General features: G+C 36.5%; 1 long non-coding RNA gene across 1 annotated transcript; it reads right to left on the bottom strand.

The window, feature by feature from the left end:
• Nucleotides 1-41544: 41544 nt before the first annotated feature.
• On the bottom strand, nt 41545-129412 carry LOC133258089 (uncharacterized). The gene is made up of 5 exons (XR_009739811.1): nt 129285-129412; nt 117649-117721; nt 116486-116653; nt 60134-60233; nt 41545-41676 (listed from the first exon to the last, which is right to left on the bottom strand). It is a non-coding gene; the product is annotated as an uncharacterized LOC133258089 (long non-coding RNA).
• Nucleotides 129413-144179: the final 14767 nt, after the last annotated feature.

Here is a 144179-nt window from a genome sequence, read left to right as displayed (position 1 = left end):
TCTCCATGCCTTTTTGTTTCCAAATAAACTCCTTAAATTTTACAAAACCATATGCCACATTGTAATTTTTCTGTTGATATCTAAAACTCCATATCTTTTCAATGCAAACATTTTAAAATTAAAATACATCACTCATTTAAATATGTATGATCAAATCTAAATACCTTATATTAATAAATTTGACACCACTATCTTCCACTAGAAAAAATAAAACATAAACCCTTTCACAATAGGCATTATTCCATCACTCTTTTTACTTCTTTACCAAACACGTCTTTTCAATTTCTTCCATAGTCTGGAATCTTAAAGCAATATACATTTATGCTTTCAACTCCTTTATTAGTTACCATGTTAAAATGACATTCAATGTAATTTCTATATAAAGTAAAATTTTACTCAATTTTGTGTGATCACAAGAATCTAAGTTTTAAAATGATCAGTGGAATTGAGCTGTCATTATACTTATTAGTCCAGTTTAGTTAATTGCTCAGTCGTGCCTGACTCTTTGCAACCCCATGGAACTACATCACTCCAGGCCTCCCTGTCCATCACCAACTCCCAGAGGTGGCTCAAATTCATGTCCTTTGAGTCAGTGATGCCATCCAACCATCCTCTGTCATCTCATCCTCTGTCATCCCCTTCTCCTCTCAGCTTCAATCTTGCCCAACATCAGCGTCTTTTCAAATGAGTCAGCTCTTAACATCAGGTGGCCAAAATATTGGAGTTTCAGCTTCAACATTAGTCCTTCCAATGAACACCCAGGACTGATCTCCTTTAGGATGGATCGATTGGATCTGCTTGCAGGCCAAGGGACTCTCAAGAGTCTTCCCCAAAACCACAGTTCAAAAGCATCAATTCTTCAGCACTCAACTTTCTTCATAGTCCAACCATCACATCCATGCATGACTACTGGAAAAACCATATTCTTGACTAGATGGACCTTTGTTGGCAAAGTAATGTCTCTGCTTTTTACTATGCTGTCTATGTTGGTCATGACTTTTCTTCCAAGTCTTTTTATTTCATGGCTGCCATCACCATCTTCAGTGATTTTGGAGCCCAGAAAAATAAAGTCTGACACTGTTTCCCCATCTATTTGCCATGAGTGATGGGACCAGATGCCATGATCTTCGTTTTCTGAATGTTGAGCTTTAAGCCAACTTTTTCACTCTCCTCTTTCACTTTCATCAAGAGGCTTTTGAGTTCCTCTTCACTTTCTGCCATAAGGGTGGTGTCATCTGCATATCTGAGGTTATTGATATTTCTCCCGGCAATCTTGATTCCAGCTTGTGCTTCTTCCAGCCCAGCGCGTCTCATGATGTACTCTGCATATAAGTTAAATAAGCAGGGTGACAATATACAGCCTTGACGTACTCCTTTTCCTATTTGGAACCAGTCTGTTGTTCCATGTCCAGTTCTAACTATTGCTTCCTGACCTGCATCACCCCCTTACTTCCTCCAAATTGCAGCTTTTAATTTCTGTGTGCTAGGAAATCAAAATAAGCAAGTACTTAAAAACAAAACAAAACTAAAAAGCAGTGTCTAAAATAAGCCTGTATAGGACCTGAGGGACTTTTCTACAAAGAAAGTGTTTGGCTTTTAGTTCACAATCCATGTCACATTTATATCTATTGAGGCTACTAAGAAACAGGTGTTTATTGATTTTTCAGGTTCATGACTGTTTTCTGATTAGCTGAGTTTATCAAATTTATAATGAGTGCCCACTAAATGGCAGGCACTGGACCTGAACTGAATTTACAGATGTGAAAAAGACAGAATTTGCTCTCAAGAATACTTAAGTATTCACTCTTAGGTTTCAGTAGGGTAGAAGGTAACAGGCATGAGCATGCACACTCACACACACACAAAATGTCGATGCTGCTGCTGCTGCTAAGTCATTTCAGTCGTGTCTGACTCTGTGCAACCCCATAGACAGCAGCCCACCAGGCTCCTCTGTCCCTGGGATTCACCAGGCAATACTGGAGCGGGTTGCAATTTTTTTCTCCAATGCATGCATGTATGCTAAGTCGCTTCAGTCGTGTCCAACCCTGTGCGACCCTATGGACAGCAGCCCACCAGGCTCCTCTGTCCACAGGATTCTCTAGACAAGAATACTGGAGTGGTTTGCCATTTCCTTCTCCAGAAAATGTCGATATATCCCAACAATTGCTATGTGAAAGGCTCATGTATTAGAGTCCAGGGTACACACCCAATCCATTCTGGAGTGTGTAGGGGGCTTGGGCTGGTGAGAGGAGACAAGAAAAGGCATTGTGGTAGAGAGGATGTTCCAAAGGCATTTCAATTCCAAAACTCATAGGCAGAGGGGAAAACGAATAAAGGAACAGCAGAGTAGGGAAGGGTACTACAGGGCACAATACTGGAATGTAAGGTGCACAGCAGAAAAGTATCAAAGTGCTTTGACTGAGATTTGATCTGTGGTTAAAAGGTTTTGCATATACAGAAAAAAAAATAAGAGAGTTACTAATAGCTATTATGATATAATTTAAATCATTCTGTTAAAACAACATTTTTTTTTTGTCTGCCACTAAGCAAATTTGGAAAACTCAGCAGTGGCCACAGGACTGGAAAAGGTCAGTTTTCATTCCAATCCCAAAGAAAGGCAATGCCAAAGAATGCTCAAATTACCACACAATTGCACTCATCTCACATGCTAGTAAAGTAATGCTCAAAATTCTCCAACCCAGGCTTCAGCAATACATGAACTGTGGACTTCCAGATGTTCAAGCTGGTTTTTGAAAAGGCAGAGGAAGCAGAGATCAAATTGCATCAAATTGCATGATCCGCTGGATCATGGAAAAAGCAAGAAAGTTCCAGAAAAAACATCTACTTCTGCTTTATTGGCTATGCCAAAGCCTGTGACTGTGTGGATCACAATAAACTGTGGGAAATTCTGAAAAAGATGGGAATACCAGACCACCTGACCTACCTCTTGAGAAATTTGTAGGCAGGTCAGGAAGTGACAGTTAGAGCTGGACATGGAACAACAGACTGGTTCCAAATAGGAAAAGGAGTATGTCAAGGCTGTATATTGTCACCCTGTTTATTTAACTTATATGCAGACTACATCACGAGAAACGCTGGACTGGAAGAAGTACAAGCTGGAATCAAGATTGTTGGGAAAAATATCAATAACCTCAGATATGCAGATGACACCACCCTTATGGCAGAAAGTGAAGAGGAACTACAAAGCTTCTTGATGAAAGTGAAAGAGGAGAGTGAAAAAGTTGGCTTAAAGCTCAACATTCAGAAAAGGAAGATCATGGCATCCGGTCCCACCACTTCATGGGAAATAGATGGGGAAACAGTGGTAACAGTGTCAGACTATACTTTTCTGGGCTCCAAAGTCACTGTAGATGGTGAATGCAGCCATGAAATTAAAAGACACTTACTCCTTGGAAGGAAAGTTATGACCAACCTAGACAGCATATTCAAAAGCAGAGACATTTCTTTGCAAACTAAGGTCCGTCTAGACAAGGCTATGGTTTTTCCTGTGGTCATGTATTGATGTGAGAGTTGGACTGTGAAGAAGGCTGAGCGCCCAAGAATGGATGCTTTTGAACTGTGGTGTTGGAGAAAACTCTTGAGAGTCCCTTGGACTGCAAGGAGATCCAACCAGTCCATTCTAAAGGAGATCAGCCCTGGGATTACTTTGGAAGGAATGATCCTGAAGCTGAAACTCCAGTACTTTGGCCACCTCACTCGAAGAGTTGACTCATTGGAAAAGACTCCGATGCAGGGAGGGATTGGGGGCAGGAGGAGAAGGGGACGACAGAGGATGAGATGGCTGGATGGCATCACTGACTCGATGGACGTGAGTCTCAGTGAACTCCGGGAGTTTGTGATGGACAGGAAGGCCTGGTGTGCTGTGATTCATGGGATCGCAGAGTCGGACACAACTGAGCGACTGATCTGATCTGATCTGATGCATCATAAGAAGTTGGGGAATTAACTGTCTGTATAAACTGCAAGTAAATTTTTTCCAAAATAAATTTTACATACGCTATAAAAATATCTAAGTGGCTGTGTTTTATTTTGGAAAATTTACTATTTTATTAATTAGAAATATAATAATGTCCAAAAGTTCAGTTTTATTTTTCCATCTGAATTTCACACATTAAAGGATACCTCTGTAATTTTCAAAGATGAATTTATTAAATCAAAATAGATTTTTATGGAGTTAACCTTCCATTTTAAACCCTGTCACTTAATTAGAGTTGCTTTTTCTTTTCTCATAATGGTAAAAACATCTTATGATTACTGGTTTATATAAACTTCCCCCTCTTACAAACGACAAAACAGAGAAAAAAGGTTTGCTTATATTGCAAAATTATGTGTCTATTTTACAAATGAAAAGTGAAAAAACTTTAAAATACTGAAAGCTATATTGTATTCTGTAGATGATAGAGCAATATGCAATTTTCAGTAGCTGATGCTATATAATATTGACTAGGACTTACTATGTAAAAGATGAAATCAAATGATAAATATATGAAAATTAATAAGAAACAAGTTTTAGGCATATTATCAACAGCCCAGAAAATTATCTACATTTTTATTAAATATATTCATTTGTGTGACAACCTTAAGAAAATATACACTGTTATCTGTCTCAGTAACTCCATTACAAGAATAAATTTTAAAATATTTTATGAATATAAAATGTGGATACTAATTAATACAAAAGTTAGTATGTGACAGTAGTATTTTAATACTAAAAAGATAAGATGTAATGTAAAAAACAAAAGTGTGGAAATGATACTACATTTATTTTTAATACTATATTCATTTGAAAATATTTAATGGCATTTTAGTACTATTTTAAAAATATTCAACAACACGGGGAATTCTTTCTGTTCAAAGACTCAGAAAATACATCATAAGACAAAACTGTATGTTGGGTATGTTATAGTTTGTGTATAGGTGTGGGTCACAGCAGAAATTTTAAACAAAATCTTGAAAGCAAGACACATCCATAGTGTTTAATTTTTGGCAATGTGCTTTTTTAGCGATGTGCTTTTTTTTTTTTTCTATGTAATTTTCATATGACTCAGTCATTTATATTTGAAATAGCTAATTGCCTATTCAGTTAAAAATAAATTGTGCTTCAGAATACAGAATTATTTTTACTAAGAAATTATGGAATATTTCCTATAAATACTTTTATTAATGGGTCTTTTACTACTGACAAGCTATAGACCTTGAACTAACCAGAAGGAACACAAAATGAAGTGAAACTAAGGAAAAGAAATAGTACTCAAAATGAAAACTGATTATGTCTTCTGAAAATATTATATTATTGAAATTATTATTAAGATAAATCAGGTTATTGTTCCCTTCCATGTGAAAAAACTGTGAAAAAAAGAAAATGATGAAACCTGGTTACTATCAATGATTCTGTGCTACAAAAAGGTGACAAAGAAGACTGTGCTTTTGCTTTTGTTTTAAGCACGTTAACAGATCATGTTAACATGCAGATGTTGGGATTTGCAAATGTTGGGGAAATAAACAATTAAAGGGTTCTGAAGGGTCAAAATGAGACCAAAAAGAATTGAAGAAGGCATGCAGAAGGACTTGTTATCACTTGTACTGAATGAAGAAATATGTAGAATGAATAAAGAGATAGGTACTTTGAAGCTTCCTAAAACCACAAGAGGAACTGGTGGTGAGATACATCTTAAACTGGGACTGGTGTATGAGAACATGGAAAGATTCTGGTTTCTCTACACTTAAGCTGCCAGATGACTCTATCTCTTCATTTCTTGTTATGGAATCTTATGCCCTTCCTTTCATTTAAGCCAACAGAGCTGACACTGTAACTTGTTCTCAAGTCAAAGGCATTCTGTGTGTGTGCATGCTAAGTTGCTTCAGTCGTGTCCATCTCTTTGAGGCCCTATGGACTGTAGCCTGTCAGGCTTCTCTGTCCATTAGATTCTCCATGCAAGAAAACTGGAGTGGGTTGTCATTTCCTTCCTCACCCAGGGATCAAACCCACATCTCTTATGTCTCCTGCATTGGCAGGCAGGTTCTTTACCAGTAGTGCCATCTGGGAAGCCCTGTTCTCAAGTCAAAAGAATTCTAACTAATATATTATCTTTAAGTAACCTCAGATGACAATTGGGCTTTGCAGGAACACAGGGATATCTTCCCTAGTGGCTCAGATAGTAAAGAAGCCACTTGCCCATCCAGGAGACATAGATTCGATCCCTGGGTTGGGAAGATCCGTTGGAGAAGGGGATGGCTACCCGGTCTAGTATTCTTGCCTGGAGGATTTCATGGACAGACGAGCCTGGTGGGCTACAGTCCATGGTGACGCAAAGTTGAACATGACTGAGCAACGAAAACTGTCACTTTCAGTGGCATCAAGATATGCAGTTGAACCAGAAACAGAAAATCAATTAAGAAAAAAAAAAAAAAAAAAAACACCATCATAGTCTGCATGTTTCTTTATCTTTTCTCCTGTCTCCTTCTTCATATGTTTAACATATAATATGTTACATCTGATTTGCAACACAAAAACAAAGTCTGGTAGAGATTCAGGTTTTCAATTTCCAATCCCCAAGAGATAAATTACTGACATTTTATAATATTTACATCTTGCAAAGGGAAATTTTTCTTGATATTTTATATGGAGGAAACAAAATAACTATTGACAATGTTAATATCAGTTTCTTGAATCTATATCTCCAAGTGATAAATTCAATTCAACCTTTGACAGGGGAAAATCTTGCTTATGCTTTTAGTGAAAACTTCTATGCTACTTAGATGCTTCTTTGGTGGCAATTCAACTACTAAAACTTTTGAAATGAAAATAATATATTTAATGATCTTCCCTTGAATAAAGCTGGGCTTAATATAAAACATTTTTTAAACAAATCTAGGAAACCTAATTAGGAATTTTCCATCTGAAGAATAGTACAAATAAGAAGATGAGTAGATAGTGTCTTATCTAGTTACCCAATCAGTTCAGTTCAGTCACTCAGTTGTGTCCAATTCTTTGTGACCCCATGAACTGCAGCACGCCAGGCCTCCCTGTCCATCACAAACTCCCAGAGTTCACTTACTCATATCCATCGAGTCAGTGATGCCATCCAGCCATCTCATGCTCTGTCGTCCCCTTCTCGTCCTGCCCCCAATCCCTCCCAGCATCAGTCATTTCCAATGAGTCAACTTTTCGCATGAGGTAGCCAAAGTATTACAGTTTCAGCTTTAGCATCAGTCCTTCCAAAGAAATCCGAGGGCTGATCTCCTTCAGAATGGACTGGTTGGATCTCCTTGCAGTCCAAGGGACTCTCAAGAGACTTCTCCAGCACCACAGTTCAAAAGCATCCATTCTTTGGCGCTCAGCTTTCTTCACAGTCAAACTCTCACATCCATACATGACTACTGGAAAAACCATAGCCTTGTCTAGACGGACCTTTGTTGGCAAAGTAATATCTCTGCTTCTGAATATGCTATCTAGGTTGGTCATAACTTTCCTTCCAAGGAGAAAGCGTCTTTTAATTTCATGGCGGCAATCACCATCTGCAGTGATTTTGGAACCCCCCAAAAATAAAGTCTGACACTGTTTCCACTGTTTCCCCATCTATTTCCTATGAAGTGATAGGACCAGATGATCTTAGTTTTCTGAATGTTGAGCTTTAAGTTACCCAATACTGCATATTAATTTACCACATGTGGAAGCAAAGCAATCATTTCATTGTGCTCTGGTACTGTGAAGCTTAAAATTCAAAAACAGCAGTGATGACTTGCTCTATTCATTGATGTCTTGGGCCTCAGCAGGAAAACACTAAGTCTGATGGGATTTAACAGATATGGACTGGTAACATCTGGATATTTCTTAACTTGTATATCTGGCAATTGATGACAGCAGGCAGTGGAAACACTATCAGCTATCAGCCGAGATATGCCTTCTCCATTTGGTTTTTTGTTGTGTGTTTGTTTGGGCTTCTTTGCAAGATGGCCACAGCTGAGTTTTAAAAGGAAGTGTGCCTAAAAGGCAAAGAGTCTATGCTCTGTTGATGACTGAGGCTTAGGGATTATAGTGTTACTTCTACCATACTGTTACCTGAGACATATAGTCCACAAGATCCAAAGGACAGAACACCTGGGAGGAATGTCAAGGTTAGATGGTTAGAAAAGTATGTGGTATATAAGATATTATTGTGGTCATCTATGGAAACAATGAAGACATGAGGAGAAGAGGGTAACAGAGGATGAGATGGTTGGAAGACATCACCAACTCAATGGACATGAGTTTGAGCAAACTCTGGGAGATAGTGAAGGACAGGGAAGCCTGGGGTGCTGCAGTCCATAGGGTAGCAAAGAGTTGGACAGAACTTAGGGACTGAATGACAACAATGGGAAATATGATATGCCACAGGGCTTATATTCATTTTAATAATCTTTAATGGTATACATTTGAGTATTCTAAAAATCAAAGGGCATTATCAGAATGTGCAAGCTGGGCACAGCCCTCTGCCTATCTAACAAATCAACAATATGAGATTTGATGCCACACACATGGAATTTTGATTTAACACAAGGTAATCTGTAGATACAAGCACTGCCTGAAGACCTGTTAATAAGTTTCAAGTGACAAGCATATAATTTTAAAAGGTTTGGACTTGATATACTTTTACCCTCAATTAAGAAGACATTACATAAAGTCATACATCACAAATAACTAAAAGGGCAATGAAGTTTTTGAGAGAATACTGGTCTTGAATTATCCCTTTTCTCCACTCATTCTTCAATAGTCCTTTGAGCAGCTAAGCATGTAACTGTGTTAATGATCTGTTTATGTGAAAGCTTCACATAATTGCTATGAAATTTGCCATTTGTTCTACCACCTTAGGAGTAAAAAAGTTTTCTTAATACTGGCACAGCAACTTCTATTTACTTTCATAATAAACTAGATTGTTCTTGACATTTTACCTCTTTTCCTTGGATCTAGATGAAAAGTTTCTATTGTTTTGAATCCCTGCGTCTTTGTAGAGATACACTGTGGACTTAAAGGAGACTTAGAGGTTTTTAACAGTTGGAAGGCCAGCACTCAATATTAATCCTGAAGTTGCCATGGCTACTAATGCAGACAAAATTTGCTGAACAAGTTCAAGTTAGAGGTAGCCGGAAAAGCACAAGGGGTCTCATTAACAGTTTTGGTGGTTAACCACAGGGAAAATTAGCAGTGAATGCGCTGTCTTGATTTCCTATTCTGTTGATCTCACTAACAATAAAGTGAGACTGTTTAGGGGGAAAAATACATATAGTTTGATAGTGTGACTTGTATTATTAATGAGATGACAAAGAGAAAATTACTCTAATCTTACTCCATTATTACCTAAAATCATTAACATAAACAACATCTGGTAATGTTCTTTACCTAAAATCAGGGGCCAGTAAGCCTCTGCTATTTGTTAAATATTTGTGTTACACTTTAAACTACATTAAAATATTAGCAGAAAAATACATAAGAATGTTGTGTGTATGTGTGTGAACCAAATATAGGCTTATTTATTAATGTAATAAAAGAGATTTCCTGGGATTAACTTATCTTGGCTTTGTTGCCATTAAAATTATATTTATTTATATTATAAATGTTACATTACTAGCAAGGTTGAAGGTTTTTTTTCAAGTTGATTGAGCATAAAAATATGGTTATATAAGTAAATTCTTTTCAGTTTTATTCAAAGATTTTGCTATGTACATCACTAATGATTTTACTATAGAATTAGTTTATTCAGTTAGTACATACTCAGTTGCTAGGACAGAATATCCAAATACTTAGCACTTGAAAACAAGTTAAAAAAAAAAAAAAAACGTAAAGAGAACACTTATGAAGAGGTTGGAGGTATTTGGATCTAGAGTGTAGGCATTATTTTGTTTGATTTATTGAGGAATTCATGGGTCCATATATTCCTATTTTTCCACTCTTTCTTAAACTCTGTATATTACTAATGCTCCTGTTCATGATTTAAAAGACTATAGTCACAGCTTTAAATATCACATCATTGTTTTTTAGCAATATCATAAAATTGCTTTCCAATCAGCAAGTTTATTAATTGGGGAACAAATCTTTCTTAACAGTATTATTATTACATTATAAGTGCCATGAACAGCCCGATACAGCATCTGGCAAAAGGAAATATGAATATCATATTACTTTATATTAATCATGGTTTATTTATTGTCATTCACATAACAAAAAAATGACCAATATAGCCATGGGATGCATGCAGACATGCTTGGTTTCTAAGTCATGTCCAACTCTTTGTGACCTCATGGATTGTAGCCTGAATATAGCCCATCAGGCTTCTTTGTTCATGGGATTTCTCAGGCAAGAATACTGGAGTGGGCTGCCATTTCCTTCTCCAAGGGGATCTTCTCAACCCAGGGTTCGAACCCAAGTCTCCTGTGTCTCCTGAATTGGCAGGTGGGTTCTTTAACCACTGTTCCACCAGATGTCAGCCTCTAAGTCACCTCAGGATTCCTAGCCCTTCTTAATTTACTTCTGAATTATTATATTTAACTGGGGGAAGAAGTAAAGGCGAGAATTCCATTCCTCTACTTCCAAAGCCTGTTTACTCTGGGAAACTATCTTCTCTCTTGAAACATAATGCTGAGTCATCTTTATCCATCCATAAACACTAAAGAATCACTGATAATATTTCAACTATATTCCTTATTCCAGGCTCAGAATTAAGTAGGTAAACAGTTGCTCAAAAATCCAAATAATGTATGATAACCTGGGTGAAAAGTGAAACTTCAGGCGGCTCCTGCTTGTTGGCTTAGATAAAGTAGTTTTGTAAACTATTTTACCTAATCCTATAGCGTCTATAGTTTTAATACACAAGTGTTTATGCAGAAAGCTCAGAACGGTCTATTAGCATCATCCTAATAGTGTGAGTTCTCCAGAGTGTGATAGCAGTATTTATTATAAGATGTCTGCTGCTGCTACTGCTAAGTCGCTTCAGTCGTGTCCGACTCTGTGCGACCCCATAGACGGAAGCCCACCAGGCTCCCCCCTCCGTGGGATTCTCCAGGCAAGAACACTGGAGTGGGTTGCCATTTCCTTCTCCAATGAGTGAAAGTGAAAAGTGAAAGTGAAGTCTCTCAGTCGTGTCCGACTCTTCACGACCCCATGGACTGCAGCCCACCAGGCTCCTCCGTCCATGGGATTTTCCAGGCAAGAGTACTGGAGTGGGGCGCCATTGCCTTCTCCCTATAAGATGTCTACACTTTCTTAAAAAATAAAATAAATTCTTATAATAATTTTTCAGTTATTATGTTTCTTGGTGCCCAAAAGTATACAGACATTTTTATGGTTACTATACAATTTGGATAGGTCAGTGCTTACAATGGAAGAATTTTAAATATAATCTTGTCCTGTAACTCATTATCAATGCCTGGGGTAGACACCAGTGCACCTGCAGGTTTTCTTTCCTCATTGATGAGCTAAATGAATTTGAACATTTACTTTCACCTTTCTGAGGTCATATTTTCTCTTCCATTAAATGTGGATTCTGCCTGCAAAATCACTAACCATTGAGATAGGTATCTTCAGTCACCTTTCTGAGATTCTACTCTTGGTGCAGGGAGAGGAAAGGGCAAGTGGGTCTTGATAGAAGCAGAGTGAAGAAGTATTTAAATAGTCTTACAAAAGCCATTTTCTGGAGTGGGAAAGGAACCATTAACCTTGACTTGGGGATAGGAAGAATTCTCTGAGGAGAAAATATTTTAAGCAGAGGTATGGAGTTTGAGTAGCTTCATGCTAGTAGGAAAAAAAGGCTATTGAGACAATATAAGTAGAGTTCTCTCTATAAAATCCTATATTTTGAAAGTATATGTATTATGTAGGCTAACCAATGAAGACTTTCCCAGGATGGGGGATTTTAATGCTAAAACTGAGACAGTCACAGTCAAACTGAGAAAATTGTTCACCATGAGTTGTAAATTTTAAGAAAAAGATATATCATAGTGTCCTAGGACAGTCTCTAAATATGGCATCCAATTATTACCAACCCTTGTTATTCATACCCTTGTGTAGTCCTGGCTCCTGAGTATGAACTAAACCACATCTTACAAATCAGTTAAGTTCAGTTCAGTCGTTCAGCCCTGTTTAACTCTTTGAGACCCCATGGGCTGCATCACGCCAGGCTTCCCTGTCCATCACTGACTCCCGGAGCACACTCAAACTCATGTCCATTGAGTCAGAGATGCCATTCAACCATTTAATCATCTTTCATCCCCTTCTCCTCCTGCCTTCAATCTTGCCCAACATCAGGAAATTTACCAATTAATCAGTTCTTCTCATCAGGTGACCAGACTATTGGAGTTTCAGCTTTAGCATCAGTCCTTCCAATGAATATTCAGGACTGATTTCCTTGAGGATTGACAGGTTGGATCTCCTTGCAGTACAAGGGACTCTCAAGAGTCTTCTCGAACACGACAGTTAAAAGGCATCAATTCTTTGGTGTTTAGTTTCTTAAGAGTCCAACTCTCACACCCATACTTGACTACTGGAAAAACCATAGCTTTGACTAGATGGACCTTTGTGGGCAAAGTAATGTCTCTGCTTTTTAATATGTTGTCTAGGTAGTCATAGCTTTTCTTCCAAGGAGTAAGCATCTCTTAATTTCATGGCTGCAGTCACCATCTGCAGTGATTTTGGAGCCCAAGAAAATAAAGTTTCTCACTATTTCCACTGTTTTCCCATCTATTTGCCATGCAGGGATGGGACTGGATGCCACGATCTTACTTTTTTGAATGTTGAGTTTAAGCCAGCTCTTTTACTCTCTTCTTTCCCCTTCATCAAGAATTTGTTTATTTCCTCTTTACTTTCTTCCATAAGGGTGATGTCATCTGATGTCATTGATATTTCTCCTGGCCATCTTGATTCCAGCTTGTGCGTCATCCAATCCAGCATTTTGCATGATGTACTCTGCATATAAGTTAAATAAGCAGGTGACAATATACAGCCTTGATGTGCTCTTTTCCCAATTTGAAACCAGTCTATTGTTCCATGTCCGTTTCTAACTGTTGCTTTTTGACCTGTATACATATTTATCAGAAGGCAGGTAATATGGTCTGGTATCCCATCTCTTGAAGGAATTTTCACAGTCTGTTGTGATCTACACAGTCAAAGGCTTTGACATAATCAATAAAGCAGCAGTAAATATTTTTCTGGAATTCTCTGGATTTTTGATGATCTGACGGATGCTGGCAATTTGATCTGTAGTTTCTCTGCCTTTTCTAAATCCAGCTTGAACATCTCATCTGGAAGTTGATAGTTCACGTACTGTTGAAGCCTGGCTTGGAGAATTTTGAGCATTACTTTGCTAGCATGTGAGATGATTGCAATTGTGAGGTAGTTTGAACATTCTTTGGCATTGCCCTTCTTTGTGATTGGAATGAAAACTGACCTTTTCGAGTCCTGTGGCCACTTCTGAATTTTCCAAATTTGCTGGCATATTGAGTACAGCACTTTCACAGCATCATCTTTCAGGATTTGGAATAGCTCAACTGGAATTCCATCACCTCCACTAGCTTTGTTCTTACAAATCTTACAAATAAAAAAAATCTTAAAAATGATAAGATGTTACTTCTGAGATAAGACTACAAAAAAAAAAAAAAAAAAGCCCTGTTCTTTTTTCTTACTTTCTTTCTTTTACTCTCACTGTGAGGGAAGCCAGCCACCATATGTGAGCTTACCTACTTAATGGCCAACAAAGAAAGTCCTCCAGTCAACAGTCATCAAGGAATTAAATTCGTACAACCTCCATGAGTAAGCTTGGAGTAGAACCTCCCTCAGTTGAGACCACAGCTTTGGACCACACCTTGCTTACAACCTGGTAGGAGAAGCTAAGCTGCAGTTGCCCAGCAAAGTCATATCCAGATTTCTGACTCACAGGATGTGAGATAATAGATATGTTTAAAGTTTCTAATTGTTGTTGGGGTCTTTTGTTACAGAGTAAAAGATAACTAATACATATACTATGGTCCAAGTAGTGGGATCAACTGGAGCACAGGGAATGATGAAATTATGAGTGGTGGAGTGGAGTTTTAGGCAAGACTTTAAATGATTTAACATCCACATTTAAACAGACTTGCATCTCTACCTTTTTTTTTTAATGATGAATGCTTCTGGGGTTACTATTCTCTTCTTTTTCTATTGATTTTCTACTTTTACTTGTCTTATACTGTGCAATAAATTCTCTCAAAATAAAAATTTTATTTAAAAAATATTTTGTGACTCTCCTATTCATGCATTCTAAAGTAAGTCACTATTATTAATCTTCTTACATTACCCTGCCTCTTTACTTTGTAGGGCTGTCAAACGTATGGAAAACTTCAATTGTATATTTTCTTTTAAACTGCTTATCTCTACATGACTGCTTCTGTTTGGTTTCACAATGTGTATGGCAGCTAGAACTTGACTATCACAGCATGCATGCATGCATATTATGTTCTTTCAGTCTTGTCCAATTCTGTGCAACCCTATGGACCATAGCTCCTCGGTCCATGGGAATCTCAAGGCATGAATACTGGAGAGGGTTGCCATGCCCTCCTGCAGAGGGTCTTCATGACACAGAAATTGAACCCACATCTCTTACATTTCCTGAAATGGCAGGAACGTTCTTTACCTCTAGCACCACCTGAGAAAACCTGACCATCATGGAGTGGGCAATTAGTAGTTTTGTTAACATAAATGAATGAATTAATTAATCCTGAGCTCCTCTAGAAAAGCTACATGAAAGAGTTCAAGACTACCAGGATATTCCACATATCTTCTCATTCCCTAGGAAACACTAAAAAGATCAAATATAATGTATAGAAGATAGAAAGTATTGATCATAACAAGGAAATATGTTTAGAAAAAGAAAGAATATACTCCTCCAGTTTATTTTCTGCCATGGAGAACACTTTGTCATAATCACAGTGCAACTGTCATATTAAAAAATAAAAAAGTATGTACACAGCAAGAATAGATTTTAATCTAAAGAAAAAAGTACAAACTGAGATTTAACTATGGTAGAATGAAATGTATGCAATATATCTGAAAACAATAGAATGTTTATATCATATCTGTATAAAGAAATTCTAGTATAATTTCTATAAAAGTTATTTTCAAAACAAATCCTGAACACATACAAATTTGAACACTTTCCTGTCCATATTCTATCTTTTCATTCTTTATCTATTCATCAAGACACAAGCATTTATTTCTTACATTTTTGTACTATGTTCTGAACTGATTTTCTGCAGATCCGAAAATGAGTATCCACAGACCATGTCCTCTAAGATATGATACACTAAAAAAGCAATTGTAAGTGTAATGGATCTATCCAAAGATGGGCACACACAGCTATTATTTTCCTCATCAGTGCTCTTTTTGAATGTCCTCCAAAAAAGTTCACTATAACTTTTCATGCTTCAGCTCCTATAACATGTTGATACGGTCAATGGGATCTGGAAAATAGCATCACCAAGTTGTTGAGGTTGTCAGTCATTCTAATCTTTAGGTTAAACTAGAAAGAGAAGGTAGAAGATGGAATGGGAGAATTCATAAATTGGTTTACTATAGGAGAAGTCAAATCGATCCCATGTATACCTAGGTGGTATATCCAGCCTGAAATTCTTGTGGGTGATTGATATCCCTTCTAAATGTAAGTTTTGTTTTTTTTTAATTAATGGAGGGAGAAAGAAAAATTTGGATTAAGATTACTTCAAATTGCATTCATCTAATTTGAGCACACTGAAGGCAGACCCATGTTTTGTGGGACTCAAAAGCTAAACAAACTCAACATGAGTTTAAGAAAAGAATATATCAAAATAACACACAGATAAAACTTCACTTTTCCTTGTAATATTTACTTAGATTACTATAAGGGAAAAACTTCTAATAAACTGTACATTTTAAAGATGGAAAATAACAAAAAACCTATGAAATGCAGGCAAAGACATGCTTATGAATTAACTGCCCCTCACACTACTATTATCTTTCTTAAATCTTTGGAACTCATTCTCTTTAAATTTTCTACAGAGGTAACTGAATGATAATTTAGTTTCCTCACCAGAAAGTTTGATCAATTGTTTCTTATTTTTTATGGTTAAATATATATTTTAACTTTTCAACTAATTTTGCAAATGTTCTATGTAAAGCTAGAGGTTTCTTTTCAAGTTAGGATAAATTATTTTCAAGCTTTATGGTTTTTTTTTTTATAGATGAGCATTAATATTTGAGGACATTTCAAGTATTCTGCTGCAGTACAAATGTTGGATAATCTTTGCATTGACAACATCCACTAATTATAGTTGTAGGGCCCTTCCTAGGATCTTGGGAGGAAACTGTGTGTGAGCAAATTTAATTATTAAACTTCACTAGCTGCACAATAATATGTCTCTTGATACTTTTTGATAAATATTATTAGCCTCCATGGCAATTCTTCATTCCAAACTTGCAAAGGTAATCTTATTTTCTGTTAACATAAATATTTGATCATCTTGACTCTACATGTTAAAAAAAAAAAAAAAAAAGACCTTTACCTCTTGAAAGAATGTACATTAACAAAACTAAATATATAGAATTTGACTTATAGAAAGTCCCTCAGCAGTGAGGGAATAATGTCTTTTATTTTTTCATAAAGTACATACTTCAGTTCATTCTCTCAGTTGTGTTCAACTCTTTGTGACCCCATGGACTGCAGCACACCAGGCTTCCCTATCCATCACAAACTCCTGGAGCCTACTCAAACTCTGTCCATCAAGTAGGTGATGCCATTCAACCATCTCATCCTCTGCTGTCCCATTCTCGTCCTACCTTCAATCTTTCCCAGCATCATGGCTTTTTCCAAAGAGTCGGTTCTTCACGTCAGGTGGCCAAAGTACTGGAGCTTCAACTTCAGCATCAATACTTCCAATGAATATTCAGGACTGATTTCCTTTAGGATTGACAGATTGTATCTCCTTGCAGTCCAAGGGACTCTCAAGAGTCTTCTCCAACACCACAGTTCAAAATCATCAATTCTTCCATGCTCAGCTTTCTTTATAGTCCAACTCTCACATCCATACTTGACTACTGGAAAAACCATAGCTTTGACTAGATGGACATTTGTTCATAAAGTATTATCTCTGCTTTTTAATATGCTGTCTAAGTTGGTATATATATATAGCTTTTCTTCCAAGGAGCATGTGTCTTTTAATTTCATGGCTGCAGTCACCATCTGCAGTAATTTTGGAGCCCAAGAAAATAAAGTCTGTCACTATTTCCATTGTTTCCCCATCTATTTGTCATGAAGTGATGGAATCAGATGCCACGGTCTTAGTTTTCTGGATGTTGAGGTTTAAGCCAACTTTTTCATTCTCCTCTTTCACTTTCATCAAGAGGCTCTTTAGTTCTTCTTCACTTCCTGCCATAAGGGTGGTGTCATCTGCATATCTGAGGTTATTGATATTTCTCCCAGCAATCTTGATTCCAGCCTGTGCTTCATCCAGCCCACCACTTGGTATGATGTAATCTGCATATAAGTTTAATTAGTAAGGTGACAATATACAGCCTTGACGTACTCCTTTTCCTATTTGGAACCAGTCTGTTGTTCCATGTCTGTTTCTAACTGTTGTTCTTGACCTGTATACAGATTTTTCAGGAGACAGGTCAGGTGATCTGGTATTCTCATCTCTTAAAGAATTTTCCAGAGTTTGTTGTGATCCACACACTCAAAGGCTTTGGCATAGTCAATAAGGAAGAAGTAGATGTTTTTCTAGAATTCTCTTGCTTTTTCAATGATCCAGTGGATGTTGGCAATTTGATCTCTGCCTTTTCTAAATCCAGCTTGAACATCTGGAAGTTCACAGTTCACATACTGTTGAAGCCTGGCATGTAATATGTACTACATAACACTAATTACAATATATAGTTACATATTTATAAATATTTAAAGAAATAATACACATGTATAAAGGAAAATGCATAAATGAGTATAAAGATTTAAAAAATTATGATCCAAAATGTAAAACCTTTAATATAAAATGTAGCCCTTTTTATACAGCAAAATATTTCTATAGAATAGACCATATTGCTCAAGTTGGTTTGTTATGAAACTGTTACATTTCACTACTTAAAATATTATTTTTTATTTCTGACTACATTTCTATTCTCACCCAGCTGCTTGTAAATCAGTGTTACCTAGAATACTGTTTACTGTTGAACAACATGGATTTGAGCTTCATAGGTCTCTTTAAACATGGATTTATTTTCAGTGTATATGTACCATAGTATTACATGATTTGTGACAGGTAGAATTCATGGGTGCAGAAAAAAGGCAAGTAGGACTGACTGTAAAATTGTCAGCAATTTTTCAACCGTCGATGGGCTTGATGCCCCAACCTCAATGTTGTTCAAAGGTTAACTGTATTGCCTAATGCCACACTATCCTAAATTAAAATCATTAAATCAGTTTTTAAAAATGGGTCCTCAATAACTATCCATTTTCAACTGTAAAGTTTACTAAAAACTTTGTGACTGTGGCCATCTCACCAGATTCTCTGTAAATACCAGATGATTCTATTTGTCCTCCCTCTTCTTTTGTAAATTTTCTAGGTGTATTCTTTCATTCTATGTTCACATTCATTTTAGAGGATATTTATTGAGCAGAAAGAGTCAAATCATTAATGCACTTTTGTGCTGTCCTTTGAACTACTCATGTATAAAGTAGAAAGATACAAAAACCATATACACATCTAAGGGTGTCTTTGAACATTGAGGTATGATGTTTTTTTCCCCCTCCAAAGTATATATTTAAAGAAAATGTCACCAAATAAAATGTACTTTTTGAATTGAATTCCAATACTGTATCTCTATAGGGGTCTAAGGTCTAAAGTAAACATGAGACAGGAGGCCAAGTTCCCCTCCGCCTTTTTTTTAGATTTAATATAAATTTATTTATTTTAATTGGAGGCTAATTACAATATTGTATTGGTTTTGCCATACATCAACATGAATCCACCATAGGTGTACATGTGTTCCCCATTCTGACCCCCACCCCAACCTCCCTCTCCATACCATCCCTCTGGGTCATCCCAGTGCACCAGCCCCGAGCATCCTGTATCATGCATCGAACCTGGACTGACGATTCATTTCACATATGATATTATATATGTTTCAATGCCATTCTCCCAAATAATCCCACCCTCACCCCCTACCACAGAGTCCATAAGACTGTCCTATACATCTGTATCTGTTTTGCTGTCTCACATACAGGGTTATTGTTACCATCTTTCTAAATTCCATATATATGCATCAGTATACTGTATTGGTGTTTTTCTTTCTGGCTTACTTCACTCTATTAAATAGGCTCCAGTTTCATCCACCTCATTCGAACTGATTCAAATGTATTCTTTTTAATAGCCAAGTAATGCTCCATTGTGTGTATGTACCACAGATTTCTTATTCATTTGTCTGCTGATGGACATCTAGGTTGAACACTGGGGTACATGTGTCTCCTTCAATCCTGGTTTCCTCGGTGTGTATGCCCAGCAGTGGGATTCCTGGGTCATATGGCAGTTCTATTTCTAGTTTTAAAAGGAATCTCCACACTGTTCTCCATAGTGGCTGAACTAGTTTGCATTCCTACCAACAGTGTAAGAGGGTTCCCTTTTCTCCACACCCTCTCCATCATTTATTGCTTGTAGACTATTGGATAGCAGCCATTCTGACTGGTGTGAAATGGTACCTCATTGTGGTTTTGATTTGCATTTCTCTGATAATGAGTGATGTTGAGCATCTTTTCTTGTGTTTGTTAACCATCTGTATGCCTTCTTTGGAGAAATGTCTGTTTAGTTCTTTGGCCCATTTTTTGATTGGGTAGTTTATTTTTCTGGAATTGAGCTGTAGGAGTTGCTTGTATATATTTGAGATTAATTCTTTGTCAGTTGCTTCATTTGCTATTATTTTCTCCCGTTGTGAAGGCTGTCTTTTCACCTTGCTTATAGTTTCCTTTGTTGTTCAGAAGCTTTTAATTTTAATTAGGTCCCATTTGTTTATTTTTGCTTTTATTTCCAATATTCTGGGAGGTGGGTCATAGAGGATCCTGCTGTGATGTATGTCGGAGAGTGTTTTGCCTATGTTCTCCTCTAGCAGTTTTATAGTTTCTGGTCTTACATTTAGATCTTTAATCCATTTTGAGTTTATTTTTGTATATGGTGTTAGAAAATGTTCTAGTTTCATTCTATTACTAGTGGTTGACCAGTTTTCTCAGCATCATTTGTTAAAGAGATTGTCTTTAATCCATTGTATATTCTTGCCTCCTTTGTCAAAGATAAGGTGTCCATAGGTGTGTGGGTTTATCTCTGGGCTTTCTATTTTGTTCCATTGATCTACATTTCTGTCTTTGTGCCAGTATCATACTGTCTTGATGACTGTGGCTTTGTAGTAGAGCCTGAAGTCAGGCAGGTTGATTCTTCCAGTTCCATTCTTCTTTTTCAAGATTGCTTTGGCTATTCGAGGCTTTTTGTATTTCCATACAAATTGTGAAATTATTTGTTCTAGCTCTGTGAAAAATACCGTTGGTAGCTTGATAGGGATTGCATTGAATCTATAGATTGCTTGAGTAGTATACTCATTTTCACTATATTGATTCTTCCAATCCATGAACATGGTATATTTCTCCATCTATTAGTGTCCTCTTGGATTTCTTTCACCAGTGTTTTACAGTTTTATATATATAGGTCTTTAGTTTTTTTAGGTAGATATATTCCTAAGTATTTTATTCTTTTCATTGCAATGGTGAATGGAATTGTTTCCTTAATTTCTCTTTTTATTTTCTCATTATTAGTATATAGGAATGCAAGGGATTTCTGTGTGTTGATATTATATCCTGCAACTTTACTATATTCGTTGATTAGCTCTAGTAATTTTCTGGTGGAGTCTTTAGGATTTTCTATGTAGAGGATCATGTCATCTGCAAATAGTGAGAGTTTTACTTCTTCTTTTCCAATTTGGATTCCTTTTATTTCTTTTTCTGCTCTGATTCTTGTGGCCTAAACTTCCAAAACTATGTTGAATAGTAGTGATTAAAGTGGGCACCTTTGTCTTGTTCCTGACTTTAGGGGAAAAGCTTTCAATTTTTCACCATTGAGTATAATGTTTGCTCTGGGTTTGTCATATATAGCTTTTATTATGTTGAGGTATTTTCCTTCTATTCCTACCTTCTGGAGAGTTTTTATCATAAATGGATGTTGAATTTTGTCAAAGGCTTTCTCTGCATCTATTGAGATAATCATATGGCTTTTATTTTTCAATTTGTTAATGTGGTGTATTACATTGATTGATTTGCAGATATTGAAGAATCCTTGCATCCCTGGGATAAAGACCACTTGGCCATGATGTATGATCTTTTTAATGTGTTGTTGTAATCTGATTGCTAAAATTTTGTTAAGGATTTTTGCATCTATGTTCACCAGTGATATTCGCCTGTAGTTTTCTTTTCTTGTGGCATCTTTGTCAGGTTTTGGTATTAGGGTGATGGTGGCCTCATAGAATGAGTTTGGAAGCTTACCTTCCTCTGCAATTTTCTGGAAGAGTTTGAGTAGGATAGGTGTTAGCTCTTCTCTAAATTTTTGGTAGAATTCAGCTGTGAAGCCGTCTGGACCTGGGCTTTTGTTTGCTGGAAGATTTTTGATTATAGTTTCAATTTCCATGCTTGTGATGGGTTTGTTAAGATTTTCTATTTCTTCCTGGTCCAGTTTTGGAAAGTTGTACTTTTCTAAGAATTTGTCCATTTCTTCCACGTTGTCCATTTTATTGGCATATAATTGCTGATAGTAGTCTCTTATGATCCTTTGTATTTTTGTGTTGTCTGTTGTGATTTCTCCATGTTCATTTCTAATTTTATTGATTTGATTTTTCTCCCTTTGTTTCTTGATGAGTCTGGCTAATGGTTTGTCCATTTTATTTATCCTCTCAAAGAATCAGCTTATGGCTTTGTTGATTTTCACTATGGTCTCCCTCGGTTCTTTTGCATTTATTTCTGCCCTAATTTTTAAGATTTCTTTCCTTCTACTAACCCTGGGGTTCTTTATTTCTTCCTTTTCTTGTTGCTTGAGGTGTAGTTAGGTTATTTATTTGACGTTTTTCTTGTTTCTTTACTTATGCCTGTATTGCTATGAACCTTCCCCTTAGCACTGTTTTTACAGTATCCCACAGGTTTTGGGTTGTTGTGTTTTCATTTTCATTCATTTCTATGCATATTTTGATTTCTTTTTTGATTTCTTCTGTGATTTGTTGGTTATTGCAGCGTGTTGTTCAGCCTCCACATGTTGGCATTTTTAATAGTTTGTCTCCTGTAATTGAGATGTAATCTTACTGCATTGTGGTCAGAAAAGATGCTTGGAATGATTTCAATTTTTTTGAATTTACCAAGGCTAGATTTATGGCCCAGGATGTGATCTATCCTGGAGAAGGTTCCATGTGTACTTGAGAAAAAGGTGACATTCATTATTTTGGGGTGAAATATCCTATAGATATCAATTAGGCCTATCTGGTCTATTGTATCATGTTTGTGTTTCCTTGTTAATTTTCTGTTTAGCTGATCTATCCATAGGTGTGAGTGGGATATTAAAGTCTCCCACTATTATTGTGTTATTGTTAATTTCCCCTTTCATACTTGTTAGTATTTGTCTTACATATTGTGGTGGTCCTATGTTGGGTGTGTGTATGTTTTCAATTGTTATATCTTCTTCTTGGATTGATCCTTTGATCATTATGTAGTTTCCTTCTTTGTCTCTTTTCAGAGCCTTTGTTTTAAAGTCTATTTTATCTGATATGAGTATTGCTACTTCTGCTTTCTTTTGGTCCCTATTTGTGTGGAATATCTTTTTCCAGCCCTTCACTTTTAGTCTGTATGTGTCCCCTGTTTGGAGGTGGGTCTCTTGTAGACAAGATATATAGGGGTCTTGTTTTTGTATCCACTCAGCTGGTCTTTGTCTTTTCGTTGGGGCATTCAACCCATTTATATTTAATGTAATTATTGATAAGTATGATCCAGTTGCCATTTACTTTATTGTTTTGGGTTCGAGTTTATACACCCTTTTTGTGTTTCCTATCTAGAGAAGATCCTTTAGCATTTGTTGGAGAGCTGGTTTGGTTTTGCTGAATTCCTTCAGCTTTTGCTTGTCAGTAAAGCTTTTGATTTCTCCTTCATATTTGAATGAGATCCTTGCTGGGTACAGTAATCTGGGCTGTAGGTTATTTTCTTTCATCACTTTAAGCATGTTCTGCCATTCCTTCCTGGCCTGAAGTTTCTATTGAAAGATCAGCTGTTATCCTTTTGAGAATCCCCCTGTGTGTTATTTGCTTTTAATATTTGCTCTTTTTGTTTGAAGTTTGTTAATTTAATTAATATGTGTCTTGGGGTATTTCACCTTGGGTTTATCCTCTTTGGGACTCTCTGGGTTTCTTGGACTTGGATGATAATTTCCTTCCCCATTTTAGGAAAGTTTTCAACTATTATCTCCTCAAGTATTTTCCCATGGTTTTCTTTTTGTCTTCTTCTTCTGGGACTCATATTATTCGAATGTGGGGGCATCTAACATTGTCCCAGAGGTCTCTGAGATTGTCCTCATTTGTTTTAATTCGTTTTTATTTTTTCCTCTCTGATTCATTTATTTCAACCATTCTATCTTATACCTCACTAATCCTATCTTCTACCTCTGTTTTTCTACTATTTGTTGCCTCCAGAGTGTTTTTGCTATCTCACACACTAGTAAAGTAATGCTTAAAATTCTCCAAGCCAGGCTTCAGCAATATGTAAACCATGAACTTCCTGATGTTCAAGCTGGTTTTAGAAAGGCAGAGGAACCAAAGATCAAATTGCCAACATCCACTGGAGCATCAAAAAAGCAAGAGAGTTGCAGAAAAACATCTATTTCTGCTTTATTGACTATGCCAAACCCTTTGACTGTGTGGATCACAATCAACTGTGGAAAATTCTGAAAGAGATGGGAATACCAGACTACCTGATCTGCCTCTTGAGAAATCTGTATGCAGGTTAGGAAGCAACAGTTAGAACTGGACATGGAACAACAGACTGTTTCCAAATAGGAAAAGGAGTTCGTCAAGGCTGTATATTGTCACCCTGCTTATTTAACTTATATGCAGAGTACATCATGAGAAACGCTGGACTGGAAGAAACACAAGCTGGAGTCAAGATTGCTGGAAAAATATCAATAACCTCAGATATGCAGATGACACCACCCTTATGGCAGAAAGTGAAGAGGAACTAAAAGGCCTCTTGATGAAAGTGAAAGTGGAGAGTGAAAAAGTTGGCTTAAAGTTCAACATTCAGAAAACGAAGATCATGGCACCTGGTCCCATGGGAAATAGATGGGGAAACAGTGTCAGACTTTATTTTTCTGCGCTCCAAAATCACTGCAGATGGTGACCGCAGCCATGAAATTAAAAGAGGCTTACTCCTTGGAAGGAAATTTATGACTAACCTAGATAGCATATTTGAAAGCAGAGACATTACTTTGCCAACAAGGGTTCATCTGGTCAAGGGCTATGATTTTTCTTGTGGTCATGTATGGATGTGAGAGTTGGACTGTGAAGAAGGCTGAGCACTGAAGAATTGATGCTTTTGAACTGTGGTGTTGGAGAAGACTCTTGAGAGTCCCTTGGACTGCAAGGAGATCCAACCAGTCCATTCTGAAGGAGATCAGCCCTGGGATTTCTTTGGAAGGAATGATGCTAAAGCTGAAACTCCAGTACTTTGGCCACCTCATGTGAAGAGTTGACTCATTGGAAAAGACTCTGATGCTTGGAGGGATTGGGGGCAAGAGGAGAAGGGGACGACAGAGGATGAGATGGCTGGATGGCATCACTGATTCGATGGATGTGAGTCTGAGTGAACTCCAGGAGTTGGTGATGGACAGGGAGGCCTGGTGTGCTGTGATTCATGGGGTCGCAAAGAGTCAGACATGACTGACCGACTGATCTGATCTGATTGTATTATTCATTATATGTTGACTTTTTTTTATTTCTTCTAGGTCCTTGTTAAATCTTTCTTGCATCTTAAATCCTTGCCTCCAGGCTATTTATCTGTGATTCTGTTTTGTTTTCAAGGTTTTGGATCATTTTCACTATCATTATTTGTAATTCTTTATCAGGTAGATTCCCTATCTCTTCCTCTTTTGTTTGGTTTGATGGGCATTTATTCTGTTCCTTTACCTGCTGGGTATTCTTCTGTCTCTTCATCTTGTTTATATTGCTGTGTTTGAGGTGGCCTTCCTGTATTCTGGCAGTTTGTGGAGTTCTCTATTGTGGAGTTTCCTCACTGTGGGTGGGGTTGTACAGGTGGCTTGTCAAGGTTTCATGGTTAGGGAAGCTTGTGTCGGTGTTCTGGTGGGTGGAGCTGGGTTTCTTCTCTCTGGAGTGCAATGAAGTGTCCAGTAATGAGTTATGAGATGTCAGTGGGTTTGGAGTGATTTGGGCAGCCTGTATATCAAAGTTCAGGGCTATGTTCCTGGGTTGATGGAGAATTTGCATGGTGTGTCTTGCTCTGGAACTTGTTGGCTCTTGGGTGGTGCTTGGTTTCACTGTAGGTATGGAGGCTTTTGATGAGCACCTGTCAATTAATGTTCCCTAGAGTCAGGAGTTCTCTGGTGTTCTCAGGATTTGGACTTAAGCCTCCTGCTTCTGGTTTTCAGTCTTATTTTTACAGTAGCCTCAAGACTTCTCTATCTATACAGCACTGATGATAAAAAATCTAGGTTAAAGATGAAAAGTTTCTCCAGAGTGAGGGACACCCAGAGAGGTTCACAGAGTTACATGGAGAAGAGAAGGTGGAGGAGGAAGATAGAGGTGACCAGGATGAGATGATGTGGAATCAAAAGAGGAGAGCACAAGCTAGCCAGTAACCACTTTCTTATGTGCACTCCACAGTCTGGACTGCTCAGAGATGTTCTTGGAGTTATACAAAGAGAAGAGGGAGGAAGGAGACAGAGGTGGCCAGGAGGATAAAAGGGGGAATCAAAAGGAGAGAGACAGATCCAGCCAGTAATCAGTTCCCTAATTGTTCTCCACTGTCTGGAACGCACAAAGAGATTCACAGAGTTGGGTAGAGAAGAGAAAGGGGAGGGAGGAGATAGAGGTGACCTGATAGAGAAAAAGGAGAGTCCAAAGGGGGACATGGCAGTCAAGACAGTAATCTAGGTCCCAAGTAAAAATGGGTACTAAAGATTGGGTTCTTAAAGGTACAAAAATGATACTAAATACCAAAACGCAAAGATTAAAAATATAGAATAGAGGTTGTATTTTGAAACATACAATATTAAAGAAAAAGAGAAAAAAGTCACAAAAATTATTTAAAAAAATATATATATATGGAGTTTGCTTTAAAAAATGTGGTCTCTCTCTCTTTTTTTTTTTACAAAGTAATAGTAGGCTATAAAAATGAAAATTAATGGAGTAATAGAGGACTAAAAAAAAAAAGAATGATAGTAAAAATATATCTAGGACTTTCTCTGGTGTTGTTGTGGGCAGTGTGGGGTCAGTTCATTTTCAGATAGTTCCTTGATCAGGCTTATATTTCTCAAGATCTATAGGCCCCTTCCTATGTAGTCGGTACTATATACAGGGTTTTAATCTATTGCACCTGTCACTTCCCAGGAGGGCCCCTCTGTTTTAACTTCTGTTTGCTGGTCTCTTCGGTGTCTAATTTCTGCCCTGGCACAAGGGGGCAGTGGTGGACACTTTTGTAGGCTTAATTGTTCAATCGTGCTGTGGGGAGGGAGGGACGCTGCAAACAAATAACATTGCTGCATGCTTGCAGTGTCTCGGCCACACTGGGTTTGCCCCTGGTCACGGCGTGTGTGCTTTCCCTGTCTACACTGCTTAGGCTCTAGGTTGCTCTGCCAGGAACTGTCTGAGGCTGGCCCTGGGTTGTATGCACTTCCCAGGTCTAAGCTGCTCAGGTTCAGGTACTCGGGTAGTCCTCAGAGGTGCAGGCTCAGTTGGGCCTGTGTTTTGTGCCCTTCCCAGAAACGAGCAGCTCAGGTGACCAGGTGTTTGGCGAGTGCGGTTGCTGTGACTTACCTTCTCCCCCTTCCCTGCCACTCAGTTTTCTGGGTGTACAACCTGCGCACCTTCTCAGGCAGATGTTGACCGTCCAGAATCCCAAGAAGCCTTGGTTAGCAATGAAGCCTGCTTGCAGTTTGGTAGATAATGCCTCTCTGGGGCTGCGATTGCCCCCTTCCAGCTCTGGCTGCCCTCCTTGCCTGCCTGTCTCCAGAGGGGGATGGGCTGGCCTGCAGCCAGCTAGCTCTGCTCAGTCCTTTGTTCTGTGAGCAGGCCTGGTGGTGTCTTAGATTAGGACTTTTCACGTGGTAGTTATCCCACAGTCTGGTTTGCTATCTGGAGTTAGTTCCCTCAGATTGCCCTCGGGGCATTTAGGCCTGGTCCTTACTCCAAGCAATGCAGCCCATGCCTCCTTGTCCAGCTCCCACTTGCTAGTGGCGAATGCAGGCATCTGCGCTGCTTCTCCACTGGGGGAGTTACCATTGGGCACATAATCTGTGGGTTTTAATTTATTTATTTATTTTTCCTCCTGGTTATGTTGCCCTCTGTAGTTCAAAGGTTTGCCACAGACTTGCCAGTGAGAGTGTTTCCTAGTGTTTGGAAACTTCTCTCTTTTTAAGACTCCCTTCCCTGGATGGAGCTCCAGGCTCCAAACTCACTGCAGATGGTGATTGCAGCCATGAAATTAAAAGACACTTACTCCTTAGAGGGAAAGTTATGACCAACCTAGATAGCATATTAAAAAGCAGAGATATTACTTTGCCAACAAAGGTCCATCTAGTCAAGGCTATGGTTTTTCCAGTGGTCATGTATGGATGTGAGAGTTGGACTGTGAAGAAAGCTGAGTGCTGAAGAGTTGATGCTTTTGAACTGTGGTGTTGGAGAAGACTCTTGAGAGTCCCTTGGACTGTAAGGAGATCCAACCAGTCCATTCTAAAGGAGATCACTCCTAGGTGTTCTTTGGAAGGACTAATGCAAGCTGAAACTCCAATACTTTGGCCACCTCATGTGAAGGGTTGACTCATTGGAAAAGACCCTGATTCTTGGAGGGATTGGAGGCAGGAGCAGAAGAGGATGACAGAGGATGAGATGGCTGGATGGCATCACTGACCTGATGGACATGAGTTTGGGTGAACTCTGGGAGTTGGTGATGGACAGGGAGGCCTGGCGTGCTGCGATTAATGGGGTCACAAAGAGTGGGACACAACTGAGAGACTGAACTGGACTGAACTGATGTCCTCTGCCAGCATTCAGAAGTTGTTTTATGGAATTTTCTCAGCGTTCAAATGTTCTTTTGATGAATATGTGGGGGAGAAAGTGGTCTCCCCATTCTATTCCTCTGCCATCTTAGGACCGCCTCCCAAGTTTCCCCTTTACCTTCTACCATGCTTGCCTCTGTTCCTTCTTCCTCTCCCTCCTGATGAATCAATGCAAGGCTCTTAGAAACAGACAGCAGTGTTGTGATGGTTATTAGGATCACACTAACCACCAAGAGCAAGAAGCACCAGGCAGAGCAACCTTCAATCCGAAGTTCCAGATAAAGACCAAAAACAGCTGCCTGAGCCCAAATGATGACACATACCCAACCTTCCTCCATCCTATAAAAATCCAACATACTTTCATCAGGGCAATTTCTTATCTCCCATGCTCCTTGAGAGGCATCAGCTGAAGAAAGTTTTTAACTGTAATCAAGTCTGTTAAACAATCTTCTTTGCACAGAGGAATGTAATACCCTAACTAAAATACAATAGTTTAATAAGAAAGAACTGCTGATGGGCAATGCTTCTGATTCTATAAGTTCATCCCATGTATCAATTTATCTATAATTTTATTTTTGGATGATCTTTTTTTTTAAGTCAAGACAATTCCAAAAGCCAAACCTGTAGTTTTCATGTATGTCCCTTCCCTGAAACCTCTGAAAATCTATGAAAGGAGTTACGTCTGGAGTTATGCAGTTGGCAAGAGAGTGCGGGATTTTATGAATATTGAGAAAAGCACTCTCTTCGAGTGTTGGTCAAGAATTGTTGCTTTTATTCAGTCATAAGTCATCTCCAAATATGTTGCAGCTCATGGACTCTGGCCCACAATGCTCCTCTCTCCATTGTGTTTCCCAGGCAAGAATATTGGAGTGGATTGCCATTTCCTTCCTAAAGGATCTTCCCAACCCAGTGATGAACCCGTGTCTCCAGCATTGGCAGGTGGATTCTTTACCAGTGAGCCACCAGGGAAACCCTGCTCAAGGACAGAGAGACTCGAAGCATGCACAAGTGCAAAGGCACTTCCTGGTTAATTGAGCTTTACCTGATGTTAAGAATGGGGTAATGGATGAAAGCTCACAATGAGAGGTCCATTTTAAATTTCTTTATTATGTCATTAAAATTATATTTAGGCTCAAGTTTAAGGCACTCAAACATCAATTTTTTTTTTCAATTTTTTGAAATTGACTGAGTTCTCATTAAAATTTCCAACCTGGTGTGAGTTCTTTGGACATGGGGATGTTTCGAACAAGTTAAGTCAGCTATGGATGAAGCAATACAAGAGCAAGGGTCGTAGATCCCAAAAGCAAAAAATATAATTTCAGAGAGAAAGTTCCACAGACTAAACTGGGTAGCAGATAAAACGGTAGCCACCAGGCTCATAAAATGTATAAACATTAACTGGAAATCAAAAGAAAAACACTGTGAGAAGAAAATATGGGAAATAAAGGTCTTGCAGTAAGTCCAGGGAGGTGAAACACAAACTAAAGTGATTGGGGCATTAAGCGTTGCTAAATAAACTCTTAATATTTTGGTTATCTGGATTATACCATTTAAGAAAAAAAAAAAAAGATTACCTTCAGTTTATTATCCTATACATGTTAATACCCTACTTAATTGTTTCTACTCAAAGCAAAATATGTTTTAGTACATCTAAAATATATCAGGGGATAGGTTTGTAAAATATTTTTATAATTCTTCAAATATAGCAGTTCACTTTATAATGACTGCTTACTTTTTTTGGTTGCAATATAGTCATTATTTCTTGGCCAAAATATTAATTCCATGACAGTGACTGTTAGTACAGCTAATGTAAAGAAAATTTTCAAATATTAGAATGAAACAACTTCTATTAGTTACATTATTTCTATGAGGTAGAATGAATTATACTGACAATAAACATCTTCTAGAAAGGAAAAGAGAAATAGCTAGAAAAACTTTTTTTTTTTTAAATAGAAGCTTAGTATAACACACAGATCTCTACTCAACGGTGACCTAAATGGGAAGGAAATCTAAAGAGGAATAAGTTGACTGATTCATTTTTCTGTACAGTAAGAAATCAATACAACATTGTAAAGCAATTAAACACCAATAAAATTAATTTGAAAGAAAGTAGCTTAAATGTATGTCTTTTAGAGCCACCTGATGTTCTTAATTAAAAAAAAAAAACTTGAAAAATATATTGCATATGCAATTGATACATAAAGTGTTAAATTATCAATAATACATCAAAAATGAATTTTACTGATAATTCTGATGTCCTTTTCTGTCCTTCCTTTAATATAACTCTTTCTAGCTTTAGATATAACATTAGCATTTCTTTGTCTGCTAGGTATGGTCATGAGACTAAATTCTGTCCAGTGAGTTGTAAGGGGAATTGTAGGGTGGGACATCTGAAACAGTCCTCAAAAGGACAAATTATGTTCTTATTTGCCACATCCTCTTTCTACTGGATGAAATGCTGGCATGACTGACATCCCATGATACATGTACTGAAGTAAGGGGAAATCAGAGCAACAATGAATGCAGCAGTAGCTAGGTCCCAAATAAAGGTGAAGAGTCAAACCAATTATGAACTGATTTTTTCTGGACAAAGTATATGAATGAGAAATAAGCTTCTATTTTGCTGATACATCTACTACTTTTGTCACTTATGTCACTCTCAGCTTTATTTAACCCTAATATACACATGCAAAAAACATTTTTTTTCTAGACCACTGCATAGCATTTAGCTTAATCAAAAATTTCTTTTTCAATGTTTTTGATGGAAACAATTAATCAACATTCAATTTAACTTCATTTTCATTAGATTTTCCTCTCCCAAGTTAATATAAGTACACATATATTAATAGTGTTTTTTAGAAGTGTCATTTTTGAGGTTTTAGTCAAACTGTATCTATCTATCTACCATAAAATAGAACGTTATTCAAAGCCCTTGACACTATTTGGTAGTGTCATTTCAATCAATGATTTGCTTGTTTAATCACTAAAGATGGAGAAGGTTTACAGCAAACAAGAAGATACCATATGTTATGCAAAGCGAGAATAATGCCATCTATCAAGGTACAGACTTTTTGACGTTTATATGAAAGTAATTAAATACTGGTGAATAAAAAAAAATAATGATCAGTGTACCCATATTTGGAAGGGCATATAACTTTGGGGCATATGTAAATGACTCAACCATCTAAAAGTATCACAAACCCTGTGGCTTTCATTAATACATAATTTTTTATGATTTTTGGCATATTCATCATTATGCATGGAATGAGATGAAGACTTTATTATAGTACTCAGTGTTTCCTAGGCAAATAGAGACCTCCTCAATTAAGCTAACAGTGATTTGAAATCATTTTTGGAAGTTATTCAATATATGCATAGATAATTTATATTATGCCCTTAGTTCAGTTCAGTTCAGTTCAGTCTCTCAGTCGTGTCCAACTCTTTGTGACCTCATGAATCACAGCACGCCATGCCTCCCTGTCCATCACCGTCTCCTAGAGTTCACTCAAACTCACGTTCATCGAGTCAGTGATGCCATCCAGCCACCTCATCCTCTGTCGTCCCCTTTTCCTCCTGCCCCCAATCCCTTCCAGCATCAGTCTTTTCCAATGAGTCAACTCTTTGCATGAGGTGGTCAAAGTACTGGAGTTTCAGCTTTAGCATCATTCCTTCCAAAGAACACCCAGGACTGATCTCCTTCAGAATGGACTGGTTGGATCTCCTTGCAGTCCAAGGGACTCTCAAGAGTCTTCTCCAACACCACAGTTCAAAAGCATCAATTCTTCAGCACTCAGCTTTCTTCACAGTCCAGCTTTCATATCCATACATGACCACTGGAAAAACCATAGCCTTGACTAGATGGACCTTTGTTGGCAAAATAATGTGTCTGCTTTTGAATATGCTATCTAGGTTGGTCATAACTTTTCTTTCAAGGAGTAAGCGTCTTTTAATTTCATGGCTACAGTCACCATCTGCAGTGATTTTGGAGCCCCCAAAAATAAAGTCTGACACTATTATGCCCTAACAGCCTTCAAAAACATTGATTTTTAAATTCATGTTATTGACTATATTTTCTGTGTTTAAACTTAAGAAATCAAAATATCTAATTGTTAAGGATATTTGAACATGATTTATTTTACAGTGCTCAAGATATTCAACTAACAAATCTCAAGGCTGATAATGTCTCCTGAAATTGAGTAGCACTTCATTTTTTTAACTGACTACAATTGTTAATAACAATCTGGGCAATGATTATTAAATATTAAGAAGAATGGAAATTTGACAGATTTTAAGCAGTATAACCCCATGGCTAATGAGTTATGGAACTGTAACTTCCTCTTTCAGCTGCATCTTCATGAAAATAGCAAAGGAAACAATAAAAAGACAGTCTATGTAATTGGCACTAGTACCTTTATGAAAGCTTTATAAGAATTCCACTGTTTAATCTGTCTAAATGAAAACAGTAAGTGATATGATAAATATGCTCAAATGGGAATTTATATTTAGAAAGCATTCAACATAAATGCATTTCATCTGAGTTCTGTAATTCAGAGAACAAAAATAGCAAAACAGAACTATATGTTTAAGGCCAAAGAATATGGGATGTTATTTATGTTTTGCTCCTTTACTTTCATACATTAGTATGTTGTATTAAACAGTATGTTGTTGTGCTGAAATTCAGTGAATTTCATTTTTAAACTAAGCTTGGATGTCCTCATTTTAGACAGCTTAGGTGATTAAAGAAACTAGACTCTTTTAACACCACTTCATGTTATGAAATAGAATTAACATATATGGATATGCTAATAGATATGATTAATAATATCTTGGGCTATGTATAACACTTACAGTAGTCATTTAATAAACTTATAGTTATAAATATATAAATAAATATTCAAATAAATAGGGCACTATGATCAAGGATTTGGATATCTTTGCTTACTCACTCTTGTTTCAAATTTTGGTTATGCTCCAAGTAAAAATCACACAATAGATTACTGTGGAGATCAGAGTCATTTGTAAATATCAATTATCTAGATTGAAAGAGATATTTTGATACTAACAAAGAATATTTAACAGATTCTTGGTATTTCTCGCATAAGAAAGATTAAACAAGAAAGTGGTACTATGGTGGAAAACTGAAAGAAATAGTTGAAAGTACAGTAAATCAGCATTTGATTGTAGATGGTGGAGAAATGAAGCAAAAATGTGAGGTCATGATAATATACTCCTTTTCAGTTTGAAAATTCAATAATTCAAAAATTAAAATATATCTTAAGCAAAAAATTTTGGCAATATACATTTTAAGCGATATAAATGACTGAAATCATCACAGTTTGTGTTCATCAATCTATCAATACTTACAATTAATGAGTATAAATAATTCATTATTCTCAACATCACGTCTATATCTTGACTGCTGTTGAAAACCATCATCATTTTAATAAGATAACAACATTATTATTGCTCAATCAACAACAGGATTTTTATCTACTTTTAAAAAGTTTTTTCTAGAAATTAAATGGAATTTGAAAATAAACAAGTATCATCATGTTAAATACAAAATATTTTAACCTGAATCATAAAAGAAACTAAAAACTTTCTTTTAGCTGATAGCTGATAATCAGCACTATCACATAACAGTATAAAAATATGATCGAGTAAGCTTCCATTAACAAAATCTAAAGAAACCATTAGTTTTTACATTAGTCTGATATTTTGAAATCCTAACCATTGTCTCTGTTTATATTACATAAGATTTAGCAGGTTAACATTTCTGGGACTTTGGTACATATTGTGTCTACATTTTAATTGAGACATAGAGTCTGGTGTTGTGGAAAATGTATCACTAAATTATTCAGGTAGTTTATTTTTATCTCAGAAAATATACAGTTCAGTGAAAATTCAGTGATTTTCATTTTTTATTAATAACTAATCTTGGATGTCCTCATTTTAGGAAGTCTAGATGATTAAAGAAGTTAAACTGTTTTTCTGGTTGTGAAATATGTATTATCATCAGTATGCTGAAAACAATAAAGAATAACAACAATAAGTATACTCAGAAAAAAAGAGCTGAGATAACCACATTAATGAAAATTAATGAAATGATGAAGAGAGAAAAACAGTTTAAAATTTAATGGCATAATCTAATGTAAATTAAAGACTATTATAAAAGGCAAATTAGGAGACCAAAAAGATCTTTATAATTCTCTTTACTGATTTTTACATTATTTGTTGTTGTTCAGTAGCTAAGTCATGTCCGACTCTTTTTGACCCCATGAACTGCAGCACACCAGACTTCTCTGTCCTTCACAATCTCCCTGAGCTTGCTCAAGCTCATGTCCATTGAGTCTATGATGCCATCCAACCATCTCATCCTCTGTCATCCCCTTCTCCTCCTGCCTTCAATCTCTTCCAGCATCAAGGTCACTTCCAGTGATACAGCTCTTTGTGTCAGGTGGCCAAAGTATTAGAGCTTCAGCTTCAGCATTGGTCCATCCAATGAATATTCAGGGTTTATTTTCTTTAGGATTGACTGGTTTGATCTCCTTGCTGTCAAAGGGACTCTCCAGAGTCTTCTCCAACACCACAGTTCAAAAGCATCAGTTCTTTGGCGCTTAGCCTTCTTTATGGTCCAACTCGCACATCCATACGTGACTACTGGAAAAATCATCAGTTCAGTTCAGTCAGAGGGACTTTTAAGAGTCTTCCCCAACACCACAGTTCAAAAGCATCAATTCTTTGGTGCTCAGATTTCACTATAGTCCAACTCTCACATCCATACATGACTACTGAAAAAACCATAGCTTTGACTAGATGGACCATTGGCAAAGTAATGTCTCTGCTTTTTAATATGCTGTCTAGGTTGGTCATAGCTTTTCTTCCAAGAAGAAGGCGTGTTTTTTTTTTGTTTGTTTGTTTTGTTTTGTTTTTTGTTTTTAATTGTGTGGCTTCAGTCACCATCTGCTCAAGAAAATGAAAACTGACAATGTTTCCACATTTTCCCCATCTGCTTGCTGTGCACTGATAGAAACATGCCATGATCTTTGTTTTTTGAATATTGAGTTTTAAGCCAGCTTTTTCACTCTCTTCTTTCACTTAAATCAAGAGGCTCTTTAGATCCTCTTCATGTTCTGCCATTAAAATAGTATCATCTGCATATCTGAGGTTGTTGATATTTCTCCCGGCAATCTTGATTCCAGCTTGTGCTTCATCCAGCCTGGCATTTTACATAATGTACTCTACATATAATTTAAATAATTAGAGTGACAATATACAGCCTTGGAGTACTTCTTTCCCAATTAGGAACCAGTCCGTTGTTCCATGTCCAGTTCTAACTGTTGCTTCTTGTTCTGCATACAGATTTTTCAGGAGACAGGTAAGGTGGTCTGGTATTCCCGTCTTATTAAGAATATTCCAGTTTGTTATGATCGATGCAGTCAAAGGCTTTAGCATAGTCCATGAAGCAAAAGTACATGTTTTTTTGGAATTCCCCTGCTTTTTCTATGACACAGTGTATTTTGGCAATTTGATCTCTGGTTTCTCTGCCTTTTCCAAACCTAGCTTGCATATCTTGAAAACTCTCAGTTTACATTATTGAAAAAAATATTAATCACAGAAAATGCATTAAATAACATGTAAAAATTTTAGAATAAACAGATGAATATAGTTGCCAAAGAGTAATAATGAATGCTAACATGATAATGTATTTTATCCATAATGAATGTCTTTTATAACTGAGATAAATGCATATATATCTTGATATTCTAGATTTTTCACCAATAATTTTGATGTTATTAATTTTATATAATCATAGTTCAAAATAGTTTCATTGCTAAGTAAATATATTTCACTTAACATCTTTACAAATGCTGTGAATATTTAGGAGACTTTTGCCCACATTTTTCACATTATAGATACTAATGAAATAATGTCATTTGCAGCAACATGGTTAAACCTATAGATTATCATACAATGTGAAGCAAGTCAGACAAAGACAAGTATCATATGATATCACTTATATGTGGAATCTAAATAATGATACAAATGAACTTATTTGTGAAACAGTTTCTAGACTTAGAAAACAAATTCAGTCACCAAAGGAAATAGTTGGAAGGAGGGACAAATAAGGAGATAGGGATTAGCAGATAGATGCTACAATATATAAAATAATAGCTGACTTCTGATCAACACTATAAAGGGGAGAAAACTAAAGAAACATGAAGATAAGAATTGGATAAGGGTCGTTATTTAGGGATTATACCATCTATCTAAAACTCACAATATATTAAAATATAAACCATATGAATAAGATATTTTCACATATTTGCCAAATTTAAAATCAGACACAAAAATTAATAGTATTTTCAACACTAACAATAACTAGAAAATTCTAAAATTAAGATGTCATTCACAAGAACCTATGCTATAAGGTACATAGAATTAACATATTAATTACTTATAACATCTCTAAGGAGAAAGTTTTAAAACTAAAAAGTTATGCTATATCTTCTAAATTTCCCCAGTTTATAACATCTTAAATGTGGAATGTCTCATAATCAATAAGGTAAGAAAATATTATGGCTTGATTTAATGTACAGTCTTTTTTTCTTCTTTTCTCTTAACTTCCATATAATAATGCTGTATCTTCCAATAAATAGCATCTTACATTCAATGAATACTGCTAAGGGATATAACAGATGATTTGAACAAGTGGATATATACTAAATTGTTTTTTAAGAGATTACAATATTATAAAGTTATGTGGTGTTGTTGTTAAGTTTCTAAGTTGTGTCTGATTCTTTTGTGAGGCATAGCTCACCAGGCTCCTCTGTCCAGGGGATTTTGCAGACAGGAATACTGGAGTGGGTTGCATCTTCCCTACTCGAGTCTCCTGCGTTGGCAGGCAGGTTCTTTACCACTGAGCCAGCAGGGAATCTCATAAAAATGTCTATTCTCCATAAATTAAACTACAGAGTTAATGAAATCCTAATTTTAATCCAATGAAAATTTTTTAAAAAGTCAAAAAATTAAAATTACCCTCAGTTCAGTTCAGTCACTCAGTTGTGCCCAACTCTTTGTGACCCCATGAACCACAGCATGCTTCCCTGTCTATCACCAACTCCTGGAGTTTACCCAAACTCATGTCCATTGGCTCAGTGATGCCATCTAACCATCTCATCCTCTGTTGTCCCCTTCTCCTCCTGCCTTCAATCTTTCCCAACATCAGTGTCTTCTCAAATGAGTCAGCTCTTCACATCAGGTGGCCAAAATATTGGAGTTTCAGCTTCAATATCAGTCCTTCCAATGAACACCCAGGACTGATTTCCTTTAGGATGGATCGGTTGGATCTCCTTGCAATCCAAGGGACTCTAAAGAGTCTTCTCCAACACCACAGTTCAAAAGCATCAATTCTTCAGTGCTCAGCTTTCTTTATAGTCCAACTCTCACATCCATACATGACTACTGGAAAAACCATGGCCTTGGCTATATGGACATTTGTTGACAAAGTAATGTCTCTGCTTTTTAATATGCTGTCTAGGTTGGTCATAACTTTCCTTCCAAGGAGTAAGCATCTTTTAATTTCATGGCTGCAGTCACCATCTGCAGTGATTTTGGAGCCCCCCAAAATAGTCTGACACTGTTTCCTCATCTATTTGTCATGAAGTGATGGGACTGGATGCCATGATCTTAGTTTTTCCATGATCCAGCGGATGTTGGCAATTTGATTTCTGGTTCCTCTGCCTTTTCTAAAACCAGCTTGAATATCTGGAAGTTCACAGTTCATGTATTGCTGAACGTGGAGAATTTTGAGCATTACTTTCTTAACGTGTGAGATGAGTGCAATTGTGCGGTAGTTTGAGCATTCTTTGAAATTGCCTTTCTTTGGGATTGGAATGAAAACTGATCTTTTCCAGTCCTGTGGCCACTGCTGGGTTTTCCACATTTGCTGGCATATTGAGTGCAGCACTTTCACAGCATCATCTTTCAGGATTTGAAATAGCTCAACTGGAATTCCATCACCCCCACTAACTTTGTTCATAGTGATGCTTTCTAAGGCCCACTTGACTTCATATTCCAGGATGTCTGGCTCTAGGTGAGTGATTATGCCATCATGATTATCTGGGTCATGAAGATCTTTTTTTGTATAATTCTTCTGTGTATTCTTGCCACCTCTTCTTAATATCTTCTGCTTCTACTAGGTCCATACCATTTCTGTCCTTTATTGAGCCCATCTTTGCATGAAATATTCTCTCGGTATCTCTAATTTTCTTGAAGAGATCTCTAGTCTTTCCTATTCTGTTGTTTTCCTCTATTTCTTTGTATTGATCACTGAGGCTTTCTTATCTCTCCTTGCTATTTTTGGGAACTCTGCCTTAAATTAAATTTTAATTAATTATAATTCAAATAGAGAAATTAAGGACTACAAACACTGTGACTATCATTTAAAAACTGAAATAAAAGTGAGGAATTTTTTCTACCAAATATTAAAATATGCAAACAATCTTCCCAAGTTCACACACAGCATGAGCTCCTCAGTATACAGACAAATAAATGAACATGGAGGCCAGAATCATGCAAATCAGTGTAATCAATCAGAAAAATTACTATTGTTCCAAGGGGGAATCCTTAAAAAAAAATCTTTTCTCAAAATGTTAAATTCTCCTACTGCTAGTTATAAATGTATAAGAAAATGAAGAAAATAGTGAAAGGGATAATCTGTGTGCTCTTACGTAAACTATTAGAGATCAAGAATCAAGTCTTCCATTTCTTTGAAAAAAATTTATCAAGGGTAGTTTGAATGTTGTTTGTCCTCTTTTCCCATTATATAAATTATGAGTGAGCATCTTTTCAATGCCTTGGAGATTGTCGTACTCCTTTCCATGTACTGATAACTTCCAAGATCCCAATCACTTGAAAGAAGTGATAGGATTCCTCCCTGACCATTATATGCACCTCTTAATTTATACCGTGTTAAGTGAATGAAATACTAGCAGTGAAGTTTGTAGTTTACCCACTTACAGTTAGTTTATCCTGGCTACTAAGTTTTGACTTGCTTTATTTAACTAAACCATGGTAATTAAATTCATGCAAATCAGAAACAGGCAAGGTGAAGACTGCCTGCACTTCAAAGGCAAAATAATAAAACTGAATGTTATTGTCACAAGAACAGACAAACAACACTAGAGAGAACAGAGAACTACAAAATAGCCTCAAATAAAGCAAGTTGATGGGGTGAAGCATTTCTTTAGTAGGTGAACTTATTCAACTGACTCTCTTCATGAAGAAGCATACAGCAGATGTGTCCTATAACAAAAAGATGGAATCTAGAAAAATTAAATTTTAAATATTTAAGGTAAAACTATATAGTTAACAGAAGAAACTACACAGAATATCTTTCTGAATGTGGGTTGAGAGAAATAATATTTTGAATCCATTTTGTTTTTTATCATCTTTTTAATTTTATTAAAATACTTTTGATTATATGAAATGTTAGCATAATTCTAAAAATCACAACCATATATAAGATATTCTCAGAGAATCTCATTCTAAAAGTGTATCCCTTTTACTCCATTCCCATCATTCCTATCATTGCTACTTTTTTGTTCTATGTGAACATTAAAGGAACTTTAAAACATATCATAAACTGATACAGAGAATCTAAAATATATGTGACTGAACCACATAAAGGATTTTTAGAAATAAGTAAGAAAAAGTCAATAAACTAGTAAAAAAATGAGCATTTGTCTGAAGTAAAATTTGAATATGCAATACTCAAATAAAAAGGGACTCAATCTTCACATTGAGCTTAATCAGCTCTCAGGATATGTACATATGTTTAAAAATGTTGAAGTGAAGTATTGATTTTTGATGAGGCTGCCACAAAGTGGACGTGCACACGCAGTGTTCTTTGTTGCTGTGTATATTTATAAGAAACATCTTCCATTTTCCATCATCCATGAAAGCTGAAAATGTGCATTCCCTCATAAATAGAAATTCCATGTTTGTTAAGAATGGTAAACATGAAATGAAGAATAATGGAAGTTGGTGCTAAGAAATGAGATAGATGATACTTTAAAGTTAAGAGAAATAATCTGTTTCATAAAGTGATTAATAGACGTGCTGGTAGTCATCCTATCTCAAATGTTGTAAGGCAGAAGGATTCCCAAAGACACACACCCAAATCCCTAGAACCCATGAACACATTATGTTACATGATAAAAAAAGCTTTGTAGATAATGAAGTTAAAAATTTCAACATAGGTATATTATCCTGGATTATCTCAGTAAAAGTGAAAAAGTGAAAGTGTTAGTCACTCAGCTGTGTCTGGAATTTGAGACCCCATGGACTGTAGCTCACCAGATTCCTTTGTCCATGGACTACTCCAGGCAAGAATACTGGAGAGGGAAGATTTTCTCTTTTTCAGGGTCTTCTCAACCTAGGGATTGAATCCAGGTCTCCTGCATTGCAGGCAGATTCTTTTTTTTTTTTTTTTTAATTATTTTAATTGAAAGAGAATGCCTGTCCAAGAAAGAAGATGGAATAAAAGAATGTGAAAATTTTCATAGGACTATATCCAAGTACCTACAAAGTATTCTATAAAGGTCAATAAACTCTAGAATTTCCTATCACTTCATATTTCATATTTGAAATCCCCCTTCTCTTTTTAAAACAAATTATTGGCCCTTCCTTTGTTTCATTAGCAGTTGTCTCAATTACATATAAGAATGGCTATTTTTCTTACATAAAATAAATTCAAAACAGTGAAGCAATTACAATTTAACAAATATGTAGCTTTATCCTTTAAGGTATAGAAGGAAAAATAATTTTGAATCTTATTTTTGCTTCTAGAATAAGAAATCATGAATTGATTTCTCTGGAATGGAAAAAAAGTGAAGGTTGAAATTGGAATCATATTATAAGAGAAGTATAATTAGATAAAGTTAATGTTCCAAGCAGGATCTATATGTTCTATTTCTAATTTCTAATCTTCACAGAGCTTCTAAATCCTTTCTGCCTCTTGGCATAGATTTAATCATCACTTTCCCTCAAAGTGATTTAAAATGAATTCATTATGTGACTTATTTAACAGTTGAACAAGGGAAGCCTCCAAACCTAATCAGAGCCTAAAACAAATGCATTATTAATATATAAATAAGCAAGAGTCACAGTATAGTATATATAATTAGAATTTTATTTGTATATATTTTTTCATGGGTCATCTGCATCTGAAGAAACTCACTTAAATATTATGATGCCCTTCTGCTGAGTTTTTAATGTCTTTGCTGTGCTAAAAGTGGCTAAATATATAGAATTGATTTTTCTCTCCTAAAAAAAAAAAATTAAATTAAATTGCAGCATGGTCTTTAAATATTCACCTCTGGAACAGTTCCTAAACTCTCCACTGGATGGTCAGAGATGTATACCTGTGGCGGATTCATTTTGATATATGGCAGAAGCAATACAATATTGTAAAGTTAAAAAATAAAATAAAAAAGAGGATATTGACATAGGCAAACAGATACTGTTTGTGTGATTAAAATAGAGGTTTGACCAGTTTGTGATGAAGGCAGAAGTGGTTTGAGAGAACAGAAAGATTAGAACATTTTACTCAGGAAAGTTTGAAAGTTATTGTTTGTTTGTTTGTTTGTTTTTCCTTTGTTGGTTCTTAAAATTGTGACTTACTCTTCTGCACTTGCATGAAGTTAAGAATTTTCTCATGTTTAGGAACAAAGTGTCCTTGTAAAAAATTAAGAATGGAGCAAGTTAATGAGGAAAGAGTGATATGCATTCTGTCATTTATTCAATAAACAGTAAAAACTTATCAAGGTGCCAAGTACTGACCTTTCTTGGAATGGGTAGTCTCTAACTTTTTATACCGCCCTGTTTGAAACCTATGAATTGAGTCATCTGAAGCACATAAGGCTGCATATTCTCATAGTAGTTTAGTAATACTTGGTTATAGGAAGTTAGCATCGAACCTAACAGAACATCTAGAATCAGTCCTGGCTGAAGACTTGTGGACATATTCAGTGCTGGAGAAATGTTATTGTACCTTCCTGGGAAAAGACAGTTCAATTGACAGTTGTGCATATATGCCTTGGATAACTGATTCTAGTAAAACAATCAAATTGTTTTGAATCTAACTGTCTTAATCTGCAAAATGGGGGCACACTTTTTTTTTTTTTTAAGTTTCAAGAGGGGACTGTGAGAATTAATGAAAATCTTTAAATTGCCATTCTCATTTTTATTCCTGTAGCCTTTATGTACTTTCCTAACTAGTCATTTTCTTTGAGATTTACATATCTGAGATTTATATAGATTTCATTTGATTATTTCAATGAAATTACATTGATTTCATTACATTTGAGATTTACATAGATCTTCATAATGCTATTAAAACAATCTATCAAAGTGTAGATGTAATTATACTACACTCCTCTTAGATATCCCATGAGTGAATACCTCTTCATGGCTTGGACTCAATTTTTCTGTGTGTGTAACATATATTAAAAAAAAAAAAATCCATGAGATGGCCCTGGAGACTCCCAAACTTTTGTGTTTTGTTTATGTGCGTGCTAAGTCACCTAAGTCATGTCCAGCTCTTTGTGACCCCATGGAATGCAGCCCACCAGCCTCCTCAGTCCATGGGATTCTTCAGGCAAGAATATTGGGTCGTCATGCCATAAAATGCGAAATCCCTTGCTTTTCTGAGTAGACAGTATTTCTGATACAAGTGTCTTTCCACTTACACTAATTAGACCTTATGTTTGTCATTCTCTAACACATATGTCTGTAGAGGGTAGAAAGGAGTGGAGGTAGGAGTGGAGGTAGAGATGGAGGTGTTCCTAGCTCTAGTTATAGGTTATCTCATTATTCTGATTCTTTAGGAGACCTCAGCTTTCCGGCCCTTAGTAAATTTCCTCTGAGAAAATCATCTAACACCAATCACCCTTCACCAAAAACACAAATGACCAGATTACGTGTTGTTCTTCTGGAATCTAATCCAAGCTCCAAATATGATATTTTATTTATTTTTTTTTAATTTTTTTAAATTTTATTTTATTTTTAAACTTTACAAAATTGTATTGGTTTTGCCAAATATCGAAATGAATCCACCACAGGTATACATGTGTTCCCCATCCTGAACCCTCCTCCCTCCTCCCTCCCCATACCATCCCTCTGGGCCATCCCAGTGCACCAGCCCCAAACATCCAGTATCATGCATCGAACCTGGACTGGCGACTCGTTCCGTATATGATATTATACGTATTTCAATGCCATTCTCCCAAATCATCCCACCCTCTCCCTCTCCCACAGAGTCCAAAAGACTGTTCTATACATCAGTGTCTCTTTTGCTGTCTTGTATACAGGATTATTGTTACTTTAATAAGTCGGGATCTTCAAAGTGATTTTAAGAATTTTGAGGGCAGGCAATTAAAAGATAATTAGTCATATTTATAAACCTAAGTAGTAGTGACTAGCCTAATAAATCTATGTTGAATTAAATCGAAAACATAGTATTCTGAGTAGCCAACAGTAGTTACTGCTCAATACATGTGAGTTAATTAACCATCAACATTTTAAAGACAACAGAAAAATAGTAGAAAATACAATGAATTTTAAAGCTATCTCAAAAAATTTAAAGAGCTTTAGCAATGTGTTCACTTGAGTTTAAAAGCTTGTGTAAAATTTCAAAATTAAGATGGAGCCTGCTTTCACTTTGTCCCTCCCCTTCCATCAATTTAGTCTAGAGTCTACAAGTATGCATCTGGATCCAGGTAATATTTGTGGAATAAAGATATTGTCAAGGGGAGTAGGGAGTACATTTAAATTTATTATCACATGAGATATTCAAATGGTTACAGTCCTTTCTTAATCTTACTCACAGTTAAGATACCATTAGAACCCTCAGTTTGGAAATAACTCTAGGAACCAGAAATGGAATCGCTCCAGACCTATTTATTCATGAACTTTTAAATTTATTTAACAATTACTTACTGAGAACCTTTCATGGGCAGGCAACTATGCTAGGAACTAGAAATATAAGGATGGACAAAAGAGACGTAACTCCACACTGAGGTTCTAACCTCAATTTTTCCTAACAGTACCTGTGCTCATTCTGCTATAGGATTATGAACTTTGCTTTTTATACTCATTCTAGGGTTACTGTGTCAATGTTCCTGGCATCATGATGCAAGTCAGAGACTATATTCACTCTTTGAATGCTATTCATAGTAGACACAATGGAAATATGTAGAGAAATATGCAAAGAAGAAAAGACCTATCCAAACTGTTATTATCATAGACTACATTTTAAATTATTTTTATAAAAAGAGGTGATCAAGGAATATTCACCTAAATAATATACAGGGAAAACACTGTCAGAGATGTGGAAAACACATAGAGATGTCAGAAAGTAATTATAAAGAGTATCATATTTTTTCTGGCTTTTGTAGTATTTGTGGCAATTTTCATTTTATTAGCTTCACAATTTATAATGATTTCTCCACATTCTAAGTAAATATTAATGTGTTTATCTAATATTATTTATAATACATGCCATTTATATTATATAAGCTTTAAGGCTTGCAAAGCCTGTATCTACCAATGATTATAGCAATGTAGAAATTCATTGTTTATATAGCTTTTTACACATAGTTCTCAACTACTGCTTTTCCAAAATATATTTTGCATCTGCATTTTTGCTTCTGAATAAGAAATTCTGGTTCAGATACTGAAATATATTTATTTCCAAGGCCATTCAAGGGAACTGATAGTGAAAGTCACTTAGTCATATCTGATCTTTGTGACCCCATGGACTATACTAGAGTGGGTAGCCATTCCCTTCTCCAGGGGATCTTCCCAACCCAGGCATCAAATCCAGGTCTCCCATACTGAGGGCAGATTCTTTTTTTTTTTAATATAAATTTATTTACTTTCATTGGAGGCTAATTACTTTACAATATTTTATTTGGCAGGGAAGTGGGAGTGGGGTTCAGGATGGGGAACACATGTACAGCCCTGGCAGATTCATGTCAATGTAAGGCAAAACCGATACAATATTGTAGGCAGATTCTTTACCAGCTGAGCTACCAGGTAAGTCCTGTGAACTGAGGCTCTTCCTACTCCAATCCCAGGACTTCCTCATGTACAGAAATTTTCCCTAGTCCCACTGAGAAAAGAAGCAAGTGAGTTTGCTAAATTTTGCAGAGTTTGCTATTTATTTTTTGACATTCTTACATAATGATGAAAATGTTTTTATACATTACTACCTTGACTCTCCCAACACATTTCTGACAGAGTGCATAAAGCATACCCTTATTATAGTATGTTTTATGACTTGCCTAAGGTCATGGCTATGCCTAATTTCAACTAGAATCTTGGTGAATTCTTTTTTAAAATGTGTACAGACTCCTTTCATGAAATAATCATGTGCTCCTTGAGAAAGTAAAACAACAATGTATACCCAAACAATCTTCAAGGGTTTGCCAGTATGCAATTAGAATTTACCCACAAAACAGTCATTCATTTTTATAATATTTATGACACTGTATCTTTGTATTTTTAAAGTAAGATTTTAATGTTTTTAACCACTGAGGGAGGAAGTAAGGATTAAGTCAGTGAACTGGAAAATCAGAAAGCTCATTGTTCAGTCAACAGTGTTTCCTAGACAAGCTTTTTATGAAAACTTGTTTTAGTAAAATCCACAGTAAGATGATAACATGCATGAAAAATATTACACATTCAATAGTTCAGAAAGATTGAAAAATTGTAGTAGTTTTTAATAGAATATTGAATGATAAAATAAGGTAAATTTAAAGTTACATATATTAAATAGTTTATACATCTTTAAATATGACTATTATACAAAGTGTCTTGTTAATCACAAAACACCAAAGAAATGTTATTTGATGTAAAATACAAATGATAGATGAGAAATAACCCAAGTAAATAATCAATAATTAATTGAGAAACAAAGTGCAAATTACCCCAAGCCTGTTTTAGTATAAGAATTTAGTGATAATTATTAGCATAAACCAAACTTTATCCCTTTGCATAGCATAGAATACACTATGCTAAAATTAAATAACAATTATATTCTATGATTTCTGGTGTTATATATAACCTCTATATGATATTATAAAAAATGATTATAACTCAGAATTTCAATTAAACCTTAATTTTTTAGGTTTGGTAGGATGCCCCATGATAGATGAAACAATTATAGTGTGTGCTTAGTTTCCATCACACCATGAAAGCAAGAAAAATGGATTATGAATCCATGGAAAATACAAGCTATTATTTACAGTGTGCAGGTGTTTCTTTGACAGGAAAAAAAGTCTATCATAATTCATATTTATATCAGTTCCCTCCTATCTCTTTAGTTCTAGATTTCTTCACCCTGAACTTACACTGAATTAGGACTTTTGTCTGCTATAGTGCCAGAGATTTTCCTCTCTTTATAGTATGAGCCCATTGTGGCCTTACCTCTGTCAGGCTAGGGTTCCTGTGATACACTAGTTATAGGCACAAAGCATCAGAAGACACTCTAGACAACCTCCTTAGGGCATGACTTGCTTTCAGCTTTCCATGGACATCAGAATCAGTAACTAGCTAGTGGAGTTAATCTTCTATTTATCTCTGATCAGCTGATTGGCTAGAAGAGTCATCACTGGCCAAATGGCATCCCTCCTCTAGGAATCAGGCCTTTATGCTGGGCAAAGCCTACCTGAGAAGGAACAAGAAACACACACTTCACAAGCAGGTAACTCTTGTAAAGTATACAAGAGAGTCAATACTATGCTCACTCCATGATTTGGTTCAAAGCCCTCAAGATTTGAGGGTGTGGGGTAGAAGCATATATTCTTGGGTATAAAAATCTAAGTGACAGGGCATCATGAGTGTTTCAGAGAAGGCAATAGCACCCCACTCCAGTACTCTTGCCTAGAAAATCCCATGGCTGGAGGAGCCTGGTGGGCTGCAGTCCATGGGGTCGCCAAGAGTCGGATACGACTGAGTGACTTCACTTTCACTTTTCACTTTCATGCATTGGAGAAGGAAATGGCAACCCATTCCAGTGTTCTTGCCTGGAGAATCCCAGGGACGGGGGAGACTGGTGGGCTGCCGTCTATGGGGTCGCACAGAGTCAGACACGACTGAAGTGACTTAGCAGCAGCATGAGTGTTTACCAAGTCTAATAAGTAAAATGTCATCAATACAATAAAGACTACTAAGTTCAGATAACTTAGTTTACTGTAGTCTACATGCCTACTGGAACATAGGGAGTGAATGTGAACATTTGATTCTTTTTACATAGGGAATTGAAGAGACAATTGCCAGATTAGTAGCCCATAACATATTTTATATTGTTACCAATAAAAATACCACATCCCCACAGCAACTGTGAATAGGGTTATGATTTCTTGGTATAAGATGTATTTATCTAGTGTGATTCACCACACTCCATGTGTTGTTGATTTCTTATAAGGACACACCAGAGTGTCAAATGGGGAAATGGCAGGCACCAACAGCCCAGAATCCTTTAAGTTTTTCAAATAGCTTCTTCTTATTTTCTGCATTTTCACTCTAATGTGTGTGTGTGTGTGTGTGCACGCGCGTGCACACACTCAGTCACGTCTGACTCTTTGGACTATGGACTGTAGCCCACCAGGCTCCTCTGTCCATGTGATGTCCCAGGCAAGAATACTGGAATAGGTTATCATTTTGTACTCTAAGGATCAAACCTGCGTCCTTTGAGTCTCCCTGCATTGGCAGGAGTATTTTTTAACAACTGTGCCACCTCAGAAGCCTGGGATATGGTATTGCTTATAACTTCTGATTTACTTCTTGGCTGAATTGGGTGTCATGTTTAGGAATTATAAAACTTTCTTCTGTCATGCCCAACTCTTTGTGACCTCATGGACTGTAGACTGCCAGGCTCCTCTGTCCATGAGATTCTCCAGGCAAGAATACTTGAGTGAGTTGCCATTCCTTTCTCCAGGGGATCTTCCTGACCCAGGGATTGAACCTGAATCTCTTATGTTTCCTGCACTGGCAGGTGGGTTCTTTACCACTAGCGCATGGCGCTAAATGGACACACAGTATTTAGGGATTACCAGTTAGGCCTTCCTACCATGATGGGTCTTAACTCCAGTCAGAAAACAGATATGGGCGTTCCATTAGATATTATGTATATCTATCCCAATTATGTACACAAGAACTAAAGAAATAACAATAGTGTGGGTGCACAAATCCACTGGTCTCAGGTAAGGTGAACTTCTTTTAGGACTTCATAGGATGGGTAGATGCATAGATGAATAGATACATAGATAGACAAATCTTTACCTTGCCAAGATAAACCCTCTCTCTTATGGGAGGACCATGCTATCATTCGATCCCCTGATACCAGATCCTATTTAAAAACCTTCATATGGCTTCATAATTTATATTCCTTCAATGCATTGTTTCCTGGTAGATGTCTACAAATTGCTTAAAAAATACTGGAGAAATACTTATTTCATATTATGGAGGAGATACTGCAGAGATCTTCCTCAAGAGAATAGAGCATCCTCTTTTGTCTGTGAACTGACTTAGAGCCAGAAACTGGTGAGAGCTGAGAATTTTCCATTGAAGCTTCTGATATCTTGTGCTTTTGCTTTCCACCTCTTGATATTTTCAGGAAAATAAACATAATTACAGTAAAAAAAAAAAAAGTACCATGAAGTTAAACTGGATTTGTCTACTCATATGTTCTGATTATCTATTTCTGTTCAACAAATTAGTCCAAAACTTACTGGCTTAAAACAAATGCTTAATTTTGCTCACAATATTATGGGTCAGAAATTCAGGAAAAGCTCAGCTGGCTGATCTGTGTCTGATCCATGTGCCATCTGGGCTTGAAAAATTGGCAGCCAAGATGGCTTTTACTCACATTTCTAGTAAATGCTGCTCAGTCTTTTCCATCTTTTCTGTCTCTCTCTCCCCACACGGCATGTCATTTCCTGGCCTCTCGACACAGTTTAAACTTCTCATTTCAGATTTCTTATATGACAGCTAAGGCACCACCAACACCACCTCCCCTCACACACATATTTCTATAGCAAATATTTCAAGAAATAGGAGAGAAAAAGCTGCCAGTCTCTTAATTAAGACCTAGACCTGGAGATTTGCACAGTGAGACATCTACCATATTCTGTTGCTCACGGAGACAGAGAGGCCACCCAAATACAAGGGGAAGAGGTTTAGATTCTCTCATTAGGAGGAGTGTCAATCTGGGTCTGTCTTGAATCTATCAGACAATGCTTCCATGGGAAACCCACAGATTAAGGTACTTTGTTTGCCACTAAAACTCTCCTGTCCATTATAATAATTGTAATTCTGCAGTGTCATAATATGGCCTCTACTATGATTTCTATGAATTTGAAGGACTTTAGCTAGACTGAAGCATCTTTTAAGGTCAATCTAAGCCTACATATTATATCAAACATTGGTTTGCTCAAAAATTTCAAGGTCCCATTGCTAGTGCACCTCTTAAAGCTTTAGTGAATTGTGTGTCACACAGAAGTAGGAGGCATTCTCCACCCTAACATAATAAATCCATTCTTACCATCTCATTATTGTTGTAACCTTCTGTGTCCTTCTTCAGTACCCTACTGTGATAATCACAGCACATCACCTTGTCTTCAGTAAGGCCAGTATCATGTTCATAAGTTAACAACCATCCTAGAAGAGTGTTATGACTAGCTTCATTTCTCCCAGGTAAGAAAATTAAGCACAATTCATAAAGATGTATCCTCATGTCAATACATTTCTCCCTATGAAGTCTTTCATTCTGATCACAAGTCCAATATCACTAAGTTCTATTCCTTCATGTGTTCCTCTGTTTTCTTTCTAGTCTTTATTAACTAGGAACCCCAATTATTCTACAAATAAGGCCTTTCCTTACAGCAGGAATTATCTTGTCCTGGTGGTATGTGCTGAGAAGTGACTCTAATTATTGGTCCAAGAGGCAATAAGTAGAAGCAGACAGAAGCATACAAGGGTCCTGACAAAGGCAAGCCTTATCTTGTGCTGCTTTCTTCCAACAAGTGGCAGGGGTTAAAGTCCTTCACCCTGCCCAGGGGATTACTGAGAATTTGGAGGTTCCAGATTCTCACAGTCATCTAGTAAAATGACCAAACCAAAGACCTCTGACTTGTACTATTTCCTTAGAGGCCTTTGGACTTGGCATAAAAGGTCTTTAAAAACTATGTGTTCATTATTTTTTGAGCCTTGCCACTCTTAATTAAATCCATGACTCGGTTTTCTCCATAGTATTCTTACGTTATATTCAAGAAATATGAATATCGTTAACTCAGCCGTGGAAGGTCCTAGTTTGCTCCATATAACTTGAGTTGGCAGATTTAAGGAACTTAGTTATCTAACACTTCACCTTCCGCATGTTCCTTATCACAACCGTCCACTCATGAGAGCCTGGAAAAGCATAAGCACTTTGTGTGCCTGGTCTAATCACCACTTCACCACAATGCAATCCTTCTGTCATCAGATAAATAAGCGGTCCACTTCCAGAATGCTATGTTATGTAGGGTAGAGATGTTCTTATCACCATGGTTTTAGTCTGTTTTCTCTTCCAAGGGCTCAGTTTGAGTTCAGGTCTTTCTATTTGACCAGAATCTTGACTCCAGAGAGAAAGAGTGAGAGTAGAGTAAAACAAGGAAGGGGAAAAGGCCAATACAAAGATAAAATTTTGATTGGCAACCTCTGTGGGGTCTAGTATTCTAACCCTCTAGAAACTTCTGAGGATTCCTATGAATGGATATCGGCATAGTCCATGATGGAGGGAATGGGGATGCCATCACGTTCTGTTTCTACTCTGACTGGGTGAAGGCTTCTCTGGGGCACAGGCTCTGCTACACTCGCAGATGCACATGTATGAGTCACACAGACATCACAAGTGACATCGTCAGAGAAGTTCCAGTTCCAGGCAGAAGCCAGAAGAATGTGGCACCTGCTGTGGTGAGATCTTTCAGTGTGAAGTTTGTTGATGTTTGTGCAGAACTCTTTTCTCTGTGATATGAATCAAACTGTAGGATCTCAGATAGTGCTCAAGAGTTCATCTGAGAAAGAGTCTAAGAGAGACGATGCCAGATGGAAAAAAAAGTTGACAGATGTTAAACATGAAGTAAATACAACATAATTTGGGGATGTCTTTAGATACTTGGTGTAAAGGGCAGAAGGATTCAAACATTCTGGCTTTTGGAACTCTGAGTATGGGGAAGCTGAACCAAATACAGGTTTGGGGTTAAAAACAAATTTCAATGGGTCAACCTAAAGTATCTGTCTAAAATTTTAAACTTCATCCAGGATTTTTATTTAATGAATCACAAGAAGATAAAAGAGGGGTGAATTTTCCACTTTTTTTTTTTTTTTTGAAATTAGATGAGAGATGCATGTGAATATCAGAGACTTCAAGGAACTTCATCAGACTTCACCAGAGAAACACTGATGGGGACAAACTGAAAAGACACAGGCAGCTTCCAGGCTGGTATCAGAGAACAATTTGCCAGATTAAGAAGCATTGCCTTAGCTAATCCAAAATGAGAGCAAAGAGCATAATTATCTCCTCAATGCCAGAGCAAACTGGAAAGAAGCTCAAATAAAGACAAAGTTAAAGTGCCCTGCCAAAACCTCTTCTAGATTTGGCTTTCTCCCAGTTCTCCATAGGCCATTTTTTTGAAGTGGTGAATTTAAGTCTTTGTTGGGTCTTAAAACATTTAGACAGGGAAACCTACACTGTTCTCTAAATCACAGTTCCACTTCCAATTGTAGACAAAAAAAAAAAAAAAAAAAGAATCCTCCATAAACTGAAGCAGAGGAAGAAGTCACAGTCACTGAGCACAAAATATCCTAGTACAAACGAGTTGAACAAGACTCTGTGGGCTTATAAATTTATTTTTTTAAGTAAAATCAATTCAAGAAGCTAGGCCCAAGATAATTTTAAAGGAATGCACTTGTGTGTGCAAAGTTCCAAAATATTACACAGCTAAGAAGCTAGTTTAGAGGTGATGGGAAAATGGGAAATTGAGATAAAATGCTTTAAATTAAAAAAATATATATATATATACAAATATTTAATAAAGTAGTTTATATAATCCAAAATAATTTGGACTCAGAAACTGCCTAGAAAACTGAAGTAGAAGCTTTTGAAAATTCAATAGAATATATGAGAAAAGGAGAGAGAGATGGAGTAAGAATAAAAGATAGAAGCAAAAAAGTCTAGTTTATATAAATAAAAATTAAGGACAGAAAATAAAAAAAAGGAATGGAGAATAACTTTTAAAATTATGAAAATAAATTGTTAATGAATTAGAGAAATGAGTTGGCAAATTAAGAAAATCAATTTCTTATCTTAGAGAAAGCTTAAAAATCATAAAAAAGGCATAAAAACAATTGCTACAAGCATCATTACAATTGAAACAAGTTAATTGCAATTGCAAAATCCAATAAAATAATTCATGCTCATCTAGATTTCTTCTATAACAGTAAATAACAAAAGGAAACAAAAGGAAAATATACACAATGACTTCCAGAAGACACAGCAAAAGCTAAACTGATTTCAATTTTTAATTCATCTAGGTAAGCAGCACTGGTGCTTTTGAACTGTGGTGTTGGAGAAGACTCTTGAGAGTCCCATGGATTGCAAGGAGATCCAACCAGTCAATCCTAAAGGAAATCAGTCCTGAATATTCATAGGAAGGACTGATGCTAAACCTGCAGCTCCAATATTTTGGCCACTTGATGAGAATTGACTCATTGGAAAAGGCCCTGATGCTGGGAAAGATTGAAGGCTGGAGAAGAAGGGGATGAAAAAGGACGAGATGTTTGGATGGCATCACCAACTTGATGGACATGGGTTTGAGCAAGCTCCAGGAGGTGGTGATGGACAGGGAAGCCTGGCGTGCTGCCGTCCATGGGGTTGCAAAGAGTCAGACACTACTGAGAGACTGAACTGAACTGAAGTAGCAGTAACACATTTTCACATAAGTAAAAACACAGGAAATATACAGCCCCACAGCTTCATTAATCTGTCTCTCACATGCATACTCATGCATACACACAGCTCTGAAATATCACATCGCCTTATCAGAGGGAATGTAAAGACAGACTCAAAATCTTTTGACAATATTGATTAGTTTATATGCTAATTCTATAAATGAATGCATGGAAGTGCCCCAAATCAGATACTTTAAAGCATTGCCTGCCTATCCTTACCATGAAATCATTTAATAAATGTAAAATTCAGTAATATGCGATGTGAAAGCAAAATGGTTTGTTAAATTTAAAAAAAAAATCCAATAAAGAGATATTTTATGTCTTCTAAGTGCCTATAGAGTTGAATGAAGTACAGTCATTCCCATGGAGCTTCAAAGAAGAAAGTTTTACATACCTTTCAAAAATGAGTTGTCAGTATAAATATTATGAGTGCAACAAATTAAATGTAAGCAAATCAATCTAAATTCTCTAACTTTGGAGAAAAATTTTATTTCTCAAGAGAAGATTCTTGTTGGAAATAACTTGTGAGATGATTTTTAAAATCCAGAATATTATTTGCTATAAAAGGGAAAGGCTTTTTTTTTTTTTTTCTAATCTTACTGAGATGCCTTTACTATTAGAAAACTGTGCAGTTTCAAGGCCAAATACTAGAATTCCTTTACCTAGTTCCAACAGTGGTGGGGGGAGGGGAAGTCTGAGGTCCTCTAAACATATAATATGGAGGAGAAAATAAGGGAATAATTGTAACAAGTGGGTTATGAAATTTGTAATATTTTGCCTCTGCTTCTGTTCCCTATTGGTTATTAAGCAATGCTTTTTTAAAATGCTCATCTTTCTAAGACCCTTTATCTAATATATATAAACAAAATTTTAAATATTATTATCTGACACTTCAGAGTATATTCTTTTGTGTACTTTGTTAATTTTCAGATTATGTTACATCACGTGGCATTTTTAATGCTTAAATTTATGACACATTTTAGAAGAGTTACTGCTTTATATGATTCATTATTTCCAGCATTACTAATATACATTGTAAGGTTTTGCCCCTTCATTCCTGCAAAGGTGACCTTCCCATGTGAATACATACTGGATATCCATGTTGTGAAACACAGAATCTTCATTTTGGATATGGTTTAGGAATTCATGAACATATTCATATTTGAGAATGGAGGCAGCATTCCTTATTATTGAGGATACACCTTCCATTGCTTTGAAAGGTGAGCAAACAAAGCTACATGACTCTATAGGCCTCTAGTGCTAATGGAAATCCTCAGTTATAAGAGGGTGAAAGACTAGAAAGAAAAGGGATCCTGTATTACTGACCTGTTCTAAAACACTTCTTAAGTATTTGATCTCTTGAATAGACTGCAATACCATAAAAGGAGAGTGTTACTTGCCCAGACTGGGTGCTTTGCCCAAGTTCAGTGCAGCACCACCACATGGGTGCTTCTTCTTAGAGAAGGCTGGAGGTCAATACAAAATAGAAGTAAAAACAGCATACATATCAAGAGCCTACCCAAACATAGAGAAGTCCACAAATGACACATATGTCATCATACCCTTCTTCTTAAGTCTGAAATTCATACTCAGAAGGAAAGCAGCAATGTACTTTATAAAAACTGGGTTTTCAATATAGCCTATTTGGATGACTACACACACCTAATTCCTTCAACAGGATATCATAAGTGACAAAATACAATATTCCAGGGGCTTTAGATGCTAAATAAAGGCAGGCTTATCACTTTCATTTTGGGAGACACTCAAAGAAACACAGAAAAGTGGAAAAGCTTTATAATGGAAAAAAAAAAGGAAGCTTCTGGTGTGTCTTTTTGGGGGACAGTGGAAACAGTGTTAGACTTCATTTATTTGGGCTCCAAAATCACTACAGATGGTGACTATAGCCATGAAATTAAAAGACGCTTACTCCTTGGAAGAAAAGTTATGACCAACCTAGATAGCATATTCAAAAGCAGAGACATTACTTTGCCAACAAAAGTCCGTCTAGTCGAGGCTATGGTTTTTCCTGTGGTCATGTATGGATGTGAGATTTGGACTGTGAAGAAAGCTGAGCGCCGAAGAATTGATGCCTTTGAACTGTGGTGCTGGAGAAGACTCTTGAGAGTCCCTTGGACTGCAAGGAGATCCAACCAGTCCGTTCTGAAGGAGATCAGCCCTGGGATTTCTTTGGAAGGAATGATGCTAAAGCTGAAACTCCAGTACTTTGGCCACCTCATGCGAAGAGTTGACTCATTGGAAAAGACTCTGATGCTGGGGGGGGGGGGGATGCTGGGAGGGATTGGGGGCAGGAGGAGAAGGGGACTACAGAGGATGAGATGGCTGGATGGTATCACCGACTTGATGGACGTGGGTCTGAGTGAACTCCAGGAGTTGGTGATGGACAGGGAGGCCTGGCGTGCTGCGATTCATGGGGTTGCAAAGAGTCAGACACGACTGAGCGACTGAACTGAACATGAGGAAGCTGTGCAGTGTCTAGAAGCAGGACATCTATGCGATTCATTAGTGATGCTCTTTTAGCTTTCTACACTAGGTCCTAAACTAGACATGGAGGCAAAAGTTAGGGAAGCTGTCAGTTATTGATAGTGAAAGTCGTTCAGTCATGTCTGACTCTGCAATCCCATGGATTATACAGTCCATGGAATTCTCTAGGCCAGAATACTGGAGTGGGTAGCCTTTCCCTTCTCCAGGGGACCTTCCTAACCCAGGGATCGATCCCAGGTGTTCCTCATTGCAGGTGGATTCTGTACCATCTGAGCCACAAGGGAAGCCCAAATCCTTGTCATTTTGAGCTGATTGTTGTGGGAGTTATCATTTAGCTTCCAGAAATGGTCATTAAAGATACTTATTTACTTCCTTGTAATGATTATTGAAAACAGTAGATTGACTTTCTGGACTGGTTACTGCAGATTGTGGATCAAAGTTATATTATATATGGTCTAGTCATTATAAATTCAGCTTCTCAATTTATTAAAGGGATTTTCTGTGTAGAGGTTTATTCTGGTAAAAATCCTAGAATAAAGGCACTGCTGCTGTTCTTATTCTAAATATGGAAAAATTTAAGCCTAGAAATGTTACAAAATTCAGTTCAAGGTCACTCAGGTAAGAAATGATGGTGATATGATTTTAATTCTTTAATGTATTATTAATCTGTATAGCAATGCTGATCAAATAGAACTTTCTGAGATGATAGAAATACATAAAATCCCAGCTGTCTAATATGATAATCCCTGGATACATGTATCTACTGAGCACTTGTGTGACTGAAGAACTCAATCTTTAAATATGCTTAATTTTAATTGCTTTAAATGCTTACTCAAATAGCCACAGTTTCCAATAGTGGATCATGGCTTCTGTATGAAAGAATAGAGCTCTATACAACACTGACTGTCTGAAAACAGGGTTTCTGAGGGAACTGTGTTAGTCAGTTCAGGCTATTTTAACAAAAATGTGTAGACCAGGTGGCTTAAAAGCAGAATTTTATTCTTCATGGAGGATGGGGAGTCTGGGATCAAGGTGTCAGCATAGTCAGTCTCCAGCGAGAGCCCTCTTCCTAGTTTTTAGCCAGCTGGTCTGGCTGTGTCCTCACACATCAGAAAGACCATTCCTCTCATCTCTCTTCTTACAAAGGCAATAATTCCATCTATGAGGGATCTATTCTCATCACCTAATTATCTCCCAAGCACCCACCTCTCATCACTGGGCTCAGGGTTCAATATATGAATTTTGAGGAACACAAGCATTCAGCCCACTATTTTTATATCTAAGTTATTTAGAATGGAAAAATAGGGAACAGAGTGGAAGAAGATAGAATGAACTATAATTGTATTACATCATATGTATATGTGTTTATTTATATAATCTATATAAACATATGTGTATGCTCTATTATTCTATATTCCATATATATGCTAGTATATAAGTTGCATACAAAAACAGAATTATAGTATTTATAGCTAAAATAGAATAAACTAGCAGTGGTAGCAACAACAGTAAGAAGGAATGAAGCTGATTCACTATAATATTGAAAGATTAAAAATTCCAGTTGTTGAAGGATAAAGTGGTTACCAAATTGTCAAAATCTTTCTACATCTCAACTGTGCTATAGTTTCCAAAGGAACAGTTGCCAGTGGGTTTATATGGCATTTTTTATTACCTTATTTCTATACTCTATTAGTTGATATTACTTGATATTCTCAGTTCCTAAAAATCAAATGAGCCAAATACATTATACTTAATGTGTGTAATTTTGCCTTGAAACTAAACACTAACTTCCTTTTTAATCCTATATGCTTTTTATGATACACCATACCTAAATGGTAAGACTTAACATTCTTTCTCCCTATACAGGCATTTAGCATACAAGAATGGTAATCAGATACATAAAATAAAAATGTAAAGGCATAACTTCAGAAATAAGGATCTTAAATTTGTTATGTACGGATATACACTATATTAAGTTAATGTTATATGCTCCCATCAACCCTAACATATTCTTAATGAAATATACATTCTCCTGTTATTTACAAATGCTAAGTAGCAACTCACCCAACTTTTTAAATAGTGATAGATATTTTCCAGTTAAAGTTATACTCAGAAGTATATTGTTTAAATGACACCATTATGTATGCCTCCATAATGGCTAATCATACTTTTGAATCCACTGCTATGGAACAATTAACTTTGATCATCATGTTTGATGCACTTCTAGAATCATATCTTTAAAAAAAAAATCAAAACAGAATACTTTAAATTCTTTGTGCATTAACCTGTTGTGAGTTTAACTCCTCAGAATTTGTAACAATGTTGCATACATTTAGTTACAGAAAACTGTTTTAAATTTTCTTATGCAACTTTAATTCAATTAAATTTGCTGAGTGATGACTGTTCTCAGGGAATGAAGATAATCATAGTCTAAATCCTGAAGTTAATTTATAGTTTTGGGGAAAATAAACACCTAAGTTAAAATTTTCAATAAAATATTAGTATTATATTTAAGAATAATGGTAACTTTATGTACAGAATGCTATGAGAAGACAGACATGGAACATTTTAGCAAACTCTGCAGTCTAAGGGAAGATTCTTGAAGGGGGTACTATCATACAATAAAGTTAATGACAAGTCGACTATAGTATTACCACCAAATGGAATAAAACATTGTCATTTTTATTCACTCTTTCTCATTCCTTCTTAATTTTTCTGAGTGTAGAAACTGAAAGAAAATTAAGCTATCAATGAAAGTTTTGAAGCATTAATATGCATTTGTTCCCATAATATGGTCTCAATGATGGCTAATAAATCCAGATTTACATTTCTGATAGTTTAGAAACAAAATGTAACAAAGTAAATTTAATATAAACCAAGACATGATACATTACTTGTGCATAATTCTCATTTCAGCATTCCTAAATGTCGTTTCCTTGTCAATTCATAAATAATAAATGTAAATATATTAATAAAGTGATTGCTGTGCTGTGCTTTGTCACTCAGTCATGTCTGACTCTTTGTAACCTATGGACTATAGCCCATCAGGCTTCCTCTGTCTGTGGGGATTCTCCAGGCAAGATTTCTGGAGTGAGTTGCCATGCCCCTCTCCAGGGGATCTTCCCTAGCCAGGGATCAAACCTAGGTCTCCCACATCGCAGGTAGATTCTTTACCATCTTAGCCACCAGGGAAGCCCCAGTAAAGTGACTGCTTAGTGTCTATTTTTCTGGATGGGAGACTCTGGGTCATCAAATCAGGTTAGAATTACACTTTTTTTTAAATTTCATTTTATTTTTTAACTTTACAATATTATATTGGTTTTGCCATATATCTAAATGAATCCGCCACAGGTATACACGTGTTCCCCATCCTGAACCCTCCTCCCTTCTCCCTCCCCATACCATCCAGTAAGAATCTATTAAGTAGAAAATAGGCTTAGAAGTTTAGGACTCATTCATTAATTGAGTCATTATTATAGCAAATATTTTCTGAGCACCTTCCACATATGGCACTGGATGACAGCATAACTTCTCTAGAGATATAGATCTGGATAATGGCTTAACAACACAACACATTACATATTCAGTATAATAACAGTTCAGAAAGAAAATATATACTACATAGAGTTAATAATATACAGAGGGGATTTTCATCTGTGTAAGTTCTAGTAATAAAGAGCCTAGTGAATACTGGTGTATATATGTTTTTTGTTTGCTAAGTCATGTCAAACTCTTTGCAAGTATGTGTGTGCATTTGTGTGTATATACACACATGTCCTTAATAATATTGGCACATTAGCTATTTGAACCATATATTAGTTCTAAACTGCTCAAATAAATTTCTTTCAGATTTTATCAATACTCCCTGTCAACTTAGCCTATCATAGTTTATTTTACCTTCTAGTCTCTAAATACAGTTACTTTTTCTTTGATCTGGGGAATATATCAATTCTTTCATTTCATGGAATCCACCTATAACTGAAGTCAAACCAGGCTCGTGAATATTAAGCAGGTGTCTTTTAACTCAGGTGTGAAGCTTGCTGAAGAAACAAGATTTCTTCCTGGCCTTTTGATTTGAGTCAAGCATGATCTGTTAAACACTCAACAAACTGCTTTTTTAAGCAATAAAAACTCCAGAAGAATTTCAAGGGCTTATTTCCAATTTTGTTTTGGCTCTCAGCTCACAGATTCATACCAATCCCACTAACCCTTTCATTAATGCACTTACTAGATTGACTGAATTTTATTTCTGCTGGCCTTGGAGGACTGAGAGACATCCAATTACCCCAGAATCTTCACTCTTCATCTGCTCTAAACCAGCGCACAGACTATAAAGGAAAAGCAAACCTTGCTGTGACTACTGAGTAAAAAGCCTTTATCCTTAATTTGTCTGTCTTTGTAAGTGTCTGTTAATCAACTCTTTCCCAGAATTCACATTTATTTATAACTAGATTCCCAATTCACTGAACACTGCATTTTAGGATATTAGCATTCTGATATTTGACAAGGCCATTGACTTATTTGTGAAACCATAGGCAATGCTGAAAAATTAGTGGCTGACTTTTGGCACCATTCACATTTTCTCAAACTGGATCTCAGAACTATCTTAGAGAACCAAGTAACAAAAGACAGGAACTTAACATCTGAGGGATGTAATCACTATGCTTGTACATGTCTCACTCCAAACAGGAGATTTAGAAAGGACATTTCCACTTTTATTTTTATTTAATTTTCTTTAAATCTAATGACCATCTTCTGATATACATACATTTGGCTATAAGTCTTCTAGTCATGTCTTAGTGGGCACGTGGACTAAATATGAATGTTGTTGTTGTTCAGTTGCCCAGTCATGTTGGACTCTGCGACCCCCATGGACTGCAAAACGCCAGGCCTCCCTGTCCCTCACATCTCACAAATTTTGCCCAAGTTCACATTCATTATATCAGTGATGCCATTCAGCCATCTCATCCTCTGACGCCCTCTTCTCCTTCTGCCCTCAGTCTTTCCCAGCATTGGGGACTTTTCTGAAGAGTCAGTTGTTCGCATCAGATGATCAAAAAACTGGAATTTCAGCTTCAGCATCAGTCCCTCCAATGATTATTCAGCATTGATCTCCCTTAAGATTGATTTGATCTGCTTGCTGTCCAAGGGATTCCCAGGAATATTCTCTAGCAACACAGTTCAAATCACATCAGCTGCGATACTTTGGAATGTATAGGCTACCACATTCTCACGCCAAAGAGAAAGAACCCTCATTACCAGGCACCATAACTTTACAGTCAATGAGAATTTGCTGCTAGTAAATCCATTCAAAAACATTAACATATACTCTAGGCAAGATGGTTTTTTAAAAAAAAAACAAAAAAAAAACTGATTCCAAACTAGTTCAAGATGTGATTGTGTCTATATATGATGTATGTATGTAAACAAAATAAATAATATCCATGGCATTAATGGTTATTATTTTTAACACTAACCAAAACTAGCCACTGAGCTGATAATTTAACAACAATTCTCTTTCTGAATCTGCACAAAACCATATTTCTGTGCTCATTTTATAGTTGCTTCCTCTGGTAAAAATGCCATAATCTTGACTGGTTTCTGTATCTAATTTAATCGGTTTGCATATCTCATTTAAAAACTACCAAGAGATAACTAATGGTCTAAATTAGGTTTACAAGACATTTTTTACCCATGTAGATTTTTAATCCTATGAAACTGGTGGAGAAGTAAATTTAAAAAAAAAAGAACAAACAAAACACAACTGTTTCTTAAGCTTTGATTGATGATATAACTTTACATAATATTTTAGACCTATATTTTAATGGAAAACCTTAAATAGTCAAATATCTTTAGGTAAATCATTTATTCCAAGTGTTCTGAAATTTCAAAATCTCTTGTAAATCTTTAAATCTATTATATCTGGGGGCTTCCCGAGTAGCTCAGACTATAAAGCAGCTGCCTGCAATGTAGGAGACCCAGGTTCTACTACAGGTATACAATGGTAAATGTGATAACAGTTTTGAACATCACTTCAAGACTGTGGTGGCTCAGATAGTAAAGAATCTGCCTGCAATGTGGGAGACCTCAGTTCAATCCCTGAGTCGGGAAGATCCTCTGGAGAAGTGAATGGCAACCCACTCTAGTATTCTTGCCTGGGAAATCCCATAGACAGAGGAGCCTAGAGGGCTACAGTCCTTGGGGGTCACAAAAGTCAGACACAACTGAGCTACTAACACTTTCACACTTTCAATACTGTTAGTTAGCTATCCATGTTCAATTTCTCTTTCATCTTCCCTACAAACACTATTCTGTTCCTTCAAGTACATCTGTGTCTATACTTTATTCATTTGCCCTGTGTGGCATTTAGAATGTAATAGAGACAAGGCTGACACCTTTGTCTATTCTGGCTATATTCAGTTTAGCAGTGGTTAGCAATTCCATAGAAGAGTCTGTTATTACTCTGAATACATTTTAAGTAAAAACTTGAGAAATTCATCTCAGGCTGTTTATTTCAAAGACAAACACCCTATCCTGGGACTGGGATATGCATGTTCACTTTTATTCAATATTCTTCTGGCACATGCTATGACAAGTAAATTTCCTTTCTGAAGTTGATGTTATGCGGCCTCTAAGCACGTAGCAGTAGTATTAGGAGCATAAGACAAATGAAATAATCCCATTATCAACCCCTTTGCTTCCAGTTTACTCCCTACCAAAATCAATCATTTTAACTGTTGCTATATAATCTTTCAAAATATCACTTCCATCATGTCATAATATTGGCCAAAACACTACAGTTGTCAAGATTCATTGTCTCAAAGAGAAAGATTAATTCCTTTTCTACATTTTCCACAGTTCCCAAACCACCTTTTAATGTTACGTACTCAACATTCTAATACCAATGTTTTCCATGCTAATTAAAGTGTTCTATTAAGACTTAAAGCCTCCACACTGCATTCCCCTGATTTCCTAACATTCACTGAAATAAGACTTAAGATGTGCTTCATTATCAGTCATAATCCTCTGTACTTTCAGATGTAAATTTCAGAATATACATATGATCCTAACTTCTCCCAAAATTTGAATTTTATTAGGTCACAAATTCCCTAACCACTACCAACTTGCATGTTCAATGATGATATTATAAACTATATTTGTCTTTAATTGTCCCACTTTCCCCTTATTCATGATATAGAATTTGTGTAATTTAGTGTATGTTTGCTAAACTATGTTAAATATGTGACTATATCCAAACTTCAGTCAATCTAGTACATACTAATTATGTTGTAATCATTGGTGATATTACAATAGATCTAAAGATGAAAAGAGAAAATACAAATTAAGGAGCTAAAGGACAATTGTAAACTTCTTCAAAATAGTTCTTAAAACGTACCCCTCTCCCAGTGCTTGTGGTCACACAAGGACTGTAGTCCACCAGGCTCCTCTGTCCGTGGAATACTTTCAGCAAGAATACTGGAGAGGGGTGCCGTTTCCTCCTCCAAGGAATCATTCTGACCCAGAGATCAAACCCACATCTCTTATGTCTTCTGCATTTGCAGGTAGTTTCTTTATCACTGGCATCACCTGGGAAGCCCATCTCCCTCCTCTATTTGTACAATATACACATATATGGCATAATTTTGTAACAAACACAAAATTAAGACAGTTTATAAACTGTGCAGATGAAAATATTGGCTATGATCAATGCTAGTCTGGATAAAACTGAAAAAAATTTTTTATAGTTTTTAACCATCAATACGCACAGATTTGGGTCTTCTCTTGTGACTCAGATGGTAAAGAATCTGCTTGCAATGTGGGATACCCAGGTTTGATCCCTGAGTCAGGAAGATTCCCCAGAGAAGGGAATGGCAACCCTCTCCAGTATTCTTGCCTAGGAAGTCCCATGGACAGACAATCCAGAAGGCTACAGTCCATGGGCTACAAAGAGTCAGACATGATTGAGAGACCAACACACACACATGCAAAGATTTTATGAGATTCTTAAGCTTTATGAAAATAATGCATTATTTTAGGCCAGACTACTATCTTCTTTTCAAGTATGGCATAACACCAATGAAACATAGTTTTTCAAAGAGTGTACTAAAAGCTAAAGCAAAGTCATGCTAGGTCACATACTTCATCCATCAAAACAATGTCATAAACTCTTGATCTAAAATCCTTAGGTTGTCAAACTACTTCTTCCCTTGGTATAACCTAAATCTGTAATGAAATAACCCAATGGCTAAATAAGAAAAATCTCAATTTCTTATGTTTATAGAAAAAGATTTATGAACATACACATTTTTGGCAACTACCTAATCTTATCAGTTGGGAAGGGGATACAAATTAAAAGGAGCTGGTAATAATGGAAACTAGCATTTATTGGTTACTGTACAATAAACAGTACTTTCTTCAGTTTAATCCACACAAAAAAATGTTGGGTATATTGGCATTATAAATAGGATACTGAAACCTAGATAAGATCAGAAAATTGCTTTGATGCCCAGTATGTTTAACTATTATGTTATTACATCCTGTCAGAATTACAGGGTATCTTTATTATAGGCTTCCCTGGTGGCTCAGATGGTAAAGCATCTGCCTGCAATGCAGGAGACCTGGGTTTGATTTCTGTGTCAGGAAGATCCCCTGGAGAAGGAAATGGCAACCTTCTCCAGTCCATGGAGCTGCTGACAGTCGGACACGACTGAGCAACTTCACTTTCACTTTTCACTTTCATGCAATGGAGAAGGAAATGGCAACCCACTCCAGTGTTCTTGCCTGGAGAATCCCAGGGACAGAGGAGCCTGTTGGGCTGCCATCTGTGGGGTAACACAGAGTCAGATATGACTGACGCAGCAGCCAGTACTATTACCTGGAAAATTCCATGGACAGAGGAGCCTGGTAGGCTACAGTCCATGGGGTCACAAAAAGTTGGACAAGACTGAGAGACTTCACTTCTGTTCAAAGACCAGAGGCAAATGGAGCATAATGCATTCTTGGGGGGAAAAAAAAAAACGTTTTTCAGTATAAGTTGAATAAAGATTAGAGTGAGATATAACTCTAGTCTAGATCTCAGGTGTCATGTAATTACATATTAAATTTAAAGATACTTTTAAGAAAGCAGTGAAACTGATATGAAGTTAGTAGAGATTTTAAGACAAGGAAGGATATGATATGGTTTGTAGGAAGGGATGAGGAAAGATCATTCTTACTGCAATGTGAAAAATGAATGGCAGGAAGTCCTAGTTCTAACAAGAACAGGTCAAATTACTTGCACTAACCCTGAATTGAGAAAAAGTCCACCTAAATTTTGAAAGATATAGTCTAGGGGCTTCCATGTGGCTCTGTGGTAAAGAATCCACCTGCCAATGCAGGAGACACGGGTTTGATCCCCGATCCTAGAAGATCCCATGTGCCATGGAGCAACTAGGCTCATGAGCCACAGCTGTTGAGACTGTGCTCTAGAGCCTGAGACCTGCAACTGCTGAAGCCCCTGAGCCTTAGAGCCTGGGTCCCACAACCAAGGAACCACGGCAATAAGAAGCCCAAGCACCACAACCAGGAGCAGCCCCACTGGCTACAACTAGACAAATATTCCACACAGCAATGAAACCCCAGCACAGCCAAAAATAAAATAAATACAACTATTTAAAAAGAGAGTCTAAAAACACTGAATACATTGAAAAACAATTTGAAATTTCCATGCCAAATTATGGAGAAGTCCAAATTTACAAAGGTAAACACAGTATTGAATCAACAAGGTTTTTCCTATTCTGATGGCATTTGTGGAAACCCTCCACTTAGACTTTAGTTTCAGAACTTTCCAGGATAAGGAGGAAAAAAAATAAAAGCTGAAAAAACACTCCATGAGAACCTCCCCTGCACTGTGGTGCTAGCACAAATTTCTGCTCACCTTTAGAAAGTGAAAATCTCTCGGTGTCAGACTCTTTGCAACCCCATGGACTGTATAGTCCATGGAATTCTCCAGGCCAGAATACTGGAATAGGTAGCCTATTGCTTCTTCAGGGGATTTTCCTGACCCAGGAATCAAACCAGGGTATCCTGTATTGCAGGCAGATTCTTTATGAGCAGAGCTACCAGGGAAGACCCCCACAACTTTAGAATAACAGCAAAAAATAAATAACCCCTCCTTACCCCCACCCACAATAAAACCAAGTTGGTGCTGATCAGGGTAAAGCAATAATAGGAACAACAATGATAAAGTTGAGAGAGGGGAGGGATTTCTGATAAGCCATGGCAACAGACTGTGAACATACAAATTCCTGCCTTAGATACACATGGCTGTATTGATCAGGGAACCTCAACTAAATAATCTACGTTTTACTGGTTTCAATCTAGTTATACACCAAAACAAACACAAAAAATTAAAAATTTTTGTTGTTGTTGTTAGAAAATGATCAGTACACAAAGAAATCAGTGAACAGGAGGCAAAGCCACTTGACAACAAGTAATTATGACAACAGATCTACATATACTTTGCATACATGCATTATCAACGTATACAGTCCTTTTAAACAACCCATGTGAAAAAAGTGTAGCCAAGTGGATTGTTTAAGAAATATCATGAGTCTTTACTTAGAAAGGCTGAAGAAGACTCAGAGGTACATACTAGGCTTATTAATTACAATATTCAACATGCAAAGCTATAGTTTTTAATAGATTTTAAAGGATTAAGAGCAATATTGAGTAAAATTTCAACATTTTTCAAGAAAATGCATGATCTAAAATTGATATGAAAATCCATGGAAAATTAGGACTCTCTTGAAGAACTCTATAGACAGAGGAATTACTCTATCAGATACAGAGGTTTACTACAAAGCAACATGAATAATTTTTCTTTAGTTTGATCAAAGGCACAGATGAATAAATTTGTGAAAGTGAAAAGAGAGTCCCAAAACAAACCTGTGCATATATGGTAATTTGATGTATAACAGGCTTGCCACTGTAAATCAGTGGGAGAAACAGAGTCTTTTTAAATAAATGGAGCTTGGCAATACTCTAAAGACCTTGTAAGATAAGACAGAATACCTTTGTGACTTTAGATAGCATGTCAATAAATTTAACACTTAGGTAAGAAGAAAAACGTACAAAAAATCTTAAAGAAAACTTAAAAGCAGCTTCACGGAGCCAAAAGCAAAGCAAAAAAAAAAAAATGAACACCACTGGTGGAACCAAAGTGGAGGGTAATCAATTATCCAGGAAGTAAACACTGTCACATTTTTGTAAACTATCCTATGGAAACATCATCATGATATTAAGAAAATTGTTTTATTGGTGCATTTTTTTTTAACAGATTTGAAGAACCAATATACTCTGAGGTGTTGTTACAAAGTCAATTGTAACTTATTCTGGTGGGCCCAGTGCTGTGTGTAAGATCTACTCAGGAAGAGAGTTTTGAAATTGTGCTTTCTTTCCTCTGTTACATTCCTCTGAGATGATTATTGTATCAGAGTGATCAGGATGTCATTACAGTGCAGGCACATGTAGGATGCAATAAAGAACAGATAGCAGCGGGTTCCTCCCTACAGAATTAAGAACCAAGAGGGAGAAAAGCTAATGGAACAGGTGAAGACAATTTTCCTGAGAACCAGAATTTTCTGAAGAGAAAATTCCTGATCTGCGTGTCCAAGCTCCACCATAGCAATTCAGCCTCTACCATGAAGGACGCATCTCCAAATTTTAAACCTACCATAGGCACTAAGGAAGGCTTTGGCTTTGTTCCTTTCACCTTATATACTCTACAAGCCAAGTACATGGCAATGCTAGGAAAAAGTATGTTCAAAATCTAAAATAATAAATATTTAAGCATTAAACTCCAACAAAGAGACATCATAATGAAAAACCGATACTATAAAAACCAGATATGATGCAACAAAGAAATTAAGAATACTTCAAAGAGATGATACATCAGAGTAACATCATGAAGACAAAGAACTAGTTTTAAAGAAGACTGAGTAAAGTATTAGGTAAAAAATATAATGAGTTAAACTAATTCAATAGGTGGAGGAATAACAGAACAAATACAATTTCAGAACATGTATTAAACTGGTAATTCAATAAAGGATCTCTTACAAAAGCACATGAAAAACAAATAAATAGATGGCATACAATTAAAATTACTAAATGTGTAGGATTACTGTTGAGTCCAGATGTATAAGGAATAAAATACTAATATGAAGAAATAAAAAAAAAATTCTAGAAACATAAAAGACCTCTGAATGAAAGGAAAAAAAAAATCATAGTTTCAAACAGAATAGTTAAAATAAAATCCACATGTAGAATAATAATAAGATCATCAAAGATACAGTCATTTTCAAAAGTTGTTGAAGTTAATAAATTATTACAGAATAAAAAAACCAGATTTTGATCAGTAGTCACAGTTATGACAAGAGAATAAAAAAAAAGTGAATAACCTTTTCCAAGTTTTTATAGAAAACAATTTTGTACTACTGATTCTACATCTGACTAATATATTAATAAAGCATGATAGTAAAATACATATATTATCCATATATATAAAGCTTAAAAAGTTTACCAAATCCATCTTTGGTTAAAAAAAAAAAAAAACAACTCTTTGTAGAAATACCCAAAAAGAGAGAAACAAATTTTTCCAAAGGAAGGATAAAAATTTTAAATGGAAAGTAAAGATCAGTGAATATTTAATAGAAATTGGAAAGTTGGAAAACCTTTCCATACCAATCAAGTAATACCTAAAACAGAATCAAGGAAAACAGAATTTAAATGAAAAAACAAAACCTACACACAGAAAAAAATGAATGAAAAAGAATATAAGAAGAAAGATTCACTAAATTTGGATGTTTATGAACTAAAGGTACTTGAAAAATAAAAATCACAAGTTTCAAACTCTGGCAGACAGACTTTATGAAGGTCACCATGATTTCTGCCTCTGGTGTTCAAATGAGAGAGGAACCAAAAAGACAGACTACAAAAGAAAAATCAAATCACAAAAAAAGAAGGTAGTGATGGAGAAAAAGATGAACAAAAAAAGTATAAGACATTCAGAAAAAATAAAGTAAAATCACAGAAGTAAGTCTTTTTCATGTGTAATTATTTTAAATGCAGATGGTTTAAACTCTCCAATCAAAAACTAAAATCTTTATAATTGTTATAAGAAAATATAGAAGTAAATCTTTATGACCTTAGGTTTGGCAATGGATTCTTAGATATGACACCAAACACATGATCAAAACAAAAGATTAAATACCGATAAATTGGACTTCATCAAAATTAAAAATGTTTGTGCATAAAAGAGTGTTATTAAGAAAGTGAATATACCACATAATTCATGTGAGAAATACTTACAATCATAAATGTGATAGGAGTCTAATATCCAGAACAACAATGCATTAAAATTCAATAACTAAAGCACAAAGTCCAATTTAAAAATGGACAAAACTTGAATAGATGTTTCTCCAGAAAGATAACAAAAATTCCCAATGAATACATAAAAACTGCTTTAAACTTTAGTTATTAGGAAAATACAAACTAAAACCACAACAATACACCATTCACATTCATGAGGATGACTATAATGTTTCCAAAAAGGAAAACAGTGTTGAGGATGTGGCTAAATCAGAAACCATTTGATCATGATAATGTAAAGAGATTCATTTTGTGGAGCATGATTTGGCAGTACCTCAAATAGTTAAACATCTAAAAAGCTTCTTGATGAACATGAAAGAGGAGAGTGGAAAAGCTGGCTTAAAACTCAACATTAAAAAAACTAAGATCATGATATCCAGTCCCAACACTTCACAGCAAAAAATGGGGTAAAAATGAGAACAGAGACAGATTTCACTTTTTTGGGCTCCAAAATCACTGTAGAAGGTCACTTCAGCCATGAAATTAAGACTCTTGCTCCTTGGGAAAAAAAGTTATGACAAAGCTAGACAGCATATTATAATTCAGAGACATCACTTTGCTGACAAAGTGTCTGTCTTCTCAAAGCTGTGGTTTTTGTAGTCATGTACAGACGTGATAGTTACACCATAAAGAAGGCTGAGTGCCTAAGAACTGATGCTTTCAAACTGTGGTGCTGGAGAAGACTCTCGAGAGTCCCTTGGACAGCAAGGAGATCAAACCAGTCAATCTCAAAGGACATCTACCTTGAATATTCTTTGGGAGGACTGATGCTGAAGCTGAAGCTCCTATAGTTTGGCCACCTAATGAGAAAAGCCAACTCACTGGAAAAAGACCCTTATCCTGGGAAAGATTGACGGCAGGAGGAGAAGGGACCAACAGAGAATGAGATGGCTGGATGGCATCACTGACTCAATGGACATGAGTCTGAGCAAGCTCCAGGAGATGGTGAAAGACAGGGAAAACTGGCATGCTGCAGTCCATGGGGTCACAGAGAGTCAAACATGACTGAGTGACTGAGCAACAACAATAACAATATTTAGGATATGAAGTAGCAATTCCTTTTCTATGTGTATAGACAAAAATAACTCAAAACAAGTACTCAAAAAAATATATGCGTGTTCAGAGCATCAGAATGTAGAATCAACCAAAAGCTTATCAACAGATGAACAGATAAGTTGTGGTATATACCTTCAATGGAATATTTTTCAGTCATATAAAGTGGTGACATACTAATACATGATATAAAAAATGGATGAACCTGGAAATATAATGTTTAGTGAAAGAAGTCAAACACAATGGGTCTATTATAATTCCAGTTATTTGAACTATCAATAATAGGCAAAGACGTAAAGCTGATTGGTGGTTCCTGGAGTTTGGGGAAAGGTGATGGAAAGTAACTGCTTTAATGAGTATGGGATTTCCTTTGGGACTGACAAAACAATTTTGTATGTAGGCAGACCTTGTTATTACAACTCATTGTGAACGTACTGCATACCATTAAATGGTTCACTTTAGAATAGTTAATTTTATTATGTGAATTTCATCTCAAAAAAGAAATCATAAAGAAGAAAGGGAATGAAAATTATATACTATAAAAATAGAAAAATAACAAGTCACGAAAGCAATTTTTGAAAACATATATAGACACAATGAAAAATAATAATTTGATAAATACTGAAGAGGAATTCAATAATGTACAAAAGTACTAAATGAATAAAATACAAAAATCACAAGTATACATGTATCTAACAACCTGATCTCAAAGTACATAAGGCAACAACTGGAAGAACTAGAAATAATATTAGATAAATCAATAAATAAAATTAGATACTATTTACTAAATAGTAAGAGAATTTAAAGTATATCTCCCAGAAAAGAATTTAAAAAGACAGGGAGAGAGAAAGAGTGGGGAAGGAAGTGGGGGAAAGAGGGAAGACAAGAATGAAAGAAAAAAGGGAGAAAGAAAGAAAGAAGGAAAGGTACAGAAAATTTGAAAAAACACTACTGAAGTGTCATTATACACAAACATTTTATTTTATTTTTTTCAAGTGTTCCCATCTAAGCACTTTATTTATTTTTATTTTTTAATTAATTTTATTTTATTTTTAAACTTTACATAATTGTAGCAGTTTTGCCAAATATCAAAATGAATCCGCCACAGGTATACATGTGTTCCCCATCCTAAACCCTCCTCCCTCCTCCCTCCCCATACCATCCCTCTGGGTCATCTCAGCTTTAAGTGACTGTTTATGTTTTGCTGATATACACTATGATTAAATTAAATTAGATGGTGGTTTAGTTCCTAAGTCATGTCCAACTCTTGCAACCCCATGGACTGTAGCCCACCAGGCCCCTCTGTTCATGGGGTTCTCCAGGCAAGAATACTGGAGAAGATTGTCATTTCCTTCTCCAGGAGATCTTCCTGACCCAGGGATTGAAACATGGTCTCCTGCACAGCAGGTAGATTCTCTACCAACCAAGCTACCAGGGATTTAGACAAATATAAATTTATTTAATCACAAATCAAAAATTTGAAAAATTAATTACTTCTAAGTTGACAGTTAAATTCTCAATGAATTTGACAGGATCAACATTATGCAGATTGTGTTATTTGACCACAGTTGATTAATTTATAAATCAAAATTGGAAGCATAGCTAATACTAATCCATTACATTCAGAATCAAAATTATATTCTACATAAATTTTAGGCAAAAAAATTAATACTCAAAAAAGAGCAATAATATGTATATTTAATATAAAATTCATAATAAAATAACAAAATCCAATAATAAAAATATGGTCCATGGAACACAGTTTATGAAGTACTTAAAGTATATTTTCAATTATCTTTATCCAAAGAGGATAATGACTGATTTAATGGAATGCTTTTAGTTTAAGAAGTTGGAATAAGGAAATTGAACACACTAATTGAAACTAATAAAAAAAGGAATAATAACGTTAAGCCCATTAAAATAAATGCCTTTCAGGGAAGTGATGGGCTTCCCAGGTGGCTTAGTGGTAAAGAATTCTCCTGTCAATGCAGGTGGTACAAGAAACGTGGGTTTGACCCCTGAGTGGTAAAGATTTCCTGGAGCAGGAAATGGCAACCCACTCCACTATTCTTTCCTGGATAATCCCATAGACAGAGAAGTCTGGTGGGCTACAGTCCATGGCCTCATAGTCAGACACGGCTGAGGGACTGAGCACACACATACAGAGAAGTGAGGGAAATGATTGGGAATGAGGCCACAGGGTAGAGATAAAACTCAGGAGAGGGAGGGGTTTGCATGGACTGATATGTCAATGATTTCTGAAACAAGGAATGAAACTGAATGTTGTGATACAGTCAAAACTGAGTATAGAATGGGAAAGTCTTTATCAGCAAAACTAGCTCACAAAACATAAGGTGTAGGAAACAGAATATGATTCAAAATCATTAAAAACTGAGAGCATTTTTGAATTACAAATACTGATTGTGATCCCATATATATATATATATATTTATTTATTCAAAACAATGTCTTCTATGTATAATTTATATACTACAAGTTTTGATAGGCAGTATTCTTATTACATTTCAATGCTAAAAAGTCTAATTTCCCTTTTGATTAATTATCCATCTATAGTTAGTTAACTTATTAATTTGTAATATAGTCTTTTTTTGGTAATACAGTATTAATTTTTTTTATATTTATAGTATAATTGCTTTATCATCAAAATATGTTGCCTGTGTAATCCAATTTATTACAAATTTCTTGAAACTTAATTGGCAAAAAGTTTTGTCAATGGATTGAATTGTTTCAGGTGTCTTTGAGTGGGCATATACTCTCTTTTACTATTGAGTAATCAGTATTATAAATGCTGACTGAAGCTTGTTAATTGCATTATTAAATGTTTCTATATTCTTACTGATTTTCTGTTTGATTAATTAGTGACTGGAAGGGTATGTTAAAAATCACATTCTATTATGGTGAATTTATTGATTTTTTCTTGTGGTTCTAATAATTTGAAAGGATTTTATTAGGCACACAATTAAAAATTATTATATCTTACAGTTAGCTACATCTTAGATCTTACTATATTTAGCCTCTTCAAATTTAGAAATAAAATATGCCCTAGAGTCTTGCAGTCCTTTGTTATTCAAGAGAACTTTAGTTATATAACAGAAGAATTCATCTTGATTAATATTTGTGTAGTATATCTTTTTTTATCTCTTATGGGCTGACTTGTGCTCCCCGCCAAATTCACCCAAATTCATATGTTACCATTCTAATCCCCAGAACAGAATGTGACTGTATTTCAAAACAGGGTCTTTAAAGAGATAAATAAATAAAAATGACATCATTAGGGTAGGTCTTCATCCAATATGACTGTTTCTTTTTTAATTTAAATTTATTTATTTTAATTGGAGGTAATTACTTTACAATATTGTATTGGTTTTGCCATACATCAACATGAATAGGCCACGGGTGTACATGTGTTCCCAATCCTGAACCCCCCTCCCACCTCCCTCCCCATACCATCCCTCTGGGTCATCCCAGTGCACCAGCCCCAAGCATCCTGTATCCTGCATCGAAACTGGACTGAGGATTCGTTTCTTATATGATATTTACATGTTTCAATGCAATACGACTGTTGTGTATTAGAGGAGGAAATTAAGACAGGGACATGTACAGACAAAAGACGGTGTGGAGACAAACAGGGAGAAGGTATCCATCCACAAAGCCAAAGAGACACATCAATGATGTGTGGGACACATCATTTCCTGTTAGCTCTCATAAGGAACCAACCCTGTCAACACCTCGATTTCAGACTTCTAATCTGTATAATTGTGAGAAAATAAATTTCTGTTTCTTAAGATACACAGTCTGTAGTAGTTTATTTTGGCAGACCTAGCCAGCCAATACGCCATCCTTTTCCTTTCGTCCTTTTACATGGGTGTTTCTTCTGAAAACTTTCCTGTGTATTTTTAATCCAAAGTCTCAGTTCAGTTCAGTCGCTCAGTATGTCGAACTCTCTGTGACCCAATGGAGTGCAGCATGCCAGGCTTGCCTGTCCACCACCAACACACGGAGGATGCTCAGACTCGTGTCCATTGAGCCGGTAATGCCATCCAACCATCTCATCCTCTTCTCTCCCTGCCATCAATCTTTCCCAGCATCAGGGTCTTTTCTAATGAATCAGTTCTTTGCATCAGGTAGCTAAAGTATTGGAGTTTCAGCTTCAACATCAGTCCTTCCAATGAGTATTCAGGACTGATTTCCTTTAGGACTGACTGGTTGGATCTCCTTGCAGTCCAAGGGACTCACAAGAGTCTCCTCCAACACCACAGCTCAAAAGCATCAAACCTTCAGCACTTAGCTTTCTTTGGAGAAGGAAATGGCAACCCACTCAAGTACTCTTGCCTGGAAAATCCCATGGATGGAGGAGCCTGGTAGGCTAAAGTCCATGGGGTCGTGAAGAGTTGGACACCACTGAGAGACTTCACTTTCACTTTCATGCATTGGAGAAGGAAACAGCAAACCACTCTAGTGTCTTGCCTGGAGTATCCCAGGGACGGAGGAGCCTGGTGGGCTGCCAACTGTGGGGTCGCACAGAGTCAGACACGACTGAATTGACTTAGCAGCAGCAGCAGCTTTCTTTATAGTCCAACTCTCACATCCATACATGACTACTGGAAAAACCATAGCTTTGACTAGATGGACTTTGTTGGCAAAGTAATGTCTCTGCTTTATAATATGCTGTCTAGGTTGGTCATAGCTTTTCTTCCAAGGAGTAAGTGTCTTTTAATTTCATGGCTGCAGTCACCATCTACAGTGATTTTGGAGCCCCCAAAAATAAAGTCTCTCACTGTTTCCATTGTTTCCCCATCTATTTGCCACGAAGTGATGGAACCAGATGCCATAATCTTAGTTTTTTTATATAAATTTATTTATTTTAATTGGAGGCTAATTACTTTACAATATTGTATTGGTTTTTTGAATGTTGAGTTTTAAGCCAGCTTTGATTCTCCTCTTTCATATTCATCAAGAGGCACTTTAGTTTCTCTTCACTTTCTGCTATTAGGTGGTGTGATCTGCATATCTGATATTGATTTTCTTCCATCAATCTTGATTCTGGCTTGTGCTTCATCCAGTTCAACATTTCTCATTATGTACTCAGGATATAAGTTAAATAAGCAAGGTGACAACATACAGCCTTGACGTACTCCTGTCCCGATTCGGAACCAGTTTGTTGTTCAAGGTCCAGTTCTAACTGTTGCTTCTTGTCCTGCATACAGATTTCTCAGGAGGCAGGTAAGGTCATCTGGTATTTCCATCTCTTGAAGAAATTTCCAGTTTGTTGTGATCTATACAAAGGCTTTGACGTAATCAATAAAGCAGAAGTAGATGTTTTTCTGGAACTCTCTTGCTCTTTTGATGATCCAACAGATGCTGGCAATTTGATCTCTGGTTCCTCTGCCTTTTCTAAATCCAACTTGAACATCTGGAAGTTCATGGTTCACATACTGTTGAATCCTGGCTTGGAGAACTTTGATCATTACTTTGCTAGCTTGTGAGCTGACTGCAGTTGTGAGGTAGTTTGAACATTCTTTGTCATTGACCTTTGGGATTGGAATGAAAACTGACCTTTTCCAGTCCTGTGGCCACTGCTGAGTTTTCCAAATTTGCTGACATATGGAGTGCAGCACTTTCACAGCATCATCTTTTAGGATTTGAAATAGCTCAACTGGAACACAGTCTAGTTAATCCCATTTAATTATCTTGTGAATATAACATATTTGTTTTTTTTTTCTGCCGCCCGAATCTCTTTTTATTTATCCCATATCTTCTGTATCCACTCCACACCAAACACAACTATTCTTCTTCCTTTAACGTTTTTCATTTTCTTTTGCCATACCCACTGATTTAGAAGATAGAAGATACATAATCTGTTTTGTTTATGTTAGTGTGTAGTGTGTAACCTTGACACTTTAGCAAGTGCAGACAACATAGATTAATCTAAGATAAGTCAATGGTTTACTGAATCATTAAAGAATCTAGAAGGCATTAATTCTAGGCAGATCTATTATAGTTTAAATGAAGTAGGCTATGTAGCTAATTTAATTGTGCTTTTGAGAACTCTATTAATTGTAATTTATTAATTTTGCTTTATCTCATCCATTTGAGTTCAGACTTTGTCCAGATCAACAACCTATTCACCAATTTACTAACACACAATCTCTTTTAGCATCTCCACCTTCCTCCTAGGTATATTCTTCCTCTTTTTGTAATTGATTCACACTTTAGTGATGGTTTGGCAGTATATAACTTTCAACCTTTCTTGGAAAATGTATTTAGGTCATGCTCTAGAGAAAGAGTTTTGCTAGTATTAAACCTTAGGATACAAATTATTTTTTATCAATACTTTGAAGGCCTTATTCATTTGTTTTCTCACTGTCCTAATTACGAGATTTTAAAAAGTCAATATAATTTTTCCTTTCCTTAATTTCATAAATATTTCATTTAATTTAAAAAAATGAATGTTGTACTTGTTTTCTTACATAATATAATGTGTTATTATTTCCTTGGAAATAATCTGTAACATTCATTTAACAACTGGATGATGATGATCATTGTCATCTCGGGAATCTAATTATGATTAGCACTTTCTATTTTCAAATGTTTATATGACAAATATATTTTAATGATTTTTATCATTTCTTCTCTGAATTGTAAGTTAATTTTATATTTTTCTGTTGTTTTAATTATGGCCAGCTGATACTATTATCATATCAAAACTTTAATATTGAAACAACTTCAAATTTAAGCTTTTTGCATTGAATTTCATAGGTTTCTCTGACTCTTATTTTTAATACACTAGAATAGTTCTGTTTTAACCTTACTTGTAGCAGGTTATTGACCGTTTCTTCTAATGAAACATATGTGTTATGATTTGACACACACGAGTATATTCTCATTGTCCTTAACATATTTTAAACTCACTTTCTTGTCTCACGTTTGCTGCAAAAGATATGACAGTAGTTATTATTCCAAGCTTTTCTTGGTTTATTACATGTTTAAGGCATTATAAAAGCATGACAACATTAAAGTTGAGTTTATTCACTCAACATATTTCTAATGACTGACCATGGTCCAAACACTGTTAAAAGCACTGAGCTTATTTTGAAGAACAATGCAAATGTGGCCATGAACAGTCATGTGGGGATACACCTGCTGGGGTATCTAAAACATCCCAAATGTTTAAAAAGTACAGATATAAATATGTTAAACCTTCTCCTTCATTAATAAACCTATTTCTCTTTTGTTACTTTACTCCAGCAAACATTGATTTCCTTCCAATGAGAATGAAGTTAATAAATTAATATAGAATCAACATGATAAGTTATTAGGTTGATGAAAATACCAAAACTATTTGTCTCAGTCTTGATATCTTATAATTTAACATGTCTTTTGCAATATTTCTTATTTTATTCTATAAAAATAATAAACATTTTAAGCATGCAGAAAGCTTATTATTTCTATCATTAAGCCTCTAGTCCTCCTTCAGGTTTTCTAAAAGATGAGACATATGTTGGCAGTCTACATGGTTGAAGAGTAAATATTTATGCACTGTTTGCTGCCAAGGACACCAGAGATATCAGACCCATGCAAGCTTTCCAATCTAATACCCGTGGAAAATTTAACACTAGAAGACACAAAGAGAAGAAACTGAATTGTAAAATTATCAAGAAGCTCCTTATTAAAAATCAATGGTTAATATTTACAAAGGTGTACAAAATATTTTATTTTACTGTGTGCTGATCAAAAATATTATTTTAAACATACAAATGTGACTGCTCCATTACTGTTTTATATAGACTAGAAGTGAGTAATATCCAAGGCATAGCAAGAGACATTTTTTTAAACCAAGCATTTAGAACAAAATATAGTAGAGAAAAAATAGACATAATTAATAAATAAGCCAATATATTGATGCCTACATTTATTTATATGGGTAAGCAATGATTGTAGATTTCATTGCAGCATAATTTTGGTATAAAATTAGATAAATAATCACCATTAACAAAAGCAGTAACTTTAATATATTTAAATTTACTTTAAATTACTAATCAATAACTAGATTATTCTAAAATCTGAAATCATATCTATAGTCCCATATAGCATAAATAACATCCAATTTGTGCAATAAAATTCAAATAATTATTTTGGAGACTAAAAAATTTTATGACTCAGAATATCTGTTTCAATAATTATTTCATTTTTCAATGTATTTCTTTGATATCATGTAGCCATAGAGCATCCCAGGTGGTGCTTGTGGTAAAGAATCTGCTTGCCAGCGCAGGGAAAGCAAAAGATAAGGGCTTGATCACTGGGTCAGGAAGATTCCCTGGAGGAGGAAATGGTATCCCAATCAAGTATTATTTCCTGGAAAATTCCATGGGCAGAAGAGGCTGGCAGGCTACAGTCCATGGGGCCATAAAGAATCGGACATTACTGAGCACGCATATTTTTGTTTAACCTGAATTTAATTCTACTTTAAATTTATTTACATTGGATTATAAATGATTATCAAACTATGTAACCAGTTGTTCCTGTTATATTACTTATACAACTTTCCATGAGAATCTATTGAACTGATGCAGGTAACTATATCTTATTGACTCTTTCTGTTGTGTATTAAAGTTTCTAACTAAAGAAATAAAGTTTAGAACTAAAAAAAGTACCAGCTTCTCTTTTTAAATTCAAGTCATAATAAAAATAATTTGTATCATATTATATTCACTCAGATGGGAAGTATAGCTTTAAAAAGCATATAGCAAGGTCACCTTTTACTCCTGTTAAAATATCTATGAAATTTTACAAATATAGAGGCCATTCTATCTGTTGATTTCTTAAAAAATAAATTAAAATTGGTTTCTGTAATAGGTCATTTATTGGGAATATTTTATTCTTTAAAATACAAATATTTCTTGATGCCAAACTATCACCACAGAGATATGTTATCAACAATATTTATATGTGTTCTGGACATAGCAAAATACTTACCTATTTCCATTTATAGTTTAGGCTATAGTAGGCCTGAAAAAAGTCATGATACTTTGTTTCTCCTATATTCAATATCAGGAAATTGTAATCATGACATAGACATGTGTTACTCTTTAGTCAAAATCCTTAAGTGGCTTCCTATGTGGTTGTACATGGAACTAACACTTCTAATTTTTTGAGATTAGTGTTTTTTGTATGTGTGTGTGTCTGTGTGTGTACAGGCACACAATATTAGTATAAATATATGTAATATGCAAGACCTGAGTTTGATCCCTGGGTCAGGAAGATTCCCTGGAGATGGAAATGCTACCTACTCCAGTATTCTTGCCTGGGAAATTCCACAGATAGAGGAGGCTGGAGGCTGGAGGCTGGGTTTCAAAGAGTTGGGACACAACTGAGTGACTAAAGAACAATAAATTCTATGTAATATGTGAACATAATACATATTATATAGTGTTATGAAGCTGAAAGTGTTAGTCACTAAGTCCTGTCTGACTTTTTTGACCCAATGGACTGCAGCATGCCAGGCTTCCCTGTCCTTCACTATCTCCCAAAGTTTGCTGAAACTCATTTCCATTGAGTTGGTGATGCTATCTAACCATCTCATTCTCCACTACCCTCTTCTCCTTTTGCCTTCAATCTTTCCCAGCATCAGGGTTTTTCCAGTGAGTAGGCTCTTCACATCAGATAGCCAAAATACTGGAACTTCAACTTCAGCATCAGTTTTTTAGATGAATATTCAGGTTGATTTACATTAATATATAGTTCTTGCCTTATTTAATTCTCAATTTATGCACAACACAGTAGGGGATTTTATCTTAAGTGTGGTTTTTGGAACAATTTTTAGAAATGAAAATAATTCCATGTTTTATGAATTTGACTAAATTGTACAATAGTGTGGTACTTAATGATACTAGTGTAGTAAAAAAACAAAACAGATTTTAAGAATTTTTCCCACTGATTTTGCCTAGTATTATCCTTTGCCTTGACCTACTGCCAATAGACTTTATGTTCTTTCAAAGAAGAAAATATTTAGTGCAGTTACTGCTGAAAATATCAAGAAGACATTACTAATTGACAAAGTAATAGCTACTCTTTGGTTTTTAAAAATTTGTGTGTAATACCAGATTCTCTTTGTGCCCCACCCCTATTTTGTAGACATTGTTACCATTTTATACAGATAATCAGAAATGTAGGTAGAGTGCTTGCATAAATATTTTACTAAAAATGACCATGCATGCTGTTTCCTGGGGTGAGGTCATGTTTGCTAGCTAGGTGAATTAGATTTTCAATTTTCTACAGGGCTGTCCCTTTAGAAGAAATAGATGAACACTGAAGAAGAATATGGAAAAAAAGTTTCCTTTCCTTACTTTTTTAGAAGATAGACACACACACATTTAAAAAAAAATTCTTTCCAACATGGTTATGATAACAGAATTATATTACGTAACTGCAACTTCATTTACTTTGGTCATTTTTCCTGTCAAAATATAAATGATTGGTAAGGATAAAGCTTAGGTGCAATGGGTATTGGCTACTATTATTTATTCTTTAATCCCATCTTTCTAGTTACATTAGCTAAAAGCAGTTTATGAGCAGACTGCACAGAGAGGTAAATTGCACTGCATTCTATTATGTACATTGAGAGGGCCAAAGGCTTTCAAGCAGAGTTGGGAGGTGAAGCTGAAAGTGGGATCACATCAGAAACAAATATCTCTGATCTAACTGTGTTAGTTTGGGTCAATCCCTCATTATCTGTTACTGGAAAACCATAAAGCCTAAGACATTTATCATTTTCCTATCTTATCTACTTTTTGGAAAAAACTGATTATTTAATTTGGTCTGAAATGTTACAGATATTCTTAGAATCACTGAGTAATTACACCCTAAAATGGAGAAGAGATAAGCTTTTCACACAAGCATAGTGTATTGATCTAGACTGGGATAATAAAAGGAGGAAACCTTAAGTACTTGGAAAATGACATATTTTCAACATGGAAAATGCTTCAAGAGAAAGTGACATGAAACTCTAAACAGATGGACGACTATACCACAGAATATAGAAAATGCCGAGTGCTTTAAACATCAAAATAAATATATAATGTAAAAATAACTGGGGACATTGACCATGTAACACTTAGAATGGAAACAGGAAGGGAAATTATCTGGCGACCTGAATGTGGTGTCCGGTATTTGTAGCATATGACTGAACAGGAACTGCAGGGAAAACAGTGAGTTTCTCGTCAATGCACAGTAGACAGAAGACAATAAGAATTATTATAAGGCAGTTCTATTTCCAGTTTTTTAAGGAATCTCCACACTGTTCTCCAGAGTGGCTGTACTAGTTTGCATTCCCACCAACAGTGTAAGAGGGTTCCCTTTTCTCCACACCCTCTCCAGCATTTATTGCTTGTAGACTTTTGGATCGCAGCCATTCTGACTGGTGTGAAATGGTACCTCATAGTGGTTTTGATTTGCATTTCTCTGATAATGAGTGATGTTGAGCATCTTTTCATGTGTTTGTTAGCCCTCTGTATGTCTTCTTTGGAGAAATGTCTATTTAGTTCTTTGGCCCATTTTTTGATTGGGTCATTTATTTTTCTGGAGTTGAGCTGTAGGAGTTGTTTGTATATTTTTGAGATTAGTTGTTTGTCAGTTGCTTCATTTGCTATTATTTTCTCCCATTCTGAAGGCTGTCTTTTCACCTTACTAATAGTTTCCTTTGATGGGCAGAAGCTTTTAAGGTTAATTAGGTCCCATTTGTTTATTTTTGCTTTTATTTCCAATATTCTGGGGGGTGGGTCATAGAGGATCCTGCTGTGATGTATGTCAGAGAGTGTTTTGCCTATGTTCTCCTCTAGGAGTTTTATAGTTTCTGGTCTTATGTTTAGATCTTTAATCCATTTTGAGTTTACTTTTGTGTATGGTGTTAGAAAGTGTTCTAGTTTCATTCTTTTACAAGTGGTTGACCAGATTTCCCAGCACCACTTGTTAAAGAGATTATCTTTAATCCATTGTATATTCTTGCCTCCTTTGTCAAAGATAAGGTGTCCATATGTGCATGGATTTATCTCTGGGCTTTCTATTTTGTTCCCTGATCTATATTTCTGTCTTTGTGCCAGTACCATACTGTCTTGATAACTGTGGCTTTGTAGTAGAGCCTGAAGTCAGGTAGGTTGATTCCTCCAGTTCCATTCTTCTTTCTCAAGATCGCTTTGGCTATTCGAGGTTTTATGATCCAGCAATCCCACTGCTGGACATACACACTGAGGAAACCAGAAGGGAAAGAGACACGTGTACCCCAATGTTCATCGCAGCACTCTTTATAATAGCCAGGATGTGGAAGCAACCTAGATGTCCATCAGCAGATGAATGGATAAAGCTGTGGTACATATACACAATGGAGTATTACTCAGCCATTAAAAAGAATCCATTTGAATCAGTTCTAATGAGGTGGATGAAACTGGAGCCTATTATACAGAGTGAAGTAAGCCAGAAAGAAAAACACCAATACAGTATACTGACGCATATATATGGAATTTAGAAGGATGCTAACAATAACCCTGTGTACGAGACAGCAGAAGAGACACTGATGTATAGAACAGTCTTATGGACTTTGTTGCAGAGGGAGAGGGTGGGAAGATTTGGGAGAATGGCATTGAAACATGTATAATATCGTGTATGAAACGAGTTGCCAGTCCAGGTTCGATGCACGATACTGGATGATTGGGGCTAGTGTGCTGGGACGACCCAGAGGGATGGTATGGGGAGGGAGGAGGGAGGAGGATTCGGGATGGGGAACACATGTATACCTGTGGCAGATTCATTTTGATATTTGTCAAAACTAATACAATTTGTAAAGTTTAAAAATAAAATAAAATTTAAAAAAAAGAATTATTATAAAACTGTAACGATATATTTTCTGTCTTGTATTTTAATCCTCTCAGGTTTATAACCAAGGAATTCAATAGTAAGACATTAAAGATATGCCTGTGGATTTACATGGGGCAGCAAGGGAGAGAGTGAATGTCCTGTTAATATCATTTTCCATCTTGCTGAAGCAGAGCATCTGTGTGTGTGTGATTACCTCACTTTCACATCTCTTAGATCTCCTAGACAGGAAGGGAATCTGCTGGAGGCAAGAGATGATGCATACAAAGTCATGTTGGCAACTGTCAAAGTCAGCAGTCATATGAGCATGGAGTTTTAGATACAGTGTTTATTTGTTGGAGCTCAATATAGTGGATCCCAGAGAGAATTATGAAGTGTGTATTTTTAAACATCTCCTATTCCCACAATGAAGAACATTGCTCCCTGGAGAAAATGGGTAAGTTCACTGTTACTTCACTCTAACTTTTTTTTAAAGGTAAATAAAACAATATATAATACAGTGGAGAATTCTAAAATAATAAATAATAGTTCATCATTGAACAAGTAAGCTAGGCTTTCAATTTATAAATTTAACTTTTATTTCTAATGTCACAATTTAAAAGCATCAAAAAAGAAAATAGAAAATGTAAACCTGTATAAAATTAAATATACATATTTATATTTACACAATGTATATATATTTAATGTATAATAAGTGTATGGGAGTAAAGTTGACACTGTAGGTAAGAAATACAGAATAGAATAATCATTAAAGAAATAAAATTACTACTTTGATCTTACAGAACTGAAGGAGGCAGCCATACCCTACTGGTGCAAGTGTGGAGTCACTTATTAAACTCATAATTTCTCTGGTCATACTCATTTAAAAAATACTATAATACTGTTAAAAAAGATGACAGAGGATATTTGTTATTTATGGTCAAGAAGTGCAGAAGCAGTGAATCCAGGCTTCTAATCTATTCATTACTGAGATGGATAAATTCCTTACTCTCATGGCCCTTCACTTTCTCCAGTTTGTACTCCCAAGGTCACCAGATGGTATAGGAGATGAGATGAAGACTCAGCCGTTATGTTTGCCTTTCAAACAGCAAGAAAGAATGAGGGAAAAGATATAGAACACTTCTCTTTAAGAAAACTTATCAGAATTATTTTTCAAGTCACCAGTAAGAATTTAATCACATGGTCAAAACTGTTAATAAGGGTATCTATTTTTCATAGCTGTGCATTTCAGAATCACATTTTCTTTATTGAGGAAGAAAGAGCACATTTTGAGGTAATAAAATGTCTTCTAAAATTCTGATAATAATATCTACCTAATACTATATTTTCCCATGGTATTCATATGAGAGATTATATAAGAAATGACATCGCAGTACATATATCACTCAACTAAACTTTCAATGGCCCATGATGGTCCAAGTATAATATGAATTGTATCTTTAAAAAAAAAAAAACATCTATCATTTCCTTCAAATCTTACTTTTATGCTTCATCAATAATGTGTGGGTGTGTATTACTCTCTCAGTCATGTCCGACTCTTAGTGATCCCATGGACTATAGCCTGCCAGGATCTTCTGTCCATGGAAATCTCTAGGCAAGAATACTGGAGTGAGTTGCCATTTCCTTCTCCAGGGGACCTTCCTGCCCCAGGGATAGAACCCGGGTCTCCTGCACTGCTGGCAGATTCTTTACTGTCTGAGCCACCAGGGAATATATCATCAATAATAACTATGTTTTAAAATTAACATTTTATTTTATGTCAGAGAGAATTCGTTTGTTTTTCAAATCCTTAGTCTCCTTTTTTCGCTACTTCTTGCTTCCTGGCTCAGTAATAATTATATTGATACTAAGAATGTTCTGTTCCCTGCCCTGTATCCTTAGAAAGTTCACTTACTTAAAGCCAAGTGAAAGAAATGACTGGGGTCTAGCAACGCCGCACACAAGTACACACCCACACACACATACGTACCCATACACATAGAGTTCTAAATCAAAGCACATTGTTCTAAAAAATTTAGAAAACTGGGCATAAATGCAAGATTTGAGAAGAAACTATGGAGAAGAATATGGGGCAGTTACAAAAGATTAGGGACCTAATAGATCACTGAAAAGGCTTAAGGATCTGATTGGCATCAAACTTACCCAAAATCTAAAAGGAAATGTGCAAATGTCTTCAAAATTCTGAGGCAAAATAATTACCAATCTAAAAGTCTGTACTAAGGAAAACTATAAATCTGATAATGGTAAAATAAAGGCACGTTTAGGTATGTAACACCTAAAAAGTTTTGCCTTACATACATAAACACCTCATAAACACATGGAGGGACCTTCTACTATCAAAATTAGGTTATAAATCAGTATAACTTTGAATTAATAACATAATCGATCTTGGTTCATTAATTGTGACAAATGCACTATACTGATGTAAGATCATAATAATGTGCTGGGTGTTTCACATATACCCAGAAAGAGCAGTGGACACCATCTTGTTTCATCAAGCTGCCCATGGTAAAACAGGAGGAGAGACAGGAGTTTAAAAAAGACCTTTTCAGTATTCAAACAGAAGTCAAAATAGAAAGGGATTTCTGGTTTGAAATTTAAATTATTTCTCATACCCGCCTACTCAAGACTTTCAAATGAAAAAGGGCTTCAGAACAAAAGTTAAACTCAGCATGTAAATATAAGATCATTGGTAAAGAAAGACCTGAGAAATATCGAAAGTGTTGCCTCAGAGACGTGTTCGATTAGACAAGAGACCTACAAGTGATCCTGAAGACATGCCTCACAATTTTCATCACACTTTAGGGCTTCAGAAAATCTTAAGAACGCTGTTCTTCAGCAGCCTTCAGGAAGACCACAGCAGAAAAGTTCATACTTTGGGGAAAAGAAAAAGTAATATGCCTTTTGTCTTATAGAGCAGATAACCAACTGATGGATAAGAAAGCCACAAAATATTTATGGTTGTTTCAGCTTAGATGGAAAGGGACAGAGACAACGCAAAGGATAGCATTAGGCTCACAAAGTCACTCAGCTGGCAATCTCTGCCCAGTTGTGGTTCAGAACTCTCTCAATCTGTGTGCCTTCGTGCCTCCCATTCCACCCTTTTTGAATAGGAGTGGCTGTATTTATTCTATTTCTGTTTACCACTGGACATGAGTTGTAAGGGTCAGAACTTGTCTTTTAAGCTATTGCCTCTCAAGATCGAGATTAAGAAAAAAAAAAAAAACAAAACTGAAAGCACAGAGCTTCACAAACAGAACCACTTCTGATAACTTGATTCCGATAAGTAGATCCTGGACATCAAGCCTGAGTGCGATCCAGTGGATCAAACACCAGCACACTATGGGCAGCAGGGCAGTTCTGGCCCATGTGTTTTTGTAAATAAAATATTATTAGAATACAGGCATACATATTTGCTTACACATTATCTGTGAATCCTTCAAGTTATAATGGCAGAGGTGAGCAGTCTGAACAGAGCTCATGTGTCTTACAGTGCTAAATAAATTTATTGTTCTATAGATAATTTTTGGTGATAATTCTTTGCATCTTACAAAATGGCAAGTGGATTTTTCAAATGGAAATAAAGCAGCCACTGTGTAGCTACAGGTAAGTATATTAGTAGCTCAGTTGTGTCTGACTCTTTGCAATCCCATGGACTATAGCCAGCCAGGGTCCTCTGTCCATAGACTTCCCCAGGCAAGAATACTGGACTGGGTGTTCATTTCCTTCTCTAGATGCTCTTCCCAATCCAGCTATTGAAGCCAGGTCTCCTGCATTGCAGGTAGATTATCCTCTGAGCCACCAGGGAAGCCCAGACGTCAAAGACTGATGGTTTTAAAACAGGCCCTCATATTCTGTTTCAATTCTCCCACAAATATTTCAGGATAATTTCTCTCTCCTCAAATACAGAGTTCAGTCTTATTTTCTCATTTCTAATGTGTGAACTGTAATAGATGTAACAGTGTCCAAAGCAAGGTTCTAAAAATATTACAGCTTCTGCTTGGCTTATTCTGTCTTAGGACACACACTTTTGAAACCCAACAACATACTATAAGGTAGCCCAGATTAGTTACAGGAAGAGAAACATGGATAAACCCAAGTAGAGAGAAACTGAGAGCCCAGTTAAAAAAAAAAAAAAAAAGGAAAGTAACAACCTCCAGACATCAGTGGAAAAAAAGATTTTGATGATTCCAGCCCCTGGCAGAGGAGGCATGGACACAGATGCACGGTCTTGGGACTTGTGTTGACTATATATCTCAACATTCAAATCTGCTTACTTAAAATAGTAGTATGTCCCTGCCAAGACTAAATTAATGTTCCAACTTGGGAAAAAACCCTGTAAGCTGGGGTTCTTTCTCCAGGATGTTGTATACAATCTAAGATACAGTGTTGTGTCTCCAATAGCTAAAATATATTAGTGCAGAAAATAAAGTGAAAGTGAAAGTCACTCAGTCGTGTCCAACTCTTTGAGACCCCATGGACTTACAGTCCATGGAATACTCCACACCAGAGTACTGGAGTGGGTAGCTTTTCCCTTCTCCAGGGGATCTTCCCAACCCAGGGATTGAACCCAGGTCTCCTGCATTGCAGGCTGATTTTTTACCAGCTGAGCCACAAGGGAATAAAGGGAGGCATTAATATTGGCCTCTTCTCATGCTCATGCCCTGTGATTCTCCTGTAGAATCTGTGCTTCTGATCCCCACAACATTTTTACTCTGCCAATTTGAAATGATGTGTTTTGAATTAGGCATATTGAGTACATGGCATTAAATGGAATCATAAGGGTTTCAATAGACTTAAAGTTATGAGTAATACCTTGTCCTTTGGGCTTCTCATTGAAGAGGTTCAGCAGGGAAAAGAAAAAAAAATAGGGTACCCTACTAAGCCCATATAGATTCTGATAACCATGAAAGGTTAAGGGTAATTTACACTATTGTAGCAAAGAGAAGTAAGCTTGGAACCCAGGATATTCATGGTGTTCCTCTAAGTTCTTCCAAGTCTGTGATAATCATGAATCAACAACATCAGTGATTATCAGTTCAGTTCAGCTCAGTCGCTCAGTCGTGTCCGACTCTTTGCGACCCCATGAATCGCAGCATGCCAGGCCTCCCTGTCCATCACCAACTCCCAGAGTTCACTGAGACTCATGTCCATCGAGTCAGTGATGCCATCCAGCCATCTCATCCTCTGTCGTCCCCTTCTCCTCCTGCCCCCAATCCCTCCCAGCATCGGAGTTTTTTCCAATGACTCAACTCTTTGCATGAGGTGGCCAAAGTACTGGAGTTTCAGCTTTAGCATCATCCCTTCCAAAGAAATCCCAGGGCTGATCTCCTTCACAATGGACTGGTTGGATCTCCTTGCAGTCCAAGGGACTCTCAAGAGTCTTCTCCAACACCACAGTTCAAAAGCATCTATTCTTCGACCCTCAGCCTTCTTCACAGTTCAACTCTCACATCCATACATGACCACTGGAAAGACCATAGCCTTTACTAGATGGACCTTTGTTGGCAAAGTAATGTCTCTGCTTTTGAATATGCTATCTAGGTTGTCATAACTTTTCTTCCAAGGAGTAAGCGTCTTTTAATTTCATGGCTGCAGTCACCATCTGCAGTGATTTTTGAGCCCCCCAAAATAGTCTGACACTGTTTCCACTGTTTCCCCATCTATTTCCCATGAAGTGATGAGACTGGATGCCATGATCTTCGTTTTCTGAATGTTGAGCTTTAAGCCAACTTTTTCACTCTCCACTTTCATTTTCATCAAGAGGCTTTTGAGTTCCTCTTCAATTTCTGCCATAAGGGTGGTGTCATCTGCATATCTGAGGTTATTGATATTTATCCCGGCAATCTTGATTCCAGCTTGTGTTACTTCCAGCCCAGTGTTTCTCATGATGTACTCTGCATATAAATTATATAAGCAGGGTGACAATATACAGCCTTGATGTATTCCTTTTTTTAAAATTTTATTGTATTTAACTTTACAATATTGTATTGGTTTTGCCATATATCAAAATGAATCTGCCACAGGTATACATGTGTTCCCCATCCTGAACCCTCCTCCCACCTCCCTCCCCATACCATCCCTCTGGGTCGTCCCAGTGCACCAGCCCCAAGCATTCAGTATCATGCATCAAATCTGGACTGGTGACTCGTTTCATATATGATATTATACATATTTCAATGCCATTCTGCCAAATCATCCCAGCCTCTCCCTCTCCCTCAGAGTCCAAAAGACTGTTCTATACATCAGTGTCTCTTTTGCTGTCTCGTATACAGGGCTATTGTTACCATCTTTCTAAATTCCATATATATGCATTAGTATACTGCATTGGTGTTTTACTTTCTGGCTTACCTCACTCTGTATAATACGCTCCAGTTTCATCCACCTCATTAGAATTGATTCAAATGTATTCTTTTTAATGGTTGAGTAATCCTCTAATCTCAAAAATATACAAGCAACTCCTACAGCTAAACTCCAGAAAAATAAATGACCCATTCAAAAAATGGGCCACAGAACTAAATAGACATTTCTCCAAAGAAGATATACAGATGGCTAACAAACACATGAAAAGATGCTCAACATCACTCATTATCAGAGAAATGCAAATCAAAACCACTATGAGGTACCATTTCACGCCAGTCAGAATGGCCGCGATCCAGAAGTCTACAAGCAATAAATGCTGGAGAGGGTGTGGAGAAAAGGGAACCCTCTTACACTGTTGGTGGGAATGCAAACTAGTACAGCCACTCTGGAGAACAGTGTGGAGATTCCTTGAAAAACTGGAAATAGAACCGCCTTATGATCCAGCAATCCCACTGCTGGGCATACACACTGAGGAAACCAGAAGGGAAAGAGACACGTGTACCCCAATGTTCATCGCAGGACTATTTCTTTAAAAAAACAAACAAAGTTAAGAAATATTACAAATGTACAAAATTTTTGTTTTAAAGTTCTTTTTCAGATATGTTAATAGGAACACTAACATATTAGATGTTTTATATATACGGGAAGAATTTTGTTAGACTTGGATTTTATTCTTTTAACCTATAAAATAGTAAAATACACTGAGAAAAAGAGGTGTTAAAATTCTCTAGATTGTGAAAAGATTAAGAAATTAAAAATTTACCAGTTCTTTCAATTGACAATATTTTGAATCCTTCAACTAACTTCATCATAATAAGGTGAGCAGAAAGAAAGTCTCTAAGTCAGACTTAGACATTCTGGAATCAAACAAGAGGGGGACCATACATGAGGTTATAGTCTAAGAAGATAGATGATTTACTCAGATCCAATGTACAAGAGATCTCTCATACTTACTAGGATCTGATACATTTTATAGAGAAAGAAAATTAAATATTTGTAATAGGAAACATATTACGGGTAGTTAACATGAATACAGACACAGATAAAATATAAAGAACATTTTAACTTTACTTTTATGTTTTTCTCACATGATTTTACATTTTTACGTTAACAAAAAATGTTATCCTATTAAATTTACATAACCCACTAAGCTTTTTAATCAGAAAAAAACTCACAAATAACATTTGTATGGCATTCATTTATAAGTTTAATCTCAGTCAGTCAGTTCAGTTGCTTAGTCATGTCTGACTCTTTGAGACCCCATGGACTGCAGCACACCAGGCTTCCCTGTCCATCACCAACTCCTAGAACTTGCTCAGACTTGGTGATGCCATCCAACCAATCTCATCCTCTGTCGTTCCCTTCTCCTCCCGCCTTCAATCTTTCCCAGCATCACGGTCTTTTCTAATGAGTCAGTTCTTTGCATCAGGTGGCCTAAGTATTGGAGTTTCAGCATCAGTCCTTCTAATGAATAATCAGGACTGGTTTCTTTTAGGATTGACTGGTTTGATCTCCTAACAGTCCAAGGGACTCTCAAGTGTCTTCTTCAATACCATAGTTCAAGAGCATCAATTCTTTGGTGCTCAGCTTTCTTTATAGTCCAACTCTCACATCCATACATGACTACTGGAAAAATCACAGCTTTGACTAGATGGGTCTTTGTTTGCAATGTAATGTTCCTGCTTTTTAATATGCTCTCTAGGTTGGTCATAGCTTTTCTTCCAAGGAGCAAACATCTTTTAATTTAATGGCTGCAGTCACCATCTGCAGTAATTTTGGAGCCCAAAATAAAAATGTCACTGTTTCTATTGTTTCCCCATCTATTTACCATGAAGTGATGGGGCTGGATACCATGTTCTTAGTTTTTTGAATGTTTAGTTTTAAGCCAGTTTTTTCACTCTCCTCTTTCATCTTCATCAAGAGGCTCTTCAGTTCCTCTTCACTTTCTGCCATAAGGGAGGTGTCATCTGCTTGTCTGAGGTTATTGATATCTCTCCTGGCAATCTTGATCCCAGTTTCTGCTTCATCCAGCCTGGCATTTCACATGATGTACTCTGCATATAAGCTAAATAAGCAGAGTGACAATATACAGCCTTGATGTACTCCTTTCCCTATTTGGAACCAGTCTGTTGATCCATATGCAGTTCTAAGTGTTGCTTCTTGACCTGCATACAGATTTCTCAGGAGGCAGGTAAGGTGTTCTGGTATTCCCATCTCTTGAAGAGTTTTCCACAGTTTTTTGTGATCTACAGAGTCAAAGGCTTTGGCGTAATCAATAAAGCAAGTAGGTAATAGTTGATGGAAAACTAAAGACTATTTTATGTTTTCAAACACGAAAAGACAGACTGGTTTAGCATGAATGAATAGACATGAGTGTATGAAAACAATTGCATATACGGCAGAAAGAATCACTGTATGGTGGTCCCCATGTAACATATAGGTCAAATTTTTACATTTACTTTTCTAGACTTTCCATTATCACCACTCTCACCACAAATATACTGAGATACAATCTACGAGCATTGTAAATATGCAAACTATTATTTTAAGTAGTGAAATATAAAGCTACCTCAACCTCAGAATCTATTACATCAGCAGTTATAAATATTCTCACAATTGAGGTAAAGGGGAAGTGACATTTAGAATGACACAATTGTTATGTTCTTCCTCTCCTGTGATTTCACACATTGAATCCAACTTCAGTCTTTTGCTGTCCCATCACACATTTTCTTTTTAACTCTGACTTTATGCTATACATTCCTACCCTGTCTCTAGGAAGATTCTTCATATTAAGTCAGGCACATATATTTGTTTCCAGAGCAAGTTTGTAAAGAGGTTAAAAAAAAAAAAGCCAATTTTACTATATTTCCAAATGTGAGACATCAAGTTAAAAACATAGGCCAAAACCCACATCTGACTGCACACAAATATTTTTACCCTGATTTAAAATTACAATTTCTATCAAGGATGAGTTTGTTTCACCTCAGTTTTGAAATTCATCTTTTAGACATTTTAGAAATAATCATTTACCTAGGTATCAGTCTTTATTTCACTCTCACCACAATTGCAATACAAAACATTAATTTTTATTCTCTTCAAGTTTACTACACTGGCTGATAACAAAGCACTGATTTTCAGCAGGATAATATTTGCCATATTAGCTGATCATTTTCCTTTGAATGTCCTTTTCATTTCCTCTTCCATATACAGTTAGCTTTTATCTTCAGTCTCAATAGATCAGTGAATGGATAACATGCTAGACTACAAAAGGATTCATTCTTAATTTCTTTTACTGATAGAAAACTTTGGTTTAAAATGGTTTCTCAATATTGAACCCAAAATACTGAACTATAAGTAAATAATTTTCATAATTTTCATGCTCTACTTAAACAGGGGGTGTATCACAGTCTGGAATAAAATTAGAGGAATGTTCTGGTGGGAAACTGGAGTACGTTCCTGATGAAGAGAGAGAAATCTTCCCTGATCTGTCCCAGCCTATGGGATGCAGAGAGGAGTCTGGGAAAAATATGTATATCAGGCTAAAACAAAATAAGAAATGGGGGGATGCCTACTGAAATACAACAATGCCAACAGAGTTAGGGTTAGGGTTAGGGGAACCATCCTGGGGAAACAGCATGATTGAGCACTCATTATGTCTCATTATGTTGAAAGGGTATAAATGTCCTCATGTATGTGCAACGATTTCCCAGATCTCTCGAGGGCTAGAGCAAATGCATGCGGACAGGACTGATAGTGGGGAGGATGTGAAGTCTGCAAGTGCAGTGAAGACTACCTAGAAAACAATTTCCCACCAATGTCACTAGGCAACAAACAAGTACAAAGACTCACATCCCCACACCTTCCAAAAAGAAAAAATTAAACAAAACGTGCAACTTGATTCTTATTAATGGGTCCACTGGTTATTATATCTCATCAAGGAGATGAGGAAAGATCCTGGATTCATTGAGACTACATTTCTAAGAGGAGCTTCTAAGTAGAATTCAGATTAATGTATTAAAAAACGAAGTAATATTTCTTCCATATCCATGTTCATGAATATGATTTTAACTGCTATATGTACAAATTTAGGATTTTGATTTCTAAATGCTGTAATGAAAATATTTATATATTTAAAAAATACTCTGATAAATGCATTTGAGTACTGCATAAGTATGGCATGATGTGTGAGGCATACAAAGCTAAGTGTTATAGACACATTAACTTTTTTCTATCTTATGCTTGCTTACTATACTAATACTAAAAATAATTTCAAGCTCACCCTTTTTTATCTTTAAAACAAAATATTTTAAACTATAAATTTAAATTTTTACTCATTTCCATTTATAGTTTTTACCAAGCAAGCAGATCTAAGTAACCATGACTATGTGTACTATGGAATGTCTTAAAAAATAACTAACACCCACTGAATTCACTGATGTTTACAGAATATATAAATAAAATGTCAGTTGTAATAAACCTAAAATATTAAAATGATATATCTGCATATTTTACTTCACTATCTGTTCATGTGGGCTCCCCTTGTGGCTCAGCTGGTAAAGAATCTGCTTGCAACCAGGAGGCCTGGATTCCATCCCTGGGTTGGGAAGATCCCCTGGAGAAGGGAAAGGCTACCCACTCCAGTATTCTGGCCTGGAGAATTCCATGGACTGTGTAGTCCATGTGGTTGCAAAGAGTTGGACATGTGGGTTGGTATAAGTTTCATATACACTTCAATTACATATTATTCAGATTCTAGTCTAGGCTTTGCTGTTGTCAGCCACTAAGTCATGTCAGACTCTTTATGATTCTTCATGAACTGCATGTAGCCCGCCAGGCTTCCCTGTCCTTCATTATTTCCCAGAGTTTGCTCAAACTTAGGTCTATTGAGTTGGTGTTGCTATCCAACCATCTTATCCTCTGTTGTCCCCTTCTCTTCCTGCCTTCAACCTTTCCAAGCATCATGGTCTTTTCCAAAGAGGAGGCTCTTCACATTAGGTGGCCAAAGTATTGGAGCTTCAGCTTCAGCATCAATCCTTCCAATGAATATTTAGGGTTGATTTCCCTTATGATTGACTGGTTTGATCTATGCCCGTATATTTTAATAAGGAAAAAACACCTTATTACAATATATTTTCGCCAAAATTATCCTTTAGAGATTTTGTCTGTGAACTAATTGTTTGGTTCACTGTTCTAGTTGGATTTACCCTGGAATTGTGATGAGGAAACAGAGTAAATATCCTAAAATTGTCCCTAAACAAATACCTATACCTTATCAATGTCCATACCCACAGCCAACAAACATATCTACTTGTAAGACATGGGTACTTTGAAAAGATGCATATTTTGGTGTTACGATGTATTATATCTATATTCTAAGACTGAAATAAATGAACAATAAGTTATCTAAAATTTAAAAATTTATGTAGTAATTTCCATGTCCTTATTGAATGGAATATTACCACTGCTGGCTTTTCAGTCTCCACCACTGAGTTTAAAGTCTTGAACTAAATATATTTTAACAGACTCATGCATAATTTGCATCCATAGATAATCTTAGACAACATTCTTGAAATATTCATTGAGGTTATTATCTAACAATTGTCATATTTCAATATGTCACTTTGTCCTAAAAATCAGTTGTTTTTGTTTGCTTTTAAAACCTGTACATCATTTTGCCTCATCTCCAAAATTTTAGTAACTCTAAGTATTAGCAAGAAATGTTATTACTTTTGTAAGTAGCTAAAATGACTGTAGTTTATAAGCCTTAGATTCCCTTTCAACCAAACTGTCTGATGTTATCTTGGGAAAGCAGTTTAAGCATGGGTGTTAACAGTATCCTCTCCACACTCAAACTACCCAAGGACAAAACCAAACCATCCCCCTTTGGGATATTCAATGTGTTAGTGGTCTCCTCTCTAAGCTGTTCACACTAACAGTACCTGCCTCGTAGCACTGTTGTAAAGATTAAATGGGTGATGTATGTCAAAATATTGCCTGGCACATAGTAAATACAAATACATCAGCTACTGTTTCTTTTGCTGTGTCTGTGGTATGAAATGACGTCACTGTCATATGTAGTAAATATGGGCTCAGCTTAGAAACTTGTCTCTTGTTTGAAATATGTCTGAAAGCTATGCACACTGAGTATATATGACTAATTTATAGCTATGTATATACATAATTGAGAAAGAAAACAAACCACACTTTCCACTTACCACTGTATGGGTACTATTTATGCACAGTAGTCCACCTAAGCTTAAGACAAATATGTTCCAAGACTCCCCTGTGGACGCCTGAAATCATAGAGAGTACCAAACCCTATAAATATATGTATGTGTGTGTTTTCTATACCTACATACTACATAAATTCAGTAACTTAGTTAATTCTTGTTTAAAAATTAGACAGTAAGGTATTAACAATAATAACTAATAATAAAATAGAACAATTATAACATGTTTTAAAGAAAGTTTTATGAACCGTTGTGTTTCAACCTCATCAACTTCTTTAGCTCTGAAACATGGCAGCAGACTCTTCCTTTGTAGATATAGCCTCTTAGGTAATTTATATATATTTATAGTCTAAACCTATTTGTGAATATGTGTAACCATCCCTTGTGTGGTTTAGTTACTAAGTTGTGTTCGACTCTTGCAAACCCATGGACTGTAGGCTGCTAGGCTCCTTTGTCTATGGGATTCTCCAGGCAAGAGTACTAAAGTGGGTTGCCACTTCCTCCTCCAGGGGGTCTTCCCGACTCAGGAATCAAACCCAGGTCTCCCGCATTGCACGCAGATTCCTTACTGACTGAGCTACGAGGGAAGCCCATATGTGCATTAACCATCCTTTACACGCAGCAAACGGCTTAGTGTCGCTCCATTTAGGAGATCCTTTTCTGAATCCTTTGTATTGGTTTCTGGCTTTCTGGTGCAACACATTGCTGTCAATGTTTAGAACATGTTTTCTACCCTCAAAGATTAAAGACTTTTCCGTCTCAACTCAGCACTTATCAAACACTGTGGCTCTAAGTTTGGCAGCTTGAGGTGCAGCAGTGAAACTAGCATGGATTTCTTTTCCCTTCTTCACAATTCTAGGAGGAGAAGATTCATACTGAGGATCTTAGCAACTTCAGCATACAATATTGTTTGTTTGTTTTCTTTCCTTAGAGCTTCCCTGGTGGCTCAGATGGTAAAGAATCTTCCTGCAATGCAGAAGACCCAGGTTCAATCCTTGGGTAGGGAAGATCCCTGGAAAAGAGAACAGCTACCCACTCCAGTATTCATGCTTGAAGATTTCTGAGGACAGAGGAGCCTGGCGGGCTGCACCATGGGATCACAAAGAATCAGACATGACTGGGTGACTTTCATTTTCCCTCTGTCTTTTAAATTTAAAGGAAGCACTTCAAGGCTTCTCTTTGGCATATCTGTATTGCCAGTCTCACTACTCTTATGCTTTGCAGCCATTATTAAAAAAAAAAGAAAGGTTATTTGAACACAAGCACTGTGATACCACAACATACAACAGTACATCTGATAACCCAAGAATATAGGAGTGGGTTGCCTTTCCCTTCTCCAGAGGATCTTCCTGACCCAGGAATTCAACCAGGGTCTCCTGCATTGCAGGTGGATTCTTTACCAGCTGAGCAACCAGTGAAGACCCTCTGATAATCCAGGTAGCTACTAAGTGACTAAAGGTTGGGATCAACTGAGCAGAGATTATTCACATCCCAGGTGGCACCAAAAGGGACAGCGTGAGATTGCATCACTCTCCAAGAATGGCAGGGAATTTAAAGTCTCCAAATTATTTGTTCCATGAATTTTCCATTTACTGTTCTCAGACCATAGTTGGCCATGGGTAACTGAATCTGTGGAAAGTAAAACCATGGATAAGAGGGTACTACCATGGATGATGTGTCTGGTTTTCAGAAGGGTAAGCTATATTTTCAGGATATAAATTAGCCATGTATGGCAGAAAGTGAAGAGGAACTAAAAAGCCTCTTGATGAAAGTGAAAGTGGAGAGTGAAAAAGTTGGCTTAAAGCTCAACATTCAGAAAACAAAGGTCATGGCATCTGGTTCCATCACTTCATGGGAAACAGATGGGGAAACAGCGTCAGACTTTATTTTTGGGGGCTCCAAAATCACTGCAGATGGTGATTGCAGCCATGAAATTAAAAGACGCTTACTCCTTGGAAGGAAAGTTATGACCAACCTAGATAGCATATTCAAAAGCAGAGACATTACTTTGCCAACAAAGATCCGTCTAGTCAAGGCTATGGTTTTTCCAGACTGAAGAAAGCTGAGCGCCAAAGAATTGATGCTTTTGAACTGTGGTGTTGGAGAAGACTCTTGAGAGTCCCTTGGACTGCAAGATCTAACCAGTCCATTCTAAAGGAGATTAGCTCTGGGTGTTCTTTGGAAGGAATGATGCTAAAGCTGAAACTCCTGTACTTTGGCCACCTCATGCGAAGAGTTGACTCATTGGAAAAGATTCTGATAGGAGGGATTGGGGGCAGGAGGAGAAGGGGACGATAGAGGATTAGATGGCTGGATGGCATCACCGACTCGATGGACGTGAGTTTGAGTGAACTCCTGGAGTTAGTGATGGACAGGGAGGCCTGGCGTGCTGCAGTTCATGGGGTCCCAAAGAGCTGGACATGACTGAGTGACTGAACTGAACCGAAATGAACTGAAGATTACTTAAAATTTTACAGTTTCAGTAAGGTTTGTAGTTGTTGTGTGTATGTAGAATTTACTTGTATTATAGTATTCCTTTTACAGGCAAACATATTAGATACTTTAAAAGCTTTTTGTGCATTTATTCAAGTCAGTATTTATATATTGACAGACTTTTAAAACCTTGAATTAGTTAATGGTTAACTTGCATCATATTTGTTATTTCTTTAATAAAAAAACAGTCTTTGAACCTCTTTTTCATATCTGTCCTTTTTGTTTTGAATGATAATTGTTCATCATTTTATACCCAGTTTCACCATTTCTCAATATTCATCTAAAGGTGAACTTTTTAGTAGAGTCACTGGCTCCTTCATCTCATATAGAGTGATGGAATCTACTGTACCTTCAGCATGTGGTCTGCACAACGCAGAAGACAATATAAAAATTGGGCAGTAATATTCTGCAAAATTTATCTTCCAGCATATGAGTAATACAAGTTTTTTGGTTGCCAACAATGAAAAGGAAAGAAATAAGACTCATTGGTTCAAGTACATGATCTGTCAAAAGTGAATCATAGGCAATTAAATCTGATGCTTAGGGAAATGTCCTTTTAACATTTCTCAAAAAGCTGGATGAGTCCAAATTTTTTTTTTTTTTTTTACTTAAAAGACAACAATTTGGATTCTAAAGTACTAAGGCATCTTATAAATATGTATGGTATAAAAATGAATTTAACTTTTGTACATTTTTAAATGTTCATAACACTCAAATACAAACTACATTTCTCATGAGTTACCACAAAGCATACTCATATTTACTATAACACATTGATAAAATACTGATAAATAAAGAAGCAGTTTCTATATTGCACATGTCTGAGCATATAAAATACCCTTCTGTTAAATGGATATTGATAAGAAGGACAATATAGAAGCCACCTATCTTCAATTTGCTGCACCACTACTCAAAGGGACTAAGATCAGCTTTTTTTTTTTTTTTTAAAGAAGGTATAGAATAATAAAAGATTAGAGTTGACTTAGCCCCTGTTTTTTAATCTAATATAACATTGGCATTTCACAACTGAATCCAATACCCTTAACTTAGTGCCTGTCAGAGATTAGGAAGGTGAAAAATGTTTGTTGAATGAAGTGGGTTGCTCTTCTCAGTAACACAAAGGTACTCGCTGGAAGATAAAAACAACACAGGTCTCTGGAATGCTAATCATTTTCAGGAAGGGTATATAAGACTACGATCAAATATTCTCTGATAATAACTAATTTGTGTATGTGGTTACTAGGACTATATTTAAAAACACACACATATACAATATGTACCTAATTCCAAGGAGATTAAAATATTTTTAAAAGTTTTCTGATCAAGGTTTAACCTCAACCAATATGCAATATATTTTACTACTTGAGCCAACTTCCAATTGTACTTAGTCACTGCTTTGAAAGACAGAAGTTAGCAGAATTTTTTTTTCTGAGTGTTGCATGTCTTTTTTTCTGAGTGTTGCGTACCATATATATAATTTAAAAACTTTTTTCAAAAAGTATACTTGATTTACATCAACTTCCATCTATGTAAGTTGACTTACATCATTAGTTTCTGCTGTGCAGCAAAGTGAATCAGTTATATATACTCATATACCAACTCTTTCTTAGATTATTTTCCTATATAGGTCAATTATAATTCTTTGCTTTTTTATTTCATTTCTGAAATGTATCTTCTCCATCATTTCAACTATACTTCACCATAAGTATATATATGCATATATATTCATCATATAATGTCTCTATCTACAGCCAATATTTATATCCATAGGCAAAGTTATTAATGTGATTTTATAAAAAGGGAAATATTATGTTATATCTCCATATGGTATTTTTAATTTATGATCAGTTTAAGAACAAATAGTTTTTAACTTTAAAAAAAATATATTTTTTGCATTCTTCTTAAATTTATACTATTGTTTTTTAAAAATTACTTATTTTGCTCTGCCAATTTATAATGTTTTATGGGCTTAAACAGGAAATTATCTCTAAGATTCCTTTTAAAAGTGATGAATATTAAGGAACAATCTCTTATTGATTCTTTAAAACAGATGTATTGATTAAGCACCACAGTCATTTTTCACTCTTTTCTACTTAATTATAGCAGATATGACAATCAGAAAAAAGCAGTTATAGAATACAAATGCATAGAAAAACCAGAGAAGAACACCAGGAAAAAAAAAAAAAAGTATATGTTGGGGCTATAAGTATAAAGAGACAGAAAAGGGGGAAGGGAGAGAGAGAGAAAGGGAGAGAAGGAGGAGGGTGAGAAGGAGAAAGGAGAGGACATAAGAGAGAGAAGGGGAGAGACGGAGGGAGGGGAGTTTTTCTTAAATTCCATTTCTAACTAGTACAACTGCCTCCCTTCCATTATGAGGTTTTATCACTGACATGTGTTATGTGAAAGTTGCTCAGCCGCATCCAACTCTTTGCAACCCCATGGGCTATATACAGAGTCCATGGAATTCTCCAGGCCAGATATACTGGAGTGGGTAGCCTATCCCTTCTCCAGGGGATTTTCCTGACCCAGGAATTGAATGGAGGTCTCCCGCATTGCAGGCAGATTCTTTACCAACTGAGCTCTCAGGGAAGCCCAGTCCTTCACTTTTCTTACCACTTTTAAGTGTTATAGAATATACAAAAAAAAGTTAAATGTGATTACACAATACATAACTATCTTTCTAAACTGTACTAATGATTATATGAAATTAGATGTCCAACATATAAAATTAGAATTTGTATAATATTTCATACCAGTAAATTATCTCAAAGAGGAAAATCTCATGTTCTTAGCATTTTCATATGAAAAAGTTATAATAACATATTTATCTCAATCACATGTGAAAAAAATTAGATTGAATAACAAACTTACAGAATTCAGATATCTTCAGGGATAAATGAATATGGAGCATTTGGTTTGCAACAAAGCTATCTAACTTGGATATAAGTTTAAAATAGTGATTTGTAAAAGAAAGTAAATCAAATACACTTCTCTTTTTTATTAATTATAATTCACTGTATATTCACTTACTCAAGACTTACACTTAAAAATTTGAACTCTCACTTGATACTTTAAGAAACTATAGTTTAAACTTAAAGTGTACTAATGTTACTATGTTTATGTTTTTGAAGAGAATATTTTTACCAATATATATTAAATTTTCTATAGATGCAGTCAGACCAGAGGGAAGATGGGTGAGAATATAGGTAAAGCAAGATCAGCCATGCATGGATAGTTTTTGAAGCTAGGTGATTCATATATGAGGTTTTATTATATGTTTTTCTAGCTACTTGTATATATTTTTGACTTTTTATAATTAAAAAATTAAGCTGTTTAATTGTTTTTAATTCCAAATTATTTTGAAGCATATTGTATAAGAAGTAGATGGCAATCTAATCCTGACTTATTTTATTTTAATCCTGGGGATTTGTGTTACTAATTGCCTGGATCCATACCTGCCTAGTGGAATGGATCTTCCATTAAAGTGCTCAATCAATTTTGATGTTACAGCTCTTCCATCAAAAAAAGAGGTAAAAATTATTCTATAAACTGGAACTGGAAGGGACTGTAGGAAGCAGGGACATAAACTTGTGCCCACACAGGAATCAAGCATATCTGGTCACAAAGGATGGAATGCAGGTCCATCCTGTAAGTAGTAAATTTTCAAGAATAATTTGAATGCTACTGTATCAGTCAGCTTTGGCTGCCATAACAAAATACCATAAACTTGGTGGCTTAAACTGCAGAAGTATATTTGTTCATAGTTCTGGAATTTGGAAGTCTGAGTGTTAGGTTCTGAGGAGGATTCGCTTTCTGACTTGTCAACAGCAACCTTCTCCTTGTGCCCTTGGAGAGGGCAGACAAGGCTCTCTCCATTGCCACTCTAACCAACCCGCCCCACCTCCTTTCTGACTAATATCATCATGAAGGTTCAGCCCTCAGGATCTCATCTAATGCTAATCAGCCCTCAAAGTCTCCACATTCAGATATCATTGCATTAGGACTTCAACATAGGAATTTGAAGGGAATACGTTCAGTCCATAGTGCTGTTCTAGCTTTAAAAGGGAGCAGGAGTTTGAAAGTATTTTCTGCAAGGAACACAACATATTGTATATCTTAGGAGTGTTCGCAGGATCTGTTTTCTCCACTCAGATCAGAGCCAAAAGTTTGCTGGCATAAGTGTAAGAGCTTCTATGAAATAATAACAGAGACCAAGGAAAACCAACATATCTTCTAAAATGGCAAAATAAAGAGAGACAGTGATAAATTTTCTCTACTTTTGCTTAAAATTCAGTATGTGTTTAGTCACTTCAGTCATGTCTGACTCTGTGGGACCCCATGGACTGTAGCCCGCCAGGCTCCTCTGGCCAGGGGATTCTCCAGGCAAGAATACTGGAGTGGGCTGCCATTTCCATTTCCAAAATTCAGTATATGTTGACTAAAATGAGAGCTCTGTTGCATCTTGGACAGTTAGATATTCCACAGCTTATAACCTTGGCAAGACATCTTTCCCACTGACTGCTCCAACATTAGAGGCAGAATCTGCTTAAAAACACCAAGGGAACTAGGAGTTGCAACTGGAAATTCATTCATGAGATTCACAAGGGTGGATCTCTCGTCCACAAAGATGGAGGAAGACTGAGATCATATTCGATAGATACTCCCAGCCACTAAATGAGCCTTTGGAGCAGGGCTACAATTCTTAAATTGCATAGCTGGAGGCATAGTACCAGGATTGTCAGTTACCCCTGTGATTGTGAGCACACTAGTACAAATGCCTGTTTAGCTCTGGGAGAATTCTGTTACATGCAGAGTATGAAGTGCAGAAAAAAGAAAGAAATTGCAAGCTGGCTATAATAATGCAAATTAAACATACACAAAACACTTTAAACATATTTTATATATTGAATACAGTACATGTCACTGGTGCATCCTCACAAAGAGCATCACATAAAATATTTAAAAATAAAATTGTGATAGAATATTGATAGACAGAATATCCAGGTTATATGCCATCTCTTATGCACCCAACCCCATCATCTCCTTCAGCCTCTCCTCAGGACAAGGATTGAGCTTGGTCATGGGCAGCCTGACACCTATTAAGGCAGAAGCTACAACAGTACTAACACCCATGTTTAGTTCAGTTATAACCATGAAGTCTATGGTTTCCCCAGCAATGGCCAGACAGAGCCAGTTAACACAGTGCAGACATGTAGGGGTATTGAGCTCTATACATTAATTTTGAACAATGAAAGACAGGTGAACTAAGAGAAGGGCAAGATAAACTTTGACCTTCCTTTTTTCTCACCCTGATAGACAATTCTGGGCTTCCTTCATGGCTCAGATGGTAAAGAATCTGCCTGCGATGTGGGAGACCTGTGTTCAATCCCTGGAGGAGATATGTCTGGAGAATCCCCATGGATAGAGAAGCCTGGCAGGCTATAGTCCAGGAGGTCACAGAACTGGACATGACTGAGTGACTAAGCACAGCACAGCACAATATACAATTCCAAACACAGTAATTCCATGTACCCTCTTCAGAGAAGCATTTTTGCCTGTATTCCCTTGTGAATTTGTGGTCAGCATGGTTATCCAAAAACTTCCAGTTCTTTCTCTCCTTCCCTAGAGCAGTCCTCATACTGTTCTCTCAGTCATGTTGCCCTAGTAATAGAGTAACCCTTCCCTCCAAAAAAATCTACAAAAGATTTACCATATAAGCTGAATTTTCAAAAAAATTTGGACTAAGACCATTGGTTACAACACTGGTCCTATAAACCTCCAGAATGAGAATTCAGACTTGCATTCTCACTGATCTGACATCAATGCAGATACAATATTTTTGTGGATAATTAGGGTGAGTAATAATGCTTAGCATGCACAGGTATCATACTTACTAAGGCTTTCAGAAGTGTTTAATTAGGAAAAAACTCAGATGGAAAGTGAAGAGTAGGAAGGTAACTGCTGCACTCGATTAATATAGAGGTGATCATGATTATAAGAAATTTTATGTGAGATGTCTGCTTCGGCCAAACATGGGGACTTTGCATGCATGCACACATACATGTAGGCTCAGGACTAACTGATTCTAACCTTAAGCATGCTGTGAAAAACCTAAGAAATTCTCAGGCCATATTAGAAGCCATTCTTAAATATTTCAGCTACAAGGAAGAGTGTTGAAAATGAAGTCAACTGAAAGGTTATAAGGTTGTAAATGCTACAACCAACAGCAAATATACAACCTTGATACATCTTGACCCTTACAAGGAAAAGTGGGGCCCTGAGATTTATGGGGATAGGTGTGTGAATGAGAATAAAATATATTGAAAATCTATGCTTTCCTGAACCCTGCTGGATAGAAGAAGGAGCCCCTTTCTGTTTTGCTAAGAATGGCCTCATTCAATGATCTGGTCTCTAGCAATTGCCTCCAAAGGTGATGGTGTTCTCCTCCATAGTTACCGCTGGTGTATGTTAGCCTCCAGATTTAGATTTTTTTTTATGTGAGCCATTTTTAAAGGCTTTATTGAATTTTATATAATACTGCTTCTGTTTTATGTTTTGATCTTTGGGCTGTCAGGGATGTAGCATCTTAGCTCCCCATCCAGGAACTGAATCCACATACCTTGCACTGGAAAGCAAAGTATTAACCACTGGAGTTCCAGGAAAGTCCTGAGGCTCCAGATTTTAAAGGGTCAAATCTCTGTCAGATCAAGTGAGAATGTAGAAACCCTGCTTACAAAAAAGAAAATTGTCTACAAACCATGAAATTTCAGGAGCCAGTTAATAAATAGTTGCAGACAAAGGTGATCTGGAGACTTTAGCCTGGAGTAACAGGATGTTAAATAAGAAGGCTGAGGTTTAAGTTGCTGTACAGTTAGGGACATATGGCAGAAAACTGGATGGTACTCTAGGTATCCAGGAAGGATACGGATACTAACCAATGACTCCGGAAAGGTCCAGCGAGAAGTGAAAGATCCCTAAGGTCCTGCATCAAAGCCAAACATTACAAGAGTGAGTTTTCTAGGGAACAGAGAGTAAGACATACTTTGCACATGACTTTTGTTTTCTCTGGATTAAATTATCCACTCTGGCATTGCCTTTCACAACCATCAGTCTTATTGTAAGACTTCTGCAGCCAATCCTTCAACAAAATTTTTGGGAAGTTCGTTAACTCCAGTTACAATTATTTAATAATATATTTTATAATTTTGATAATATCTATGCCTCAGCCAAGTAAATTATTTGAGTCTTTAGATAAATGTGATAAATTAATAAAATTAGTTTGAGTCAGAACCTTGCTTGCTGACTTTCAACTTAGAGCATGTGATGTTATCATAATTACCATATTGTACCTAAGTTAAAAAAAAATAATGTCTCTTCAGAAACTCTCTTGCTCATTCATTCACATTTGTGAACATATGTCTTACTAGGTGTCTGCACAGACCAAAGCCTTAATATTTGGGAAGAGGTAGAAGACAGGCCTCGTTACTTTCATTTGGAAGAACTCAACAGTGCACACTGCCAAGGCGCACAATTCCCACTTAAATAACACGAAAATATTTCATCCTAGAGCTACACAATGATCCCTGCATCTTGGATATTAACACTTGTAGCGTGTCAAAAGAAGTCAAAGTGTTAGTTGTTATGTTCTACTCTTTGCAACCCCATGGATTATAGTCCACCAGGCTCCTCTCTCCATAGGATTCTCCAGGAAACTGGAGTGGGTAGCCATTCCCTTCTCCGGGGGATCTTCCCATCCCAAGAACCTGGGTCTCCTGCATTGCAGGCAGATTGTTTACCATCAGAGCCATCAGGGAAGCCCATCAAACATACAATAAAGAAGTGAGATGACTTTAGAGAATGACCAGCTTGATGAAGAAGAACGTTAAAAAGCCAATGGAAGACTAGTGAGTATGTGGAAAGAAGTGTGCTTTATCTAGAGAAAACATGCTGTGATCCAGTTCAGCTTATTTGAGAAGATCTAGCAATAGGGAAATCTAGGGAAGAGCATTGTGAACATAACTAATTTCCAGTGTAAAGTTTAGGATAAGTTTGGAAGGTCTGGAGAGAAAAAAAAAAAAGAAATTTAATGCTATTGAAGATTGGGAACCAGGTGACAGTATTGCCACATGAGGACAGAGAAGTAGGTAAGGCCTTATATGTCACAGAAGGGATCTGACTTTTATTTCAATTGTGTGAAAATTCATTGATGTATTTAAAGCATGTTACTGACACAATCTGATCCGTACTATAAAATGTTACCCTGCATGCAATGAGGAGAAGAAACTGTGAGGAGTGTAAGGAATGAGAGTGTTCAGGAAGCCTGACTCATAGTTCTCAATTCTGAGCAACTGGCTGATTAAAATCATTAAATAAGGTGAAAACGGCTGAAGAGAGATGGAAAAGGCAAGGATTTGGTTCTCATTTTAGAGCCTCGAAGTAATGTAACCCTGCCGACACTTTGATTTTAGCTCAGTGAGATATCAGACTTCTTATGTGAAGTTTAAGATAATACATTTGCTTTAAGTCACTATTTTTTATTGAGGTGTAACTGACATGGGCTTCCCTGGTGACCCAGTCAGTAAAGAATCCACCGGCAATGCAGAAGACCTGGGTTTGATCCCTGGTTTGGGACGATCTCTTGGAGAAGGGCATGGCAACCACCTCCAGTATTCTTGCCTGGAGAATCCTCATGGAAAGAGGAGCCTGGCGGACTGCAGTCTATGGGGTCGCAAAGAGTCAGACATGACTGAGTGAGCATCCACCTCCCCCTGATTAAAGCATTATATTAGTTTCAGTTGTACAATATAAGGATTTAATAGTTAAGTCACTAATTTGGGGTAGCTTGTTAGAGCAACACTAGAAAACTATTACAGTTGTGCTATCCAAAATTACGATGTCCCCATAAAACTTTGTATTCATTAAAAAAATTTTTAAAAAGCTTTTTCATAGCACTTGTAATCATCGGAGGCTATTTTTACTTATTCGTTTAATTTATTACCTGTCTTTTATCACTAGATTGCACGTTAAATATGTCAGGAATTCCTGTGTCTCTTCTTTTAAATTTTTTTTTCAACTTTACTACAATAATCTTGAAGATGGTTTAGTGCATAGGAGCTCCTAAATTAAAACTGTTTTAAATAACTTATAAATTAATAACTTGAATCAGGTTTTCACTCACCTAAGTAAAACTATTCCAGCTCTGGCATCACCAAGGTGGAAAGTTAATGTAGACATTCACATGTTTCTTGACTGGGTCGAAGTCAAAACTCATACCAGAGAAACACGTTTTTGTTACCAAAACACTGGTTCATCATCATCTTCCATTACACTGTATTCTTCTAGAATTCTTCCTTTTATTTATTAAACATATTTGAATATAATATCCATAAGGCCACAATTTAGGCCTTAATTTGTTTCTGAAGTGTGAAGTATTAGTCACTTGGTAGTGTCCAATGCTTTGCCACTCCATGGACTGTAGCCTGCCAAGCTCCTCTGTTCGTGGAATTTTCCAGACAAGAATACTGGAGTGGGTTGCCATGCCCTTCTCCAGGGATCTTCCTGACCCAGGATCAAACCCAGGTCTCCTGCATTGCAGGCAGATTCTTTACCATTTGGGCCTACAGTATTCATCTTAGTTAACTGTTAACTGCGTCAATTCCCAGTTTAACAATACCACCTACACGCTAACCGCTAAACATACCTCTGCAGCTGAGAGACCTGTTTTCTGATCTCCAGACCACTGTTCAAATGTTTCCTAAACATTCCTTTGGTCCCACAAAGGCATGTAAAAGGCTCTTGTCCACTGGGGACAGGAGAGTCTGGACATGATTCTATCTTGCTAGTCAGATGGAGAGAGTGCTTTTGCATTATTTAGTCCAAAATTTATAAACCAATGAAGTCCTGGAGTCAATGCAGGCATTTTACACTTGCACTATGCTAAGATAATTTTCACAGAAAATGAAAACCTTGTGCTGTGCTAGAGGCAGTGCTTCCCATGTGATTCAATAGTAAAGAATCTGTCTCCCAGTACAGGAGACTCAGGAGATGCCTGTTTGATCCCTGGGTCGAAAAGATCCTCTGGAGAAGGGAATGGCAACCCACTCAAGTATTCTTGCCTGGTGAATCCCATGGACAGAAGAGCCTGGTGGACTACAGTCCATGGGGTCACAAAAAGTCAGACACAACTGAGTGACTAATACACATGCATGATCACGCATGCCAAAGTCAACTGGGTTTAACACCAGTCTGATAAGGGAGTAAAAAAGGCATCCCTTTCTCCAAACACATTTTCCTCTCAAACATGCAGACCAGAGAACATTTTACCATTCTCACTCTCAGCATATTCACTGTTAATGGAGATTAAGAGAAAGGAAAGAAGTTTCTGCTCAACTAATCTCTTCCATGTGACATAGACGTTTATTGAAACTGCCAGTTGAGGTGATTTTTCTCCTTGGCTGTCATATCTCTTTCCTTGGCTTTACGTCTTTGGGTTAAATGACCATTAGTTTTTGGAGGCAACCTGTCGCTAATGTCAGATTATGCAGTGAACTACTAGCTCGGGCACCTTGCTGGTGGATATCTCGCAGTACTAGACTCATTTAGAGGAGGAATTAACAGCACTCCTTAATGTAAAGGAAGAAATGGCACAGAAAGAAACACAACACTGAAATACAATAAAACAGTTTATAAATTAGAAAACACATTAGATACTATAACCTATCTCCTGCTTCTCAGTTTTGGATGAGATGACTGAAACTTAAATTGGTAAACTATTTTCTTTAGGAGACATTGTTTGATAAGTAGAATTTCAATTAAAGTTTCTTTTCTTTTTTTTTTTTTTTAGTGAAATGATCCCTCATTATTTTGGAGCACTGAGGAAAGAACTCACTTCTACACGAGTATGTGAATGCTGGGGTTGTAATAACAATCATAACACCTATTAAGCACACTGTGCCAGGCTTGGTGCTATACACTCGCTCTGATCTTATTTAAATTTTGTAAAATGAAAACAATAGATGTATTCATATTACTCTTTCAGAGATGAGAAAAAAGAAGGCACAAAGAGATGAAACAACTTTTTAAGGATTGTACCATAGTTAATGACTGAGATATGTCCTGGAAGTAGGGAAACATTCTCAAAAAGGGCAGGTCATGTGGGCACTATGGTCATTGGGGCTGTTCTGTTCGTTACTGGAATTTCAAGAGGAGATGCAGAGACTTCACTTCAGTAACTTCACCTTTCAAAGTGAGTTATAAATACCTATAACCCAGACATTTCCTCTGGGGATAATTAAGGGTTGTATCAGTGCATACTTTCCTGTCTGAGAATGCAAGCAATAATTCTAGAGGGGAAATGACAGGTTTAGGAGAAGTATGAGTGTGTGTCTGTGTGTAGGTGTGTGTACTGAGGTGTGTATCTTGGATGTAGTAGGAAGTACCCAGGCTTTTCCTACCATCTTCTGTGAGGGAGCTTTTCTTTCTCTGTATTAAGACATGTCTGGAAGTGCGGCTGTGTTTCCTCTTTCCCCTCCTTGACACAACATGGCAGGTCACATACAGCCTAATAAACAGAACAAACCTCCTTCTACCCCAAGGTGACTCAGGAGAGGGAGGCCTTAACAACATCTGTCTCCCCTCATTTAAAAGCCTCTTACCTGAAGCTTGGCCAGTGAAAAGTAAAAATCTGAGACTGAAATTCTCAGACGAGATGATAGCAACTAGGATACTATAACCAAGAGTAACCAGAAGACTGTAAATGACAATGAAACACTGTTTATCCTGTTGTGATTAACAAAACAATAGTGAGTGGTAAAGAGATGAGCAGCTGAAGCCAGAATGTAAATAAATATGTTGTTTTATTTTTAATATTTTGGTTAATGTAAAATATTAAAATGATAAAAAAAATCAGTACAACAGGCATTAATGGTAAGAAAAAATAGTTATGCCCATACTTCTGCATAATAGAACTCTCCAGAGGTTATTAAGTACACTGGTTTATCCTGTGCAATTCTGGTGGTTACTTTAATGCTTTTACATATAATGCATGTGTTTAATGTACAAGTATATTTATAAATATATGTGTGCATCTGTGTGTTTGTGTGTGTAATGTGACAGAACCTTTAATGAAAAGATATATATATTTGAATGGGAGCCGCAGTGTAGAAAACCAGCAACTTGAAAATATTAAAATACATTGTCAATTATTTTCAATTTGGATCTCCTAGATTAATTCTCTTTTTATACATATTTTATTATTTCTATATATTTAAAAATATTATACCAAATCTGATTTTCAACAAAATCTATTATATTCTAATTTGGGAAATTATACTTTAATATTACTAAAGCCATCTCTTCTTACATTACTCTGTTTTCATATGTTAGCTTTTTAGAATAGGAAAAAGGGGGCCAGAACGGCAGTGGCTAAAAGAAAAGGAAGGAAAAAGCCCATGAAAATAGAACAAAGGAAGGTCCGAGGACAGAAGTGAGGATCTCAGGTAAAGCAAACAGCACTCCTGGCTTGCCCAATTACATAGGGCAGGCCCAGGGGGAGGAAAAAACACATAAAAAGAGGAGCCAAAGGGCCAGGGCTTTCTATCCCACGCACGCGCACGCAAGTATTCTCTCTTTTTTTTCTCTCTCTCTCTCCTCTTCGTGTCATTTGGGTCGGCATGCCCCCACGCCTCGAGTATGTATTTTCCTTTATTTTCTAAATAAGACTGATCTGTCCGAGAACTATAACACGGACTGTCTGAGAGCTGTGACACACCAAGGGCTTTAACATCCGTAGCTTCAGATTTTTGTTGTGACAAGATAGAACCGAGGAAATTACACTCCCCTAACACATACACATTCAGAAAACGAAGATCATGGAATCCGGTCCCATCACTTCATGGGAAATAGATGGAGAAACAGTGTCAGACTTAATTTTGGGGGGCTCTAAAATCACTGAAGATGGTGACTGCAGCCATGAAATTAAAAGACGCTTACTCCTTGGAAGGAGAGTTATGACCAACCTACATAGCATATTCAAAAGCAGAGACATTACTTTGCCAACAAAGGTCTGTCTAGTCAAGGCTATGGTTTCTCCTGTGGTCATGTATGGATGTGAGAGTTGGACTGTGAAGAAGGCTGAGTGCCGAAGAATTGATGCTTTTGAACTGTGGTGTTGGAAAAGACTGTTGAGAGTGCCCTGGACTTCAAGGAGATCCAACCAGTCCATTCTGAAGGAGATCAGCCCTGGGATTTCTTTGGATGGAATGATGCTAAAGCTGAAACTCCAGTACTTTGGCCACCTCATGCGAAGAGTTGAGTCATTGGAAAAGACCCTGATGCTGGGAGGGATTGGGGGCAGGAGGAGAAGAGGACGACAGAGGATGAGATGGCTGAATGGCATCACTGACTCGATGGATGTGAGTCTGAGTGAATTCTGGGAGTTGGTGATGGACCGGGAGGCCTGGGCGTGCTGTGATTCACGGGGTCACAAAGAGTCAGACGTGACTGAGTGACTGAAATGAACTGAACTGAACTGAACACATAAAATTATTTTCACTATGAATATAAGTTCAGTTCAGTCTCTCAGTTGTGTCCAACTCTTTGCGACCCTGTGGACTGCAGCATGTCAGGATTCCCTGTCCATCACCAACTCCCCAAGCTTGCTCAAACTTATGTCCATCAAGTCAGTGATGCCATCCAACCATCTAATCCTCTGTGTTCCCCTTCTTCTCCCACCTTCAAAATTTCATAGCAGCAGGGTCTTTTCCAATGAGTCAGTTCTTCACATCAGGTGGCCAAAATATTGGAGCTTTAGCTTCAGCGTCAGTCCTTACACTGAATATTCAGAATTGACTGGTTTAAGCTCCTTGCAGTCCAAAGGATTCTTAAGAGTCTTCTCCAACACCACAGTTCAAAAGCATCAATAAATATGAATATAAGCTTATTGTGAATTTTAATATTTGACATTTTAATTGAAACAACTTCCTACTCATCAATACCTACTTTTTATTTTAAGCCAATATTTTTGCCTTTTTAATATATTTTGCTTTTAATTTCTATATTTTTTCAAATAGCTGATAAATGTTTTGTCTTTTCATGGCTCTTGCCTTTGATAAGTACTTGCACCTAGTAAGCAGTAAACAAGGAGTCCTTTAATATTATTATGTTTCTTGCAATAATAAGAAAAGCTTGGTTGCATCAAGATTTTTCTTTACAGTGAGCATGAGATGAACTAACCTATGTATTAGGGATTATCCAAAGTCAGAATAAGGAAGCCTATTCTTGAATCAACTTCATCCATACTAACTGCCCATTATTTCCCTGGAGAGATTATATAATGCATCAGAAAAGAATCCTACATTTTTTTTCCCCCTTGTGGCAGGCAAATTCCTAGCTGCCCTGAAAGCTCTAAATAAAGTCAGGGGTGGGAAGTGTGAATGCATAATATACTGTTATGTAAATGACATTAAAGGCTTCAGTTAGAACTTCTGATTTCTGCCTCCACCTCTCACTCCTTCCCTCTGATATACCTGCTCTCTCCAAGTCCAGAGCCCCTTTAGTTTCAAAAGCAGCTCAGCTTTGTTCTTCTCAGCATCTTCCTCCATGTGTGTATAGGCTGTGGCTTTCTCTGCTTTGCTTCATCAATAAATAGTCTACCATCCACTTTTCAAATTCTAGAAGTTGATTAAAATTTCCCATACACTGAGATGCTCCTGTAAATGCTATAAAATCATGCTTATTAATTACTAGTGTATTGATTTAATATGATTGGGAAATAAAAATGATATGAAAGCATGAATTTAGACTTTCATTTTACTGTGAAATCCACTCTAAGAATATATATTACTTTAAATTTTTATGATTATATTTATATTTCTTATGGCTTTTAACCCTGGGCAGTAGAGTCCCAGAAAGATCATCTCTCTAAATCTCACAGAAAAAGAAAAATGGTAGTAACAGTAGTAGTTAGATGGGCTAACTTCAAAATTATAATGATTTTGAACCCATTGAAGTAAAAAGGTCACCAAACAACCAACTGGTATCGGCTCTTTGAGAGATGATGTATACACTGAAAGAAGAAAAATAGAGACCAGTCATTTGGTGAAGATGCAAAGCTAAGAGTGTAGTTAGAATAGTTGTAAACTGATGAAAGCTGAGTGTACTCCAGAAAAGACTGGGGAAAAAAAATCCCAAGAGGCATTCACATGATGGATCTAGACCTGGGCCAGTAGAAAACGACTGTGCAGGAAGGGCAAGAAACTCCAGCAGGATCCTCTTCACTGTTCACTAATGAAGAAAAACCTTACTCTCTGGGAATGAAAGGAAAGCAACTAAGAACTGCAGTCCCCATGGCACTGGTGAATTCCACTGACAGAATAGATCAGGATTGAACAACAAACCAAAACTATTTCTTAGGAAGGAGCCCACAACTAAATCAGACAAGGAGCAACAGGTCTCAAAGTAGCTATAACCTCAGACCAAGAGACATGATTTCAGGTCAACATTGAGAGTTAATTAGAACATCAGAGAATGCACTTCTAAGACCACACCCATACCATTATGGTATGGGCTTCCCTTGTAGCTCAGTCAAGTAAAGAATCTGCCTGCAGTGCAGGAGACCTGGTTCGATCCCTGGGTTGGGAAGATCCCCTGGAGAAGGAAATGGCAACCCACTCCAGTATCTTTGCCTGGAAAATCTCATGGACAGACGAGCCTTGTGGGCTGCAGTCCATGGGGTTGCAAAGAGCCAGGCACAACTGAGCGACCAACATTAAGTACAGAAGTTTCAAATAATAAGTACAGAATACTGAGAAACAGGAAAAGAGAAAGAGCATGCAGAGACTCTGAGGTATGCCACAGGGGAAGACCTAGTACTCAGCATGGAAAGACATCGATCTAAAACACCAAATTCCATCTAAATACAAAGTACTTGTATAGGAATTGAAACCTGCAGTACAGTAATGATAACTATACTGACCACACTACAAAACCAGCCCAAGTCAACTATATTAAAGGTTTAGTGAAGAAGTGTGCCGACTTGCAAGCATACATGTTATCTACCTCAGTTTCTTCTTTCCTACGTGTGATGTCAGCATTAAAGTACAATAAATTGTATAGGTGAAGGTAAGAAAAAACACACTTAGAATAGACAAAGCAACAATCTGAGCCAGACTCAGGTATGACACATGACACATGTTAGAACTGTCTGACATGGAGTTTTAAATCACTGTAATAAAACTGTTAATTAGAATGCAATGTGGGAGGGGAGACTCGGTAGGGAGAGAGACACTCTTGACTCCACTCTTCCCTGGTATGCCATGATCCATGGAATGACACGAAATTTGCCCATGAATTAGCTCCCTTCTTGGATTTTCTTCCACTAAGAACTCCCAACACAGCACCAGCTGCCCATCCTAAGTCAAGGGCAGCCTCTTCCATCATGATTAGCCTACGTTGCCTTGTCAGGAGGACTTCCCAGGTGGCGCTAGTGGTAAAGAAGTTGCCTCTTGATGCAGAAGACATAAGAGATGCAGATTTGATCCTTGGGTTGGGAATATCCCCTGGAGGAGTGTATGGCAGCCCATTCCAGTATTGTTGCCTAGAGAAACCCATGGACAGAAGAGCCTGATGGGCTAAGTCCATCGGGTTGCAAAGAGGCAGACACAACTGAACATGCACCCATGCACAGCTTTTCAGGAAACCAACCCCATACCCTCAGATGAGGCCTTGGCTGCTTTAGTTTGTACCAAGTTCTGGAGAATGATGTCAAGTTCTCGGCAGTCTTTATAGTTCCTGTGCTAAGCTCCCATCTTCTCCCCAGGGTGGGGTCACACCAATCCTTTGAAGCCATAGAGCACAGTCAACAGTGGCATGCTATGCTATGCTATGCTAAGTCACTTCAGTTGTGTCTGACTCTGTGCAACCCCATAGACGGCAGCCCACCAGGCTCCCCGTCCCTGGGATTCTCCAGGCAAGAACACTGGGGTGGGTTGCCATTTCCTTCTTCAATGCATGAAAGTGAAAAGTGAAAGTGAAGTCGCTCAGCCGTGTCCGACTCTTAGCGATCCCATGGACTACAGCCTACCAGGCTCCTCCGTCCATGGGATTTTCCAGGCAAGAATACTGGAGTGGGGTGCCATTGCCTTCTCCGCAACAATGGCATAGTAAGAGGCAACTGAGGGCTCTGGGCCTACCTGGCTCAGGAAAGCAATTGGGTGGATAAAGCTGTCTTTCCTTGTGTGCTGTCTCCACTTATCTCAACTCCTTTTATACCTCACCCCACTCCCAACAAAAAGTAAAAATCATCAGAATGTTTTTTTCTGTCAATTGCGTTGTGCTAAAATAAACAATCTGCAGTTAAAACATGTTAAAATTAGAGAGATGAACAATATGTGAGATCAAATGAGTGATTTCAACAGAGGGATGAAAGCTATAAGAACGAATAAGACAGAAATGGTGGGAAAAACACACACACACGCACAACAGCTGAGATGAAGAACATCTTTGATACACTCATCAAAAATTTGATGCAGGCAAGGAAAGAATCAGTGAACTTAGAGAAACAATACATATTGAAACACAAAGAAAAATTTTTTTAAAAATAGAGAATTTAAGATCTGTGGAATGATATTAGTCACTCAGCCATGTCCAACTCTTTGCAACCCCATGGACTGTACCCGACCAGGCTCCTTTGTGCATGGGATTTTCCATGCAAGAATACTGCAGTGGGTAGACATTCTTTTCTCCATAGGATCTTCCTAACCCAGGGGTCAAACCCAAATCTCCTGCATTGCAGGCAGATTCTTTACCACTGAGCCACCAGTAGTAGTCTAACAGCATAGTTGGGATCTTAGAGAAAAAAAAAAGTAACAGAAAAAAAATACTTAAAAAAAAAAATCACCGAGAATTTCCCAAGATTAAGGACAGGAAATATAGCACATATCTAAGATGCTCAGAGGAACAAAGCAAGAACAAGCAATTATCATAAATATATCCTATTCAAATGTCAAAAACCAAACGTAAAGAAAACCTTAAAACAGCCAGAAAAAAATAAATACAAACAGAGGAACAAATTATGAAAATATCATGCAAGCCAGATAAAATAGAGGGACATTTTAAAATACTTAAAGAAAATAATTTAATGTTCTTACCTAGAAATCTATACTCAGAGAAAGTAATCTTTTAAAGATGAAACAGCAATTAGCTTTTCTTAGAGAAGCAAAAACTCACAGAATTCACTGCCAACACACGTTCTCCACGAAAAACGTTAGAAATGTTCTTCAAGCAAAAATAATGTGATGTCAGACTAATATGTGAATCTACAAAAAAAGAAGAGTTCTGGAATGGAATAATCAATGGGGAAAAAATTCTCTTACCTTTAAATATTATTAAATATAACTGTTTATATTTTTACAGAATAGGTAAAAGGGCAATGGCAAAATATCAAGAGATGGAAATGAGGATTAGTAATAATCTACAGCAGATTTTTCACTAAATATGAAGCAGCAAATTATTAATTAAAAGTCAACTCTTTTTATATGTAGATGTATATAATCAGAAGATGCATATAATCAGCATTGTAAATGCTCATTCCTTTCTGTGATTGGCTTATTTCCCTTTGCATAATTTTCTCAAGGTCCATTAGTGTTTTCACATATTGCAGAATCTGCAATAATGCTGGGTGATATTGCACTGTGTATATATGTTATACTTTCCCAACTTTTAGCTACTAATGGGCACTTAGGTTATTTGCACATCTTGGCTACTGTAAATAATGCTGCAATGAACTTGAGAGTACAGATATTTCTTTGAGATCCTCATTCCAATTACATGAGTTATCTAAAAAGGCAAATTCATAGAATCAAATAGTGGAATAGTGGCTGCCAAAGGCTGAGGGGAGGAGGAAATGATAGGTAACTAATGATCAACATAAACTTTCAGTTAATTAAGACAAATAAACTCTAGAGATCTGCTGTATGTCACTGTGCCTGAGTCATCAATAATGTATTGTACACTTAAAATGGTGTTGAGAGGTTAGATCTTATATTAAGTGTTCTTAACATAATAAAGTGTAAAAAAGTATATAAATCTAATACTTCATGTAAAATATTGCAATTATCAGATTAGATTAAAAATAATCCATCTAAAAATTTCACTTTAAATCTGAAATTAAAGATAAAAGATGGAAAAGATATACCATACAAACACGCAGAAAAACTACAATACCAATATTAACATAAAAAACTGAAATTCATAACAAGTAATATTATCAGAGATAAAGCAAAATATCACATAATGATAAGGGAAATTATACCTTTAAGAAGACATGCAAACCTTAAATATGTATTCATCTGAAAATAGAGTATCCAAATTCATGAAGCAAAAAGCTGTGAGAAATGAGAAGAGAAACAGTCAAATGTACAATTACACATGGAAACTTTAATATCACCTTTTCAGTAATTAACACAATAGGCAGAAAATCTGCAATGACAGAGAAAACTTGAACACCACCACCAAGCAAGTAGTCCTAATAGGCTGTTACAAAATGTACCTTGCTCAAATAGCATAATATGCTTTCTCTTAAAGTGAACACGTAATAAAAGAACATCCACTAAGAAAGGTTATCAGATCAGATCAATCGCACAGTCGTGTCCGACTCTTTGCGACCCCATGAATCGCAGCACGCCAGGCCTCCCTGTCCATCACCAACTCCCGGAGTTCACTCAGACTCACGTCAGATTATAGTCTTGGTCATTTAAAAAATCCCTCAGATTTAAAATAAATCAAACTGTGATTTGTTTCACACATAATATAATTGAGTGAAAAATTAGTAATAAATATATATCTGGAAATGTATCTAAGTATCCCAAAATTACCAATATACTTCTAAACAACAATTAGCACAAAGAGCCATTTCAAGGGACATTTCAAAACATATTTAACCTGAAGGAAAATGAAAATATAACACATTAAAATTTGTTCTCAAGGTACATCAGTATTGTCATATTTTCCTAACGGCTGCCAAACCCTTGTCTGTGGGGTATGTGTGTATGTGTGTGTGTATGTGTGTGTGTGTGTATATGTGTATGTGTGTGTGTGCAGGGTTTAATAATACAATACAAATAAAATTATTTGTCTTGCTGTTTACATTTTAAGGATCCTTTGATCTTTTATTTCATGGTTTAGCATTAATAAATGGTTGATACTCAAGATAAAATACAATGCATAGGTGTGTATTCTGAGGACTAAATTATGACAGATAAAGGCCCTTCAATTTTTTTCCATGTATTAATATCTGTATGATAAATGCTTGATAGTATTAACTCAGCACTTCTCTGGACCACATGTATAATCTCTTATGCTTCAATTACTAGAGTAAATGGTATATATGATACATAATTTTATGGAAATTATTTATATGTAAATATAAAATTCTGTATTTGTGCATATATTCAGGCTCCCCAGATGGATCAGTGGGTAAAGAATCTGCCTGCAATGCAAGTGACACAGGAAACACAGGTTTGACACCTCAGTGGAGAAGATCCCCTGGAGGAGGAGGTGACAACCCACTCCAGCATTCTTGCCTGATAAATCTCCAAATTATAGAATTTTGTATTTGTATTTTAGGTAAACACAAACATTTGCCTCTCCCACACACTACAACAAAAAGTAGCCTCCACTTGCAGCAACTAAAGAAAGCCCAAACAGCAATAAAGACCCAATGCAGCCAAAAACAGATACATAAAATTAAATATAAATTTTACTCATAAATTGAAATAAAATTTGCCTCAAAAGATAAGTACAGAGAAATAGTATTCTTGAAGCATTTAGTATTTCATTCATTCAAAGAACAAATATTTCTTAACCACACAATTTCCAAGCAATTCTCTAAGCCTTGAAGATACATCAGTAAACAGAGCAGTATTTTTTTTTTAATTCCGTACAAGTTTTTATTTTAAAGGGGGAGAGTAAAAATAAAAATAAAAAATAGTATGATATATTTAGAAGAGATACATAGAAAAGTATGAAAAGGTTATAAGGATTGTAGCAGTGTGCTAGAGATTGTTTTTGTAATTTTTCTTAGCGTAGTTAGAAAATGCCTCACTGAGAAAGGAACTTCTCAACAAGGACAAGAAAAGTAAGGGAGCAAGCTGTGTGGACATTTGAAGGCAAGCTTTGCCTACAGCCCTAGGAACTGCATTTTGTGGTTGAGCCAGGCATGCGGGGGACATTTTTTCAAAAAGTTGATCCAAGAGAGAGGCAAGTAGGATACATGATATCACAGAATTAAGGCTTTGAGGGGAGAGAGCTGACAATATAAGGCCTTTAAGTTTTGTAGGCACTCAAAAAATCTGGAACATCTCCTTCAGCCCTAAAAATGTAAAGATCAAGAGGAAATATACAAATGTCCAAAATGGTCTTTCAAAGGGAATGTTACATAAACAGCCTTCATTTACATATTAATGTCCAGGAGTGGTTACTAATAAATTATACTCAAAAGAGTAGGAAAAAAGCAGGTAGATCTGAATTAAGTTTGATAACTAAAGCACAGATGTCTTTGTTGACAGGGCTACTACAATTAAAACAAGAAAAAAAGGAGATTTTTAAGTTCCCCTCTTTAAAAGTGTTATGTAAATTTTAAGTAAAACACAAGGATACATAGGTAGAGTTGTTTTAAATAAACTAAAGGATTCTAAAATTAATTTTATTAAAATATTTGTTTTCATGCTTTGAAATCATCATGGTGAATTAATAATGGATAGAATATACTGAAGTGACTTAGCAGTAGCAGCAGAATGGAATAAACTCCAGTATGGAATAAACTATGATCGGAATTTATCAGGCATGGACTGTGACATGAAAACTGGAACAAGTATGAACTGGAAATTATTGAGGTTAGGAAAAAAATGGGTTAATATCCCTTAAATATCATGCAAAGTTAGAACTTTATACCTTGAGTATCATGCAACAGTTAGAACTGGACATGAAACAACAGACTGGTTCCAAATCGGGAAAGGAGTACATCAAGGCTGTATATTGTCATTCTGCTTATTTAACTTATATGCATAGTACATCATTGAGAAGGCAATGGCACCCCACTCCAGTACTTTTGCCTAGAAAAATCCCATGGACAGAGGAGCCTGGTAGGCTGCAGTCCATGGGATCGCTAAGAGTTGGACACGACTGAGTGACTTCACTTTCACTTTTCACTTTCATGCATTGGAGAAGGAAATAGCAATCCACTCCAGTGTTCTTGCCGGGAGAATCCCAGGGATGGGAAGCCTGGTGGGCTGCCGTCTATGGGGTCACACAGAGTCGGACACGACTAAAGTGACCTAGCAGCAGCAGCAGCAGCAGCATAGTACATCATGTGAAATGCCAGGGTGGTTGAAGCACAAGCTGGAATCAAGATTGCCAGGAGAAATATCAATAACCTTAGATATGCAGCTGACACCACACTTACGGCAGAAAGCAAAAAAGGAACTAAAGAGACTCTTGATGAAAGTGAAAGAGGAGAGTGAGAAAACTGACTTAAAACTCAACATTCAGAAAATGAAACTCATGGCATCCAGCCCCATCACTTCATGGCAAATAGATGGGCAAACAATGGAAACAGTGAGGGACTTTATTTTTCTGGGCTCCAAAATCACTGTAGATTGTGACATGAAATTAAAAGATGCCTGCTCCTTGGAAGAAAAGCTATGATCAACCTCGACAGCATACTAAAATGCAGAGACGTTACTTGCCAACAAAGGTCTGTCTACTCAAAGCTATGGTTTTTCCAGTAGTCATGAATGGATGTGAGAGATGGACTATAAAGAAAGCTGAGCGCTGGAGAATTGATGCTTTTGAACTGTGGTGTTGGAGAAGACTCTTGAGAGTCCCTTGGACTGCAAGGACATCCAACCAGTCCATCCTAAAGGAAATCAGTCCTGAATATTCATTGTAAGGACTGATGTTGAAGCTGAAACTCCAACACTTTGGCCACTTGATGCGAAGAACTTACTCATTGGAAAAAACCCTGATGCTGGGAAATATTAAAGGTGGGAGGAGAAGGGGAAGACAGTGAATTAGATGGTTGGATGGCATCACTGACTCGATGGACATGAGTATGAGCGAGCTCTGGGAGTTGGTGATGGACAGGAATGCCTGGTGTGTTGCAGTCCATGGGGTTGCAAAGAGTCAGACACAACTGAGCAACTGAACTAAACTGATCATGCAAAGATATTTAATGTTTATGGTAGAGTTGGTAGAAAGTACACTAGTTCTATAAAAGCTCAGGGAGAAAAGAAGCATTTAGCAGTGTGAGAATTCTCCCTCTGACTTGAAAAAAGAGTGAAACTTCTAAAATGCAAATTGACTTTGTCTTTAAACATTTTCAAAAGGTCCCTTTGACCTTAAAATACAATTAAAATTGCTTAATATAGTTGTGTAAAAGTCCCATAGCCTGTTTATCTTGCCTGTCTTATTTTTCACGATCCCCCTCACCCCCTCACATATTCTAAGCTACAGTGATATTGAAAACCTCTCAGCAGCAAGCATAAAATATCTTCTCTACTCTGTGAATTCTCAAACAAGCATTTTCCTCTGTCTCAAACAATCTTGGCCTTTCTACTTCAGTTATCAGATTAAATGTAATCTTTCCTGACCATCTCTTGACTGGTGTGGCTCGATAATATTTTTAGATATAATTTGGGAAGCTTTTTTCTTCTTGTCTAACCACATTTTCTTCTTTCTCTTTCTCCATAATTCTTGGAATATCAGGTCTCATGCTTTTCTGCCTCCAGGGAGTTGTCTGCCAGGGGTAAAAAATAAGTAGTACAAGTCAGCAGGACTCCTGAGCTTTTGTCTTCAAAATTTTAAAATCATGAAGGAAGGTTGGGTTTCCAGTAAAAAGGACTATATGAAAAAGTTCGAGGGAAGAGAGTGATAAGCCTAGCCAATAATTACATGAAAAAAATTATACCAGGAAGTGAGAAGCACAGAAGCAGTGTTGGCTCCCTTGCCCTCAGCACTGGGATGCTGTTCTCTGCCACTGCCCAAGTAAGATCAACACTGGAGGTGGCTTAGGTCCATGCAGTATCTTTGGGCTACAGAACATGCAGAAACTGTTAACAGTGCTCATTATAGATACTTAAGACATGTTATTTGGGGGGAATGACTGTACCAGAGTATAAAGCCAGAGCATGATCCTCCTAGAATTAATGAGACAACATTTACTAAGGACCCGGAGGCACAGAAGGCTGGTAGAAAAATTTTAACTATAGAAAATAAAGTGACAATGTGTCATAGCAACCTATTATTATTATAAGAGAATCCACCATGTTTTATGTTGATCATTTAATTGTGTTTATTTTCCCGTAGAAAGGGGTCTATGTTGCTTTACATTTTATTCCCAAATGTCTAACACTAAATGGGAATTAAAGATATTATGCTTAAAGAAATGGATACAAGACTATGAATTATCAGTTTGGCCTCCTGGAATGATTTCCATTCAAATGACATTATTGTTACCAGAAATTTTTAAAAACCACCTGATTCAGTTTTATATCTTCTATCTAATATTCTCTTCATTCTCTGTACCCCACCCCCTTCTTTTTAAATCTGCAGTCACATACTGTGATAGCAATGGCTTTGTAAAACACTTCAAGTGGTACATACATACTATTTACTCTCATCTGCATTAGAGGAAAATGTCTCTCTTACCAGATTTCAAGCCTATTAGAAAATAAACAGGCATATGTGAAGATCAATTTAAGAAGATGACTTAAATCTGTGCATAAGTGGGCTTCACATAATGCTAACATCACTGTGGGATTCTCACTTCTACCCTATAATACTTTCAACTGAGACATGGAGAGGTATCTTCATTGCTGGCAATCAGATAACTAAGGGAAAGTTATTGAGCCAGGGATTTTTTTGTTCATTATTCCCAAATAACCAGTCATATATATTTGACAACAGGCTCATCTTATAGGCAGCAGGTAGAATTCACCTGCATAGTGTGTGCATAAGAATGACACTTTCAAGATAGGTGTTAGCAGCTTGGAAGAAAATCTCAGAGACAACAGTGATGTACTATCTTAATTGTGGTATCAGTTCTCTTGATGTTCCAGAAGATTACATTTTATAGAGAAATATGAACACCGATGGCTTTGAGAAATTTTGGACACAGCTTAATCCATTTATTTAATTTATATTCTACTTCTATATGTGTACAAAAGAATGACACATAATAGATATCTGAGTCTAAATAAACTTGAACAAGTTTTTCCCATAAGCATAAAACAAAATGTGATGTGGTCAGAATTTTTTTCCATAATTGCATCTATAATGTTTTCTATTAATTAGTGTCTCATAAAATATTGGAATACCTTTCAACTAATGGCATCATGCATTAGAGGAAATATAGTTCATTAATATAATCTTGTAATTAGTCAATATCAAGTGAGATCAAGTGGGAATAGTACTTATTTGGTATTTCAGAGATAACCAACTCCAGGCTCTTTTGACCAACTGACTATGGATATTAATTTAATACAGATCATTGGAATTAATAAGGCAATAAAGAAAATTCTATTTGAATCAAGATTCATAAGAAATATGCTGGACATTTAGCTGTTAATAACTTAATAGGTATTCATTTCCTTCTAAATAAATCCTGACTTCCAAAACTCAGTACTGTCTTCCAGAAAGAGAAAATGTCAGAATCCATTTTATTCTCATTGCCTTTCTGCTGTGAAAAAATAAGCTTTTATTAGACTAGGCAGGCTTGTAGCAGTAATCTTGGCTATTGTATCCAGATTCTGTTATAGATCTCTTTCTTATGATAAAAGATTTACATGGTCTCTTTTTTGACTAATCTGATTTCAGACTCTGGCTTCACCTTCCTTAATTTCTTGGTCCTCAGTGTGCACATCTTGACTTTAAGCTGTTTTCTGTGGCTCCCAGTTCTCCTTCTCTCATATTTCAATTTTACTCTTGTGTGCATGTAACAAATTCTGTATTATCTACCGCAGACCTTCCTTTTCTATTATGACTCAGCCCTAACCCTGGGTAAACTTTTTTCACTGAGATTTTGGATCCACAGCTCTAGGAGACAATCCTCTGTCTTCCTGGCAAATAGTAAAGTTTCCAGGGTATGATCCACCAGTGCTTTGGCTTTTAAAAATCACGTCTCCTAGAAGCATGAACACTACTTCAATAAACTTCTCTAGTTTCTAGTCAGCTTAATTTTTACAATAAAATAAAGCTTTTAGAATCTGCTAGAGGATGTTCCTAGTTGTATGCACTGCATGTTTTAAGGCTCCAGAACAACACAGTATAAATTCATGTCAGTTCTTCAGTTTAATACAGGTTTGTTTAACAAGACAAACAAATTGAACCTCCTTTAGTATAAGTACTTGACTTCAGTTCAGTTCTGTTCCGTTCTAAACCTCAGTCCTGTCCAACTCCTTGTGACCCCGTGGACTGCAGCACACCAGGCCTCCCTGTCCATCACCAAATCCCAGAGCTTGCTCAAACTTGTGTCCATCAAGTCAGTGATGCCATCCAACCATCTCATTCTCTGTCGTCCCCTTCTCCTCCCGCCTTCAATTGTTCCCAGCATCAGGGTCTTTTCCAATGAGTCAGTTCTTTGCATCAGGTGGCCAAAGTATTGGAGTTTCAGTTTCAACATCAGTCCTTCGAATGAACACTCAGGACTGATCTCCTTTAGGATGTACTGGTTGGATTTCTTTGCAGTCCAAGGGACTCTCAAGAGTCTTCTCCAATACCACAGTTCAAAAGCATCAATTCTTCGGCGCTCAGCTTTCTTTATAGTCCAACTCTCACATCCATACATGACTACTGGAAAAACCATAGCCTTGACTAGGTGGACCTTTGTTGGCAAAGTAATGTCTCTCCTTTTTCATATGCTGTCTAGGTTGGTCATAACCTTCCTTCCAAGGAGTAAGTGTCTTTTAATTTCATGGCTGCAATCACCATCTGCAGTGATTTTGGAACCCCAAGAAATAAAGTCTGTCATCTATTTACCATGAAGTGATGGGACTGGATACCATGATCTTAGTTTTCTTAATGTTGAGCTTTAAGCCAGGATTTTCACTCGCCTCTTTCACTTTCATTAGGAGCCTCTTTAGTTCTTCTTCACTTTCTGCCATAATGCTGGTGTCATCTGCATATCTGAAGTAACTGATATATCTCCCCACAATCTTGATTCCAGCTTGTGCTTCATCAAACCCAGCATTTCTCATGATGTACTCTGCATATAAGTTAAATAAGCAAGGTGACAGTACACAACCTTGACATACTCCTTTTCCTATTTGGAACCAGTCTGTTTTTCCATGTCTAGTTCTAAACCGTTGCTTCCTGACCTGCACACAGATTTCTCAGGAGACTGGTTAGGTGGTCTGGTACTCCCATCTCTTTAAGAATTTTCCACAGTTTGTTGGGATCCGCACAAAGGCTTTGGCATAGTCAATAACGCAGAAATAGATGTTTTTTTCTGGAACTCTCTGCTTTTTTGGTGATCCAGAAGATGTTGGCAATTTGATCTCTGGTTCCTCTGTCTTTTCTAAATCCAGCTGAAACATCTGGAAGTTCATGGTTCACATACTGTTGAAGACTGGCTTGGAGAATTTTGAGCATTACTTTCCTAGCGTGTGAGATGAGTGCAAGTGTGTGGTAGTTTGAGCATTCTTTGGCATTGCCTTTCTTTGAGATTGGAATGAAAACAGACCTTTTCCAGTCCTGTTGCCACTGCTGAGTTTTCCAAACTTGCTGGCATATTGAGTGTAGCACTTTCACAGCATCATCTTTTAGGATTTGAATACAATCTTACTTGGAGCTCGAACATCCATCTTTCTCTCTGATCATAGTTATAGCAGCATTGTTCTTCTAATTCCTACTATGTATTTAAATAATATCCATGAAACACATTAAATCTAACATATACCATCCCTCTGTTTTACCTCTGACTTCAACATTGCACACATTTCCTTTCTAACCCAAGCTATAATCTGCCTGGGAATTATATTAAAAATGATATTCCACAGCCTTAACCTGGAATGGTAGCACCAAACTGACACCAGACAATTTCCGGAACTCTTATCTCATAGTTCAAAATTTACCCACTGCTCTTCTGTGTGGCCACTTATATGTCATAACAAATCCGTATAGATGCACACATGGTTTCTGGGCTTTCTTTTACTCTCTTATAATACTCTGCCTTCTCTTGTATAATATCACTGTTTTCATTATCCCATTTTTATAATAAGGCTTGAAATATAGAATGGCTTGTTCATTTACAGTTTAAGGACCTTTTCTAGTTTCCCCATAAAATGCAAGATGAGCTTGTTAAATTTCACTGAAAACAAAGGCTTGTTTGTATTATAAAGATAACTGCATTTTATCTGTATATTAATTTGGGTACAAATTTCTCTGTCAAATAGCTCTCCTTTATCTCTCTTTGCCTCCTTAAATCTTAATTCAGAAATATTTCATCTACTAGCCATTCAAAATTCTTGCCCTATCTGAGTAACTGAGCAACAGTGTAGTGACTAGCCTACATGAAGCCATGGATGAAGAATGTCAGCTTTTCGGACAGACAGGGCCATGTGACATTGTTCCATGGAGCTAGAAGGCTTACCTATTACCAGGCACTTTTCTCAGCAGGGAAAACTACAACCAAGGTTCTACATTTGAAAAGTGAATACAAATTTGATCACATCCTCATATAGGATAGTTTAAACTTCTTACTCTGCAATAATCAAGTTCTGGTAGCTTTTACTGCTTTCTAACCTGGAACCAGATCAGTCATGCTAAACCATAGTAACCTTGGTTACACATCTATCATTTTTTTAAATCCATTTTCTCTCATTTTTTAATGTTATATTTAATATTTACTGTTATGAGTGTGTAATAGAGGGAAGGATACACAGTGAGAACTTAATGGGGAATGGCTTTTACTCAATCTTCCAAAGTTAACTTTTCAAATTTGTTTTAAAATTTGCATTCTTTTTAATTGAAGCAGAAATCATAAAATTTACCATCTTAACTGTTTTTGAGTGCATGGTTCAGTGTATGCGTGTGTGTGTGTGTGTGTGTTAGTCGCTCAGTTTTGTCCAACTCTTTGTGACCCCATGAACTGTAGCCCACCAGGCTCCTCTGTCCATGGAATTCTCCGGCCAAGAATACTGGAGTGGATAACCATTCCCTTCATCAGGGGATCTTCCTGACATTGGGGTTAAACCTGGGCCTCCTGTATTGCAGGCCCATTCTTTACTGTCTGAACCACCATATGATTCAGTAGTGTTAAGATTATTTTCATCGTAAGGAGATCTCCAGGACAAAATGAAACTCTAAACCCATTAAGGAACAACTTTTCTTTTTCCCTTCCTGCCAGTTCATGGTGACCACATTTCTACTTCCTATTTCTATGTTTTGACTTCTTCAAATACCTCATTGAAGAGGAATCATGGTTCCAAATAGGAAAAGGAGTACATCAAGGCTGTATATTGTCACCCTGTTTATTTAACTTATATGCAGAGTACATCATGAGAAACGCTGTAGTGGAAAACACAAACTGCAATCAAGATTGCCGGGAGAAATATCAATAACCTCAGATATGCAGATGACACCACCCTTATGGCAGAAAGTGTAGAGGAACTAAAAAGCCTCTTGATGAAAGTGAAAGTGGAGAGTGAAAAAGTTGGCTTAAAGCTCAACATTCAGAAAACGAAGATCATGGCATCCGGTCCCATCACTTCATGGGAAATAGATGGGGAAACAGTGGAAACAGTGTCAGACTTTATTTTTCGGGGCTCCAAAATCACTGCAGATGGTGACTGCAGCCATGAAATTAAAAGACGCTTACTCCTTGGAAGGAAAGTTATGACCAACCTAGACAGCATATTCAAAAGCAGAGACATTACTTTGCCAACAAAGGTCCATCTAGTCAAGGCTATGGTTTATCCTGTGGTCATGTATGGATGTGAGAATTGGACTGTGAAGAAGGCTGAGTGCCGAAGAATTGATGCTTTTGAACTGTGGTGTTGGAGAAGACTCTTGAGAGTCCCTTGGACTGCAAGGAGATCCAACCAGTCCATTCTGAAGGAGATCAGCCCTGGGATTTCTTTGGAAGGAATGATGCTAAAGCTGAAAGTCCAGTACTTTGGCCACCTCATGCAAAGAGTTGACTCATTGGAAAAGACTCTGATACTGGGAGGGATTGGTGGCAAGAGGAGAAGGGGACGACAGAGGATGAGATGGCTGGATGGCATCACTGACTTCATGGATGTGAGTTTGAGTGAACTCTGGGAGTTGGTGATGGACAGGGAGGCCTGGTGTGCTGCGATTCATGGGATTGCAAAGAGTCAGACACGACTGAGCAACTGATCTGATCTGATCTGATCATGCAGTATTTGTCTTTTGTGCCTAACTTATTTTACTTAGCATAATGGCCTCAACATTCAACCATTTTGTAGCATTTCACAGAATTTCCTTAAGGGTACATAGTATTTCCTCTTACACACACACACACACACACACACACACACACACACACACACACACACCACATTTTGTTCATCCATTCATCTGTCAAGGGACCATTAGTCACAGCCAACAAACAGGTATATAATCACATATCTGGACATTTCTACATACAAGAAAAATGAACAACCAACTGCACTGTTCCACTCCCTGACCACGAGGGTATCCCTTCATCACTGTCCCTCAGGGATGTCTCAGAAAGAGGTTATAATGCAGCACTTTTGGCAGGCCCTGCATATTGATTAGAATCACCTGTAAACCAGGTCTAAGTCTTCTCTTCCTCAGTTAACTGATCACAGGAAACTCCCCATTAAGTCAAAGGTTCATGCTTAAAGAGGGAAGGCAGTGTAGAAACAACAGTAACCATGGACATTCGGGCCCATTCTTTATGTACTTTACCTGTGACTTTAAGGCCTGCTCAGCCCCAATCTTATATATATACATATTGCTTCCATTGAATGAGGGAGTGCTGCTGTATACAACCAAATATATGCCTTGGTGGCCTGAGAACGCCCAGAACATCATGGGCAGCTAGGTACCATGGCAACCCGTGCCCCATGGTTAAACAATCAGTCTCTACTAAGGCCCAGTAGTAGGCTAAGCAATGTTTCTCCAAAGATAAGTAGTTAATCCAATTAAAAAAAGGGCAGAGGATCTGAACAGACATTTTTCCAAAAAGATATACATAGATAGGTTCAACAGGTACATAAAAAGTCTGCATCATTAATCACCACCTAAACAATGTATTTTGATTGGCAATATCAATCAATTTACATTTAAAAGTAATTACTGATATTAAAGGACTATTTCCATTTTACTCATTCTTTTTTGTACATCCTGTACTTTTTTGTCATTCCTTTCCTTCCGGCCTTCCTGTGTTTTTTTTTTTAAATGCTTTTCTAGTAGTGACATGATTTGATTGCCTTCTCATTTTCTTTTGTGTATGCTCTATAGATATTTTATTTTTGCTTATCACTGTAGTTATTTAAAAATAAAGCTTCCTATATAGCTCCACCTATCACTTTATGGTAGAGTATCACAAATTCCATCTTTACACATTATATACCATTTAACATAGGTTATTTTTCTATTTTGCTCCTTTCAATTCTATATAAAAATTAAAAGTTAATTTATGCACCAAATTTACATTAATACTGGCTACTACATTCATCAATCAATCTACTTTTACCATCAGATCAGATCATATCAGATCAGTCGCTCAGTCGTGTCCGACTCTTTGCGACCCCATGAATCGCAGCACACCAGGTCTCCCTGTCCAACACCAACTTCTGGAGTTGACTGAGACTCACGTCCATCGAGTCAGTGATGCCATTCAGCCATCTCATCCTCTGTCGTCCCCTTCTCCTCCTGCCCCAATCCCTCCCAGCAGCAGAGTCTTTTCCAATGAGTCAACTCTTCCCATGAGGTGGCCAAAGTACTGGACTTTCAGCTTTAGCATCATTCCTTCCAAAGAAATCCCAGGGCTGATCTCCTTCAGAATGGACTGGTTGGATCTCCTTGCAGCCCAAGGGACCCTCAAGAGTCTTCTCCAACACCACAGTTCAAAAGCATCAATTCTTCAGAGCTCAGCTTTCTTCACAGTCTGACTCTCACATCCATACATGACCACAGGAAAAACCATAGCCTTGACTAGACGAACCTTTGTTGACAAAGTAATGTCTCTGCTTTTGAATATGCTATCTAGGTTGGTCATAATTTTCCTTACAAAGGAGTAAGCATCTTTTAGTATTATGGCTGCAGTGATTTTGGAGCCCCCCAAAATAAAGTCTGACACTGTTTCCACTGTTTCCCCATCTATTTCCCATGAAGTGATGGGACCGGATGCCATGATCTTCGTTTTCTGAATGTTGAGCTTTAAGCCAACTTTTTCACTCTCCACTTTCACTTTCATCAAGAGGCTTTTGAGTTCCTCTTCATTTTCTGCCATAAGGGTGGTATCATCTGCATATCTGCGGTTATTGATATTTCTCCCAGCAGTTTTGATTCCAGCTTGTTTCTTCCAGTCCAGCGTTTCTCATCATGTACTCTGCATATAAGTTAAATAAGCAGGGTGACAATATATAACCTTGATGTACTACTTTTCCTATTTGGAACCAGTCTGTTGTTCCATGTCCAGTTCTAACTGTTGCTTCCTGACCTGCATACAAATTTCTCAAGAGGCAGGTCAGGTGGTACGGCATTCCCATCACTTTCAGAATTTCCCACAGTATATTGTGATCCACACAGTCAAAGGCTTTGGCATAGTCAATAAAGCAGAAATAGAACTTTATATTTTCATATGGTTCCCTGTTGCTCTCTAGCACCTTTGCTTTCATCTTCAAGGACTTTATATTTCTTACAGAGCAGGTCTATAATGAACACCCTCAGCTTTTGTTTATTTTGGAAAGTGTTATTTCTCCTTCATTTTTGAAGGACATTATACCATATACAATATTCTTGATTGACAGTGTTTTTTTTTTTTTTCTTCAGTACTTTCAATATATCATACCATTCCTTTGTGCCCTGCAAGACTTTCACTGAGAAATCTGCTGAGAATCATGTGGAAGCTTTCTTGTATGTGATATGTCACCTTTTTCTGGCTGTTTTCAATGCTGTTTGTCTTTGTCTTTTAAATTTTGGTTATAATATGTTTCAATGTGAATCTCTCTGTATTTATCTAATTGGAGGTCTTTGAGCTTCTTGATGAAAGTGAAAGTGGAGAGTGTAAAGGTTGGCTTAAAGCTCAACATTGAGAAAACGAAGATCATGGCATCTGGTCCCATCTCTTCATGGGAAATAGACGGGGAAACAGTGGAAACAGTGTCAGACTTTATTTTTCTGGGCTCCAAAATCACTGCAGATGGTGACTGCAGCCATGAAATTAAAAGACGCTTGCTCCTTGGAAGGAAAGTTATGACCAACCTAGATAGCATATTAAAAAGCAGAGACATTTCTTTGCCAACAAAGGTTCCTCTAGTCAAGCTATGGTGTTTCCTGTGATCATGTATGGATGTGAGAGTTGGACTGTGAAGAAGGCTGAGTGCCAAAGAATTGATGCTTTTGAACTGTGGTGTTGGAGAAGACTCTTGAGAGTCCCTTGGACTGCAAAGGAGATCCAACCAGTCCATTCTGAAGGAGATCAGCCCTGGGATTTCTTTGGAAGGAATGATGCTAAAGCTGAAAGTCCAGTACTTTGGCCACCTCATGCGAAGAGTTGACTCATTGGAAAAGACTCTGATGCTGGGAGGGATTGGGGGCAGGAGGAGAAGGGGACGACAGAGGATGAGATGGCTGGATGGCATCACTGACTCCATGGACGTGAGTCTCAGTGTACTCTGGGAGTTGGTGATGGACAGGGTGGTCTGGCGTGCTGCGATTCATGGGGTCGCAAAGAGTCGGACACGACTGAGCGACTGATCTGTTCTAATCTGAGCTTCTTGATCATGTAAGTTCATTTCTTTCCTCAGTTCTGAAAAGTTTTCAGTCAGTATTTTTTTCAAATTTCTCCTGCTAGAACTTTCATTAGTATATGTGCATACTAAGTCACTTCATTTATGCATGAGTCTTTGTGACTTTATGGGCTATAGCCCACCAGGCTCCTCTGTCCATCAGATTCTCAAGGCAAGAACACTGGAGTGCATTGCCATGCCCTCCTCCAGGGGACCTTCCCCATCCAGAGACTGAACCCTTGACTCACGTCTCCTGTTTTGGCAGGCAGGTTCTTTACCACTAGCACCACCTGGGAAGCCCCATGAGGCATATATCAGTGCATTTAACAATGTCCCATAAGCTCAGACAGTAAAGAACCTGTGTGCAATGCAGAAGACCTGGGTTCAATCCCTGGGTCCAGAAGATCCTCTGGAGAAGGGAATGGCAACCCACTCCAGTATTCTTGCCTGGAGAATTCCACGAACAGAGGACCCTGGTGGGCTACAGTTCACAGGATTAGAAGGAGTTGGACATGACTTCCCTCTGAATTTTTTTCCTTTTTATTTCTCTGATTTAGTGATTATAAAAGACATATTTTTCAAATTAACAGGTTCTTCTGCCTGATCAAATCTGCTGTTAAATCCACTGAGTGAATGTTTCCATTCATTGTCATTTTTCAGTCGGGGAATTTCTGTTCGTTTCGTTTTATAGCTTCTACCACTTTGATGACATTCTCATTTTGCTCAGGCAACATCTGCCTCCTTTTGTTTGGTTGTCTATTTGTGCTCTCTTTCAGCTCATTGAACATCTTTAAGATAGTTATTTTAAGTTCTTTGTAAGGCAGCTCTTACATTTGCATTTCTTTAGAGTTAGATTCTGAAGTTTCATTTTGTTTCTCTTGATGGGGTTATGTTTCCATTTCCTTTTATTTCTTGTGATGCTTTGCTGAGTGTGCATGCCTGCTTGCATGCTCAGTCATGTCCAACTCTGTGAAACTATGGCCTGTGACCCTCCAGGCTCCTCTGTCCATGGGATTTCTCAGGCAAGAATACAAGAGTGGGTTGCCGTTTCCTTCTCCAGGAGATATTTCTGACCCAGGGATCTCATCCTTGTCTCCTGCATTGGCAGGCAGATTTGTTACCACTCATCCACCAAGGAAGTCCATTCTGATCACTGCTGCTACTGCTGCTAAGTCACTTCAGTCGTGTCCGACTCTGTGTGACCCCGTAGATGGCAGCCCACCAGGCTCCTCAGTCCCTGGGATTCTCCAGGCAAGAACACTGGAATGGGTTGCCATTTCCTTCTCCAATGCATGTAAGTGGAAAGTGAAAGTGAAGTCGCTCAGTCATGTCCAACCCTCAGCGACCCCATGGACTGCAGCCTTCCAGGCTCCTCCATCCACAGGATTTTCCACGCAAGAGTACTGGAGTGGATACCATTGCCTTCTCCATTCTGATCATTAGGTTGTTACTAATTTGATTCCTATGAGAGATAAAGAGGGTCTAAAGCTTCCCAGTCAACTATCTTAGTGATGTCACTCTCTGGAACTGAACTTTTATATGCCTTGAAGTCTGTGTTGTCATGACTTAACATAATTCACATAACATAGACACAATCCCATTTTCACAGATCACATTCCTAATGGGAATAGTTTAAATGGTTCTGCCTCACAAAACAGGAATATTATCCTTCTGTTTTAATTTAATCTTTGAGGTGTACTTGACATACATAGTAGAAAATAATACTACCAACAGTGTACATTCACCTTAAACATAAATCACAACCAGACAAAGAATATTTTGCAGCCTGGCCCTGGAAAATCATTCTGTGATTTTATTTCAATAAATACTATTAGAATGATTAAAACACTGTGCTGTCTCATCTTGACAAATATGTTAAAAGTATAAATTTAAATTAAAGTCTTCATGTTAAATAAACTAAACAAAGATTCAATGAAAGTCAAAAAGGAATAATTGGTTTCTTTTCAAGAACATGAACAGATTTAAACAAATGAAGGGGAAAATTCAAATACTAGAGATCCTTCAGCATTACCTATGCTAAATATCTGGGTAAAAATATATTTAAAACAATGAACCAGATCATTTTGTTCAGCTTTCCATTTTATTTGAAAAGCATTTTAATGCATAAATTAAATATGGTTAAATTGTACATAGTACTATGTTCACAGCAGTAATTTATAAATTATTTTTATTATGATAAAAGGCACATGAAATTCACCATTTTGAACATTTTAGAGTATACAATTCAGTAATATTTAGTATATTCACAACCATCACAGTATCTAGTTCCAGAATTTTTCTTTACCCCAAATGAAAATTGATACTAGTGAAGTTATTATAGCCTTACTTCTCTCCTCCCAAATCCTGGAAATGAGTACTTTGTATTTTGTCTCTGTGTATTTGCCTATTTTGGATTATTTCATACAGATGAAATAATACAGCATGCAGTCTTTTGTCTGGCTTCTCTTATACAGCATAATGTTTTTAAGGGTCATTCATGATGTTGCTTTTATCAGTATTTCATTTGTTATTCGTGGATGAATATTATCCCATTGCACACATATACCATTATTTTGTTTGTTCATTCTTCAGGCAACAAAGTTTTGCACTGGTTCTAAGTTCTAACTGTTGTGAATAGAATAATGCTGCTATCAACATTTATGTGTAAGTTTTTGTTTGAATACCTTTCTTCTATTTTTATGTGTATTTATGTAGGAATGGAATAGCAAAGTAATATGGTATTTATATTTAACTCATTGAGAAACTGTTAAATCAATTTCCCTAACAGCTGCACAACTTTACAATCCCATCAGCAATATATGAGAGTATTAATTTATCCATATTCTTGCCAACACTTATTTTAACCTTTTTGATTTTTGTTATATTTGGTATGAAAGTAATTTTTCACTGTGTTGATTTGCATTTCCATGAACATAAATGATATTTAGCATTTTTATTTGCATGTTGACCATTTGTATATCACCTTAAAAATATCCATTTGAGTTCATTGCCTACTAAAAAATTAAACAGCTTATTGAAGTACAATTAACATATTAGACAGCTCACCCACTTAAAGTATATAATACATTTCCCATATCATTAGCCATTAACAATGTTGAACAACTTTTCATTTGCTTATTTGGCATTTGCATATCTTATTCAGAAAAGTGTCTATTCAGATGCCCATTTGAAAAGCTGAGTTGCCCTTTAACAACAGCTCTAATAAGTTTGTATATATTCCAGGTACATGCTGCTTATCACATATCAGATTCTGTAAACATTTTATACCATCCTATGGGTTGTCTTTTCACTTCATTGATTATGTTTTTTGGAACAGAAAGGTTTTTTTTTTCTTCTTTTTAGGGTCCTTTGTATTTTCATATGCATTTTAGAATCAGTGTAACAATTTCTATAAATAAGTCAACTGGGAATCAGATAGAGATTGGGTTGAATCTGCAGATTAGGTTTGGGAAGATTCTAATCCATGAAAATGAGATGTTTTTTCATTAAAATCTTCGGTATTTTTCAACAGTGTTTGAAAGTTTTCAAAGTATAAATTTGGAAGTTCGTTTGTTGGTCTTAAACAGTTTTTGGTGCTTTATTATTCATTTTTGAATGGAATTTTTCTCAAGTTTATTTTTAGATGGTTTGTTGCAAGTTTATAGGGATGATATTGGTTTTGAGGTATGGATCTTACATCTGAAAACTTGAATTCATTTATTTTTTTGAATACTTTTATGCATGCAAGCTAAGCTGCTTCAGTCATGTTCGACTCTGTGCGACCCCAAGGACTATAGCCCGCGGGACTCCTCTCTCCATGGGATTCTCCAGGCAAGAATATTGGAGTGGGTTGCCATGCCCTTCTCCAGGGGATATTCCCAACACAGATATCAAACCCACACCTCTTGAGACTCCTCTTTGGCAGGCAGGTTCTTTATCACGAGAGCCACCTGGCAAGCCAGGTGCACATTTAAGATTTTCTAAATGATCATGTCATCTGCAAACAAATATACTTGTAATTTTTCTTTTGCAATATTAAAGCTTTTTATCTGTTTTTATTGCCTAATTGCTTTTACTGCAACTTGTATTAAAATGTTGAATAGAAGTGGTAAGAGTGAACATCATGTTTTTGTTCCATGTCTTATAGAAGAAAATCTTGTCTTTTGCCATTAAGCATGATGGTGAATGTTGATATTCCACTGAGGAAACGCCTTTTTATTCTTAGTTTGTTGAGTGTCTTTTTTCTTTTTTTGGCTATGGAATGGTGTTGGATTCTGTTAAATGAATTTTCTGTATCTGTTAATAATCATGCAAATCAAAATATATTCTATTGATGTGTTATGTTAGATTAATTCATTTTTAGATGTTAAAATGAACTTGCATCCTCAAGACAAATCACTTCTTCATGAATATTCATTGTCTTCATTTGTTTTTCTGATTCTTAGACCAGCTAATTTCAATTAACCTATTGTATTCTTTTGTGTACTGGTTTTTTTTCCCTACCTACTCACATCTGCTGGTGAAATTCTATAGTAAATTTCTCATTTCATTACATTTTACTTTTCAAATCCAGATTGTTTTTACTTCATGCCTTATAATCTGTACATTTATTTCTTATTATCTGTTTGATTAGATGCCAATTTAGGGGGATCTATATTATAGTAAATTTGTTGCTATTGTATTAATCCTGAATCTCATTATGTATTATATTAAATATGCTGGCTTAAACACTGCCAGGTAGATACTTAATAAAGCCCATCATTTATGATTAATCCTAGGATATTAAGGCCTATTAAACATTTCAGAACTTTATTTTTTAAGTATATTATATTTATTTCTGGTAAATAAAGGTCATGTAAAATAACTTCTGATTTTATTTATGAATAATATTTTATGAATTATAAACCATGGCATATAAGCACAGCATATGAATCATACTATATATATAATTATATTATATATTATATTTATATATAAATATAAAGATATTTAATTATATAAATTATATTTTATATTATTTATAAATTATATTATATAATTGATATATTTAATAAAATAAATAATATATATAATTATATGTCATATATAATATACATTATTTATATAAATATAAAGTATTAAATTATGAACCATAGCATATAAACACAGACGTACATGGATACACATAGCCTTGTGCATTCTTTGATTCTATTTTTTCTCAGTCAAATATAATTTCTAGAAATGCATTCAGTGCTTTCATAATTATCACGACTCTAAAGTGATAATGGAAAATTTAAAAAAAAAGTATAAGTGAATGTGATAATATTTTTGTGACCTTGTGTTATCACTATGGAAGATGGGATATACAAATATAGAATGTCTAACAGCAAAGAATCCTATGCGTATAGAATAAAATTTGAAGTGCAAATACGAACACATACTTTCTATATATAGTCAAAGAGAGAGTCTTGAAGTAAAGTCACCCTGATAGCATAACCACAGGGAACATGCATGTTTGGGGTTATTATTTGATTGTGCACTTCAGAAACTGGGTATCTTGAATAAGAGACTGAATCAAGAGCTAGTGCAGGAAAGGACTAGTCTGAAGCATCTCACATTGTCATGTGAGAAAACAAGTTTTCCTCTTTAAAAATAAAATTTAATATAATTACATGTGAAAAAGACAGAAGAAACAAATCTGAGATGATTTGAGTATTACAATAATTAAGAACAATAATGAATTCTTAATGAATGAAACAGAAAGAAAAGAAGGAAGGAAGGAGGGGTGAGATGGAGGGAGGGAAGGGGGAGGGGCAGGAAGAGAGAGGTAAAGGAGGGGAGGGGGTGAAGGGGGATAGTAAGTCATACATAAATTTATGATGGTGATAGTAGGAATTATTCTTACAGGAAAATGGTGACAAATCAATTTACAGAAAAAGTTGGGAAATCATTTTGCAAGAGTCATAGTAAGACTGTTCAGGCATAAATAATCAATGGATGCTAAATCAGGGAGAGAGTGGAGAGAAGATATGAAGAGCAGAATAACTCTTGTTTTAGATAACTTTCCACAGACTGCTTGTCCCTTCACAAGGAGAATACACTTTGGAAAAGCCAGAGAACACCTGGAAGAAGTAGGAAACACTGAAATCTATTCCTTCAATGTAACCTTCTTTTCCTGCTCCAATATCCTTATATATTTTCTTCATTTCTGAGGTTTAGTATATTACAAGAATAAGTTTTGATTTGACTGACTTAACTAAATTTTCTTGAAAAACGGTGATACAAATAAATCTATAGATTCAAGCTTTTATTCTTTACAATTTTGAATGGCTTTCTCTCTAATTTAGGGAACCAGCTATCTATAGTTGATTTTATTGACTGTCCTTTTATCATTTATTCTTTTATTGCATTTATTTTTCTTTAGTAATACCAGATGGTTTTCCATAATATATATGCCAGTTTCAATGCTTATCAGCAGCTGGTAACAGTATCAATATCCCAACATCATCACCAATAAATGTATTCTACCACAAAGTTTATAAATTAGTCTTTGAGGCACTATCTTACTTTAATTTGCATTTATTAACTTATTAGTGGTGACACAGAGAATCCTCATATATATAACATTCAGTCATTTCCCCCTCCTATTCCTATTTATCACTTCTGCCCATTTCCGTGATATATTTCATATAACCTGTTGTGGCATGCCATCTGAAAATTTTTGTCCACTTTTCTATATATGTATTTGTTTTTCCATATTAATGTATAGGATTTAAAATGATGAATTTTTAATGATTTGCAATGGGTTCATTTGATAAGCATTTTAGTCATAGTGTAGTTTATTTTACAACAGTTGTGGTTCTCTTTCATAGTTAATACGGGGGCTTATTTGGTGGTTCAGTAAAAGGATCTAGTTTTTTATGGCTCATTTAGTGACAACTTTATGACAGAACAATGACAAAGGATAAAACAATTTAAAGTCTAAGAAAACCTTCAAACTGTCTTACCCACTCACGGATAATCGTGAATTAACTATACATATAATGGTGTTGCTATACAAAGTTCCATAGAGGACCATTATTTCATTCAGTAGGGCAAAGTTACTTTCAAAGTACTATGAATTACACACTACAGAGAGTTTCTAAAAGAACAAGATTAACTTAGGAATAACAAGGTTTTAAATCTTGGTTGGAACCCTGAAATCCCTGTAGCACACTAAAAATATAGTTTCATATTCACTGGTGTACAAATACATAAATCATAAAGGTTTATGCAAGCAAAATAATATAGATGGAATAGATAGATTTTCCTATGTACAAGATAAATTACTTTTTTGTGTTCAGACTTTATCATCTCACGATAATTTCTAACCTATTGGTATAGAAGCATTTTGAAATGATAAACTTTGATATACACTGAAATTATAAATCAAAAATTACTTGTGACCACAGAAATTTTATTGTACACTCTGTTGATATTATTCCTGTCATCTTCTTGAGCTTTGTCAGGGAGTTTAGGATAGTTGGCTTTCCTGGTGGCTTAGTGGTAAAGAATCTGCCTGCAATGCAGGAGACACAGCAGAAGTTGCAAGTTCGATCCCTGCGTTAGGAAGATCTCCTGGAGAAGGAAATGGCAACCCACTCCAGTACTCTTGCCTGGAAAATGCCTAAAGTCCATGGGGTCACAAAGAGTCTGACATGACCAGTCAATCATAAAGGATATCAACCCTGAATATTCATTGGAAGGACTGATGATGAAGCTGAAGCTCTAATACTTTGGCCACCTGATGTCGAGAACTGACTCACTGGAAAAGACCATGGTGCTGAAAAAGACTGAGGACAGGAGGAGAAGGGGCAACAGAGGATGAGGTGCTTGTATGGCATCAGTGACTCAGTGCACATGAGTTTGAGTAAAGTCAGGGAGATAGAGAAGGACAGGGAAGCCTGACATGCTACAGTTAGTCCATTGGTCACAAAGAGTTGGATACAACTGAGCAATTGAACAACAAATAACCCATTCTTTGGACTCCAGAAATACTTACTATTCATACATACCTCTGTAATTCAGGTGATTGGCCAACCCAAGTCCCTTGCTGCTTGTCAATGAACTGATACTTTTAAACATTCTTGCCTTCATGTTTCTCTTAAACCTGTCTGAAATCATTTGTAATCTACTTGACACTCTGTCTTTTTTTTGTAGTGTTTCAGGTATACTATGCACATTTTGATACAGTTAGAATTTATTAACAGATTTGTTTGATGCTGATATCATTCATCAAATTTAATCAAAAAATTACATGATCTATTGACTATCAATTACATGATAAGAACTGAGCTAATTTGCTGAAGTTGCAAAGTCGAATAAAGCAGTTACTACTGGTAAGCACACAGTATATTAACCAAATTAGATAACTAAACAGTAACTGTGGATAAAGTATGTATTACAAGTGCCAAACCCAAGCAAGTATATATTTAGTTCAGTATGGATGGCTTAGACATATTTATGTTAGACATTTACAAGTGTTAGATATTTACAAGTGTTAGATATTTACAAGATGTCATAATAAAAATATGTAAGAAGTTCTTCTATATACAGCCAGAAACATGAATGAGATAATCCAAAATTAAACTGACCCCAATAAAAATTGACCAATCAACAGGATTATTTGATTCTAACATAATTTAGCAATTGCCAACAGGATGTCAAGTTAAAACTTGGCCAAAAAAAAAGTTTCTATCTCAAGTCTTCTGGGAAATCTATGTCAATGTATCCAATCTAAAATAACACATCAGTGTCACTGAAAGAAAAAGTTAATATATTCATATTTTAAAAGATTTTGGTAACATTATGATAATGTGAACAGCAAACTGCTAATTGAATTTCCTAGAGAATATAAAATGATCCAAAGTGAAAGAAATTACATTGTGCTGTAAAATTCAGAGACAAAATCTGTTTTCAAAAACAGAATTGCATAAGTAACAGAGTATCATGAAAATAAAAGTGGTGCCTAAGGCATAGACAAGTAATATATCAATATAAAATAGCGCTGTAGGTAATGAAATTTAGACACAGAACTCATGGTACACCATATCATTGAAGATAGGATTAAAGATGGCACCTCCATAAAGATGACACCTGCAGTACTGAATTTACAATCAATAGGATTCCATTTTCAGTTTTTTGCTTGTTTATTTTGTTGTAAATAACTGAAAAAGAAGCATTCAGTTGTAATCTGACATCTCAGACTCGAGCAGTACAACTGAATTAAGTAGTTCTTTTGTTCTGCTTTTAGTTGTAAAATAGTTTACAAGTTAAGGAAATACTTGTTCAATTATATTATTTTAATTATATATATCGGAGAAGGCAATGGCACCCCACTCCAGTACTCTTGCCTGGAAAATCCCATGGGTGGAGGAGCCTGGTAGGCTGCAGTCGCGAAGAATCGGACAAGACTGAGCGACTTCACTTTCACTTTATATATATAAAAACCTATATGAATATAAATATATGAAAACATATGTAAGGAGCAAAAGGTTAATTTAGTACTGATGCTATTACTTTTTTTAAAAAAATGTTGAATTAATCTATAGGAAATGTGTATAAACCCATTCCTGTACTACAGCATACATCTTAGTATGTCTTGGAGAACGTACACTTTTTTTCACTCACACATATGAAATCTCAAAGTTAATTTTTAAATTAATAATTAAAAGACCTAAGTAAAATGATGAGAACTGGAGAGAACTCAAGTCAAGTCTGAACTGGCTGTTTACATATGTACGACAGTGAAGAATAGCAATGAATGTATTAAAAATGAAAAGTGAAACCATCTATTTTCTATCATATATAGCAATTTTGAACTATAATAATTCCATCAGTTACAGCATCAAAGTTACACTGACTTGTGTTTGATGAGAAAAAGAAGGAAAACCTTTCATTTTTTTAAATCTGTTCATTTAACAAATGATATGATGACGCTAGTGGTAAAGAACCCGCCTACCAATGCAGGAGACATAAGAAATGTGGGTTCGATCCTTGGGTCGGGAAGATCCCCTGGAGGTGGAAATGGCAACCCACTCCATTATTCTTGCTGGAGAATCCCCACGGACAGAGGAGCCTGGCAGGTTACAGTCCATCAGGTCGCAAAGAGTCAGACGTAACCGAAGAGACTGAGTATGCATGCACATGCTCCGTAGAGAATAATAATGAAATAAAGAAGGGTTTGCCTAGTAAAGTATGGTTGAGGAATAACTCCTCTCAGAGCAGAAAGAATAACTGAAACAAAGGAAGAGAAGCAGGAAACCAAAAAGGTATATTTGACCATCATAATAAGATGTTTAGAAGGTGTGTTCCCAGATGTAGACTTATTAACATTGCAGCAAAACCTATGACAAGTTCAATCATAAAAGTACACAACAACAACAGATTCCTGTCCTCAACAGACCTTCAAGAGATCGTTACCTGTTTGAATTACATACTGTTGTAAACAAGTTCAGTTCAGTTCAGTTCAGTCGCTCAGTCATGTCTGACTCTTTGCGACCCTATGAATCGCAGCACGCCAGGCTTCCCTGTCCATCACCAACTCTTGGAGTTCACTCAAACTCGTGTCCATCTAGTCAGTGATGCCATCCAGCCATCTCATCCTCTGTCATCCCCTTCTCCTCCTGCCCCCAATCCCTCCCAGCATCAGGGTTTTTTGCAATGAGTCAACTCTTCGCATGAGGTGGCCAAAGTATTGGAGTTTCAGCTTTAGCATCAGTCCTTCCAATGAACACCCAGGACTGATCTCCTTTAGAATGTTACAGATGATAATGGAAGAGCTGTGATTAAGGTCACACTACAAAGTATTGTGAAAGCAAAATGCTCCATGAAAATAGTCATTTGTTCTTATTAATATGAAAAAAAAAAACAAAACACAACATGTTTATACACTAACTTTCTGATTTAATCCAGTTACCAATATTTCCTGGAGCCACTCTAATTCAGGAAGGTTGTAGCTCATGTTATGAGGAATCAAAATACCTAGTGAGAGGTATGAGACACTGCATACAGTTAAAGCACCCATTTCTCCTGAGACGTTCTCAAGAAGTGATGTATGGGAATAAAAGTAGTGGACAACTAATTCATATGTGAGTCACTGGTGAACTTTTCAAAAACATGCAGCCTTTAAATTGAAAATTATTCTTGGACTGACCATTCCTGCAGAAGATACTAATTAGGTCTTAAGATCTTTATATTATGTTAAAACTTTACAGTATGAAATAAGAAAATTTATTATGAAATCAAATCACAGTATCGGTTCACCGACATGACTGTGATGATATTTTTATGAGTATGTTAATGAGCAGATAATTTTCTCTCCCCTTTTCCCTCTGCTCGTATGGCTACATCAGCAACCAAATCAGTAAATATATATTTAGTGAACTATGTAAACCAAGAGAAACTTGAAATGAAAGATATGCCTAGTTAAATCAAAGGAACATCTGTAAGCCTTTCAACATACTTGAAATTGACACACAGTCTGCTCATAAGCTCGCCAGTCCAAGTTTAATGATTTATTCAGACTTGCTGGATGAATCTATCTTCTTTCGTAACAAAGAATCACAAACCTTGTTCCATGTTGAATCTATTTAGCTCTAACTTTTGTGCTCCATTGCCTGGTCTTAGTCATGCTGACTCTGCATCTTTGTAAAAGACATTATGTATAGTCTCCAATATAACAGAAAGCCCTTTGCATCTTGGTATCAGGGTTGCCAAGGAAAACATTAAGCAGTTAAGCACTGGGCAGGAAAAATATTTTAATTTCACAGAGAAGAGATGGAGCAAGATCAGGTTCAAAGTTATGCATAGGTCCTCTGTGGCCGGG

This window comes from Bos javanicus, chromosome 12 (assembly GCF_032452875.1).
Source record: "Bos javanicus breed banteng chromosome 12, ARS-OSU_banteng_1.0, whole genome shotgun sequence".
Classification (NCBI taxonomy): Eukaryota; Metazoa; Chordata; class Mammalia; order Artiodactyla; family Bovidae; genus Bos; species Bos javanicus.
The sequence above is the reverse complement of the archived record's forward strand: the minus strand, read 5'-3'. Positions and strand labels throughout refer to the sequence as shown.